At 40.8% G+C, this 103,446-nt stretch overlaps 3 protein-coding genes across 8 annotated transcripts; 1 reads left to right on the top strand and 2 right to left on the bottom strand.

The window, feature by feature from the left end:
• Nucleotides 1-942: 942 nt before the first annotated feature.
• CFAP300 (cilia and flagella associated protein 300) lies at nucleotides 943-23,221 on the bottom strand. 2 transcript variants are annotated; one of them, XM_089512767.1, is made up of 7 exons: nucleotides 23,163-23,221; nucleotides 18,171-18,252; nucleotides 14,968-15,040; nucleotides 11,579-11,745; nucleotides 9,435-9,607; nucleotides 8,235-8,301; nucleotides 943-1,357 (listed from the first exon to the last, which is right to left on the bottom strand). In XM_089512767.1, the coding sequence occupies exons 2-7, from the start codon at nucleotides 18,246-18,248 to the stop codon at nucleotides 1,226-1,228; spliced, it is 690 nt and encodes a 229-aa protein (XP_089368893.1). In that variant the 5' UTR covers nucleotides 18,249-18,252; nucleotides 23,163-23,221; the 3' UTR covers nucleotides 943-1,225. The 2 variants fall into 2 exon arrangements, with proteins under 2 accessions (XP_089368893.1, XP_089368892.1); XM_089512766.1 differs by lacking the exon at nucleotides 23,163-23,221 and adding an exon at nucleotides 21,613-21,753.
• An 8,707-nt stretch (nucleotides 23,222-31,928) lies between these two features.
• Nucleotides 31,929-68,850, bottom strand: CEP126 (centrosomal protein 126). Of its 4 annotated transcripts, none has more exons than XM_089512772.1 (12): nucleotides 68,386-68,850; nucleotides 65,371-65,490; nucleotides 60,593-60,744; nucleotides 57,055-57,139; nucleotides 52,018-52,210; nucleotides 47,521-47,704; nucleotides 43,985-44,146; nucleotides 42,270-42,394; nucleotides 41,248-41,335; nucleotides 36,651-36,860; nucleotides 34,801-34,865; nucleotides 31,929-32,253 (listed from the first exon to the last, which is right to left on the bottom strand). In XM_089512772.1, exons 1-12 carry the CDS (start codon nucleotides 68,604-68,606, stop codon nucleotides 32,158-32,160), a joined length of 1,701 nt encoding a protein of 566 aa, XP_089368898.1. In that variant the 5' UTR covers nucleotides 68,607-68,850; the 3' UTR covers nucleotides 31,929-32,157. The 4 variants fall into 4 exon arrangements, with proteins under 4 accessions (XP_089368898.1, XP_089368895.1, XP_089368894.1 ...); XM_089512768.1 differs by having other exon boundaries at nucleotides 31,930-32,253; nucleotides 45,592-47,704; XM_089512769.1 differs by lacking the exon at nucleotides 34,801-34,865 and having other exon boundaries at nucleotides 45,592-47,704.
• Nucleotides 68,851-69,593: 743 nt separating this feature from the next.
• ANGPTL5 (angiopoietin like 5) lies at nucleotides 69,594-94,927 on the top strand. Of its 2 annotated transcripts, none has more exons than XM_089512773.1 (8): nucleotides 69,594-70,036; nucleotides 76,863-77,010; nucleotides 77,783-77,886; nucleotides 79,263-79,356; nucleotides 82,111-82,211; nucleotides 88,187-88,307; nucleotides 90,293-90,478; nucleotides 94,515-94,925. In XM_089512773.1, the coding sequence occupies exons 1-8, from the start codon at nucleotides 70,004-70,006 to the stop codon at nucleotides 94,823-94,825; spliced, it is 1,098 nt and encodes a 365-aa protein (XP_089368899.1). In that variant the 5' UTR covers nucleotides 69,594-70,003; the 3' UTR covers nucleotides 94,826-94,925. The 2 variants fall into 2 exon arrangements, with proteins under 2 accessions (XP_089368899.1, XP_089368900.1); XM_089512774.1 differs by lacking the exon at nucleotides 69,594-70,036 and adding an exon at nucleotides 73,898-74,036 and having other exon boundaries at nucleotides 94,515-94,927.
• The last annotated feature ends 8,519 nt before the right edge of the window (nucleotides 94,928-103,446 follow it).

Raw genomic sequence — 103,446 nt, forward strand, 5'->3', positions numbered from 1 at the left:
TCCCCCATATATGTTATAATAATCTGCCAGTTGAGAAAACACATGGTACATCTGATGTAATAGGCTGCAGTCCCAGAAACATCATAGGTTGTTTTTAGGGCATCACAGGATTCCTCCTCCTCCAGGGATGTGTATTTAGGGGTGAATATATCATGAACAGCCAAAAGGGCAAACAAATGGATCCTTGAACAAATCAAGCCAGAATTCTCCCTAGAAGCCAAGATGATGAAACTGAGGCTGTCATATTTTGACCACATCATGAGAAGGCATGACTCACTCAAAAAGTGGAGGATAGGGGGTCTTGGAGATGTCTCATCCACAGGGTCATCATGAGTCAGGATCAATTCAAGGCCAGTTAACAACAAACAAAACCCTATAGCCCTGAAATGGGTGTCCCTATTGGCAAATTATTACATTTAGCAGACTCTCACAAGTAGGATAATTCTAACTCACTTCCCCACCCCACCCCGTCCCTTAGGTTGAAGTGGGTTGTAGAAGTTGCAGAGTTGAAACAATAACTGAAGCCTCATCAATAGTGAAAAAGGTGACATATTATGTAGTGACATATGATAGGTAAACACATAATGATGAACTATTATGGTCTACATTCGAAATGAAAAACTACTGACCATGGGAATCTGCATTCAACAATAAGATCTGGGCCCCTTGGATGGGTGACACTAAATTGCCTTCTCTACTTCTTGGTAGTTATACATGTGGAAATGTCTTTGCAGTTAATCATAAAATGACTGAGGCACTGGGACCATACTAACTATCTTAATGGAGATTTTTTTTTCTTTTTTGACCATCAATTCATCAGTCAAATTCTGAGCAAATATTTCTACCTCTTCATAGTTTAAAAATGATATTTCATGCTCAAAATATATGTATTTACAAAGTTTTAATTTATTTTAATTTATAGTTTTTAAAAGCTGAAGAAAATGGCAATATAATAGTTTCAAATAGAGTGGAAAACATCTTTGCATACAGGTGGGATATAATTCAGCAACAGCAAAATGTTTCAGATAGTATATTGTACCAGTATTGACATGGATGTATAGTCTGCAATATTAATAATATAAACTATGCCTCTAAAATCACACTGAGCACATTAGAAAAAACAGTCTAAATGTATTCCATGTGTAGATAATGTAGATCTCTTTGACAAATTATATTTAAAGAGAATTCAACTATTAATCAAATATACTTGAAGAACCAAGAAGAGTCAGTTACAGAACAAAGCTTCGCCAAACGAGTGGTACAAAACATAGATGTGTCGTTTCAAAGGATTCACAATAAAATAGGCAAAATTCTGTTCATGTCTGTTGGATGATGGATAACAAAGGCCATTAGCATCCTGGGAGGAAAAGTATACAACATTAGTATAATATAGTAATGGATAGTACTCATTTGTGAGAAAATTCTGGAGGCTGCTTTTTATGCACTCTTGGGTTGTTTTTTTTTAAGGTCCCTTTTTGGGACAAAAGGCAGGATATAAATAAAATGACTAAATTTCAGATATAATGCTAAACCCCTCCCTGTCACTGTAGCACAAATATGAGGACATGACTGGAAGTAACTGCTTGTTTTTCCAATTAGTCGTTATTTTTGTTTATGTCCAAACCAAGGCAAACCATGGTTGCCATTAACTATAGTTTATTCCTATTATCAAAGAGTTAAAAGGAACCTACAAGTTTTCTAGTCCAACCCTGTCATGTAGCATCTTCAATGTCAGATACAAATACTGGATCCAAGATATATAGTTGTTTCAGCTTCTGCCTAAATACCTCCTCATAAAAGAGAACCAGTGTGATGCAGTGGTTTGAGTATTGGACTATGACCCCGGAGACCAGAATTCAAATTCCATCGCAGTGGTGGAAACCTACTGGATGACTCTGTGGAAGTCACACTCTCTCAAGGCAATGGCAAATCTCCTTTGAACAAATCTTTCCAAGAAAACCCTGTGATAGATTCATCTTACGTTCACCATAAGGTGGAAATGACTTAAAGGCACAATAACAACAACAAAGTAAGGGCCACTACCATCTAAGCCTGTATGAGCATAGTTCATACAATTGGGATATTTCTCGTAAGGTTTTGCTAAAACCTACGTCCTGGCAATTACCTCTGATCCTCTAGGGTCCAAAACACACTGCAGGATTAATCCAGTTTGAGACTGCTTTAACTGCCCTGGCTCAATGCTAAGGATTCCTGCGAACTGTAGTTTTGTGAGACATTTAGCCTTCCCTGTCAGAGAGCTCTGGTGCCACAACAAACTACAATTCCTAGGATTCCCTAGCACTGAGCCAGAGCAGTTAAAGCGGTCCCAAACTGTCTTATTTCTGCAGTGTGTTTTGGACCTAAATCAAAGGTGGGAATTGTGTGGTCATTCAGATGTTGCAGATATTGCTGTGCATATATTGAGGTCCAATAACAGTTTGCAAGGACTGTTTGGGCTTGCAATAAAGCACCCCAGGGTTGCACTGTGCCCATTCCTGTTGCAAGCTAAAAGGAAACACATCTATTAAACCTTCTGATGTTTGAAGGTCACTATTATGTCTCCCTTTATTAATATCTTTCAGACATTCCACATGGGTCTTAGCATGTAGGCCTCTCAACAGCCTATTTCCTCTCCTATGGACATGTTCAAATTTGTTAATTTCTTTCTTAACATAAAGTGCTCAGAACTGGACACATTACTCCAGATGTAGTCTAACAAGTGCACAATTGCTTCTTGTGATCTGTTTATAAGGTTCAAGATTGCATTACCATTTTAGCAAATACATCACATTGCTGACTCATGTTCATCCTTTCAACTAAGACACCTCAGTCTTTTTTACTAGTTCTGATAACAAGCCAGGTTCCTTCATCTTGTATGCTGTTTTCACTTAAATGCAGGATTTTACATTTATCTCTTTTGGTTTTCTTTTCCCCCCCTGTTCATTAATTCAGTCCAGTTTAACAATGCAATTTTGATTACTGATTCTATTTTGGCTACTCCGCCGAGCATCAACTCAACAATTTTATAATTTCTCTGCCATGAATACTTGGACTTGATTAAGTAGCTCCTAGGTGTTCTTTGTTTTCTTACCTATCTTGGAATATCTACCTCATTGGCTGGTTGAACAATATTCTCTTTTCTGCCTTCTGTCCAACACCTTTTAATGCCACCATCCTCCCCAAGTCTTTCTGACTTATGGCTACCTAAGGTGAGCCTACCACTGGGTTTTCTTGGCAAGATTTGTTCAGAGGGGGTCTGCCTGTGCCTTCTTCTGAGGTTGGGAGAGTAGCATCCCTGAATGCATTTTAGAAGAAGTGTTCAAGTGGTGGTCTTTAGAAGGATTTTTTTCCTGCTTATTTTTTATGTAAGGCTTGACTTGGCTATTAGTTTTGAAAAAGTTTGCTGGAACATGTTGAACTGCTTTTTTTGTGCTGTATGAGCCTATCCCTGTTGTCTCCATGTTATTTATGTCTCTGGTACCAAATTTTCTGTTGAAGAATTAATGCCCAGGAACACATGTACTTCATTAATTGAGGTATACACATATAGCCGTCAATACTTATTAACTGAGGTATACACGTATGGCCTTCAATTACAGTATTCCAACTGTAGGTCTCATCCCATCAAATCTCAGTGATATGCATGAGATCATATTAATCTTCCTGCATTATGCCTTCCTATATTAAAGCAACAAAGAGTCTAGGTTTTCAAGTTTAGCCTGTTTGTTTTCCATGCTCCTTGTATCAATGCAAAGATACTAGAAGCCATACATGCTGCATTTCTCTGCTCCACTTGCCCACAGATTACCAAATACTACCCTTATTGCTTTGCTACCACTTTTTCCACACTTTTTTCTATCGGAGGCTCACGATATAATCTAGGGGTGCTAATAATACGGACTTCCCGATATTATTGGACTGCAACTTCAAGTATTTGTCATCATTGTCTATGCTGGCTATAGCTGCTGGAGTTGTAGTCCAACTATATCTGAAGAGCTGCATGAATCCTGCCCCCCATATAATCCAATGTGCCTCTCAAGAGTTATGAAGAAAAACCTATAGACTTCTATACAACCCAGCTGTTAATTGAGCACATTTATTGATCTGCTTGTCCAATGAAACTTATTCTCATGAAGTATATATTAGACTGCACCAAAATGAGTGAAGTATTTTATCGAATTTTTAAAAAATCTTGTTATATGTTTATCAGTAGTAGCAAGTGCAAAAGTAAGAAATAAAGGCCCATTACAGACGGCCCTTAAAGTGCGCGCTCCGCGCGTGCTAGGGTTACAAAGGGGCATCCTTTCTGGACGCCCCAACCCTAGCACGCGCGGAACGCGCACAAAATGGCAGCGGCCGTTCCACACGGCTGCCGCCATTACGACGTCACGACTGTGCCGCCTCTAGACGGGGCGGCGCGGACGTGACATCGTCACGCTGCGCCAGGGCGAATAGTGCGCCCCTTCCCTGGTCAGAAAAGGAGCTCTGAAACAGAGCTCCTTTTCCGTTTGCGTCACTGGGTGCAGCCTTCAGACGGCTGCGCCCAGCGACGCAGAGGAGAAAGGGGCCAAGCGGCCCCTTTCTCCTCCTCCCTGCCGCCGCGGGCTGTCCTTGGGGCTTGAAGCCCCAAGGACACCCCTTTCCAGGCTGCGGGGAAGGGGCCTTTTGCCGCTTCCCCGCAGCCTGGAAAGCGGCGGATCGGGGCCTCAGCGGCTGCCGCTCTAGCCACTGAGGCCTCGATCCGGCGGGGAAAGGGGCGGGTGCAGGCCGCTGCTTTTCAGCGGTCTGTAACCCGCCAAAGCTTAGCAACATGACAGGTGTGCCAGACACCATCATTGCATTTCACCTACTCAGTACTTTTAAAATGGCAACCATGTAACACTTTCCTAACTATGGTGCAGTACAGACCACCATAAAGTGGTGTACTCGCACCAATTCTAGAGATAGGGAGCGCGCACCAACCACATGCTCCCTTATCTTACCCTAGTTTGTGTGGACGGCGCCATCGTTACGCGGTGCCGTCCACACGGGGCGTATGATGTCATACATGTGCTGCGTCCAAATGGCGTGGCAAATGAGTGATATCTCCGCGCTGCTGGAGGGCGCTTATCATGCTTTTCCAGTGGCGCAGAAAGGAACTCCGAAACGGGGCTCCTTTTTTAGAGTGGATTGTTCCCGTGGCAACCACATGGCCACAGGAACGATCCTGACGAGAAAGGGGCTGACCCTTTCTCCTCATGGTTCTCAGGGTGTCTGGGGGGATAAAGCCTCATGGACACCCCTTTTGCCACCCGCCTTGTGGCCCAGAAAAACGGCGGATTGGGGCCGCAGGGCTGCCGGTGAGGCTGCCCTGGCCCCAATCCAGCAAGAAAAGGGCGGTCTGTACAGTTCCTATATTTACTATTAAAGTTTATTTCCTAACATGTGTCCATAGGTACCTCCAAACTTCACATTTTTAAAATTATTTTTGTAATTTTTAAAACTTTTGTGGATTTATCTGCAATTTTTGTTAGCACACTCAGCATACCCTGCACTGGATGTAGGGTCTCCATATTTTCATATTCCATATCTGGAGCCAGCATGTTCTTGAGAGATCACAATGACCTTTAGGAACATTAGGTCAGGTTCTCAGGAGAAAAAGACTAAGACCCAAGGCATGTGGACTATCCAGAAAATAATACAATCAAATTGCTCCTTCCTTCCCCCAAGTCATCTCCATTTCCTCTTGCACCTTGAGACAAAGGATCTCCTTGTCACCCAAAGCAGTAAACCAACCTCTCTGCCTCCCCCTCTTGTTTTCTCAGCCACCTCATCTTGTCCAGTCACCCGAGTTGTTCTGATCCAATCTCTGTTTTTGTAACTCTGAAGTTAAAGCCATCAACCAGGCCAGAATTCCATTGTCAATTCCTGGGAAGGCCATCAGGTCTTTGTTACACTGCTAGAGATCATCAAGCTCCTCTCATAGGCTAGTTATCAAGTATAAATATTGGTCTCCAAACCTAGCCTTTTCACACACACAGCTGGCACACATCTCTGCACACTCAGTATGCTTACAGTTGTCCCAGGCTGCGCTCTGTATATGTTCTGCGTTGCCCTCAGACCTTTGTCTGAGCCACGCCTGCTTTCTGTGGTCTACTCTTTGGACAGGTAAATATCACCCTCCTTTAAAAAAAAAACCCTCAAAGTCTACTGTCCTGTTTCCTTATTTCCATTTTGGTTAGCTCTGAATGCTGTGTCTGAATTGCTATCATATGTGTATGTGATTGCACTCTGCATTTTTCTAATAAAACCTCCTTAATTCACCCAAACCTGGAGTTCTCCTCAGTTATTACTGGTATACACATGTGCAAATGGTCCTAAAGTTTACTGTTACAGACTGCCAAAATAAAGCTGCTTTGGGTCTCTTTGGAGGTATGCTATTTAAATGATGCATGGGTCCTAAGAGTCCAGAGGTCGTGCCAAAGCCACACTCCATTACTAAGCACTGGAGTGCAGCTTTGGTGCAGCTTCCAGATTCTTAGGACCCATGCATCATTTAAATAGCATACCTCCAAAGAGACCCGAAGCAGCTTTATTTTGGCAATCTGTAACGGTCCTATATAGACAGGCCAAAATAAAGCTGCTTCAGGTCACTTTGGAGGTATGGTGTTTCAATGATGCATGCGTCCTAAGAGTCTGGAAGCTGCACCAAAGCTGCACTCCAGTCCTTAAGACTGGAGCGTGGCTTTGGTGTGGCTTCTGGACTCTTAGAACACATGTATCATTTAAATAGCATACTTGCAAAGTGACTCGAAGCAGCTTTATTTTGGCCTATCTGTATCAGGCCAAAGCTAATTTCCCCATCATCTGAAGAAATTGTGATAGTTGGTGGGGAAGCTCCCAATTCCCCCCACCATCACCACACACACACACACACTTTTCTTTAGGTGAAACTGGTTTTCATAGTTAAAAATTTATAATAATGTATTTTAGTTTTTGGGAGGTTTGAAAGTCCAATAATGATATTACTTTGTCTGCTGTGATCCCCCACTGTGCATTTTTAAAGGAGGTTATGAAAGAGTTTAAAGGCTGACCTAGTTGTATATAAACAGTCCTATCTCAGCTCATTCTATTTAAATATCACTTTAGAAAGTGGTAATTCTTTTTATACTTTGATAATGCGCAATGTATTTTGCACAGTCAGATATGTTATTGAAGTGATCCAATTTTTATTAATTTGATTTATGTACAGTATTACTTTAAAGCTTTGATTCACACAATTGTTGCCATCATAATTCTATCACATGAAGTCATTAATTTCAGAAACATATTGATTTTTAATGAGCCCTGCCATCAATTAATAAGCCAAGATCAGTGTGCTAGCTTTTAAGTTTCATACAGATCTGCTGACGCCTCATTTTGGCCAAAAGAACACTCTAAAAAGATCTTGCCAAGCTGCTCCTAATTATGGGGTTATGGTAACAAATCTGCATCTCTTTCAGCTGCATACTGTAATTACCTGTGATTATTTGGGATGCTGTGACTTCCTATTTACAAGTTTCTTCCTGCATTTCACAATATAAATGGCTGCACATATTCCATTAAACAAAGTAAAAGCAGTCTGTGGGATGAGTGTTGACGAAGAACATTTTTGTCATGGAAAATGATACTGTAAATATTTCTCCCCAAGACATTTTGCTGGGTAGCAAAGGGTTTTCCCTTCAGAGAGAACTATGGATAATAGCTCTCCAATAGCCACACTGATTAATGTTACTGCTGCCTTTCCTATGCATTACTGTGTCTCTTATCTGTATTGTGTCTTTTTTTAAATAAAGGAAGTTTTCCTCTGTTCTTTTCCTCTGAAAGATCATCATATATCTGGAAAATGTTACATCAGAATTCACAATAATAATTCATTCAGTCAATTTAATGTGGCCCTTGGGCTCAAACAATGAAGGATGCAAGATGCTGTCTAACATGCTTTGAATACAAACTGAAAAGGTGAGCATGAGCTGAAACATTATCAAGGACATGATCCAGCCAAAATTAAGTATTTGTTTATGTTCCACTGTTCCCAATGGGGATGGCTAAAGACAAATTTAACTCTCCCATTAAACTCTGCTGAATTTAAAAACGCTTAGCTATAACTAGATAAGGTCCCAACAGCATGTGATTACACAAGTTTTTGTTATCTTCAGAAATCTGATAGCAGTTTGGATTACATGCCTGTAACACTGCTCTAGTGAGATACTTACGTGTGCCCAGACTTTAAAGACAGTAGATATTATATTTATTTTCTTTGTTTCAGGATCCTTTTGAACACTAAGATTCATTAAAAAAACAATGTTAATGAAGACATCTAGACTAGTCAAAACACACATTTTAAAATTTAACACAGAATCATAGTTAGAAAGGATAACAAGAGTAATCTATTCCAACTCCCTGCCATGCAAGAATACACAGCTAAAGCATTCCAGAAAGATGGCTGTCTAATTACTATTTAGATTTCCAAAGAAGGAGAGTCCACCATCCTCCAAGGCTGTCTGTCCCACTATCAAACATCTCTCACAGTGAAGTTTTTTTTCTAAAATGTAGGTGGAATCTCTTTTTTTGTACTCTGAATTCATTGGTTCATGTCCTAGTCTCTGTACTATAGTACAAGGAAAAAAGCTAGCTCCATCTTCTACAATTGTTTAAAATCATGTCACCTCTGAATCTCTCCAAACTAAACATACCCAGCTCCCTAAACTGCTCCTCAAAGAGATGACAGAATGAGGTCTCTAGAAACAAAGAGGAATGGTTGGATAACAGATATAAATATACTGTACACCACAATGAAAAAATGAATAAAAGCTTCCAAAGGATAGCTTGAAGTGATTAGCAAGACAGGAAAAACAGAAAGACAAATTGTGCGGCAGCCAAGAATGAACACTGTCCTGCTATAGTTGTTATTTTTTGTAAACTGCCTTGCATACTCATTTGGGTGGGTGGATGGGTGGGTGGGGAAAACAAATAAACTAATTAAACTAATGTCCACAGAGATTCACCTTACATCAACTCTGACGTCTTTCTGGCTGGCACTATGAAAAGCTAATTTTGACAGGTTAATAATAATAATAATAATAATAATAATAATAATAATAATAAATTTATTTGTATCCCGCCCCTCTGAGAACAATTGGGGTAGCTAACAAAGTTAAAAATACAGCACATATAAAATCCCTGGTGCCCTCCCCTCCTTAAAAAAGTATTCAATCCAATGCAGAATTAAAAACAAACAAACAAACAAAAACATACATATTTAGATGCTGAATTATCACATAACTACTTTTTTATGTTTTATAGTTTTACTATCATTCACTTTAAAATCATTAGCCACTTCAAGCTTTCAACTTGAAGAGTCAGGTAAACAATTTACACTAAGAAGATCAGGTTCATGTAAGGAAGAGGTTTACCTCACTAGATCTTTATATAAAGCCTTTGTTGTTTTTAAGTATGGACCAATATCATCTTCGTATTGACAGAGAACTCCTCCAATGCAAAGATGTTTAAAAAGACAGAACAGAAACTCCTCACGGTCTGAATGGCTAAACAAGTCATAGTGGTCTGAATCTTCAAGAAGTAGTACCTTTTATAAAACAATGAGGAAAGACAACATTGTGATATGGAAATTGTTTTTAACAGTATAAAATTTTGGTTAAATAAAAACATTAATTTCTATTTTTTAGTATTTTCTGTTTAAACACATGCACATAGGAATAGATTTAGTAAAAATGGGTATAAACTATAAGTCTGAAACTAAATGCTACCTTAAACATTTTCAAACAACAGTGACAAAATCTGAGAAAGATCGTTTAAATATCACTTTGGAATTTACTATTGTTTTATGCACAGAAGACTCTCATGAGAGTAAGACCTGTCAACAAATTTTAGTCATGATGTGCAGAGAAACATTATATGCCCTATGTATGAGCATTCTGTGGAGGTATCAGGCCACTCACAGTTGGAACAGTACTATAGTAGGCAGACCTTGGTCTTATTCAACAACAAAACCATTTAAGTATTGTACTATAAGCATAGAAGGGAGGGGATTGATTTGTAAATATCGTTTTCTCCCCTTTCTGCTTCCTTGGATTCTGTTTGTTCAGAAATGAAAAGTCTATGCCTTTATTGAAAGTTTCTGAACACTTGGCTTCTTCCAATGTTGTATAATGATCCACATTATTTTGCTACAATCTGAAATGAGAACACTGCTTCAGCCAGGTGACTTTAAGAAAGAAAATGTAGAATGTAGAATCAGTACACTGTGATTTATCTTATCTTCAATAACATAAAAAGGGAGCATTAACAGAGTACGTCCTAATTCTGTACATATGAAAGGATGTTTTCCTCCAGTGTGAGTTTCTGCCCCCCACAACTCATATATTCTTATTATTTTAGTATGTAACTTGCGAACAATTCACTTTATAATAAAAGTTATTTTTTGAGAGAATTGCTTCCAGACTTGTGTGTTTTTCTGCTGTGCCAATCTTCTTCAGTCTGGTGCCTTCCACATGTTCTGGATTACTTCTCCAATCCACTGGTGTCACCAGGCTTGATGACGCCTAGTATGGGATGGGGACTACAATTGGGTGCAGTAGCCTGCCCTGCCCATACTCCATATCCACTGCTTGACCCTCATGGCTCCATTGCCAGCCCAGCTCCACTCCCCAGGGAGAGAGCCAAACCAGTGATGAAGCCATGAGGGGTATGCTCACCCCTTTGCTGCCCTTTGCCGCCATCTTTGCTTTCTCCCCTTGGCTCCCTCCCACCCAGTGGCACAAGGGGCACACTTGCCCTTGGCTGCTGCTTTGACTCCCTCCCTAGGAAGGGAGCTGGGCAACGATAAACCACAAGATGCGTGCTCACCCCTCCGCAGCTCTCGCTGTCACCTTGGATCCCTCGATGGAGAAGGAGCTGGGTGGCAGCAAAGCCATGAGGGGAACGCTCAGCCCTCCACTGCAGCGTGAGGTGGACCTCACCAGGGTGTCAGCCCTCTTGTGAGGTATCACCTTGTGCAGTCAGCATGCCCTGCACCCACCCAGTAATGCCACTGCTCCAATCTCACTCCAACCAATTTGTTCAGTGTAAATGATGGGAGTTGTCATTCCACACATTTGTTATTCATTAGGTTCAGGAAGGCTGTACTGTACTAATATGCTAACAATGAATTAGCAAAAGCAAAATGTAAACACCTCTCTCAACTGCATTAAGTGTCAATTTTTGACAAAAAGGTAGAATAATTTTTTAAAAACTTATAAAAGTAATCCTTCTGGAAGGAAATTACTGTCCTATCTGGAAAGAAATGTGTATGTGTATAAACCGGGGCATGGGGGGAGGGGGAAATGGAGGGAATTAATGTTATTTGCAGAATGACCTTCCTGCTGATGACTTACAGCTGAACCCTATTTTGATTCATTTCCTTTTTCTCAGCAGTTGCAGATTCCTATTTGTACTTTGAGAAGAAACCATGAAACAAAAGGATGATAGAAATTACCAGGAAGGTCCTATGTATAGGCATTAACAAGATTTTTTTTTCAAAACTACACTCCATACTGACCTTTCTTAATTCATCTGCAATAAGAATTTCATCATGATATTCATCATAACACTTTACAATATTTCCATTTTCTCGAATAACTCCTTCACAGTATAATCGATCAAAAAATGACATAGAAACCTGTGTACACAGAAGAGCCTCGACTTCAACTTTTCTCACATTAATATCTGAAAGATAGGAGTATAAATAAAATTGAAGGAATGATTTAGGGAGCTGGTATGTTTAGCCTGGAGAAGAGAAGGTTAAGAGGTGATACGATAGTCCTGTTTAAATATTTGAAGGGATGTCATATTGAGGAGGGAGCAAGCTTGTTTTCTGCTGCTCCAGAGAACAGGACCCAGAACAGTGGATGAAAGCTACAAGAAAAGAGATTCCACTTCCTGACAGTAAGGGCTTTTTGACAGTGGAACACGCTCCCTCGGAGATTGGTGGAGTCTCCTTCTTTGGAGGTCTTTAAGCAGAGGCTGGATGGATGTCCATCTGTCGGGGATACTTTGATTGAGAGTTCCTGCATGGCAGAGGGTTGAACTGGATGGCCCTTGTGGTCTCTTCCAACTCTACAATTCTATGATTCTATGAAGGAGCATGTACAATGAGTTTCTCTTATAGACTTGCAATGGTGTCTTTTCATAGTTGAACAAAGTGGTCTGTTACTGAAGATTGGCAGCATTGTAAGTTTGAAGCATTTTTAGCCAGCCTAGAACTTATGAATACATGTAAGGCCACAGTTTGGAAATGGGAAGCCAAAGATTAAATTCCAGACTATCATGTATGTCAGTGCAATGCTAAGCATTCCTAAAAATATGAAGGTTGCAACCAAAAACAACTGGTTGGCCTTAACTTTTTCTTTTTCCTAATTTTATCTTGGATATCATTTTGAGTGAAAGACAGGATATGTGTACAATCAATCAATAAAATGAAGTCATTGCAACATAAAATAAAAGGAATAGTTCAGGTGTAACGAAGAGCAGAATGTCATGATTCTAGGACACATGATGATAAGAGAAAATTCAACATGGTGATAGGGTAGGTGAAACTCATCATTGCTGGGTGAGAGAAGGGACGAGATATGTAGGTTGTATTCTCAGTGGCATTCTTAAGTTCTTTGTAAGTGGCTCCACTCTCAGGGTGTGGCCTCAGGCCACTTACTCTCACACAGCCATAACCTCCTTAGTGGAGGGCATTACAGAAATGCAAGAAAGGAAGAAACAATATAAGCACTGGGCACAATCCACAACATCTGTGAGTACAGCATTTAAATGAACTGGAAATGTGAAGAACTTCAACTACTTATGTTTGCTTAATGGACAACTAAAACAAAAAGTGTTTTCTTTTTCCAATGAAGAAACATTGGCCCTATACAGACAGGCCAAAATAAAGCTGCTTCGGGTCACTTTGGAGGTATGGTGTTTCAATGATGCATGCGTCCTAAGAGTCTGGAAGTTGCACCAAAGCTGCACTCCAGTCCTTAGGACTGGATCGTGGTTTTGGTGCAGCTTCTGGACTCTTAGGACACATGTATCATTGAAGCACCATACCTCCACAGTGACTTGAAGCAGCTTTATTTTGGCTGTCTGTATCAGGCCTATATAAAAAGGAAAGTCTGAATAGTTCTGGCAACATATCCCCTGGGCTGAAAGTGCTGCTTCATAATGCTAGGTCAGTAAATTGGGGGGGGGGGGGAGCTATGAGCATGTTTATTTGGCTTGTATTACAGAGACCTAGCAAGATGAAGTGGGAAGTTAATCTCTCCCAGTGTTCTCCACCTAGGCCTTCTGTAGGGGAGTAGGTAACTCTATCTCCATCTACCCTGGCATGTGGGTAGATGGAGATACAGTTGTCTATCATGATTCCATCTCCCTCATCAAGTTCCATGTTCTGTAGTCTGCTGGGTTAAAGCATGTACAGTGGAACCTTATTATACGCGAGGGATCCGTTCCGGATCCCTCCGCGTATAAAAAAATCCACCTATGCTCGAGCCCCATTGTTTCCAATGGGGCTCGTGCACGGCGGCGCGGCGGCGCAACGGGTGCGCGCGCCCATTCAATTGAATGGGACGCGCCACCCCTTCTGCCCTGCGCGCGCCGGCAGCTTTGAGCGCCTGTGCTCAAAGCCGCCTATAAAAAGGCAGCGTATGTGGAGGCTCCACTGTATATGAAGGTGGGTGGCTGGAATAGAGTAGGGATTCTGTTGCCGTACTGGCCACTTTTCTGAACAAAAACATCCCTGATCTGGCAGAACTAGCCTTGGCAGTGGTGTTTGGGAATCCCTTTGGCTTACTTTGTGCTGGGGGACATCAACATTCATGTGAGGCCACTCTGTCAGGACCAGCTCAACCCAGGATCTATCCCAACTGGAATTTGGCCATACCCTGCTGCTGGCCATATTTTAGATTTAGTTTTCTGTGCTGTGGAGTGATGGTGATCTGCAGTGTGGAGGTTCTTTTTACAATTCCATTCTTATGGACAGACTTCTTGTCTGCAGATGCTGAAATCCGCAGATGGCAAGCCCGTGGATGACAAGGTCCCACTATACAGTGTTAAAGCTACAGGCTTTTAAAGAAATTAGGACCCTTTATCTGAATCACTGTTAGGAAACTGAGATTCAATAATATTTTTTAAACCCTAAGATGCATTCCCACCATCAGTTGCAATTGGCCTAATGACCAAGTGCCTAATGGATGTATTAGCTAATCAATTTCCAAACAGCCTTCAAAGGCAGGTCTATATATAGCACAAGACAGTAATATAGCATAACCTGGTAATTAGTAAAGCATGGATAACAATGACCAAGCTAGTTATCTAGAAGGGGGTCATAGCTGGTAAAACAAAGCACTCCACCTGGGCTGCTTGTGACCAAGTAGCTTCAATAAATACACCCAAACAGAGAAACTGGTCGTACAACCCCATGCAGATGCATGCAGACGCAGTCTGACATCTACCTATCATTCAGTTACAAGCCATTTGTTGTGTTGTGAGTTCCTTCAGTTTGCCTTTCTAGTTTCCAATACTACAGAACAGAAACCATAGGGGAAAAACACAGAAGTACAGGTGTTAGTCTTGAAAGGAGTGCCACTACAATCTGGTTTAATTCAAATTATAGGCAATGTTATTTACATAGAGTATCAAATTAACTGCACCAATCAATAAGATAAATAGAAGTGTCAAACACAAATGAAGGTTCCTGAAATAAAAATAAAATATATTAATATCTCTAATTAGTTTGTTAAAAGTAATCTGTTCTGCTGTGCAGTTATTGTGTCACTCACTGAGAATATGTGAATTGATCCATTGTTTCAGATTGGAAGCAGCAGCAAAAGAAAAAAAAGGATCAGAATGAAAAAAGACTGAAATCAGACTATACTTTTATCCCAGATATTCTCTATTTACCTAATGTAGTCCACTGTCCAGAAGACGAAAGCAACTTCAAATTGCGGTTAACTTCTGGGTGATTTAAAAAGTCCTAAATGTAAAGAGATCATAGCAATTCATTAGTCAAAAATACTCTGCAGTTATAAATAAGATTTGATAGACACATTACGTAAGGTGGAAAAGGTTGCTTTTTACCGGTGAGCTACACCCCTTGACAAAGGATAGTTTGGTTACTTCTACATGGTAGTTTTGAAAACATGTATACATTCTTTTTTTCCATTCAGGAAGAAATCATAAAAGAAGATGATACTTAAACAAAAAAGAGTAAAACTTTTATTCTTTTTGAAATTAAAAAAAATATGAGCCAGTAATTCTTCCAGCTTATAACAGGCTTTCTAGGGCCCGGAACATACCTTCCATGTTGTCTGGGATGGCGGCGGCGTTTTTTCCTGCACAAGGAAGCCACAGCCACCAAACCATGCAGCTTCCCTGTGGAGGAAAAGAGAGTTCTTTTAAAGCCGCAGGGGAGGCATAACAAGTGCGCGCCACTGGCACAGTGGTTACATAAGCGCTGTGCGGCAACATGCAGATGCCACGCGGTGCTTACGTAACAATGGCAGTGCCCATGTATACAGGGTGCCGCCAATGTTATGGCACTGCGCCGTACCAGGGTTAGGGACTGTGCAGTTGCTGCGCAGTCACTTAAGCCTAGTACAGAGCCAGCACAGCACATTAGCACCATCTGTACCGTGCCAAAATAACCCTATCATTCTAAAGGTGAAAAGAGTGAAAGTTCTGCAGTCCCCATGGAAGTAATTCCATAAATGAAGTATTACTACTAAAACAGCCTTTACTTATTTTATTTAATAGATCAGTGAAACCTGGAGTAGGACATCACTACTTCATCTCAAGATGAGAGGACGGGATGGGAATGGTTCATTTTTGTACCTAGCCACCTTTTGTTCTGCAATGGCAAACAATAATTTCCCAAATAACCAAAATTTACTGATCAGCTTTAGCTGTTATGACAAACAAAAATGTGTATCATGCCCTTAAAATGTCATCTTCTCACTTTAAGTCCTGTTCTGTTCCACTTTCTAGAGATGCAATTTATGCATAAGAGCAACAGAAATCTGGAGCCCTCTCTTGTTTCCTGAGACCCAACAATATGGCAAACAAACCTTTTGCTGAATATTTACAGAGTATGGCCCGATGATTCTTGATGCTGAGAAATTTGGGGGGGATACAGACCGCCCCTTTGGGGTGGCCTGCACCTGGCCCTTTCCCTGACGGATCGGGGCCTCAGCTACCACAGCGGCAGCCCCACAAGCCCTGATCCGCCGCTTTTCTAGGCCGTGGGGAAGCGGCAAAATGCCGCTTCCCCGCAGCCTGGAAAGGAGTGTCCTTGGGGCTTCATGCCCCAAGGACACACCGACAGCGGCGGGAAAAGGGAGAAAGGGGCCACTCAGCCTCTTTGTCTTTGTATTGCTGGCACGGCCATTTAAAGGCCACACCAGCAATACGCGTGGCCAAAGGAGCTCCAAAATGAAGCTCCTTCTGGTGCCGCTGAAAGGGCACCACAAGCGCCCTACAGCAGTGCCATGACGTAATGGCCATACCGCACTGTGACATCAAAATGGCGGCGCCCATGTGAACAGGGCGCCGCCATTTTGTATGTACTCCGTACATACTAGGGTTGTGGGCGTCTAATAGAGACGCCCCCAGGCAACCCTAGTATGTACAGAGTACATACGAAATGGCCCATCTGTACAGGGCCTATGAGTTCACATTTCAATCCAACTGGAATGATATAATGAACCATTATATCAGCTACATTTAGGTCACTTTTTGTATTCTGTGTCTAAACTGGGATGGTGGTCATTGGTAATAATAACAGTAGTGATACGTAGATTTACCATGTTTAGAAACCTGTTCTGAAAACATTAACATAGACCCAGATTAGATATGAGTAGTCTAGTTCTCTGTCTTGTCCACACAGCAGGTCTATTTTTTAGGTATTCCAAAAACTGAATCACAATTTTTATTGGCTCCAGCCAGTACAATCAATGCTGAGGAATGATGGGCGCTGCAGTCTTAAAATATGTGAAAAGCCACACATTCCCCATCCCTGTTCTAAAAATTCATGCTGCGTTATTTATAGTTGTATTGTATTATATTTTAACTGTTTACCTACTTTACCTGCCTCAAATATCCCAAGGAGAGTGAGATATAAATGCATCAAATAGATGCATCTAGATAGCAATTAATAGTGCTTGGCAGCATGTTTACTTATCACCTGACCAAATAATGGTCTTTTTCAAAGACACTAACGGTCAAGTAAGTGTGCCTAAAGATGCAATCCTATAATAACCTAATTTTGAATAAATCACATTGAAAACTATGGGACTTCCTTCAGAATAGACATGTGCATGATAACAGTGCAAATTAATGGGCTTACTGTGAAGTATGAAAATATATCTTTGCTACTGAATTTGAATTTCTATATAAATCATGTATTAAGAGACATTTTAAATACAAGTCAAACTGTGATAAACAGCATTTTCCTATGGAAACTAGGTAGTATGTATAATAAAACATTTTTGACAATATTCTAGTCTGCCTCTTAGCCTTTTGGTTTTATTTAAGGTTTTATCCATGTCTTTGGTGGGTTACAGACCACCGAAAAGCGGCGGCCTGCACCCGCCCCTTTCCCAGCCGGATCGGGGCCTCAGCGGCCAGAGCGGCAGCCACTGAGGCCCCGATCCGCCGCTTTCCAGGCTGCGGGGAAGCAGCAAAAGGCCCCTTCCCCACAGCCTGGAAAGCCCAAGGACACCCCGCGGCGGTGTGGAGGAGGAGAAAGGAGCCGCTTGGCCCCTTTCTCCCTTGCTTCGCTGGGCACAGCCATCTGAAGGCTGCGCCCAGCGACGCAAATGGAAAAGGAGCTCCGTTTCGGAGCTCCTTTTCCGGCTGGGGAAGGGGCGCACTATTTGCCCTGGCGCGGCATGACAACATGACATCTGCACCGTCCTGTATAGAGGCGGCGCGGTCGTGACGTTGTAATGGCGGCGGCCGTGTGGAACGGCTGCCGCCATTTTGTGCGCACACTTTAAGGCCCGTCTGTAACGGGCCTAAGTTTTATTAATTTTCACCCTGCTTAGAATTGTTTAAATAAACCCTGAAATGTGGGCTAAAATATTGTAGTTAATAAAATTCATAACTACCATAATAAAATCATCTCGCTGATAGCCTTTGAAATTCTGGTCAAAGCTGAATGCCTGTATTGTGATTCTGCCATCCATAGACCTATAAGATGTAAAATAAAGAGAAAAGAAATCAGTGTCTACATATACCGCATGATAAGGTAAAAAAATGGAGTGAAATCCTTGAAGCTGCCAGTAGGAAAGAGGTAGGGGTGTGTGTGTGCCTTCAAGCTGCCTGTCAGCTTATGGTGACCCCATGAATTTCATACAGTTTTCTTAGCCAAGGAATACTCAGAGGTGGTTTTGCCAGTTCCTTCCTCTGAAATGTTGCCTACAACACGTGGCATTTGTTTGTGGCCTCCCATCCATGTACTAATTCAGAGATCACATACAAAAGGGGGGAAAAAAAACCATGCAGTAAACTAGCACTGCAAGCTAGAGATGGTCAAGAAGCCTTCTCCATAATGGAATAATTAAAGGCTCCATTCTGGTGCCACAACAAACTACAATTCCCAGAGTTCTGTAGCACTGAGCTATGGCAGTTAAAGTGGTGTCAATCCAGAGTATTTTTGCAATGCAGATACAGCCCTAGTCATATTCTGATTGCTCAACTACATTTTTAATGAGCCACTTTCGCTGACACAGGACTCTGCTAGGGTGAAGAGTGAAACACCAAAGGCATCTTCTCTGAAGATGCCAGCCACAGATGCTGACGAAACTTCAGGAATAAATTATTCTAGAACATGGCCACATAGCCCAAAAAACCCACAAAAAACTATAGACACTATCAGTATTTATTTGTGAGCCTCCTTGGGTCTCTTTTCTGGGAGAAAGGCAGCATCAAAATTAAGTAAGTAAATACATACATACAAATACCCTCTCCCAACATTTCTGAGGTTTATATGAGCATGCTTAACTCTCGCTCCCCCAAAATCAGCTCCATCCCTCTCAAACCCCATAATAGGAGCCGCCATAAGTCGGATCACCAATAAGTAGGCAGCCACACTCTCTCAACCTCAGGGGAAGGCAATGGCAAACCTCCCCTGAACAAATTGTGCCAAGAAAACCCCATGAATAGGTTCGCCTTAGGGTCGCCATAAGTCAGAAACCTGGCCATGGAAATCCACTGGGAGGCAACTTTGGGCAAGTCACACTCTCTCAGCCTCAGAGGACAATAATAATAATAATAATAATAATAATAATAATAATACTGTAATATAATTTATTTATATTCCACCTTTTCCCGAGAGAATCAAGGCGGATTAGAACACCAATCTAACTGGCCATGGCAAAACATTGACTATGAAAAAACTCCTTCTGAAGAAATCTTGCCAAGAAAACCCCAGGTTAGGTTTGCCTTAGGATCTCAATAAGTAAAAAAAAAATTCCTTGGAGGTACACAAGAACAATATTTAGGGGAAGGAGGGAATAATTGGGATTATTGTTCTTTCCAGCTTCAATCGATCCTGGATGACACCGATTTTCTAGACCCATTTCAAACCGGCTTCCGGGCGGGCTATGGAGTTGAGACTGCCATGGTCGCCTTAGTTGATGACCTCCGTCTGAGCATGGACAGGGGAAGCGTGTCCCTGTTGGTGCTCCTGGACATCTCAGCGGCTTTCGATACCATTGACCATGGTATCCTTCTGGAACGCCTGGGGGAGTTGGGTATCGGGGGCACTGCGCTCCAGTGGTTCCGGTCCTACCTCTCGGGTAGATTCCAGATGGTGGAGCTGGGAGACTGTCGCTCCGATAAGAGGGCCCTTACATCTGGTGTCCCTCAAGGAGTGATTTTGTCTCCTATGCTATTTAACATCTACATGAAACCGCTGGGTGAGATCATCCGGAGACACGGGGCGCGGTGTTATCAGTACGCTGATGACACCCAAATAGTCTTCTCTATGTCTCCGACTGATGCAGTAACTAAGGCTGGTATCTCTCCTCTAGATGCCTGTCTGGCGTCGGTAATGGGCTGGATGAGGGAAAACAAACTCAGTGTGAATCCAGGGAAAACGGAGGTACTGGTGATAGGTTCCCCTGCTCCGGGTGGTGAGATTTGTCATCCGGTCCTGAATGGGGTCACGCTCCCCTTGAAGGCCTCGGTGCGCAGTCTGGGAGTGCTCCTTGATTCGTCGCTCCAGCTAACATCTCAGGTGGATGCGACGGTCAGGAGTGCTTGTTATCAACTTCGGCTGATACGCCAGCTGCGTCCCTACCTGGGCCGGGGGGACCTTGAAACTGTTGTACATGCTTTGGTAACCTCTCGATTGGACTTCTGCAATGCGCTCTACATGGGGCAACCCTTGTACCACACTCGGAAGCTACAATTGGTTCAAAACATGGCAGCCAGATTGGTCGCTGGCAGATCCAGGGCAGACCATATAACACCTATCTTAAAAGATCTTCACTGGCTGCCTATTCGCTTCCGAGCCCAATACAAGGTGTTGGTGTTGACCTATAAAGCCCTAAATGGCTTGGGTCCAGGGTACTTGGAGGACCGCCTCTCCCCATATAGTCCGCCTCGCACACTCAGAACATCTGGGGCCAACCTATTGGAGCCTTTACTATCTTTGCCCCCACTTTGTGGAATAAGCTCCCTGTACAGCTTCGTTCCTCTGCATCGTTACTTTCTTTTAAAAAAGATTTAAAAACACACTTATTTCGGCTGGCATTCCCACTTCAGTAATCCTGTTATCTTTTGCCCCAACTACCTTAAAGTTATTGTCTTATCTTTGCCCTGATATTTTGATTGTTTGCTTCCCGTCCCTACTCCTCTGATGATGTTTTAATTTTTATATGTAATATTTTAACTTGTATTTTATTGTCTTCTTACCTGTAAGCCGCCTTGATCACATTGTGGAAAGGCGGGGTAGAAATAAAGATTATTATTATTATTATTATTATTGTATGGATTTTTATTGTAAACCGCCTCAATCCTGATGGGATGAAAATAAAGTTTTATTTATATATATATATATATATATATACACACACACACACACACACACACACACACACACAGGCACACTGGTCCTAGTCAGAGCAGGTGGGATATAAATAAAAGTTTATTATTGTTGTTATTATTATCACTTACACACATATACATATATATATATATAATACTATTATTATTATTATTTGTACCCTTTATCTGCTATTTTATGACTGGGGTGGTGGTGGGGGGAAGGGATTTCTTTTTAAAATGAGACACTTATTTGATATTGCATGTTTATTCTATTTTACTCTGTAACCCGCCTTGATTCCCTTGGGAAAGGTGGGATATAAATAATAATAATAATAACAACAACAACAATAACAATTGTAAAGAAAGGATTCCCACATGCAGCCAGTTGCAAATGACCCCATCCATTCCCCCAAAGATATAAATAAAAGGAAAGTGGGCAAGGGTTGCAGATGGGGAAATGGGGCAGGAGGGGAAGGGTTCCTCTCTCTTGTAATTCACCATTTGAGCAGGAGGTCCCTGGTCTCCCTGCTCTCCAAGGCCTGGAAGCCCTTTTGAGGGAGATGGTGGAAAGTGTAGGGCTCCTTCCCTTGGTCCCCGCAGGCAGACATTGCCTCTGCTGCAGAAGAGACGGGCCGTTGCCATGGCAACACTGGGCCGCGGCCATTTTAACAGGGCGGTGTCACCCATTTTGTCCTCCCCACAGAAACAAGCGCCTTTCTCAATACAGTTCCCCTCCTTTTCTTTAAGCCCAAACATAGGGAAACATTGGGAATATTTGCCCATAGGGAAGCATAGGAGAATATTAGCCCATAAGGATTCATTGCAGAAGACTTGCCCATAGGGAAACATTGGGAATTACTTGTCAGTAGGGAAACACAGGAAACATCTCCAATGTTTCCCTATGGACAAATATTCCCCTATGTTTCCCTATGGGCAAGTATCTCCAATGATTCTCTATATGGGCAAGTACTGTCATTTGTTTTAGTATAAATGGGAGCTGGGTATCTTTAGCCTCGAGAATAGATGGTTAAGAGGTGATATGATAACCCTGTTTAAATATTCCCTTGCCTTCCTCCCTGAAAAGGATTGGGGACATTATTTAATATTGAAATAGCTGGTGCTGCCAACTTCTCTCTTTCAGTGAGTCTTAAATGTGTTGATCTCTCTAGATACTGATTCTACAGACTAACATGGCCATATCTTTCAATCATTTAATATGTTTGATTTCACCTAAAGTCCATAGAATTTATTAAGAAAAAATAGCAAAGCCTTCAAAGGGTGTATTCCTATACGCAACAGTGTGGAATTACTGAACAGATTCAACAATCTGTATAAATCTAAACATTCAGAAAAAGAAATACTGATCAAGTTGGAGGCTGCATTTTCTCTCTCTTGTGGTACTGGCAATAGTTATGTCCTAGGCTCACATGGTCCATCCATTCATAGGTATGGTCATCCACATATATTAGACATCAGTCCAAAACACACTGCAGAAATAATCCAGTCTGAAACCGCTTTAAATGCTATGGCTCAACGCCATGGAATTCTGGGAACTGTAGTTTTGTGAGACATTTAGCCTTCTCTGTCAGAGCTCTGGTGCCACAATAAAGTACAATTCCCAGGATTCCCTAGCACTGAGCCAGGGCAGTTAAAGCAGTCTCAAACTGGATTATTTCAGCAATGTCTTTTGGATCATCATTAGGAAACTGCAGGAAGCAGATGCAGCTGTTCCGGTAACATAAAAATCCAGTTCTAACAATGTAGATTACCGCACTGTACTGTTATAGTGCTGTTGTTCCACTTTAACTGCTCTGGCTGCCTCCTGTTGCATTCTGGGGTTTGTAGTTCAGTGAGGCCTAAGAGCTCTCTGGCTGAGAATTCTAAATGCACATCCTTAAACTACAAGTCCCAGAATGCAACAGGAGGCAGCCAGAGCAGTTAAAGTGGTATAGCAGCGCTATACGAGTGTAGTGCGGTGATCTAGTTAGACACGTGTATGGCACATTGGAGCACTACACCCCATAAAAGCAATTTAAAAGAGTGAGAACCTTTGAGATATGGATCAGCTTCCAGAAACTTGCCAGTTCAGGCCAATGCAACAGTTGCCAGATCATTCACTGAATAAGGAAAGCTCTGTGGGTGTGTTCACAACTCCAACTGGTTGTTCCAGATCTTTAGAAGAGTAAAGGACAAGGAAGGGCACTTGCAGGGTGTTGGCAGGAAATACAGGAGATCCCACGCCTGTTATTGCAAAGGAGACTTTATACCAGTGTTCCCTGACCTAGTGACCCCCAGATGTGTTGGACTATAATTTCCACCATTTTCAGCTATGTAGGGGAAAGGTGGGAGCTGTAGTCCAACACAACTAGAATTGTAGAGCCAGACTAGAGAGCTTCCCTGTCTATTCTTTTAAGGCTAGGCCAAGGGGGATGGAAATGAACAGAGTGGAAGCTTGGCCCATCTCTTTCTGCAACTCTCCTCTTTCTCTGTAGAGAAAGAAAATGGTGAAGTGGGGTAAAAAGTGTATCTTGTTTCTAGGACAAGCTGATCTTAGAGCACAGGGCAAGGATACACAGAGCTTTCTGAATTCTGCACAAAAGGTAATAAAAATTCTGTTGCTAAATGACCTCAGTTCTGTACTTTTGTAATTTGGAAAAGCTGAAGGCTGTAACATTATGAAAATGAAGCAAATGTACTTGCACTTGTACAATATATTTTGTTTTATTCATAATAAGACAGAGAAAGCAGCTATGTGGGCACAAAAGCACTGCCCCTAGTAATTCTGCATCCCATTTTATGATAAGTTAGAAGCATATAGACTAAAAGCTAGAGGTAAACTTTATTGTCTTTCTTAAAAGCAGGTGAGTAGCAGCAAAGGGAGATTCCTCTGCTTTTTAAAAGAAAATTGGAAAGGAGAGCAGCAATGGCATTCCCATTCCTGGTATCACTGGGGTGGATGGTGGCAAGAAGACTTACTACTCCTGATTTGGCAGCAGACTATTGTAAAAAGCAGGATCAAGTTGCTTTTTTCTGCCTGTCTGTTCCAGCCATTGACATAATCACAGCATCAACATAAAGGTTTTTCCATTACAGTTAAGAAGAGAGAGAGAGAGAGAGAGAGAGATCCTGCGTGTAATCTTTCCTATGTTTTTGTCAATCAAAACTTGCATGGCATGGACCATTCTGTAACAGCCTGCTATGAAGTGAACAACTGCTACAGGTCTTAAACTTCGCTGCCAGGAGAGTTTTAAACAATCAATGCTTTTTTGTAGTGGCCTAGGACTGCTTTTGGAAGCATCAAAGTGGCTTCAGGACGCATTGGGTGTGTGCGTCATTGAAAGACTTAGGGAGCTGGGTATGTTTAGCCTGGAGAAGAGACAGTTAAGAGGAGATAGTGGAAACACACTCCCTCGGAGTGTAGTAGAGTCTCCTTCCTTGGAGATGGCCATCTGTCAGGGATGATTTGATTTGGATTTCCTGCATGGCAGGGGTTGGACTAGATGGCCCTTGCGGTCTCTTCCAACTCTATGATTCTATGATTCTATATGATAGCCCTGTTTAAGTATTTGAAGGGGTGTCACACTGAGGATGGAGCAAGATTGTTTTCTGCTGCTCCAGAGAATAGGTCACGGAACAATGGATGCAAACTACAGGGACAGAGATTTCTCTTAAACATTTGGAGGAACTTCCTGACAGTAAGAGCTGTTGGACAAGAACACAGTCCCTCAGAGAGCATGGAGTCTCCTTCTTTGGAGGTCTTTGAACAAAGGCTGGATAGCCATCTGTTGGGGGTGATTTGTGAATTCTGGCATTGCAAGGGGTAGAACTGGATGGCCCTTGTGATCTCTTCCAAATTGTGATTATATAATTCTATGATTCTTTTGGCCTGTGTGTTTTGGGACTATGTTGCCTGCTGATCTGTGCCAATCCCATTGTTTCCTAGGGTTTTCTTAGACAAGGCATGCTCAGAGGTGGTTTTGCCAGTTCCTTCTTCTGAAATATAGCCTACATCATCTGGTATTTGCTGGTGATCTCCCATCCAAGAACCAACCAGGACTGACCCTGCTTAACTTCCAAGATCAGGTGGGATCTGTTGCCATGGGGGTGAAGGTCTCCTCATGCAAAGACCTCTTCACAGCAGCAGGTCAGGAGGACCTGACTGGGTGCCACCCCTCTTTTGCAGTGTCACCCGGTGCAGTCCGCTCTCCCCACAATCCCCTAGAGATGCCACTGGAGAGTGGTGAATGGCTAGAGAAGAAAAAGTTTATATCTCTCCTACACAATTTGTTGCTGGTCACCATTAAAGTTTTTTTTTTTTTTTAAAGAGCTTGGTAACATGCCACACATTTAACACAGCAACTAATCTAATCCTAAACCAGGCTTTTTAGTGGAACATCTGACCATGCAGTTAAAACCTCTGCACTGAAACATTTTCACTGAATGCCAATTACATACTGAGGCAGTTTCAAGGTTTGATCTTTTGTCACAATGCCCTAGACACCTCAGAATCAGGGTATCTGAGAAACTCTCTTCTCCTATACAGAACACTCCAGACTTTATTCTAGAGATGGTGGTGGTGATGATGATAGCACTGCGTATCATCTTGCAGTTTAATGAGGCTCATTTGGTTGCAGTGCAGAAGATGGTCTACTCTTCTACGTAGAATGGTCTCCTCACTGAGATTAGTTTACTACCAGTGTTGGGTATTTTCATCATAAATTAAAGCTTTATCTTCCTACACAGATTGTTTTCCTACTTCCTCAATTGTCAGTATTATTAGTTACCTCTGCTATGAATTATTTTTAATGTCTCTTACTCTTTCATATAAAAGGGCCTAAATATCCTAAGAATATGAAATTCATGGTGTCAACCATAAGTTGACAGGTGACTTGAAGGCACACACGCATATATACACATACTTGCCCTGTTGTTTTTGTGTGCCTTGGAAGTAATTTCCAAATTATAGCAACCCAAGGCAACCCTATCACAGGGTTTTCTGGGGCTAAAAGTGTGTGATTCATACCCAAGATCACCCAGTGGGGTTTACATGGCTGAGTGGGGAATCAAAACCTGATCTCTAGAGCTATAGTCTGATGTTCAAATGACTTACTTACTTACTTATTGATTGATTGATTGTGCTGCCTTTCTCCCAGAAAGGGATCCAAGGCAGCTCACAAATAACAACAATTTAAAAACACATTCAAGTAAAACAGTTAAAACATCAAATAAAAACAATATAAAATACATACATTAAAAACTATAGTACAGTGGATCCTTGTTATCCACTGGGGCTTGGTTCCAGGACCTCCCGTGGATAACAAAATGTGTGGATGCTCAAGGCCCATTAAATTCAATGGAATAGTGAAATGGTGTCCCTTATATAAAATGGCCAAATCAAGCTTTGTTTTTTTTTAATTTATACATTTTTGAAAATATTTTCAAATGGTGGATGCTTGAATCTGTGAATAAAAAATCCATAGATCTATACAGTAAGGAGCCCAGGGGAAAGGCCAATACCAGCATGGTGCTCCCAGCAAACCCCTGGAAAAGCAGCTAGTACTCTAGCCTTGATCCTCTGACCGCTGCATGTGAAAATAGTAGGAAGGAGGGAAGTTGGAGGAAGCTGGATGAAACAAATGAGCCAGGTGCCATCACTGAATGAATGAATGAATGAATGAATTTTATTATTATTATTATTAACCTTTATTTATGAAGCGCTGTAAATTTACACAGCGCTGTACATGCAATCTTTTTAGTTAGACGGTTCCCTGCCCTCGGGCTTACAATCTAAAAAGACATGACACAGAAGGAGAAGGGAGTGGTGGAGGGAAAGGGTAAGAGGTCCAGCAGTTCCTCTCTACCTCCAAGGCCTGGACCAAGGCAGATGGACTGGAGGGAGGGCTTGGCTTCATAATGGATGGTTAATCATTTTCCAGGGAAAATACATACTCTCAAGTAGGATAATGCATATACAGTACATAGCAATACAGGAAATGGTTTGATAAACAGGCACCAAAAGAACATCAAATAGTAAGCAACAATTTGAATGAATGAATGAATGAATGATCTTCTGAAAAAAGTAGAATAAAAGCTGGCACTGGAAAATGCAGAGGGGAAAGCTTAGGATAGATCAGGTACCTTCATGTATTATTCTTGGGAAATTGTGTGGCTCAGATACTAGGAAGAGTGAGATGGGTCTTTCATGCAGTAGATGCTGAGGGCCAAGGAATGGCAGTGCGGTTCTAGGGGACAAAAGCTGTACATGTCCCACAAAGCCTGTTCAGACCTTCCTAAGCTAACATGCTGCCCCCAAGTGTGGGAGTGGCAACCAACAATGATGTAATAAATAATAATAATAAATAAAACGTTCATTTATAGCATTATGAGATCAAGGCGGGTTACAACATCTTAATAACAACAAATAAGTATAAACATCAATATACAACAATTCAACATTAAAACAAGAATTAAAAACACAAATTAAAAACCATACAAAAACTAGCCAAAGTGCAAGTGCAAAGGAGCGGGGAAGGGAAGCGTTACAACAACTGGGGGAAAGCTAGTTCGAAGAGAAAGGTTTGGAGTCTCTTCCTAAAAAGGTCAAGGGAGGGGGTTGAGCGGAGCTCTTCGGGAAGCAAGTTCCATGACTGCAGGACTGAGATTGAAAACACCCTCTGTGCAGTCGCAGAGTGTTTCGAAGGTGGAACCATCAAAAGTTGCTTCCCGGCTGACCTGAGTGTGCGGGGCGGATTATATGGGGAGAGGCGGTCCTCAAAGTACCCTGGGCCCAAGCCATTTAGGGCTTTATAGGTTATAACCAACACCTTGTATTGCGCCTGGAAGCGAATAGGCAGCCAATGTAGATCATGCAGAACAGGTGTTATATGGCTGGTCCTGGAACATCCAGTGACCAGCCTGGCTGCTGTGTTCTGCACTAATCGAAGCTTCCGGGTTTGGTACAAGGGTTGCCCCATGTAGAGCGCGTTACAGAAGTCCAACCGAGAGGTTACCAGAGCATGTATCACTGTTTCAAGGTCCCCCCGGCCCAGGTAGGGTCACAGCTGGCGTATCAACCGAAGCTGATAACAGGTACTCCTGACTGTCGCATCCACCTGAGATGTGAGATGGAGCAACGAGTGCAGGAGCACTCCCAAGCTGCGAACAGAGTCCTTCAGGGGAAGTGTGACCCCATTCAGGACAGGTGGACAAATCTCCATCCCTGGGCCTGGGGAAACTATCACAAGCACTTCCGTTTTCTCTGGATTCAGTCTGAGTCTGTTTTCCCTCATCCAGCCCATTATTGAGTCCAGACAGGCGTCTAGAGGAGAAATTCCATCCCTGGTCACTGCATCAGTCAGAGACACAGAGAAATATATTTGGGTGTCATCAGCGTACTGATAACACCGCGCCCCGTGTCTCCGGATAATCTCTCCCAGCGGTTTCATGTAAATGTTAAATAGCATGGGGGACAGAATGGCTCCTTGAGGGACACCAGATGTAAGGGCCCTCTTATCGGAGCACATGTCCCCCAGCTGCACCATCTGGAATCTACCCGAGAGGTAGGAACGGAACCACTGGAGCGCAGTACCCCCGATTCCCAACTCTCTCAGGCGTTCCAGAAGGATACCATGGTCAATGGTATCGAAAGCCGCTGAGATGTCTAAGAGCACTAACAGGGATCTAGCTGCTAGTCCAGTCAGTTTTTAACATATGGTATGGTGGTATGTGCCATCTTGTCCTTCATCTCAGGCAGCAAAACGTTTGAACTAGCCCTAGGAATGGTAATTGTATCTGGAGATTACAATGCAGTGGCTCAGCAGTTAAGATACTGACTCTGTCAATTGCAAGGTTGGCAGGTTGGTAGTTTGAGACCCAAATGCTGTGTGATGGGGTGATTTCCCATCACTAGTTGGTTGTGTGAACCTAGCAGTTTGAAAGCATGTAAAAGTGCAAGCAGATAAATGGGTACCACTCTGTTGGGAAGGTAACAGCATTCTGTTAAGTTATGCTGGCCACATGACCACAGGGTTGTCTTTGACAACGCTGGCTCTTTGACTTAGTAACAGAGATGAGCACTCTACAGTCGGACATGACTTGACAACCTTGTCAAAGGGGAAACCTTTACCTTTATATTTGCTCCTGTCTCTTGAGTTAACCTACAGATCCTCCACAATTCTTCTGCAGTAAGAGGGGAGAGTGTGTCTTACATACAAAACCACATTTATTCTCAGTGGTGGTCAATGCCACTCATTTGGGGCAGCGAGGAATTGGTATGGGCTAGCTCATCAGCACCATGGGGAGTAGAGGTTTTAAGGAAAGCCTGTTCCTACTGCTTTGCTTAAAGCTATAAAGCTTCCCAGCTGAGCAAGTAGCCACATGTTTTCTTTGTTTAGCTTTTACAAAAATAACTTTATTGCAAAGTCCTGTTTCCTTTGTCTGGTTCCTTTGTTTACATTTGTTCAGAGAGTTTATAGCGTATTATAAAATGAGGTGCCCAAGTCTTAGCTTCACAGGCCTTCTGAGGTACTGGCTGTGCTTAGCACCACAACAACTCAGGGAGTGACTCCCCCTGCTGCTAGAAAACTATTTACTGTAAAAAAAAAAGTAGCAATGGGTAAAGTTGGCTGCGCAGTAAGTCTCTCTCTGTGTGGCAATCCATGTATGAATGTGCATGTGTGAGAGAGCGAATGACGTGTGAGCAATCACATTGGCTCAGTACCACAGTGGGTGATCCTGCTCATATTGGGGTGTGGTCCCCATAAATAATGCAGCCCTGACACCGAAAGAGGTTCCTCATCCCTGTAGTAAAATCTTTATCTTCAATTTAACCAACCATTCAACAGTATAAGAATGTTTGGCATTTATACTAGCAGAATGCACAGATAGTGCATTGAGCTTATGTCAATTAAATTTGAGTAAGTACTCTGGAAACCTGTAGTAAGATAAAAATAGAACATTTACTTGTATAGCTTCAAACAATCTAGCAAAGATAGGACAGGAGAAAAACTAGCAAACCTAGACTTGGTTGAAGAAGACCCTAAAGCTGGCAAGTTTGTTTAGGCATGAGAATCCAAGTGATATCTGCCACTCTGTGACTGACAGAAGGAGAAGAAAATAACATGCTGGTTGGAAGAAAGTAAAGCTTGATCATAGTAATCTGTAAATAGATTTAGGAAAAAAGGGAAACAACTGGAGCTATCTGCCTATTGACGTCTTAGCTCATCCAGTTCAGGTTGTTTGCTATATTGTTGGTGTTTTAATTTCCAACAAATCAAATCAGACAGTTGGAATACAGCTCAAATGATTATCCTAATCATCATCCTGCCCTTGCATAAGGATCACTTCTACAGCATCCCTGACAAATGGTCACCCAGCCTCTTTTGAAGAAAAGTCCACCATCTTCCAAAACAGTTTGTTCTATTGTAGAATATCTCATACCATCAAGAAGATTGTTCCTTTCCTCATAATTTGAACCACTCATTCAGGACTAATCTTCTGGAGCAACAGAGAACAAATTTGCACCATTGTCTATGTGATATACCTTAAAACACTTGAATATGTTTTTCGAGAATAGTGGAAGTACCAGCATCTAATTGATTTCCCTGTTCAGAATTTGAATTGATAGAAACAGTGTTGGAACAGTTCAGTTTTATAGTCCCTGCTAGAAAAAGAACCATACAAAAAACTCTTTCTAGTGAACTACTGTATGCATCATCACTAATCAACATTAATTGATACTCTTTCATGTTTTTAGACATGACGTCAAGAACTGCCCCTTGCATAATTGTCAATCCAACCAGTTCTATTTGTGCCGAGTGTTGGAAAACTCATCATGCCTTCTTTGCCTAGGTGTCACTTCCTCTAGTTGTGCTTATTTTGCTAATGACTGTGCAGCCACTAGCAAAACACCATCAATGGTTGTTAGCATTTCCACTAATGTTGGATGCGCTATTTTTTAGCAGAAAAAAGTCTAGGTGGTAGTTCTCAATTTTGTACAGCAACAGGACAGCTAAAAGCTCTAGAACGTGTGCAGCCCTGAAAGGGAAAAAGAAATTTCCCCCAAAATGCCCTTTAGAGGGCATGTTTGGCATCTGTTTGGTCACCCTGGGTGATTTTAGGTTCAGAAGAGGCCTTTTTCTAAAACAAAGTGATTTCTGGTTACTTACTGTTGCTAAAAAAGCCTTGTGTATGTCTAAAATGGCCTGGGGGTGGGGAAGAAAACATGCCAAAAATGCCTCCCATGCCCATAGAGGTTTTTTTTTTTTTTTGGATGCTGGGTACCATGGGGGAGTGCAACCCTTTAAGGTCTCCTGGGGGGCTAATGTGGCCCCTTAGCCCTCCCCTCCCAAAGTCCAGCCTTGTCTAGAACAGCGGTTCTCAACCTGTGGGTTGCGAACCATTTGGGGGTCAAATGGCACTTTCACAGGGGTCACCTAAGAACATCAGAAAACATATATTTTATATTATTATATTAATAATTTTATGGTTGGGGGTCACCACAACATGAGGAACTGTATTAAAAGGTTCTGCTCTAGAAGGATTTGAATGATGCATAGGTGCAAGTGGGTAACAAAGGAGAGCTTAAAGTATCTTAACTGTTCAATGAACTAGTGAACTTTGCAGCCATGATTATTGTTTTCTACAACATACCTTTTACGAATATATCAGAAATGCATTAGTCATTAATAAAATCCAAAACATTAAGAGATGAACTTAGACATAATTTTAATCAGTAGCAAAATAATTTTTTCTTTCAATAAAAATGTACAGTAAATTAAAAATATCATCACTCAGTCAAAGTGAGATGATGGTATTATTTTTTAAAAATACAATATATTTTACAATAAAGTGCATATAAAAAGTTTTTGTTGCCCTAAATGTAAACTAGGTAACAAGCAGGCAATACTTGTGTTACATCTTTATTTTGTTTGAGATATTTTTAAATAGCATTTAAGGCATGTTGCAAATTATTAAATGTTACAAAGATAGCAGCCAAGATTATATTAAAATAAATCCCAGATCAAAAGCCTTCACTAGGCCAAGTCAGTATTTTTTCTGCATTACGTTGTAGGTGGCATCTGTCACACTCCTATACCTTTGCATAGGATGTATAAGGTCCATGTACGAGGGGGATACGATCTGGAAGAATAAAAATGAAACAAAAACAATATTCATTCATAGCAACCCAAGAAAAAATATTCTGACAATAGCATGCCATTTTATTATAAGCCATTTGCATTGATGTATTTGTGACTGAGCAAGAATTAAAAGTGTACAGGTATACCTCAGATAACAAAGTAAATGAATTCTTGGGCCTTGATTTAACCGAAAATTTGGAACATAGAAAGAATGAGAATAGGTTCCTAAACCATAAAAAAGAACAGTTCAACATGTTTCTGCAAACTTTTTATCCAAAACTAACTAGGCACATGTGAAATGAAACAATCAGGTGAAGGTATAAGGAAAAAAAGGAGGAAAAAAGTCAGACTTCTATAAACCACCTGAAGGCTTCCCCTAATCTTGTGGGGTCTTGTGGTGCTTGTTGTTTTTATTGTTGTATATTGTATTTACTTTGTTGTTACCTGCCTCGATCCTCAATCGGAAGAGGCGGGATATAAATAATAATAATAATAATAATAATAATAATAATTATTATTATTATTATTATTATTATTATTATTATTATTATTATTATTTATCAAAGGATAACTTTTTCCTTTCACTAGCCTCCCCTTTTCTTATGATTTCCTTTCTGGTTGCCTAATATATAAGGTTATGCTGTTTTTAGCATATGTGGGACAACTGGTGAGGCAGTTTTATCTGTTTTCTCCCCTTTCTCTGTTTTGTTGTTCACACGTGCTGAGTAAGGGATACTGAAGGAAGTTGCTGTTTACTTTGCCTGTTGTAGGCAGGGATACACATCTACAGTAGGATCGGCTACAGTAGATCCGATTCTTTCCCACCTCAAGATTGTTGTAATGTTTACTGCAGACATGCTGCTGCAACCTGGTATGCCTGTATCTGCCAACAAACGAAAGGGTAATAAAGATAAGCTAAAGCAGCGGTACAGGGCCCACAAGGCCAATGCTTTTCCCCCCTCTCTCCCCAGACAGGTTCTCTTCTATGGTTAATTCAGGGATTATTGTTATGGCCCTTCAACTGGACTCCAGTTTATAGCAACCCAATCACAGGGTTTTCTTGGTAAGATTTATTCAGGGGAGGGTTGACATTTCCTTCCTCTAAGGCTGAATGTGATTTGCCCAAGGTCATCCAGTGGGTTTCCATGGCTGAACAGGGAGTCAAACCTTGGTCTTCTTGGACTTGACTCAAGCACTCAAATCATGATACCAAAAGGCCGTGATGGCGAACCCGTGGCACACGGTGCGGTTTCGCCAGGCACGGGGGGGCGAGGGAGAAGGCGGAATGGGCACGTGCCCGTTCCGCCTCCTCCCTGCCATTTTTGGGCCTCCAGAAAATGGCGCCTGGGAGGAGGAGACAGAGGCGCGTGCGCGTCTATCTCCTCCTCCCAGCCCTCTTCCCTCCTGGCTTGCCTTCGCTGGCTGGGAAAGGGCTCTGCAGAGCCCTTTCACAGCGAGCGAACAAAGGGCGAGGGCCCTTTTGCCGGCCTCAGGAGGGACCCTCAGGGGCCGGCAAAGGCCAGAGGACAGCGCACCGTCCTCCACGGCCCTTTTGCCGGCCTCTGACAGCCCCAGGAGGGACCCTCAGGAGCTGGCAAAGGCCGGAGGACAGCGTGCCATCCTACACGGCCCTTTTGCCGGCCTCTGACGGCCCCAGGAGGGACCCTCAGGGGCCGGCAAACGCCGGGGGAGGAGCGAGAGGCTCCCTCCCTCTGAAAAGGGGCAGAAGCCCCGCCCCCTGGAGGGCAGGAGCACCGCCCCGGCACCCAGCCCCCATCCTGGGGGTAGAAGCCCCGCCCCCGGCACGCAACCTTAAAAAGGTTCACCATCACTGCCATAAGGTATTCTGGTTTGAGCTATGTTTACTTATGGCCCCAAACAGACATACTAAATAGAGCGGGAGCAGACTGTGCCAGCGCCATTTGCGCCAGGACCACAGGAACCACACATGCCCAGTCCCAATCTGGGCCACCACCACAGTCCTGAACTGGGATTCTATCTACTCCTTCTGGGCCCAATTCTTTGCAAATGATGCGGCTTCAGGCCACCTTTGGGGTGTACATCATGTAAACGGCATGCCCCCTACCTGGCTTCCAGCCGTGTCATTTTGCCTGTGTGTTTTGGGCCTATCTGGCTTGTCATAGACTACCAGCTCTCTGTACAGTTTGCATGTCACAATAAGATGATTACAGAACAAGGAGTCATAGTTTATCCGCTCTGATGGCAGGTACAGTGATTGAACAGAATGCAACAGCACACTGTCAGTTCTCTGAAAGACTGGCTTACCATAGATTCTCAGCTTATCATAATGTCTGAATATGACAACCGTCATACACAGTTGTTTTAGGATATTATAAGGTTACATTGTGTTGAGTCAGATTAATAGCTATCCAGTCCAGCATTTTGGTTTTAATAGTAGCCAGCCATATGCCTCTGAAAACTTAAAACTGAATTCCTAGTTTTACAGTACCTATCTTTCTTGTGTCCTTATCATATATAAACAACATCCTGAACACATTAAATAAGAAGAGCAAATTTGTATGCTTACCAAAGGGGAAACAGTCTGCATAATACTTGTAGAGGATGGGATTTTGTTAATGGTTTCATGGACATCTAAAATGGTATAAGACAGAAAACTTCAATTAAATGGTAGAAAAAGAAATACTTTGAAAAAAAACCCACTTAATTCTTCTTTCAGATAGTATATGATTTTATGTTATTAAAATATTTTTCCCTTTGCTGGAATGTGAGAACATTTATTTTATTTTACATGTACAGAGGATAGATTTATCAATGACTGTTAGTCATGATGCGAAAATGGAATTTCCATGTTTAGAAGTTGCATGAATAGGATGATGAATACCAGGGGAAAGGGTTATTGTCTTTGTTATTGCCATTGTTTGCTGAACTTCCAAGAGGCATCTGGATGACCACTATTGAAAACAGAATGCTAGACTCAACAGACCTTTTTAGCACAAGGCTCTTCTTACATTTTTAATTATTAATGAGGTTTATAGTCTTCTGGCCATTCTATCTGCAACCAGTACTTTTGGATTTAGAGTAAAGGCAGGTAGTACTGCACCTCTGATTTGGTAGACAACCCTTTCAGATGTAAATATCATCATCATCATCATCTACTGATACTATTATTATTATCTTTAAACTTACATCACTGTGTATACCATGGTGGGGACGTTCGGTTTGTATCATAGAGGTACAATTCTAGACCCCAACCCCATCAACTGGAACTAGCACTCAGAGATGATAATATCAGAGGATAATAGCAGGGATTTTCAAATCATAATCCCACCATATCCATGTTCTTGTTGTGTGCCGTCCACTGTCCCAGACAGGAAAGATATACATGAAGCAAGCATGTGATTCAGCTGTCCTTCAAATGCTAAACAACTACACTTCTTTAAGCAGAAAATAGCATGCAGCTCCATGGTTTCCTCTGCACAGAGAACAACAAAATAGGAAGGGCTCAATGGTGTTATAGAAGGGGGGCTTAGGGAAGAGGCTTTGAGTGTGGTATCATCAAGCCTGATCGATTGGTTGAAGGACAAATAACAACAAATTATGAACCTTTATAATCCCCTCTCTATGAACACCTCTTGTCTAATCTGATTTCCTATAAATTAAAATAGCTGTGTAAATGTGCACAGCAAGACAGAGGTGTATCCTAGTCCTTACATGAGAGAGGGGATACAAAGTTGTTCAAATATCACTGGTCAGCTTATTAGGATAGGATACAGAACAAGGTTTGGATGCTCTCATGTGGACTTCTGCCTGACCAAGTTAATGTCTGAAATTACAACTGCACAACTCCTCGTGCAAAAGAATTCTTATCTTCACAGATAAAACAAGGTGCTTTAGAAGGATATATGTCAAAATTTGCCTTGTTATGCAATAGCAGTGTGTGAGTCATGTGTCTGTCAACAGGGACTTTATCTATCAGATGAGGGAGATGAAAATGGTTGGTCATACTCCTACCTTCTCTTCCACAAACAGAAAATTGTTAGAAACAACAGTTTCATCAACACAAAGTGTTGAAATTAATTCACTAAATAAGGTGTCTTCATTCCACATTCACTCACTTAGACGGACCATGAATAGCTTTTGATTTGATTGTACAAAGTAAAGAAAATAAGTGGATATAGCAATTATGATTAATTTGATATCACTTCACTCAAGCAAAATACCCTGCCCAGACCTCATATAAAATATGAATTTGAGGTGTCAGACCACAGCATGTATATTTGTTAAGAAGCAGAACACCATGCAATAGAAAGAAGAAGAAAAAAAGCAGGGTTGTCTTATTATTTACACTTAGGTGGCTTGCTAAATGGATGATTACAGTGGTGCAGTGCAAAGCATGACTGATGACTGAATACTTACTCTGCAGCCTTTGATTAATGCGGTCAAGTGATTGAAGAACTTTGTGCTCTTCAAATGACAGGGCACTCATTCCTTGCCGTGGGGGTCTGTTTAGCACCGCAGTTTGTTTGTGTGGCTGGATTGCATCCAAATTGGTCAAGATTTCACTTTCTGTAGCCGATAAGTTCACTAGGTTTTCTGCCAGCAGAAACTCTGCAGTACTGTCTGAAACTAACAGAAATGCATATTGTAGAACAGTTTTAAAGGAAGACAGGTTAGAAACATCTGTATTAGCTACTAAATTCATTTTAATAGCCAACTTTCTTAAGCATTCATACAGTTAATGATAATATGTCTCCTTCATATGATCTTTCAGATCATATTGTTTAGTTACATAATGCTGCAAACATGTCTTCTCACAGAATGTTATCACTACAGTCATGGTACATTACACTTGGCTTTGAGAATGACAAAACTGGATGTACAAAAAAACACTAAGGCATAAAAGCTTTTCCCCAGCTGAAATGAGAAAGTGATTTATCCATCCTTTATTGATACTAAACTGGTCCCTTTTTACACTGTTTTTCTGTAAGAAATTGACAAGTGGCTAGAATATCATTAGCATGGTTGAGTATACTGGACTGGGTTAGCTTCTTGGGCTAGGGAATATAAGTGGCACTACTGCAGGGGCAAGTCTGCTACCCATGGTGGCAACATCAAAGGGGTGGTCACCCCTTTGGGAGAGCGACTTCAGAGATGGCATGGTCTATCCTTCTGCAGGAAAAGCAAACCTCATCTATTTACAGAGACTGCCTTGTCAGAATAGCAATCGATTTTTGTGGGGAGGGGAGATTTGCTGCCAACAAAGGGAAGGAGGTAATGGTACTCAGGGAGCAGCGAATTAAGTTATACAAGGTAGAAGGAGATATGGAAATGGAAGATGGTTGCACTATCCTAAAACTAGAGTTTACGACAGGGTATTAGTCACCCCCCAAATTGTCTCCCATCCCAAATAATCTGGATAGCCATGGCAGCAACCCCTCGGGTTAAAAATGCTGCTACTTAATGCCAGCTTAGTTAATGGTAAAACAGCTACCATTTAGGACTGAAGGAGATAATCATGGCAACCTGGCCTGTCTTACAGAGACCTGGTAGGATGAGGCTGGGGTAATCTCTATGTATTGCCTGCCAGGACTCTATACACAAGAGCAGCCAAAACCTGGGGAGAAGCGGCAGGAAAGTGGAGTTGCAGTCAGATAACATCTCCCTGACTAGGCACATCTGTCCCTCAGTCTGCAGGGTTTGAGTATGTTTATTGAAAGCTGGAACAGATTAGAGATTCTATTAGTGTACCACTGCTCAACAGTCTATCTTCCCAAGTTAGACAGGGTTGTCTTGGGGGTGGTGTTGGAGACTCCGCAGCTTGTGATGCCAGGGGATTTCAACATCCATACTGAGGTTATCCTGTCAGAAGTGGCTCAGGATTTTGTGTCCACCATGATAACTATGGGTCTGTTCTAGAGATGTGAAGGCCCGTGGCCAAATTAGGGGGAATTTTTTTTGTCCATGCTTTTCCTGAATCACGCTAAAATAAAATATTTCATAATTGAATTTCTTCCTTTGTTCAATTTTTTTGTCTCCCCTCCCCCCCCCCCCGGTTTTTTCTCAATTCCCCCCACCCCCAGTTTTTTTTCCTGTCCTGACTGGTATCTGGCTCCACTCAGGCTGCTGGGCACATTCTGGACCTTGAATTCAGTGAAGGGTGAGATGATGATCTGGAAATTGAGGAAATTTCCATTGTTCCATTGTCATGGACATATCACTTCTTGGTCAGGTTTAGGCTTGCTAAGACTCAGAGCTTCCGCAGGGGTGGGGGGACCTAGTAAGATGGTTTGCCCCAAGAGCCTAACCCAGATGGATTCCTGAGGGCTTTTGGAGAGTTCCCTGCTGCCCTGGCTAGTGAGCCTGTCAAAGCCCTGGTTGATCTCTGGAATGGGGATATGACTTCTGGAATGGGGAAAGGGCAGTTGACATGATTGCTCCTAAGCATCCCTTCTCACTGAGTAGAACTAAAATAGCCCCCTGGATTTTTAAGGAGCTGGCAGCAATCCAGACGAAGACTAGACTGACAGTGGCAGAAAACACAGTGAGTTCAATTAAAGACAGGCTAAACTTTATTTGAAGGCCTATGGTGGGGCAGTAAAGGTAGCAAAAAATGCTTTTCTAACTAACACCACAGAGCAGCACAGAGCTAATAATCAGAGCTGTTTCATGTGGTCAGGGGCCTGTTACAATCTGGTCTAAATAAAGAATGTAAGCCACTCAGCAGCCTACTGCAAAGAATTTGTTCACCATTTTGCAGATAAAATTGGTCAGATTTGCCCTGACTTCAGTACCAGAGTTGATATAGTTCTAGAGGATGTAACCATGGTCCACGTGTGGCCTGATGATGTGGAGAGGATCCCTGGAGAGGTGAGTGTCACCATATATGTACTAGAACCTTGTCATTCCTGGCTAATCAAACAGGCCAGAGGAGGACGAGTTGAGTGGGTAAGGAAAGTGATTAACACTTCTTTACAGAAAGGCAGGATCCCAACACGCCTGAGGGAGGCTGTGGTAAGACCTAAAGTCGGTGGGCTCTACTATACTAGGTAATTATAGGCCAGTCTGCAACCTTCCATTGCTGAGCAATGTACTGGACCATGTTGTGGCTTCTAACCTTCAGGGGTTCTTGGATGAAATGGATTATCTAGATCTATTTCAGTCCATTTTCAGAAATAGTGACGGGACCAAGACAGCTTTGGTCATCTTGGTGGATGACCTACACAGGGAACTGGACAGGGAGAGTGTGTCCCTGTTGGTTCTACTGGACTTCTCAGTGGCTTTTCATACCACTAAATGTGGTATCCTGCACAGACACCTCTCTGAAATGGAGCTTGGAGGTACTGTTATACAGTGGCTCCCATTCTTTCCTGGAGGGGCACTCTCAGAGGGTGGTGCCGGGGGATCCCTGTTTGCCATTGGCCTATGGAATGAATCCCTTAGGGCAGTGATGGTGAACCTTTTTAAGGTCGCGTGCCGGGGACGGGGGCTTCTACCCCCAGGATGGGGGTTGGGTGCCGGGGCGGGGCTCCCGCCCTCCAGGGGGCAGGGCTTCCAGCCCTTTTCAGAGGGAGGGAGCCTCTAGCTCCTCCCCCGGCGTTTGCTGGCCCCTGAGGGCCCCTCCTGGGGTCGTCAGAGGCCGGCAAAAGGGCCGTGGAGGACAGCGCTCTGTCCTCTGGCCTTTGCCGGCCCCTGAGGGTCCCTCCTGGGGCCGTCAGAGGCCGGCAAAAGGGCCCTCGCCCTTCCTTCGCTCGCTGCGAAAGGGCTCTGCGGAGCCCTTTCCCGGCCAGTGAAGGCAAGCCGGGAGGAGGAGGAGGCGGCTGGGATGCGTCCCAGCTGCCTCCTCCTCGGCCTTCACTTGCAGGCAAAGGGCAGCCAGCAAAGGCAAGCCAGGAGGGAAGAGGGCTGGGAGGAGGAGACAGACGCGCACGCGCCTCTGTCTCCTCCTCCCCGGCGCCATTTTCTGGCTTCCCTCTGTCTCAGAGAGACAGCGGGAGGCCTGAAAATGGCAGGGAGGAGGCGGAACGGGCACGTGCCCGTTTCGCCTTCTCCCTCGACCCCCGTGCCTGGCAAAACCGCGCCACATGCCACACGTGGCACACGTGCCACGGGTTCGCCATCACGGCCTTAGTGTTCAGCCTTGCCCCTATGCTATTTAACATCTACATGAAAACACCAGGAAAGGTTGCCTGGAGTTTTGGGGTCACATGTCATCAGTATGCTGGTGATACCCAGCTCTACTACTCCTTTCCATGTAATTCCAAGGAAGCTGTTCCTTTGCTAAACCAGTGTCTGACAGCTGCAATGGAGTGGATGAGGGCAAACAAACTGAAGCTAAATCCAGATAAGACAGAGGTGCTCCTGGTCAGTTGACAGACAGATCTGGGAATAGGGGTTCAACCAGTGTTAGATGGGGTTACACTCCCCTAAAAAATGTAGTTTTGCAGTTTTGGATACTCCTGGATTCAGCTCTGAGCCTGGAGGTCCAGGTTTCAGCCGTGACTACTTTCACACAGTTAAAGTTAGTGTGCTAATTGTGCCCATTCCCGGGGAAACCAGATCTGACTATAATGGTACATGCCTTGGTTATGTCCTGTTTGGATTACTGTAATGTGCTTTATGTGGGGCTGCTTTTGTAAAGTTCTGAGAAACTTCAGGTAGCCCAAAGAGCTGCAGCCAGGTTGTTAACCAGTATAGGCTACAGGGAGCATATAACTCTCTTGTTGCAATAGCTCCATTGGCTGCCAGTTTATTTCTGGGCATGATTCAAAGTGGTGGTTTTGACCTATAAAGCCCTATACGGCTTGGGTCCAGGTTACTTGAATGACCATATTTCCTGTAGAAGCCCATTAGAGTATTAAGATCATCTGGAGAGGCCCTTCGTTCTCTGAAAAGGGAGAGGACCTTTTCAGTTGCTGCTTTATCATTTCCTATCACTCTATTCCCAGCTTCTTGTGCATAACAAATATACAGAATCATAAGAAAGTAATAATTGGATTAAACTATATTATTTTACCTCCATCAGAATTACTGACACCACTCACTGTTTGCACTGGATCATATGCACACTGAGACTGCACCTGCTTTACAACTTGTGCCATATTCTGTGAGAGAAGATTTTTTTTAAAAATCATGAAACAACTTAAAATATGAAAGCATAATTATTTTAAATAAGCAAAGCATTTCAAGACCTCAAAATGCTAACATTATTTAGAAATATAAAGCAAATGCTGAAAAAGGCTTTTTAAAAGGCAGCAACTTCTAGCAGCTACAGCAGGGAGAAAGCCCTGGATGAGTTGCACAGCAATTCCCAGCAGCCCTAACCACTACAGATAAGTGAAATGTGAAGGTGAATATAAGTGAAGAATGCTGGCAGATGCAGTTAAGCAATACTTGGAGGTCTGTACTCTGCCCAACCCAATCTAAAATATATGCTGTTGATCTACAGAGGACAACAGACCTGTCATGGTGGGAGATGATACTAAATTAGAACAATAAAAATAGACCTTGCTTATTAATTAGTGTTCAAAAATTACTGATGCCGTTGGATGAAAGTAATAACAAATTTGTTTTTGTTTGTACAGCTGGAACACAGAGAAATATCACCATACAGAGATCTGACCCCTTATTACAAGGTGTTCTTTCATCTCCTTAATGAAGATCATATTTGTCATTTACACAATACTTCCAAATATTTATTATTTACGCAAAGAACACTTTGACAAGTGTTTTGGCTCTGTACCAGTGCATAAGCCCTAAAGAGCTTCCACATGTAAGCAAATCCAGGATGCAAGCAACACCAAAATGACCTGTCCCTCTGCCAGGTGATCTGGAATAGTTCTATCACAAGAATCTCAGACTGTACTCCACATAGTTTCTAAGGTACAAAATATCCCTTCTCCATGTTTTGCTGGATCCAGAGACAGCAACAGAATCATTCTCTTGTACTGAACAAACAGTTTCATTTCCTGGAACGTAACACTGATACAATTTCTAATGCATAATACAGAAACCACTTTCCTGAGACAGCTAATGTACCTGTCCAACACCAGCAGGCTTCCGTCCAGCTAAGGCTGCCATTTGTCTCCTCTGTTCTAGAAGAGCCTTGCGTTTAATCTCAATATTTTCATTTACTTGTTTTCGCCTTGCAAAAGCAACAGAAGCTGAAAATGATAAAATATCTGATTATCTTGAATTTTTAATTATTTTAACTGCAGTTTTAATTTTCTCTACGGTATGCCATTTTGAAGACGTGGTACATATATTACTTTAAAAATCCAACCAAACTAAATATATAAATGCAGCTGACACCATTGTTCCTCAGAATCAAAACAGCATGTCACTGGCTTAACCTAATCTTGCCTTTCAGTTAAATCATTAATCATTAATACTAAACAGGCTAGGTGGAAAATTGTCTGGATGTTACCTATGTGCTTTGCCTCTTGGGGCAAATCAATAATATACCGAGGTGAGGGACATACAAATCAGGAACATGGCATGAGGACCCAGTTCCATGGACATGGCCTAAATAACATCTGCAAGTGCATTTACTCTTGATAAAAATGATCCAGTCACAGATTTTCCATTGCCCTGTCTGGTTTAACATCACTACAGAGCAATGAATTTCTCCAACAACTAAGATGATAGGAAGATGTTTCTTGCTAACTTGTATCATCTAGCCCAGTATTTTTTCACATTGACTGGCAGCAGCTTTCTACTGTTTTAGGAAGAATTATTTTCCAGCCTGACCTGGAGATGCCAGGAACTGAACTTGTTCTATTACTAGGCTATGTTTGCTCTGGCCTGAACACACGGGTAAAATGACTTGGCTTTGGACCACACTGGGGCGGGGGGGGGGGTTGCTTTTAGATTATGTATGCCCCAAACATGGCTGGAAGCCACACCAACACCACACCAAGAAAGAAGAACCAGCCCAAAAAGGAGTCTATATAATCCGCTCCTTTCAGTGGCCCGGATCAGGACCGAGCCTGTGTGGTTGCTGCAATCCTGGTGCAATCGGGGCCAGTGCAGTCCCAGCACAGTCTTTTGGCCCGTCTGCTTCGGGCTCATGTCTCCAACAGAAGTCTTTCTCAGCTATCCACGGTTCATTTAACAGGAGATGATGAAGACTGAAATACGACCATCTGTATTACAAAATGTGCACCTTACACCTAGGCCCATATTTGTTAATTCTAAGGCATGTTTATTAAACTCTGGTGCTTGGGTAGAGATTCTAATAAAGAAGGGCATTTTTAAATTGGTAAAGTTAAAAATTAAGGACACATTCAAAATTTTAACAAGTTTTCATATTGTATAAACACTGTAAAATTATACAAGAAGTTGTAGCTTGAAGAAGAATTTGGAAAAGAGAAATACAAGGGAAACATACACAGAGAGTCAAATACAAAGTCCCACAGTAGCATGTAAAGAAGGAAGTGCCTCAAAATAAATAAGGCAGTCTACTCAAATTTATGGACTCTCAGTACTTAATCTTCTCAAACATATATTCTAAAATATTTGCAATGAATGAAATAAAAAACTATATATATGAAACTGGGACACAAGTACTCAATTCAAACCCTCATTATTATTTTTACGCCAGGCTTACTGATCAAACATACATATTCCTTACATTCATTATGAATTTTAGTCAGTGTTCACTAAATTAGGCCTATAATGTATTTTTTTGCCCCCTTCATCCAAATCTGACCAAAAAAAGAAAAGAAGAAGAAGAAGAAGAAGAAGAAGCTTACTGCTGGGCTGGGAAGCAAAAATTGTATTCGATCTAGCACCTGGTTTAATATTGCCCATTAGAGTGCCACCATCAATAGTGATATGAGACACATTAGGTCTAGTGGATTGCACTTCACTATTACTTGAGTGATTGCAGACAGTAACACAATGTTGTGAATTTCCTGAATGAAAGAAAAAAAGAAAAAAAGATTTTAAAATTAGTTTGAGCAGCATTAATACCATCCAACTTCACAAATCAAAAGTATTTTTTGTTTGAAATGGGGAGTTTAACTTGTGTGGTGAGAGATGGATACTGTGTTTTACAAGACTCTGTATTACTTTTATCTAGTTGATTTAGACCTCAAAAGAATATCTATGGAGGAGGTTAAGATAATTAGCTAGGCCAATTAGAGAAATGCAGGAAGTCATTTTAAAAGCGTATACGTGTACACAAAGGGGAATTTATTACTGTTGTGTGTTTATGTTTGTACTGTATGTATGTGTATGCATTATTTTTGATCATTAGTAATAAATATCATTTCATATATATATATATATATATATATATATATATATATATTAAAAATGATATTTATTTTAACTTGGACATATGAATGTCCAAGTTAAATATTTGTTCAAGACATATCCATTCCTCCCTCAAAACAGGAATGCAAAAGAACTACAAACTAAGGGCCCGGACAGGGCAAAATAAAGCTGCTTCAGGTGACTTTGGAGGTATGCTGTTTAAATTACATACACATCTCAAGAGACCAGAAGCTGTGCCAGAGCTGCGCTCTAGCCCTTAGGACTGGAGCATGGCTTTAGTATGGCTTCTGGCCTCTTAGGATGCATGCATCATTTAAACAGCATACTTCCAAAGTCACCCAAAGCAGCTTTATTTTGCCCTGTCTGTTCGGGCCCTAAGTGCCCTGGTTAGAACCATGTTTCCAAAAGGGCTGTGTTAAAATAACTGTCCTGGGATGATAGACTAAATAGATTAGGAACAAGGAGAAGCTCTACTTGGTTGGGGATAAAATTCCTTACTTTGATTTTCAAGGAAGGTGCATCTAGCCCTCTCATGTTACTTTGGTGTACCTCTGCATTCTGTTATTTTCAGTGTTAGTATACAACTGATATACTATAAATAGATTTATTATATAAATAAATCTAAGCCCTTCTGAATGGGGACTTTAGATATTAACTAAAATCAAAACTGAGGAAATATACAGTGCGACCACCACATTCACTGAGGTTAGGATATCTGAAAGTGGAAAAAGCACAAATAAACGAAAGCACTATTTTTACCAGAAAGAACACCTCTCTAGGAATCTCTGCATCCTCCAGTACAACTCTATGGTCAACATCCATCAGACATTGACCACAGATTTGCAGTGAAGGACCTACAAATGTTTAGATAAGAGTTTTCTCTAGGAATCTCTATGTCCTCCATGACAACTTTGTGGTCACCTTCCAGTAGAGTTGTGCTAGAGGACCTAGAAATTCCTAGAGAGAATATATTACTCAAAATCGCAAATAATCAAATCCGTAAAAGTCAAAGCTGCAAATGTGGAGAGCTGACTGTTTTATAAAACCTTCTTATTCTTATTTTTTAAAAGTCAAATCTTACCAGCGGTGCCGTCCTTTTGAGCCAGTGCACGATGCATTCCTTGCCACAAAACTGCAATTTCTTCATCAGTTGGGGTGCGCTCTGGACATAATCCATTTTCTGAGTATACGGGATTTCTTCTTGGAAAGCTGTTGGAGCGGGCAATTGATTGAGCAGTCTTTGTGATACACTTTGCCTTTGTTAAAGGCTCATAGGTTAATACACTATAAGAAGGTCTCATTGTGGCTGCATGGGAATGGCAAGCATTAGTTGAAGGCAAAGTATCTTCTGCAGCATTTCTAACCACATCTTGACCTTCAGGCAAAAGAGACTTCCCACTTAAAAAGTGACTATTTTCATTATCTAATTGAGGTTTGCAAAGATTTACTGATTGGTAGACACCGTCAGCAGGATTTTCATCAGGTCTTTTGCCTGGTATTGGTCTACCTGGTGGGTGAGGCACCATGATTTTGCCCTGAGTTTTCATAATCTTGGTAGCTTCACTAGCAGACTGTGGTCGAATAAGGGTACCCTTTCGGTTTTTATTTATTGTTGATGATGGGGCTTTGGCTGATTTCGGTCTTTTGATTGGTTTTGTTCTACCCCTACGTGGATTGTTTTTTTGATTTTTAGGGTCACAATTATGGAGAACAGGTATAACTTCTTCACCCCTTGGTGCCATCCATGCCTGTTTAGCAATGTGATACCCACCCAATGCAAAGTTATTCTGTATCACATTATCTCTATCTAAGCCTCCAACAGTAGTAGGTTTGGCAGATGTCTGAGAATATTCCTGATGATTTTCTTGGAAAACAGAATTGAGCATGAAAGAGGGAATGCTTCTAAGATTAGTCCTAGAAGCAGTGGGTTTAATTTGAGAACCGAGTGACTGGGACTGTGGCTGAGGTATTTCAGTGATACTTTGTTCAGAACACTTTTCATCATCATTAGCTTCCACTGCTCTGTTAATTTCATCAAACCACCTAAGTTTTTTACTGTTCTTTTGAATATCTGTATTTTTCCCTTTTAGTTTTGCCAATTCAATGCTGTCTCTAGCAGCAGACACAGGCTGACTCCCAAATTTGACCCCTCTGTTTACAACCACTGCTCTAAAATAACCAGGTTCATATTTAGATTCTTTTTTCAAAATACTTTTTGGAAATGTCACTCCTTTTCCTTCACTGGCTTTATCTTTCTTCTGTTGGTCAAGCTCAGATAAATTGGTCATGAGTTCTCCTTGAGGCAAAGATAAAATATATTCATTTACTTTTTCCTCTCCATCACTTTTCGGTTGATCACTACCGTCTTTAGACGTCTCTTCAAACAATGTTGACTCAGCATTAACATGCTCCACATTTTCTTCATCTTTAACACCCATTATGTAGTCTATATCTTCAGTACACCTTGCTGCATGAGCATCTTTCCCCTTTTGCATACAATTTAAAAAAAAGCTGTTATCTTTTGGAGCCCTGACTCCCCAGTCTGTAGCAGGAAAAACTAAAGAAGAAGTGTTTACTGCATGTTGACTGCATGAGCCTCTGTTGTTCTGGGGTAGTTCAGAAGTCTTTTCCTGAAGTGAAACAGCTGGAGGAGGATCAGGGATAGCCCAAGCTTTGTTTGATTTGAGAACAGGTGTTTCAGTAACTTTTGGACTCTCCGTGCTAACTGTTTCTGAAGACAGGCACTTCAACAGAAAGCTTTTGCCTTCTCTTTTACTTTGGGCAAAGTTTAGATTATTATCAGAAGCACATCTCTCAGCTTCTCTTTGTCCTGATACATTTGGAGTAGAGGATTTCCAATCAGGACTGCATGGGTCATCACCAGAAGGTACAATATTGTGTTTAATTAAAATGTCACGGAAAGGGGAGGTTGTTTGGATATTTGAAGTATTTAAATTTATGAGCCAGTTATTTACATGCTGATTTTTAGAAAAAACAATGTCACTCTTACTGGAAAAACTTTTATGTCTAGTCTGTGATCCCTGTGAACTGTGCACTGAAAAATCCAGCTGTGCCGACAAAGAAGACGTTTCACTTGGTGTAGCACAACTTTCATTTGGTTCTCCAGCCTCAAGACTGTCCAAACTGCAAACACTTTCTGAATGGATTATTTCATTTACTTCTTGATGAAAATCCTGAGATAGAAAAGTAAACAAATTATGAGTATAACAGACACATTCCTGCTTAGTTGGGTTTTTCCTTCGGCCACAGTTTAAGAGAAAAGTGAGAAAGTGATACTATGCTTCATGGAAAGTACTAAGAGTTTTTCAAGTTTGCAGTTCTCCAGATATAAACCAGCCAAAGCAAAAAGTATACATTGCAAACACTCACACATATACAGACACTCACACACAAATCATAATGGGAAAAAATTCTTAGGAAAACTTTGCATTTTTCCCAGAGGAAATTTCATTTCATTTCTGCACCCGAAGAGGATACAAAGTTCTGTTTTGCTCACGGGCTGAGTGAAAATGTCACGAAAAGCCATTTTTTGACTGCATCTTATAATTGCCAACTGATTTTGGGGCAAGAAAAATATTACAGGTTCTTTGCTACCACAGTATCATTTTTAGATACAATCTCTGCACAGGATTGAACACAAAGCTCACTTTACTAGGTGTTGGTAAATTAAATTTCTAGATACATTAAATTTCTAATTTCAGTGTATTTAGATTAAGGTATACTTTTTAAAAATGACTTTTAGTTTGGTATGGCAAGCATCCGCGGCTTGAAAATGTTCAAAAATATATATAAATTCTAAAAAGCAAACTTTGATTTTTACATTTTATGTAAGGAACAACATTTTCCTATGCCATTCTATTTAATGGGACTTGAGCATCCTCAAATTTTGGTATCCACAGGGATCCTGGAACTAAACGCCAGGGGATAATAAGGACCCACTAGAATTTTGTGTATTCTGGAGTCTGGATTTTATTTCAAGAGTGAAACAGAAAGTTCAGTTTTGTTAGAAAACACTTTCCAAAATCACAAATATTAAAAAATACAATGATGAATATTCCATTCAAATTTAGAACTGAATGTATGGTTTGTTTATTTTTTAGGGATACATATAGGCAATAATATGTGGACTGATGGCAGGTTGTGTACTGATTCTTTTACTAACTTTAAAAGTATCTTTATAATCTTGCTAAGAATGTAAAACAGCTAATTGAAAAGTGAAAGGACCTCAATGGTGTCACACTGGTGACATACATTCTAAGCTTTGCATGTCTCCATAAAAGAAAATGTTAAATGCATTTTGACTGACCAGAGCAGTACACAATAAAAGAAAAGTCTATTCACATTACATATAGCATTCTCAACAGGACCATAAACATTTTTCTTAACCATTTACCATTATTTAATCAATAATGCCACTGAGAACTAAGACAAGTTAAATGAAAAGGACAAAAGCATGACAGTGTGAAACAATGTCAAAAAAACCTTGTGATGTTTCCATTTGTCTATATAAGTTTTACTCTGAATATGTGTGGATAGATAGATAGATAGATAGATAGATAGATAGATAGATAGATATTCACACACACATATGTATGTAGGTAATAATAAGAAAGGGAAATCTTTAAGGTTTGCAAAACTGCACCTGATTCACCACAAATACCTCAGCAACCCCTAGTGGTGATTCTAAAATATAAAAATGAGATATTTAATCAGGATAATTTCCCCATCATTAGAAGAATGAGAATGCCTTCAAAAGATTTTTGTGAAAATATTTTGTGGAAAATATTTTGTCTCCCTAACAGGCCATGTAGCCATCATCCAGATGGATGAAAAAACATGCACTGGAAAATATTCTGAAATATTTTCTGTCACCAAAATTCCAATCTGTCTGGGATGCTTTGATTTGGATTTCCTGCATGGCAGGGGGTTGGACTGGATGGCCCTAGTGGTCTCTTCCAACTCTCGATTCTATGATTCTATGATTAAAATGCCCCATGTCCACAGGAATGTTTCTGAATGTGGAATGAAGGATGTTCTACAATACACAAGCACCACAACCCCTCAGATATGTTCATATGAAGTGAAGTGTTTGTTTTAAGTAGATGAGAGCCCTACATTTCTACAAAAAGCCATATAGTTTCTTGAAAATAATGTCATTTATTTTCTACTGAAAACAAACAAAACACTTGTAGTGATTTCTAGAATTTAGGAAATCAATATAAATCCTGAAGGAAAACAGCTGTGTGTATTTTAACTTGCAGTATGACCTAGCATTAATGATATTATTGGGTACTTTTTTTAGCCCAGTAACAAAACAGCTTTTGCTGAGTGAAATGTCCTGAAATGAAGGGCCACTTCTTCTTTCAGCCATGCTGCAGCCAACCACAGCATGTGACCTGAGTACTGCAGCTGTACTATAACCCATGGTGCATCTTCTGCTGGTTTTCTTATCTTTTGCTCTACTGCAGAAGTAACATTTAGCTTCATGTATGGCTGCAGATGGTGCCAACATAAGTTATGCTGCCTCCTCCTCCTTTTTTAGCACAGTGAACATGTGAGCAATTGAAAATACTATGTTTTCAGTGGAGCAGGGACTGGCACTATTTTTGTGCCCACTGAGTACAATTGTTTCTTTCTTTCCTGGGACTGGAATTCAATGGTTCAGGGACCAGCATTAGTCCATGGACCATCACTTTGAATAGCACTCAGTAACCAGATCGTCTGTCAGTTCTAAGCTAGAAAAAAATATACATAGTCTTCCACCATATTTTGTCCAATGTGAAAATATAGTTGAACTAATTTTGTCACCACACTGTAATGAAGCTGAGCTTCCTGTGGTATACCAGGCTGTCTGCCCTGGTAAATGTCTCCTTTCAGCAAATATGACGTCTTTTATAATCATAAAACCACCAAATATTTTTCCATACATTCCTGGTTAACGTAGCATATAGTGCCGACATGGGTATTTACCTATGAACTCAATCAAATGTTTGTCATTGGTTAGGCCTGTCTCTGGAGTGTATCACATTCAAAGCTGCTCCTCAAAGAATCTGTGTGTCCCCAAAGGCAGCCAGCTTAGCAGTAATTCTACACATTTTGCTCTTGTTTTCCTGTTGACAAACTCAACAAACTTATGAGTATACAAAAGCTCTTCAGGCTTATTGTTGCTCTAATGTGGCAGTGTTTTGTGTGAACTGTGCTACAAATTCTGGATCTGGGACACTAAAGTATCACATTTGCTAGAATGAAACTTAAAATGTAACACCAACCAAAACAACTAATACAATAATTATACAAATATAGCTACATGACTATTTTAGAAACTTTATATATTTCATTATCATTTTGGGTTTTTTCTTGAAAAAGCATAAATTCACAAATAATTTTTTGAAGTTTCAAAGCATAGGAAGGACAGATTTATATGCTCCAGACTCATCCATATACATTTAAATACTAAAGTTAAAAAGTAGGAAGGGGGAAGAGCAGACATTCTTGACTTTTACTACTTAAAAACTTGCTACAGGTAAGTCATGTTTATATTTTCCCCAGTCATCCTGGATATCGATATGCATCTCTGTCTCATGGAGGTTTGACATATTCAAATTAAAAAATGTGCCAAATTTATGAGTGCTGGATTGTATCTGCTCCTCAGCTTCCAGCTATTTTTTCTTGAAGGGACAATGCTGTTTTTCAATAGAGTGACTGCAGAGTAGTTATTAATTTGAGAACAACTGTCAGACTTTTTGAGTGTAAAGATGCTGGGTACAATCCTGAAGCTCCTCTCATAAAAGTAATGCTTTCATGACTGGAGAAAAGTTAGATACAGTGAACTGGGGACAGCCAAAGAGGTTACACCTTTGTGAACCAAATACTGACCCCAAAAACCTGAGTTGACTTGTCCATGAGTCAATGTAAGTACTGTATCTGAACTCTTATTTAAAAGAAGGAACCATCCCCTGGTGAAAAGCAAGAGTATAATCTGTCCTGGAAGCACCGATCCCCTCTACTCTCCCATCCATCCAGTCTTAGGAGTGAGCACAAAGAGGGATGCTGGAATTTTATAAGTTCTTTGACACTGTTTTGCTTTGCTTCATCCTATAGATCCTTTGCTATATGCCCCTAAGTTTTACCCTCGACTTATCCATGGGTCATATCAAAATCCACATTTCTGGCTCCAAAACTTGCCCTCGACTTATACATGAGGTTGACTTATAGTTGAGTATATATGGTAGTAACATGCCTAGCTCAAGAGATGCAATCTCACAGTAAAGTTGAGTTCACAAAGGGTGACTGTGTATGTGTAATTCTGTATGTTCTAGGTGATTTATCTTCAAAAATATAAGTCCTGAACCTTAGAATCTTTGAACTGAGCTTGAAGCTACTGGATTCACATTCAAATCAATGTAACTCAGGATTTATAGCTTTAAATACTGATGTCTGTGGTTTATGTACTTTTAAGAAGTAAATATCTGACACATTATCCTACCTGGAGGTTGCTGAAGTGCTGTTCTTTCAGTTGCTGCTGCATTTCATCTAGATTTTGTTGGAAGAGAAGCTGGTCACTATTCAGATTTGCCGTCCTGTTTTCCTGCATTATTCTATCACAGCCAGTTTTTGCTGAGCTCTGTTTCCAATTAAAAGTATCATTTCTGGTAGCTGAGGAAGGCGTGTCAGCAGTTCTTGTAAGGGTGAAATATTACAGTTACTTCTAGCTGTGCACTGTCTTTAAAACAAATTTCACATGCACTGTCTTTAAAACAAATTCTGATATCTAAAGTGTAACTTTGGTACAACAAAACAGAACACTGCTACTCATTGTGAAGGTTCTTTTTTTACAGTTGTGGGGAGGGGATCCTTCATGCCGGGTCTGGCTCCTCCATTGTGCTTCACAGGCAGGGCTTCAACCTGTCAAGCAGCCTTACTACAGTACTCTAAAAGGGATGACCACTGCCACCTTCCCAGTGATGGTATGACAAAGCTCTGGACATCAAGAAACATACAGCCAGTGTCCAAAAACAAACAAGACCTCCACCAACCACAGTGGGAATGATTCCCTCCCCACAACTCCATAAAAGGAACCTTCATGGAGAATACCAATGATCCAGTATCCTGCAGTGTGTTAAGGCAACCCCTCATGCTGGGACCTACACAAGCAGTCACCTCACCACTGGGTAGGCAACTTCCAAATCACAATGATGCAACCAGTTGCAGAACATGCCTGCAAAAGGACACATCTACAGAAGAAAACATATCAATCAAATAGAGTCTGAAAAAAGTGACAGGGAAGCCCAAGTAGCTACCCTACAAATCTCTAACAGGGAAGCTGCTGTACTCAAGGCAGAAAAAGTAACAGCGCTACACACAGAGTGTGCCAGAATACCTTCTGGAACCAGTAAAGAACTATGACAATTCAATACAAAGCTTCAGTCAATGAGACAAGGTGGAAGAAGATACCTGTCGACCTTTAGTCTTCTCTTGAAAAGGAACAGATAATACAATTTGCAAAATGGTTTAGTTCTCTCTAAGCAGAACTTAAAGCCCTGCACAAATCTAACCTGTGGCACTCTTTCTCTTGTGCTGCTCTGGGAATTGGACAAAAGGATGGTAAGATGATCTCCGGAGACTAATGGAACACAGTATTAACTTCCAGGACAAAGGAAAGATCCAACCTAGGAATAATGGAATCCTTGTGAAAAATGCACAACTCTGGAGCGATGACAGAGTTCTCAACTCAGAGATTGTGAGCTGATGTAATAGCTACCAAAAACAAGGCTTTCAAGATAAGAAATTTAAATTGCACTGATCTTAAGGAGCCTTTGATAATGCCCATAGAACGACATGTTAATCCCAGAAAGAGAATCGACGTACCATTCTCAGCCAAAGCAACAATACACCGTTAAAAGAAACTCTGCAAGAGCTCACCTCACTCTTCCTTCAAGAAAGAGCCCAAGGCAAAAACATGCCATTGTTGAAACCTGCCTATAGAAAGGCCAAGACTGACGCTACTGAAGCATGCCTTTACACTGACACCATCTAGCATTTAGCAATAGCATTTACATTTCTATATCGCTTATTAGTGAACTCAGCACTCCCTAAGCAGTTTACAATCTGTAAGCTAATTACCCCCAACAAGCTGGGTATTCATTTTACTGACCTAGAAAGGCTGAGTCAACCTTGGAACCCTGAGACTGAACTCACAACCTTGTGGCTGCAGTAGTGGCATTTAACCACTGTGCCACAAGGTCTCCAACACAAAACTACACAACGCTTTCCAAAGTAGGCTTGTACAAGTGCTTAGGTGGAGAGTCTTCTAACTGAAAGGATGGTCTGAATGACATCATCATCACACCCTTCAGCAACTAGCCTTTTCTGCTCCATCTCCAGGTGTGTAATTGTAACCAGCCTGGGTTGGGATGTAACAGACCTTTTTGATGCAGTAAGTCTGGCCACTGTGGAAAACGCCAACTCTTCTGAATCTACATGCTGACTATTTCAGAAAACCAAGGCTTACAAGGCTACCTGGGTGCTACCAAAATCACTGTTGCTCTCTCCAGCCTCATTTTTCATAACGCCTTGAGAAAAGGTAAAAAGATATAGCACACCACCCATGGCCAAGTGTTTGTGACACCATCAAGGCTGATGCTTCCTGTGTCCAAACTCTTGACATAAACCAAAGCAGTTTGTGATTATCCTGACAATCAAAAAAAGTCCACCCTAGGAATGCAAAAAACTTGTATTATCTTTTGAAATACCAGAGTGTTCAGGGCCCATTCTTCCTAATTCAGACTCTCCTTGCTCAGCCCACTGGCTTCAGATCTTTCAGATACTCACCTCTCAAAGTTAGCCTCCCCAGTGCAATAAACACACTGTTTCTCACTTCAGGGATTGTGACCTCTGAAAACCACAGGAATGTATCTATAATGGTTCCTAAATGGAGATACCATTTCAATATGGGGGGAAGACTTAGTCTCAGGCACCACTTCTGAGCAATCTTATCCTGGTATGGATATTCGTCAGATGGAACCTTGCTCAAAGAACTGAATCCAAATAAGTCATTCATCAGACCAAACAGTTTGACTAATATTGTCTGGTACACTAATGACTGATTCAACACAAGGTGGTAAAGGCTGAGGTAAATAATGGTTCTGCAAGCAATGAAAGAAAACCTGGAGCTGAGACTGACCATTGCCATTAGGATGGTAAAGACTCAGGTAATAATAACCGTGTTCAGCTAGCAACCTTGACCCAATTTCAAATTTATTTAGAGCACTAAAAGCCCTGTTCTGATCTGGTTTGAGGCAGGATGGAACTGAGAATATTAATAATAGCATTTATTTATGTTCTTTCCACCAAAGGGTGGAACATCAAACATATATAATCAAAAATGGTTGAAAAACACAAGACTATAAAATTCTAAAATACTAAAATGATATGCTAATATACTAAAACAAACTCCTTATCAGTCACTACTCTTGGGAACCACAGGCACAATCAGCAGAAAGGTTGGACTGGCCTTCCCTCTTAGGTGGTAAGATTGATTGGCATGTTGAAGCCCTGCCTGTGAAGTACTAGGAGGAGCCAGACCCAACATGAAGGACTGCTTGCCCACACTGCAGGAAAACTACTTAATAGCTATGAGTTATTATAAATAGCATATTTTAAAAAATGCATTTATATAAAAGTTCATCCTAAACTGCTGTTGTATTTCATATCATTCATAAATACTCTGATAAAACCTTATTTCTCTTATGGAGAATACTTTGCTAAGTGCATAGTGTTTGTTAAATTATGAGCTCTTTTATCTATTTATTTAGTATCTTTATTAACAGAAATGGTTTAGGTATTGAACTGTATTGTTTAGATACTGAACCAAAATTGTTACTTATATTCAGTTGTAATGTTTTCACTGTTAGATAATTTTGCATCTTCTATAGTAACTTTGCATACTATTTTGTTTTTGTTTGGTGATGCTGTTAGCTACTTTCAGCTTTCTTTGGTAGAAACAACAGGTTACAAATAAATTATGAAATTAAACACAGAAGTGGCAAATTTATAGTGCCTGTGATAGCATTCTATGGAGCATACAATAAATTAAATTTTCCACTTCAAGGAGAAAGCAAGGTGCCCCCACCCAGAGGGGACTTCCCCTGGAAGTCACTTTTCCTTATGGTGCTCATGCAGCAAGTACATTACAGTGTGCCCTCCTTACTGGTGGACTTGCCATCTGTGGATTTAACCATCCGGGGCAGCAAGCCCCCGTTTTGCTTAATGGTGGAGCATGCATGTGCATGCAGATCCAAGCCCTGACCTTGGATCCCTTCTTGGCTGTGCGGAATCTTTTGTGCCCTTATCTCCTTGATGTTGGAATCATGGAGCTGTAGGGAAAAGGAAAAACACAGGGGCATGTTTGGGGTATTTGGGGAGAGGCTGGATCTGAAGGTTTGCCAGCATCTTCCCCCACTCATATTTGGCTGATGCACAATATCAGCTAAATGGTGCACAATATTCAGTTCAAATGTGGAGAAGTGGAGTAGTACATGCCGATGCATATGCTTGGCCAATATGTATGCCCCTAGTGAAATTAGCAATACTACTCTCACATTTGTGCAACACTGCCATTCAACACAAGGATCACATAGCATGATCAGTATATAACTCCACATGAAGACATTTATACTACACAACTCCAAGATAGGATCTTGACCTGAAAACACATCACATTCATATAAGCACTTTTCTTTTGAGAAGACCAGAGCCCACATGGCATAAACTGTCTTTTCTTTTTCTTCTTTGTATACACCACTACAGAGGAAAGCATATTAAACATTTTGCATTAACCTGCAATTAGCCTATCTGTAGTCAGGGTGTGGAGATGTACAAGTTGATGGTGCTAGGCGTCACTGTACCCTTTCCTTGGCCCTCTCCTATCCCACAGGGAAATAAGTCTTCCACTGAAGCCAATGAGAGTCCTTATTCCCAAGAAACTGCAGATAGTGAAGGAATGTGTCTGTGGTGAGGCCAGAATTTACTTTCCCCTAATGCTTCAGCTTTCCCCTGGAAGTCACTTTCCCTGATGTTGCTCATGCAGCAAGTACATTAGAAGAAATTTTAAAACACATCACTTATTAGTCTATCTAAACTGAAGGAATGTTGTGAAGGGAAGTACATTGGATACAGGGTATCATTGCTCCAAAAGTTGAAAATGAAGAAGGTATCTAGGACAGTATCAGTAACAGTAATGAAATACATAAAAAAGACAATTGTTGAAAATGGAATGTGATAATAGGGGAAAAAAAATAATAAACAAGGAGTTCCAACCTTAACTATAAATTTTAGACCAACCAATCAGAGCCATGAACAGAAGAATGCAGAAGCAATACATCTTACATCTGACACATTAATCTCACATATATTTTTTCAGAAGTCTTCAACAGCATTTTTATATTTAATGTTTTGTTTTAAAAAATCAGCATTCAATTATTCTTAAAATGACTGGATGCCTGACTTCAACAGGAATATTTACCTTCCAATGACTTTGGATGATAACAATCCTGTTGTCTGAATTTTCTGAAGAGCCTCATCCAGTTTAAGTTCAGTTTTTCTTTGCACTATGAGTTAAAAAGAGACATAAGCATTGTGTTAAATGTCCAGTTAAAAATGTAAATACAGGAACAATAGAAATAAAACCCAAAAACAGCTCTAAAAAAGCTGTGTCCCAGTCAGCACTCCATCACAGTCCTCAGTAATTTTCTTCTGGTTCATACAGTACCTCCACTTTTGCAGCTTTGATTAATGTTTTCTCTAGGAATCCTTAAGTTGTCCAGTGCAGTTCTGCTAGAAGTTGACCAGAGAGTTGTGCTGGAGAACCTAGAAGTTCCTAGAGAAAACACTTCTCTAGGCATCTGTAGATCCTCCAGCATGATTCTGTGATCAACTGATGGCACATGTTGACTACAGAGTTGAACTAAAGGACTTGGAGATTCCTAGAGAGGTGGTAAAAAGAAAAGTGTTTTTATTTGCACTTTTTCCACATTTACTGTGCCCCTAACCCCAACAAATATGGAAAGACCACTGTATATGCACTGTTGTTTTTGGAAGCTCTGTACATTTATGATGCCATGTCCATCTTTTGCATTCCCTAAGCCTTTGCCACTCAGTACTGCATCCAAAGAAGTGGGTTTATATCCACAATAGCTCATGCAAAAGTAAACACCAGGTGCTGCCACATTCCCTTTTCTTCCCTTTCCTTCCTCCTTTTTAGGCTGCAAGAGACTCAGAACAACCACCTCTCTGAAGTCTTCTTTGGTGGTTTAACTGTTGGACTAGGATCCAAGGGAACCAGACTTCCAACTCACATTGGGCTATGAAAACCCACTGGGCAACCTTGGGAAGTCTCTCTCTCCCAGCCTGAGAGGAAGATGATAACCCCCCTCTGAACTAACCTTGCCAAGAAAGATCCCATTATAGGTTTTGTCTCTATAAGCCAGAAATAACTTGAAGGCACGTAACAGTAGATTTGCACATGATACCTTTAATAGGCTAGGAAGAAGAGGAAATGAAATTATGACTGTGCTTTTGGGCTTGAAAAACAGCAGAAGTATACAGTATATGGCACAAAGTACAATTTATGGTAGCACTCTTCTGCATCTCTGGCTCATTTCAATGTGCTATTAAAAAAACTTGCTGGTTAACTGGACCAGTAGGTATTTGTCAGGTCTTTTAAATTACTCATCTGCCAGTAAAAGTAAAGTTTTGTGAGTTCAGGGCAGTTTCTCTAAGAAACTTCTTTACAAAGTATTTAAAAATTTATTCCTTCCTTTTACCCTAAGTGGCAAGTGAAGTTATTTGAATATAAAACTCAGAAAAGTCAAATTAAAAAATAGTCACAAAAGAGTCGAGAGCCACTTATTTCAATCAAAACTACATCCAAATAACTTATTCTGGATTAACCCATTAGAACAAAGAACAAAACAACAAACTATCAGGAAATATGTCAAAAACATATCATTGCAAAGTTCATAATACAATCCAAATAAAATGTAGCAATTAAATATTTCTAGCAGCCAAAAAACTAAGCCAAGCAGCTCATCTCTCACAATGATATAAACCAAATACAAAAAAACAAATCCTAGTTAACCACCAAAACCAGGGATAAAGTGAGGGAGAGACTTCACCTGGTTTCTCAAAGACAACAGTGAAGTAATAAGATTTCCATATTTCAATTTAACTGATAGATCATGGCCTGTTACAGACTGCCAAAATAAAGCTGCTTCGGGTCTCTTTGGAGGTATGCTGTTTAAATGATGCATGCATCCTAAGAATCCGGAAGCTGCACCAAAGCTGCACTCCAGTGCTTAGGAATGGAGTGTGGCTTTGGCGCGACCTCCGGACTCTTAGGACCCATGCATCATTCAAATAGCATACCTCCAAAGAGACCCGAAGCAGCTTTATTTTGGCAGTCTGTAACAGGCCCATCTAACAGTACTTTTCCTATATACATAAGTTTATAACTAATGATGGGTTCATGTGGATTGGATTTTAATAAGTAATTAAACTCAATTGATTTCCATCTATCACTTCTCCTCACAAATTTTAGAAAAGGTTAAAATGCATCATTACCAATCTCTATCTCTTTTGACACTGATTCATTTGATCAGCCAACAGAAAATATTACCACATTTGGAGCTCGTGCAGTCATGACTGCCAGGCTGGAGCAGAATATTTAAGTAAAATACCATATCTCATAATTTGAATGCTGGAAAACGGACTGAAACATCGAGTATGCTAACAATACTCCAGTTATCTTTGTACTTAACTGCTGGGATTTGGTTCCAGGACCCACCCACTCCATGCATACCAATATCTGTGGATGCTCACGTCCCATTAAATACAATGGCATAGTAAAATTGTGTCTTTCATATAAAATGGCAAAGTCAAAGTTTGCTTTTTAGTATTTATAATTTTTTGAATATTTTAAAGCTGTGGATGTTGAATCTGTGGATAAAGAATCGGGTACCGAGAGCTGGCTGTACCTACATGGCAAGGAGTTGGAATAGATGGTCCCTGTGGTTCTTTCCAACTGTATGATTCTATGATCTATATTTTGTAGGATTGTCCAATAAAACTACGGTATTAATTCTGCTCACATACAAAGCTAATTGTAGTGATTCAAATATGAGAATGATGAATGGAAATAGCTTATAGAGTCTTGAAGTTGCAAAACAGGAGCAGAAACATTTTACACATACATCCCTTGACCTGCAAGGAGGAAGCAGCTAGATTTACAGGGCAAATAAATGAAGCATATACTGTATATGTACAAAAAAGTACAAAGTTTAATAATAATGAAATTGAAAATAAAATAAAACTTAACAAAGAGTGCTGATGCAAGCAACCACTTACAAAGGTCTGCACAAATGTAAGCAGCTGTGCTAGTAATTTTAATGGCATACATAGCAAAGTTGTTCCACTGACTCAAACACTGTTTTTTGGTGAAAATACTGGTGATACATTTTTTGTGGATTTTCTCTGAAGATGCCAGCCACAGATGCTGGTGAAACATCAGGAATAAACTCTTCTAGAACATGGCCACATAGCCCGAAACCCCACAAAAAACTATGGATGCCTACCATGAAATCTTCGACTTCACACTGGTGATAAGGTCTTGCCTCCTCCCCAAGGCTGCAGCCAGTAAAGTCACGTATTTGACTGGTACCCACCACACTGTCTATAAACAGGGCTGTAAACCAATTGTCTGCTTCTAAGGCTCTATGAGAGCCACATAGATTGCTAATAAATAATAATACTTTTATTTATATCCCTCTTTTTGTTAAAACAATCAAAGCAGCGTACACCATTAAAATGATACAACAATATATACAATTCCCCCTCCCCTACCCAAAGGTGGGTAGAGATCAAATAGAGTATAGCCATATGTTGACTTCTAGTTTTGAAAAATGAGTATTTTAATGTTAAACAGTGCGTAACAAATTATGGAATTAATTCTTTTTGTAACAGAAAGATATTTTAGCATTCTTAAACTCTATACCTAATTTACAAACCTCCTCCTCCCCTCTTGCGTTGTGAAGCTGGAAGGTGAGCACGCTGGAACTTTTCAGTTGCTTCTTGATGTTTCAGTTTCCGTTGCAGCAGAATTTGTTCTCTAAATTTTTGTTCTTTTTCTTCATCCTCCTTCCATTTTTCTTCAAGTGCTCTGTTTAAAAACAACCAGAGCTTTTAATATTTTTTTTTAAAAAGCCATAACATTGTTAAGTGGCTGCCACCATTTCATTTAAATCCTTCCTTCTCCAAATACAGTGATACTCCATATTTAAGTTGATTTGGAAACATGTTTCAGACTCAGTACAGAACAATTACAATGCCTAGGGTTTTCTAGTTTAGAAAAACTTTGGACATGTTATATGCCTGTAAAAGTATGGACAGTGCTAAGAAAATGGATGTGGAGACATACTTCTCTTTCATTCACAAAAACCGGTGCCTGTCTGCACTGAAGAATTAAACTGTTTGACTCCCAAAATTCCTTGTGAATGTACCTTCACAAATGTAGTTTAGGAGAGTGGACTAGAGCTTAGCCAAATCCTCCTACAAATCCTAGAATTTCTTAGGATGGAGCTATTACAGCTGAAGTGGTATAAAAACACTGTAATATAGATGTACAATGCAGTCATCTAATGAAGTGGAATGGTAGTTTATTTAATGATAAAGGGAAGTACAGTACTTCTTCATATAATGCATAAATTACAGAATTTGGTATGACAATATGTGGTGTAGGTTATTAATTTGGGTAGTATTTTTATTGTTTTGTTTACTAATCTTAAAAGCATTTGCATTTACTTAGAGGTAACTTCTTTATATGTTAAGGAAGAGGTAATATATATGCAGACACAACAGAGACATCCATTCTGTTGCACCAAGTGAAATGTGATTCCCTGTTCCTCATCTTGTTGAAGAGTGTCTTGGATGCTAAGGATGGGGTTTGTCTTGGAAAAAAGACTTGGAGACTGCAATCTTACAGCCACCTGGGAATAAACCCGGTAAATCCAATTAGACTTACTTATGAGTAGACATGATATGATTGTGCTCTAAACCTGTTTAACAGCTCGTATATAGAATAGTCTCTTTTTCATAAGGCTTTTTGAAAATAACTAGTTCCTTCTGGACTGAAGTGGTTTTGATTTGAGATATCAAGTTGTTGTTTTCAAAGTTATTATTTTAATGTTTTTACTCTGCTCTTTTAGTGGAATTTGTTGTATAATTACTCAAATATTTGCTCCCCCCATTATTGTTGTTAGCTACTTTGAGTTTATATAAAGGCAGGATATAAACTGATTAATAAATAATCAATATACAGTATCACAAACTCTTCTTCCATCTGTTTTTCTAATCTGTTATTTTTCACAGGTATCTTCTTGTTGATACATGTAAGTACAGTGCCTGTTCTACTGAGAAAAGTGTTCTGTTGAAAAGGGATACTTGCAGCAATTTAACAGTGCATTGGAGAGTTTGTATTGGAATTCATCTAAGGTTACTGGGACATTATCTTATTTCAGTTTGTGCAGACCAATTAACCATATACATTTCTTGATTGCAGAAGGGTCAAGGTTAGTTTACCAGTGTAATAAGAAGCTAAAAACAAGATACTCTTATCTTCCAGCTATGATTTAGTTTAGCAGTTACTTCAAAAGGTCAGTACTACAGTAGAGTCTTGATTATCCGACATAAATGGGACCGGCTTGTAGTCGGATAACCGAATATGTCTGATAATCCAGACTTCCCCCCCATTTCTTCTCCCTGCGGGTGCCGGCGCTAAAGCAGGCACTGCGCGGGGAAAAGTGAAGGGGGCAGGGCTCCCTCCTTTCCCTTCTCCCTGCGAGTGTCAGCACTGGTGCACGCACCCAAGGAGAGAAGGGGATGGGGCGGGGCCTCCTCCTCCTCTCCCTTCCTTCCCGCGGGTGCAGGCACCCGCGGGGAGGAAGGGACGGGTGGGAGCCGCCTCCTCCTCCGCCCTTCCTTTCCGCGGCTGCAGGCACCCGCAGGGAGGAAGGGACGGGTGGGGGCCACCTCCTCCTCTCCCTTCCTTCCCACAGGTGCAGCCACCCACGGGGAGGAAGGGACAGGTGGGGGCCGCCTCCTCCTCTTCTCCCGGGGCTGCCAGGCAACCGCGGGGAGAAGGGGATGGAACTGCAAGCTCCAGTGGGCCTCGCGGCCATAAGTCCCGCCCCTTTCCCCTCGGTGGCCTCCCTAATTGGTTGGGAGGGTGGGAAGGGGCAGGACTTCTGGCCACAAAACCCCCTGGGGCTTGTAGTCAGACAAAAGTCCCGCCCCTTCCCAGCCTCCCAACCAATCAGGGAGGCTGCTGAGGGGAAAGGGGCAGGACTTTTGTCCCCAATCCGACGTCCCATGCTTCTTCTCACGAAGAAGCATGGGATGTCGGATAATCCGGAGTGTCGGTTAACCGAAGGTCGGTTAACCAAGACTCTACTGTATATACACACTGGGTTACACTAAGACTAGGGCTGCACATGCACTGCAGAAATAATGCAATTTGATACTTCTTTAATTGCCATGGCTCAGTGCTATGGAATCCTGGATATTGTGGCACCAGAGCTTTCTGACACAGAAGGCTAAATATCTCACAAAACTACCAATCCCAGAATTACATACCATTGCGCCAAGGCAGTTAAAGCAGTGTCAAACTGCATTATTGCTGGTGTCTAAAGGGGGGAGGGGTATAGAAAGCACTAAATGGGCAGCTTAAAGCCAGGGCAAACAGATGCCCGGCCCCAATCCAGCCAGATAACATCCACTCCTTTTTGGGGTGGAAAAAAGATTCCCCTTCTCCCAAAGAGACAGCTTTTCCTCCCCAAAAGCCAGCTCTTGGAAAAGTGGCATATAAACGCCACATCTCCCAAGGGGGTGAGAAGCTGACTGGCGTGTAAATGCCAGCTCAGTTTCTGTCTGGTTTGGGGGCATAGCACATGTAAATGCCACACCCCCAAGCCATTGCCAACGGGGACTAAGCAGGGACGTCTGATTCAGCCCTAAGTTTGGTACAGATCCATTTAAATCATCAGGGCTTGACTTGACTTATCACATGTAGAGAAAATCAGGAATTTAAACAGTCATTTTCTTGGGAAACTCGCATGATCACAGTGAAGATTTTCATAAACATCGCAATTAAAGAGGATTTATCCCAGGAATAACCAGGGAATAACTAGCAACAAATCATTCATGGGATTTCCCTGGTTATTCCTGGGATAAGTCCTCTCTAATTGCGATGTGTGTAAAAATCCTCACCACGATCGCACAAATGGGAAAATGACTGTTTAAACCCTCGATTTCCCCCAATTTTCCCCATGTGATAAAGTCCTTAGTAATGCCCTAAATCAAGAGTAAAAGTTAGGGGGCGATAAGGAAGGATGAAAAGGGGGAAATACCACTTCTGTCTCTCCATCTCCTTTTCTGGACCTCTAGGAAGCAAGTGGATTTAAATGGAGAGTTGTTTCCATAGAAAGCAAGGTCTTGCAAAAGGGACTGGAGCGATGGTTTTAAATGGAAAGTTTTCCCCATAGGAAGCAAAGGCTTGCAAACGGACCAGGCAAGTGGATTTCAATGGGGAGTTTTCCCCATAGGAAGCAAAGGCTTGCAAAATGGACCAGGGAAGCGAACAGACCAGGCAAGTGCTTTTCAAAGGGGAGTTTTTTCGATAGGATAGGAAGCAAAGGCTTGCAAACGGATTGGAGGAGGAAGGAATTCAATGGAGATTGGGATGTCAGGCTTGCTTGCTATAGGATCTTTCTAAGCACTACTGGTGCACTGACCTTTCTACAGGTCTACCCAAGATTTTAGGGGTAATTTTGGGGCATATATACTTAGTTGAGTATATATGGTAAGTCCCATTAATTTCACTCTGTCTACTCTAAACTGGATTAACTCTGGATAAAAGCCATTGTCTGTCCTGCTTTTAAAGTAGCACCCAATAAAATCTGCAGAAGAAACTGGAGACACATCTCAAGGTGCTCAACTGATGAATGTTTTACTGGTCAAAACATCCAACACATTTCTGCCTGTATATGTTCTCACAAGTCTTCTTGAGGGGCTATATAAAGCCACAGAAAGAGTCTTGGTTTTTAAAAATGAAATATTTGACTGCTACTCTTTAAATCATGGGAGTGGAGGGTATTTCTCAGGTCACATCAGTAAAACATAAGAACCACAGTTATCTTTTTATCAAGTCTCAAAAATGATAATCTATGGCCCCATACAGACAGGCCAAAATAAAGCTGCTTTGGGCCTCTTTGGAGGTATGCTGTTTAAATGATGCATGAGTCCTAAGAGTGGAAGCTATACAAAAGTTGCGCTCCAGTCCTTAGGACTGGATCGTGGCTTTGGACTCATAGGATGCATGCATAATTTAAACAGCATACCTCCAAAGTGGCCCGAAGCAGCTTTATTTTGGCCTGTCTGTATGGGGCCAAGGTAAACTTTAATATATATATATATATATATATATATATATATATATAGTAAAGTAGGTAAGTAGGAAAAATGAAATCTTGTGGCATCTTGAGGATTAAACCAGTTCAGTACAGCATAAGATTTTGTGGAATACACGTCTTTTATATATCTGTTTATATATCTGATAAAATAGGCTGTAAATCAAGAACATTTATGCTGAAATAAATTGATTAGTCTAAAAGTTGCTACAAGATTCCGTTTTTTCTTTTCCTCCTCCTTTTTATAGTGAAAGAGGGTAACACAGTTATCTTGTTGAAAATGTACTTAAATATTAAGTGAAGCACATACTATGTTTACATACCTCCTTCTTTTATTTGTTTCTATAGAATGTTTTCGTGCTTGACTACGATATAATCTTTGACCCTTTAGCAACTCATGGCGCTCTTTTGATAAATCCCTCTCCAGGAGAACCTTTGTATTTCTGATCATAGTATTAAAGATAATACAGACTGTAACAAACATCCTAGTAACTCAGATTACATTCTTGATTCTGAAACTAATTAGAAATAAACCAATTAGGAAAAAAAGTTATTATATTACACTTTACAGTAAATGCTCCGAAGCAAGCTTATTTTGAATTAATTGCTAATGTAATTGTTTGGAATTCTGTACAATTAAAGTATCCTGCTAAGCAAAGGAAATCTGCAAATGTAGTTGTTCTTTGTCATCCCTAGACACATACCTGAAATTGTAACTTTCGGCACAGGCAAAATATATATCTTTAAAGCAGTCATACATAAAGAGTCCAAGGCTGCAGTCCTATAGCAATATCTATGGAACCTCTTCTTTCTTCTCCTGCAGCCATGTGAAGGCAGTTGGAGTAGGAAAGGGCAAGCCCCACTGAACTCAGTGAGATTTGGAAGTAAACATTCATAGGACTGCACTAATATTTAACAAAACAAGCCATTTGCAACATAAACATAGTAATGCTAGGTGAAACTAATATTCCTGCCATCATAAATATTGTTTCAGTGTGAAATAAAACCAAGTTACTTCAGAAGAAAATCCTATCAATTGCCAAGATGATTTAATTCAAGTTAAAAATGTTTAAGATACCTGTACCTCAGAGCAGTTTGAGTCAGGTACTTGAAGGTGGCTTAACAACAAATAAAAAAGATTAAATTCTTCTATTGTTTTCTCCCAGTCTTCAGCAATTCAGTATATTCTGGCAGGGACTAGTCACCCCATCTTAATTCTGGCCAATTAAATGCCGACTAAGAGCCAGCATGGTGTTGTGGTTTGAGCACTGGACTACAGCTCTGGAGACCAAACTACTATACCACATAGAGACACTGTATTATAATTTTTAAAAATTGGCACTTCTGACACAGGGTGTATCTACACTACAGAAATAATGCAGTTTGACACCACTTCAACGGCCATGGCTCCATCCTACAGAATCCTGTGATTTGTAGCTTTGTGAGACACCATCACTCTTTGGTAGAGATGGCTGTTGTTCTTAACGGCCCTTGAGTTTGCCCCCAACTCACAGTGTCCCTGTGGATGAGACATCTACAAGCCCCCCATCCTTCAATGCTTTGCTTAGGTCCTGCAAAATTCATACCCGTAAGCTCCTTAATAGAGTTTATCCATCTGGTGTGCAGTCTTCCTCTTTCTACTCGTTGTTTGTTGTTAACTGCCCCAGAGTTGATCTCGACCCTGTGTCCTCCACTGCACTGCTTAGTTCCTGCAAACTCATACTCCCGATCTCTTTAATAGAGTGCATCCATCTGGCATGTGGCCCTCCTCTCTTTCTACTTCCCTCCATCTTTCCCAGCATTATTGTCTTTGCCAATGGGACCTTCCTTCTCATGATGTGTCCAAAGTACGACAGCCTCAGTTTGGTCATCTTGGCTTCCAGGGAGATTTCTGGCTTGATCTGCTCTAGGACCCATTTGTTTGTCCTTTTGGGCTGTCCATTGAATCCTCAGCATTCTTCTCCAGCACCACATCTCAGGTGAATTGATTTTCTTCCTATCTGCTTTCTTCACTGTCCAGCTCTCACATCTGTACACAGCAATGGGGAATACAATGGCTTGGACATTTCAGTTGTGTATCTTTACCCTTTAGGATCTTATCTATTTCTTCCATAGCTGCCCTTTCCATTTCTAGTCTTCTTATTTCTTGATTGCTGTCACCATTCTGATACAGACAAAACGACAAATCCCAGGATACCTAGGATGGAGCTGCAGCACTTTAAAGCAGTGTCAAATTACAGTGTAGGTGCACCTCTTGAGCACAGAGTGGCAAAGTGTCATAACCGCAAAGGAAAACAAGGCACCATAAAATGCAGCACATTCAGGAAAAATGTAGGACATTACAAAATAAAAGTTAAAAACATGAATGTGAATAAAAAAGTAATGGCTTCTTAGTCATGCTCAAATTGGAGGACAGTTTGGAAATCCTCCTGGGCAGAAGGTTGAAATACAGGACATGCCCTGGAAAAGGAGGATGTCTGGTTATTGTACTTGAGCATAAAAACCCGCTGGGTGGCCTTGGGCAAGTCACACTCTCTCAGCCGCAGGAGATGGCAATGGCAAAACCTATCTGAAGAAACTCACCATGAAAACCTTATAATAGGGTTGCCTAAGGCTCACCATAAGTAAAAAAATGACTTGGAGGCACACAACAACAAAGACGCACCCTCACTCTCCGCTTACTGCTGTTTCCTGCCCTTGTTTATATAATGCCATCCATGTACATGGCTTTTTACAAACAGAATAAAACATTTATAACCATTTCAATAATGTACTAAATTGCAAAACTAAAATACAAAGTAAAAAAAAACCCCACACACATAAACACAAAATACAGAATAGCAGAATGTAGTCAGACCTTTCCCCAACCCCCTCACCCCCCCCCCCTAAAAAAAAACCCACTCTCTGGGCTGCATCTCCACTGTGGAAATAATGCAGCTGGATGCCCCTTTGACTGCCAGGGCTGAGTGCTATGGGATTCTGCCCACAGAGAAAGCATCCTTGCCCAAAGAGAGCCATTGGGGAATACTTGCCCAAAGAGACAAAGGAGGCTGGCTTGCTCAAACATTCCACACCCAAAAGGGAATCCATAAATCATTCCCTATGGGCTAGTATTCTCCTATGCTTCCCTATGGGCTAGTATCCCCATATCTTTCCTTATGGGCAAGAATTCCCTGATGATCTCCTGCCATGTCTCCCTATGGGCGGGCAAGCATTCCCCTATGCCTCCTCCCTATGGAGAAGTCTTCCCTAGTGATCTCTATGGGCAAGCCTTCCCCAGTGCTTCGCTGTGGCCAGGCATGCCTTCCCTCTGGGCGAGGCCCATCTGAGGAGGATACGAGGAAGGGAAGAAGGCGGCCAGGGAGCGGCCCTTCCTCCAGCCGGGGCCGGGGCCGGGGCCGGGGCCGGCAGTGGCGCCTTCCCCGTCGTCGCCGCCGCCGCCGCCGGCGGAGCCCTTCCATCCCTGCTGCTGCTGCTGCTGCTCCCTGGCAGAGCTGCTATAAGGGCCGCTGCCGCCGCTGCCGCTGCCGTTGTTGCTGCTGCCGCCTCCGAGCTCCATCCATGAACCGCTCAGCCCTCCGCCGTCGCCGCCCCAGGCCTCCTCTTCATCCCGCCCCAGGCCTCTTCCCGCTTCGATTCCCCCTCAGAGCCCGAGGCGGCGGCGGCGGCGGAGGAGGCTGTGAGGGAGGCCTGGAAGCCCCGCGCCGCCGCCTCCGCCTCCCCCACAGCGTCCGGGCGCCATCGTAGCAACCGGCGACGCCGCTTCCTTCGCAACGGGAGCCAAGGGCGACGGAGGCAGGGAGAGAGACAGAGCCAGCAGCAGCAGGAGGAGCAGGAGGAGCAGGAGGAGGAGCAGCGGAATGGCGGCCGACAAAATGGCGGGCGAGGCTCGGGAGGGACTAGGAAGCAGCAGCATCAGCATCAGTGTGTTCTTGTGGCTGCCGAGTGCCTTCCTTTATGACTATGGAGGCCTTAACGCCGGGGACCCATCCTTGTGGGCCAGTTTCTTCAGAGCTGTCTTTGTTTGTTTGCGTGTTTATATTTATTTAATGTATTTTTAATAATTTATTATTATTATTGTTATGTTTATTTATACCCCACCTTTTATATTTATTCACTGTGTGTTTTATTAATTTATTATTATATTTTTGTATTCTGTTTTTAATAATTAATTATTAATTTTATTTATATCCCGCCTTTTTTCTTCTTGGCAACTTTCTTCAGAGGTTGCTTTGGGGGTTTTTATGTTTATTTACTGTATTTTTAAATAATTTATTGTTATTGTTTGTATTTTTTGTATTTTTGTATTAGTTTATTTTTAAATAATTTATTATTATTATTATTATTATTATTATGTTTATTTATATCCTTCCTTTTTTTGTTGGCAACTTTCTTCAGAGGTTGTTTTGTTTTGTTTATATTTATTTACTGTATTTTTAATATGAGGAAATGCAGTGAACTGCGTCACTTTTTTAAAACCCAAAGCCGTTATGGAAGTATTAATTTCCTTTTCCAAATCCTAAACTGAATCGAAAACTTCAAATTTTCAAGCAGTTATTGAGCCCAACAATATATACTTCAATCCCTTCACTTTAAATCAATTAATATATCAGTTGGTTCAATTAACATATGTTCTATACAATTAATCTCCACACTGTTAAATTGTAATCAGTTTTTATATGTCCAAATCACCTTAATGATCCCACGCCTTTGCCTTCCTTCTTCCAAGATGGCGAATCCTAGCTTTCCTGAGCTCTTCCTGTGCCCCAAACCTTCTCTTGCTTAGCGCTTAGGCAACGTGATCAGAATTTATGTTTCAACGTGACTAATAAACATCTCAGCTACGTAACATGAATACTACCTGTTTGTCTTTATTGAAGTTTGTCTTAGGTCCAAAACACACTGCGGAAGTAATCCACTTTGAGACTGCTTTAACTGGACATTTCATGAGAAGACATGACTCGCTTGAAAAGAGTGATCCATATTAAGGTAGAAGGCGGTAGGAAAGAGAGGAAGACTGCATTCCCGATGGATAGACTCAGGCCCTGAGTCTGCAAGACCTGAGCAGGGCTCTTGATGGTAGGATGACTTGGAGGTCTTTCATTCATAGGGTCGCTGTAAATTGAGGTTGACTTGACTGTAGCTAAAAACAACAAGGCTGCAGCTCAGAATGGATGGTTTTGAGGGTAGAGTAGCCAGGTTTTCAAAACAGCAATACGTTGTTGGAAGCTAAGCAGAGTCATCCCTGGTTAGTACTTTGATGGGAGATTGCCAAAGAATAGCAAGTGCTGTAGGCTGTATTTCAGAGGAAAGATCTGGCAAGACCACCCCTGGACAGTCCTTGCCTAAGAAAACACTATGAAAATCCTGGGTTCACCATAAGTTGACAGGCAACTTGAAGACGCATGCGCACACACCATAAGGGCCTAAATATCTTGAAGACCAACAGGGTTCTTCCTGCCGATGCTCCAAGGCTCATCTTTTACCTGAGAAACATCCCTTGACCATTGGTCCTGACACTTGCTTCAGTGTCACCCTTAATACATTTTTCTATTAAATGAATTAGGGATGGGGTTCCCAGTGCCCTCTTATCACATGCATTTTATTATTGGTAACATGATGTCTATGAGACTTATTATTATAAATTAATTCAGGCCACTCTCTTCTTAAAACGAACAATAACTTTATTTACAAGCAAGACTGTGTCATTTCAAGGTTGTTTCAGATCATATAGTTACATCAGTACAGTGCTTCAGTAGTAACAAGGTGTTTCTTATTCAGTTTCCTTTTGGAACCCTCAGAAAAAAATAAACTGTTATTTCTTTCAAAACTCTTCTTAGACCTGCTCCCATCTTGTAGCACTTTTGAAACTAACTGAAAGACATTGGTAGCATTTGTCTGTCTGTACCTGGACAAGTTTCTTGAAGAAGTCGATGGATTTCCATTCCATTCGGCTAAATTTGGTGCTTTCCATAGTTGTAGAATTCAAGGCTATAGCCGTGTTAGTCTCTAGAATCAGTACATGAAGAGATCTTGTAGCACCTTTGAGACTCACTGAAAGAAAGCAATTGTCAGCATGAAACAGAAGTGTGAATTCTGTTAAAGTTCTTTTGCCTGAATCCTAACTAACCATTCCCAGAACAGAACTGCTTCTTAAACTGATAAAAGTCTTCTCCGATTCTGGCTTTCTCCTCTCCTTTTACAGTCACTCCTTTGGCTGTTGAAGAAATAGTGATTTGCTACAAAACCAGATCCTGTATGATCTTCGAAGAGGGTCAGCCCTGGTTAGAACTTGGATGGGAGACCTCCAATGAATGCCAGGTGTACGTTACCTTATATACTCATGTATAAATCTAGAAAATTTTAGTCAAAAAATTGACCCCAAAAACCTAGGTCGATTTATCCATGGTTCGATGTTAATTCTATATTTTAACTCTTATTTAAAAGGGAACCAACCCCTGATCAAAAGCAAAAGAGCAATTTGCCCTGGAAGCACTGACCTCCATCTATTCTCTCTTCCATCCAGCCTTTAGTGTGAGCCAAAACAGTTATGCTTGCCATAATTTTGTAGGTTCTTTGGCATTGTTTTCCTTTGCTTCATCATTTAGATCCATTGTTGCATGTCCCAAAGTTTCACCCTCGACTTACCCAAGGGTCATGTGAAAATCCATTATTTTTCCCCCTAAACCTGCCCTCGACTTATATATGAGGTCGACTTATAGTCGAGTATATACGGTATATTTCAGAGGAAGGAATTGGCAAAGCCACCTCTGAGTACTCCTTGCCTAAGAAAACCCTATGAAATTCATGGGGTTGCTATAAGATGACAGGTGGCTTCAAGGCACATATATACTCACACACTAAGGGACAGTTAAAATTTCTGACAGGAAGGGTTGACAGTATGGAAGCATCTGTCAACAAGTTTGTGCTCTACTCAAATACCTAAGGAAAGTAACACTTACAAGTAACTTAGGGTTACCAGGTTGAAAATTGGAAATCTGTAGTGTACCTTGTAATGCATGTGCAGAAGTGGAGATTTCAGTATTTGTTGCTTGTTACTTCGTTGCATGACAAGCAACACCTGCTGAAATCCTGCATGACAGCAGGTTGGACTAGGTGAACCTTGTGGTCCTTCCTACTCTTATCACAGTGTGTGTGTGTGTGTGTGTGTATTTTTAAGTGTAACTATACTGTATATATTCATGTACAAGTCTAGAAATTTAGATCAAAATTGACCCAGAAAAACTGAGTTGACTTATCCATGGGTCAATGAAAGTATTATATCTTAACTCTTGTTTAAAAGACAGAACCATTCCCTGGTGAAAGGCAAGCGTATAATCTGTTCTGGAAGCACCAAACCTCATTACTCTCTCATCCATCCAGCACAAATAATTATGGCTGATGGAATTTTGTATGTTCTTTGACACTGTTTTCATTTGCTTCATCGTTTAGATCCTTTGTTGAATGCCCCTAAGTTTTATCCACAAGTCACATCAAAATCCATGATTTTGACCCCAAAACTTGCTCTTGATTTATACATCAGGTCAACTTATAGTTGCATATATACGGTATATTCTCAGAATCAGAAATGGTGTGAGAGTGAGCTACTGGCACAAATCTGCAGAGACACATTGCTGACAAAGTCCAAAGTTGTTCATCTAAATGTATATCTCAGAATGTGTATACATGTATATTTATTTCTGGAGAGGATCCTTGTTAAGAGCATAAATGTGAGATGATCCTAATGAAAGCCTCTTTCCAATTAAGCTGAGATTCCAGTCATTTCTCCTGAGAAATATCCCCCTGAAGATTACAATGTGCCAGGGGGGGAAACGCCATTGCCACAAAACACATGTTCATCTAGTGTTTAGTGTATGTTTTTTAATACGTACACTTCTGGATTGTGCTGCATTCCTCATTATAAAATGTCTTTCCACTGACAAAGAAAATAAATTACATTACTTACATGGAACTCATAAATGAGGTCATTGCTGTTTTGTTTATTTTGTGCAAGTTGTGCTGAGCTTTAGATTGTTTCAGGATGATCAGTTTCTGAAACCGGAAGTCAGATCTGTGGTGTTTATTCACTAGAATTAATGTCTCTGGAATAGGATAAGGGATTGGTAATCGGCATCTTTTCCTCTTGGCTGCATTTGCTTGTACCCACCAATTTGCCCAGCCCTCTTTCCCTTCCCTCCACTCTTCTTGAAACAGTTTGGAGAAAGGGAATGGGAAAACCCTGAAGATGCTAGAGGTGGAGCCCTCTTTGTGTGGTTCCCTTCACCTTACTACAAGAGGGAAGAAGGAAGTAAGACCCTCCAGATCAAGAGCAAGAAAATCCCTTGTCCCCTTAATATATTTCCTTCTTCTCTGCTTCCCATCTGTTTTAAGCTGTGTGAAGAAGAAGAGAAGAGAGGTATGGGGGAACAATGGATGGGTTTGCTGGCAAGCACAATGAACCAAAGAGGGTCTCCAGATACATCTTTCAGAGTGGTCTACTTCAGAGGCTTAGAGCCTATGGCCAGAAAACGGATCTGGTGACACCTGGTAAGTCCATTGAAACATGATATACTTTCACTTATTAAAAAGAATATGTTAGTTATTTTCACATGTTAATTAAGTAGCAGTGGCACAGCATTAGTGATATTTGCATCTGGAATCAAATTATTTAATAGTTTATAATTCCTTTGAGAATCAAATCATGTATGGATTAGCTAAAACCATTTATGTAAGTTTTCTGAACTTCAGACATAAAAGGGTTGGCTTTCTGGCTAATGTTTATGCTGTACACATTCCTGAATTCTTAACTCAAGATTTCCTCAGCAAGTGGCCAGTGTTTTCCAAGGCACTTTGAAATCTTTTGAAACCTTTCTGTTTCTTCAACTCAGAGATGATCTACCACAGTGCATCCTCCCTGATCTTCTTAAATGTCATATTTCTCATTTGGGCTGATACTGAATTTGGCAATATCAAGCCATGTTCTGCGATGGTAAGGTTTCCAACATATTGCCTGATAAATTATATAGTGAGTGACTTGAGACAGTTTTTGACAATTTGTGGGGAGGGTTGGGAGTGTTATTGAGTACCTGTTGAAAAGACTGCTAAAACTTCATTGAAGCTTCTGTAGTTTTGCAGTGGCAAATTAGTGGCTCTGCTAAAATTACAGAGAATTTTGCCACTGACAAAACAAGGCTTTTTACCAAGTCACTAATAAAAGTATGCTTCTTCATTTTATGAGTGTTTGTAATAACTGGACTAATTTTTAGTTTCATGCCAGGATAATTCCAAAATAACTGTTTTGCACATTTTACTTGTGTAAAAGAAAAAGCATTCCAGTCCTTTTAATCTGATATGGTTTTGCATCCCTCCCCCCATAAATCTGGAAAAGTCAGCCTGGATTTGTGCAGAATTTCTGGAAATAGCTTTGGTTTAGAAAAAACATTAAAATAAAACAACATTGAATACAAAGTTGAAGACGATAAATGTTTAAGACAGTTAAAAGTTTCTGGCTTCTAAATACTTCATTCTTTTAAAATAAAACTTTGTAAGATCTGGCCCAATAGATGTAGTTTACCACTTTTTTTTATGTGGGGGAGTTCAGTGTTTTAAAGAATCCTAGGTTCTCTATTTCTGCTCATCTTAAATCTGATCAGGAGTCTGTTTTCTCCCAGCTCTTTCTACACTGACTGGTTTATGTTTTGAGAAATGTGCTGTCTACATTTTTGTGCCACATCACCAATGCCAGCAATAGGAGATAGAAAAACAGATTTCTGCAGAAGCAATCAAGTGTGTTCTATCTCACACATAATGTTTATATCACAGTCCTACAATATCTAGTCAGACCTAACTTGGGGCTTACATGCCCAGCAAATGTGTTTCACGTTAGAATACGCTTTCAGTCTTGGGTGGGTGTTTGCGGAAATCTCCTAATTGAATAATTTTGCGTATGAGAAAGGAAAAAATATATCAAAATACATTTTTAGAAAGGTGATAGCATATTCTCCATTGCTGTAAGAAATTGCACAGTTCATAATTTTCCTTTTTAACCATTTCGCTTAGCTTTTCTTTTATGCTAAAAATGTGGGGTTAAAAGGTAATCATTAGAATTTCATGTCTAGACTGGAAGGTTGGGCATCAAACTGTGTATATAAAATCATCCCCTGTACCATGGAAATCTATATGCCTCATTAAAATATATGTAGGCTATTTGTGCTTTTTGCCTCATCATGGAATGATGAGGGAACCCATTCTGATATTTTCACAGAATACTGTATGATGTCATGTCTTCTGGGCTTAGCATGGCAAAGGTAGTTTTTTAGACTATAACTCCAAGAACTTCCCAGCCAGTGGTTTTTTTTTTGGGGGGGGGGAGGGGTATGGGAGTGTCATTTGAAAAAGTAAATTTTTCAAGTTCAGGGGCCAAACAGATTCTGGGATTCAAAACACATTGTAGAGATCACCTGATCAGTTCAAAGTTCTGGTAGTTACCAAACTTAAGAATTTGGAGGTTCCATAATTCTTTTTCGCTAATCTGATCACATATTAAGCATGCACAACTGTAAAGGATTGATGAAACTTTGGGTAATTTTTCAGGTTCAGACTTTAATAAATTTGATAGAATTTTTATGTGGGCATATCACATGTTTGATAATGTTTAAGTAGTATATACATGTATGGTTAGCAACATCCATTCTTTAAACCTCAGCATAGAGTAGGTAAGGGATATTTAAAGTATGTCTTATTATATAAACTCAGGGTACTAAGTTTGTGTAACCATAAGTGAGAACAAACCAGAATCAAACTGTGGTTTCATATTCTGGGTTGTTTGTTTTCTAAAGCTGAAACACACTACCTTTCCTAGAGTTCAGGGGACATAGGGAACTTGGTTTTTATTTGATATTACTTCATCCTATGATGTTTTTATGAATGAAAGAACTGCATCAATAGCCCTGTTGAGGTCTTGCAAACTCTCTTTTCCTACTGCTTTCCACTGTACTGAGCTTTATCATTTTTTCCCATAGAGTCACATTCTCTTATAAAATGGCCAAACTACAATAGTTTCAGTTTAGACATCTTACTTTCACTGATAATTTTTCACTGAAGAAAAAGCCCTCCCTTCAGCCACCATCTTGCGGGGAGAGAGGCAGGCTAGCTCCAACTGCCTGCCTGAAAGAAGAAAAGCCCTCCTTCCGACCACCATCTTGAGGGGGAGAGAGGCCTGGCCTGAAAGACTAAGAGCCCTCCTTCCAACCACCATCTTGAGGGGGAGAGAGGCCTGTCATGTTTTATTTTGAGTTTGTATTGTACTTCCTGTTGTACACCGCTTTGATCTAATTTGGAAAAGCGGTATATAAATAAACATTATTATTATTATTTATTATTAATTTAGGCCTGATTTGCTCTATGGGACTATGATTTGTTTAAAACTGAAAGTGAACACTTGCAATCTCCTCATCTGGTGTGCAAAAGGTAAAATAGCGCAGTGATGACTAGAATATCCAGGGCTCATTACAATTTAATTCTATCAGATACAGATAAAAGATTGCTACACTTCTGCATTACATCTGATCTGGGCCAGCAAACCCGTGTGTATTCTTGACAAAAAGTCAATTTCCTATGAGTCAAGTGTGTTTATAAAACTGTGCTCTTCATATTTATAATTTATTTACATATACACTAGGGGGAAATGGAATGGGTTAAGTATTGCTTTTTCACATTTCTTTGCAGTGATAATTTTTGTTGCCATTTGACTTATTAAAATGCAAGGCTAGTTTATCTACAGGCTGAACAGATTTTCTATGGTTTTGTATTACAGGAGGCTTCCACAGCAACTACTGCAGAAGAAGCATCCAGCCCAGGAACAAAAAACCTATCTGTAGACACTTTAAAAGAGAAGAAAAAATGCAATGTGCCATGTGATTTTCAAGCTAAAATGTTAAGTGAAGAAAAAAAATACATGTGCCGTATGTATACTTTTATTTCAGCTCCGTACCTTTCAATAGAAAGAGTTCATACATTTCTCAGAGAGTAATCAACAGATGCACAGTTCTGTACAAAACAGTTATTTAGAAATAGTTCTCTAATGAAAACATCAGAGCTTCATTATCTCAGTAACCTTTAAAATAATTCAGGTTGGTCATTAGTGTCATCAGTGGGGAATACAGAGCATGAGTACCCAGACTGTTGGGGGCAAATTAGCTTACTTGCTAATTAGCTTACTTGCTGTTCACCACTGTGATCTTTGGAATAGCGGTATATAAATAAAACAAATTATTATTATTATTATTATTATTATTATTATTATTATTATTATCCTTCCAGTCTGTGTGGGTTCATTTCCACCCCCCTCCTGCAGATTGCAAAAATCACACATGATTGTGCCCCATATTATTCAGTGGTGATGATGTACGCATAGATACGTCATACTGAAGAATATGCGGCATGGAATCTGCAGGCAGTCAAATCCACGGATTGCCATCCTGCCAACATGGAGGACCCACTCTATAAGACTGAGATAACAGTGAGTTGTTTCATGAATTCAGCCTTTGATAAATTACAACAGTATTACCATGGCTAATAATGCATAGGGCTAGTCACAGTTCATAGATCACAGCTTATTCTGATAATGTTTTCACACAATATTAACTCATCCTTTAATGCTAAAGCATGCTTGGTTGCATTTTCTTGCATTATTTTAACTACTTTTTAAACAATTGCTAATCTGTATGTTCAAAGGGAATTTGCAGAATTCACTAATTGAATATGCAAGAAGTACCAAGAAAATGATACGGAACATGATGGATGATCATCAATCTTCTCTGGATTATCTTTCCAATCAGGTATCTCCAGTTAAAAGTTGTAGAAAGTTGTCATTGTAAGTCTAGTAGTTAGTCCCAATGAATCACATAAAGGGTTATAATTCAAGGTTCTATTAATGTAGTGGGTCTATTCTAATGTGAGGAGCCATCGTAGTGTAGTGGTTTCAGTGCTGGACTAGGATTCTGGAAACCAACTTAATGACCTTGGACAAGTCACACTCTCATACTCAGATGAAGGCAATGATATACTTCAAGTCATTTTTAACAATTTGTAAGCTGCTCTGAGAGCCTTTGTGGCTGAAGACCAGGGAATGAATGAATGAATGAATGAAACACACTTTCTCTGAATAAAGCTTTGCCAAGAAAACCCTTTCACACTACAGAATTATAGTACTACGATTCCATTTTAGCTGCCATGGTTTGATTTCATGAAATTCTGTGATTTTCAGTTTAGGAAGATGGATTTAGAACTTCACAGCAAGAGCGCTATAGTGCTCATCAGATTACAAACCTCAAGTTTCCATAGGATGCGACCATGGCAGTTAAATTGGAATCATATCACTATAGCTGTGTAGTGTGAAAGGACATAAACTGGAGTTGGCTTAGAGCCACATACCAACAAGTGTAGTTGGGACAAATAGTTGTATTTTCCCCCAGTCTGTACAATACTCATATTATTGAATAATTTTCTTCAATGAAATTAAATCTCACCATCTAGTTTACACATTTAGTGAGTACCTTGAAAAAAAAAAGAGCTTGTACTAGAGGTCTTCAAAGTTAATGTCTGGTTATTTATTAGTGCTGTGAAAACCAAACTATTGCCTTCTCTTATAGTCAGGGATAGCAGCCCTACCATTAGATAAGGCGATTGTCTCAGACAGCAGATTGGTAATATCATTAAGGGGCAGCAAATTATTAGCTATTGGCGACAGGTAAAGACATTTTTGTGCAGTCAGATTTTTCAAACTGACAACAGTTGGGCTTTTAAATGCTGTCTAATTCAGATGTCAAGGTTTGTATATAATTTTTAAATACATTTTAATATTTTGAATGTGTAATGTTTTTAACTTTTACAATTGTTTAATTGTTTTTAAACATTATATTTATATTTTAAAATGTTTTTGTATTTTTAAAGAATTGCATTGTTTTAAATTTGCTGTTAACCACCTTGAGTCTGTATATTGGGAATAAGGCAAGATATTAAATTTTTAAAAATGAGTTTCTGTCCTTCTATGAGGCAAAATGTAGTTGTGAATACTATGCTTCTTGACTTGCATGACTTCAGGCAGCAAAATCCAGAACCAGCCTTAGTCCTAATTATAAACAATACCATTGTGAACAGATATTAGGCAATCATGCTGAGGATACTTAATTTTTTTTCTTTTATAAACACACAGGTCAATGAACTTATGAGTCGGGTCATGGCTTTAAATGCAGACATGTCTAGAAAACCAATTGATGTATTTCCTCATCGAGCTGTTCAGTCGCATGGTAAATACTGTTTCTGCCAGTATTACATTAGTGTGCCAGCCCCATTCTAACTGCAATCACATCAGTTTAAAAAACGTGGAAACATACTGGTTTCAAAATAGCCATGATCACATGGCTTGTCAGCCATGTGACTGGGGCTGCTTTTGTCATCGCACTCCCCCTTAAATCCAACTCCTTCCCCCCCATGCCCTATCCAGCCTGCTTTTCAGGGGGTTTTAAAATGTATTTTTATTTTCACTTTTTCATGCAATTCCAGAGCTCCTCTACTGCTGTTTACATTTTTAAAAGAACAAGAAATAGGAAAAAAAAAGAGGGAATCAGTCTTATTGGGAATAATGAAGGGGAGGGGATAGGGGAGAGGAGGAGAGAGTGATACTACACAACTGCTAATATTGCAACTGCTCTGACAGAAATGTTTCTCATGTGAAGACTAGTGTGATGGGGAGCATACTAACATGTTTCCCTGTCAATGAAGAGGGTGCCCTAACCATGCTTTGGGGACACATCAACTATGGGTCAGACGTGTTGTCATGCAATATTGCCAAAACTTGGCTGTAATCATGGTTTAAAAGCTGCCTGTAGTAATCTCCAAAATTGCTCTTGGAGCAGTGTAATGCTACTGGAAAGGCAGGGTAAAAAAATAATGGTAGGAGATTAGTTTGTTACTCTTGATTTGGCAGTAACTATTTAAAAGTGTTGGATTCCACACCATCAAGGTGAAACAATGATACCCTTTGTGTTGTTGCATACTAATGTCAAGTTTGATTCTTCAAACTGCCTATTTTCTTCTTTATGTATTCAGTATCGCTATTTCTTATCTGCAGCTTCCTGTGAATAAAATCCATCTCAAAGATTATATATTTCTCCATATAATGGCCCTAGTACTAGTCCTGATCATTTTTATGTTGAGAGCCAGTGTAATATGTTGCCTTGAGTGTTGACCTAGGATTCTGGCAAACCAGTTCAAATCCCTATTTGGTCATATAAACCTATTGAGTGCCTTGGGCAAGTCACACTCAGCCTCAACTATGGCAAACCTTCCTGAACAAATCTTGTCAAGAAAACCTCGTGATTGGGTGAATGTGGAGTCACTATTAGTCAGCAACATCTTGAAGGCACACAACAACAAAACTTCTGTGGCAGTTAACAGAATTTTTATTCAGAACTTAGCCTTAGGAAGTTAGTTTAGGACTGAAGCCATGCAGCCTGCAATGTTTTAAATTGCATTTTTTAAAAAAACAACAACCCTAAACTGCCCTCAAGTTGAGTTCAAAGAAGGGCAGTATGACAAGTTTTTCAATAAACAAACAAATCCAGCTCATCCCATTAAACCAGAGGCAGGCGACTCCAGTGAGTCTGGAGGCTAGTTTTGCCTTACAAGGACCCGCATATTCCACCCTTTTCAGAAATTTATTATTTTATTTTTTCCCCTTAAACTGAAAGTAACTGGAACCTTATTTCTAGTTTTGCCAACAAAAAGCACATGCATGTACTAAATCAGTGCCCAGCACCTTTCTTTAGAAGGTAACTGCTACAGGAATTGTAATTCTTCTTTTTTTACCATCCCCCCACTGCCAGAACCCAGTCCTCTCCCTGTGAATATTGAAATGGGCCATGTGCCTACCCCTGCATTAAGTACTGAGGCAGTGGTATTTTAATTTGCGGTGCTTTTGAGTAGCTAGAAAACCAGCAGACCTTAAAGATAAATACTTACCTTGAACAAATGGAAAATCACTGGAATCTGTTAGTAACAACTAGTGTAACTGCCACTGATTTCAGTGGAACTATTCCAGGTACTATTAATGTTGGATATAGAAAACTCCACACGTGTCCCATTGCTGAAATAAATATTGGGGAAAGGGGAAATCAGAAAGCTAAGCAGTTGTTGGCAGTAAGCTCCCTTGGCGTACAACTTTATGAGCTTACTTGGAGCCTCTCACTTTTTTCTATGAATTCTCTGGGGAAATTGAAGAAATATAGATTGATGCAAATATGAGGTAAACTGGAAAACCAACCACCCATCACTTATTTCTGGCTTAAGAGTCTGTGGGACATAGTAAACATCATGTACTATGTTTATATGTAACATGAGACTTTGGAGAGGGGAATTTACAGCACAGAATAAGCAAGAAGAGATGGTACTTAACCCTTTTGCTGACAGCTACTTTCTCCAGCAGGTGCAGTCTCAGTCCCTTGTATTGCAAATCCCTATTTGTATCATACACAGGGGTATGAAATAGGGTTGCCAAGCATCCCTTATTATAATGGGTCAAAAAGGTTGTTCCTTATAGGGCTGGGAGGTGTCCATTATTATATAGGATGTCTCCTATTTGAGGATTAGAATTTTTTTTTCTTTTATAGAGACTGAATGAGTTTCCAAAAAAACAACAACAAACCAACAGAAATTATGTGCACTATATAATTTATGAATGTGAACAATGTGTTAATTTTGCAAAGAAATACATGGTTAGGTTAAATGAAATCAATACTTTCATTTGGAATTTAGAACAGAAACTTGTTAATAGCTACTACCTCATTATCAACCTTGCATATTATGAATTTTGACTGTCTCTTACTGCTATTTTGAAAACCTGGCAATGCTACTATAAAATCCTGGTTAGGAATCATAGCTGGAGAGTGGAGTCAGGGTCAGAGGAAAAGTGTCTGGCAGAGAAAAGGTTAACTCAGTTTGTCTTGTTTGCTTTTTGTATACAAACATGAACCTGAGTGTCCTCTGCTGCTACTGTCCTACAGGTTTGGACTGCAGCGATATTAAAGATACGATTGGCTCTGTTACAAAAACTCCAAGTGGCCTCTACATAATCCATCCAGAAGGATCAAGTTACCCCTTTGAGGTAATGATATTTTTGATGTGTACTCTTCATTTGAAAATTGTGCCTATGTGTCTATTTTCAAAGGTCAGCGTCGAAGCAATCACATCCCTTTAGCTAGGGTATAATTTTGATCCCTTCAAAATGTTACTTAGAACAGCTACCAATATTTTAACCTCAGTACATGGGTCACTTGTTTTCTTGGATGTACCTTGGAAGCAAGTATATTCTAAAATGTCCACATTTTACCAGTGGCAACTTATACATTATCAAGGCAACCTATCATCCACATAGGGTGGGGAGAAAGTTATCATAAATTAATCTATTACACCTATTATTTGTTGGTTTTGGTAAGAACATTACCCTAAATGCTTGGGATCAGAAGTGTTCCATATTTAGGATTTTTTAAAAAAAATTTTTGGAATACCTGTATTTGCATATATATACATAATGCAATATCTTAGAGATAGGACCCAAGTCTAAACACAACATTTATTTATCATATGTGCTTTATACACATAACCTTATGGTAATTTTATACATATTATTTTTAATAATTTTGTGCATGGAATAAAGTGTGTGTACATTTAACCATCAGAAAATAAAGATGTCACTATGTCAGCCACCTATGAAAACATTCTGGATAAGAGAGACTCAACCTGTATAGTCACACTGGACAGTTGCACAAAATGTTGCAAACGAAGTGAATGTAAATATGCAGAGATGATTAGATTTTTACTGGTGTTTCAAAAGCCGTCTTTTCCTAAAATTAGTACATTTTTTAGCAATAGCAACTTCATTGATATACCACTTCATACCATGCTGTGGTCTCTAAGCTTTTTACAACTGTAAGCTCATTGCCTCCATCAAGCTGGATACTCATTTTAGCCACCACGGAAAGATGACAGGCTGAGTTGACCCTGAGCCCCTGGCTGGGATTGAACTCACAACCTTGTGGTTTGTGAGCGAGTGGCTGCAATACTAGCATTTAACCACTGCACCACCAGGGCTTTTTGGTAGATTTGCTGCTGAAACTCAGTACGCTTTTAATTTTGCTACCAGGGATGTTTGTCACAGCAACATGGAAATGGTCTCAAAGATCTGAACTGCCAAATTTTAAAAAAGCAAAACAAAAAACCTCCTGGGCTTTGTCCAAGATTGTTGTTTTGGTCAGATCAGCCCTGTGAGTCTAATAAAGACTAAAAAAGAAAAAAAGTTTTTAGTTGTGTCATCCATATCTTTAAGACAAAGACTGTGTGGTTAGAACACAAGATATAAAACGTGGTTTATTACTCAAGTCTAAACTGCCAGAGCCTTTGGCAACAATGCTGCAGCCAGTATTTGGTGACTGAAAAGTAGGGCAGGGAATTAGTCCTGTTGCCACCATATTCCATATTTTAATAATAATAATAATAATAATAATAATAATAATAATAAGTTTATTTATATCCCGCTTTTCCAATTTTTGATCAAAGCGGTGTACAAGTTTAAGTAAAAAAACATCAAGATAAAAACAATTAAAATAGTATCTAAAAACAGTCACAATAACAATAAAAGCAACAGGTTCAGCTGAGTGGGGAAATCCATAAACATCACAAGGTCGTCAAACCAAGGGGGTGAAACATGAAGTAACATCTCATGGGGGGAAGGCTTGAGAAAAGAAGAAGGTCTTAAGGTTCTTCTTAAAAGTATCTAAAGATGTGGTGGAGTGGAGCTCATCTGGAAGATTATTCCATAATCTTGGGGCCGAGATGGAAAAGGCCTGTTGTGAGGTCCTTGCATAATGTGCAGTTGGGACCTCTAGCAGATTCTTCCCTGCTGACCTAAGTGAGCGGGGCGGATTATATGGGGAGAGGTGGTCCTCCAAGTACCCTGGGCCCAAGCCATTTGGGGCTTTATAGGTCATAACCAACACCATGTATTGAGCCCGGAAGCGCATAGGCAGCCAATGAAGATCTTTCAGGATTGTTGTTATATGATCTGACCTGGAACACCCAGCGACCAGTCTCGCTGCCATATTTTGCACTAACTGTAGCTTCCGGGTTTGGTACAAGGGTTGCCCCATGTAGAGCGCGTTGCAGAAATCCAATCGAGAGGTTACCAGAGCATGTACTACAGTTTCAAGGTCCCTCCGGTCCAGGTAGGGGCGCAGCTGGCATATCAGCCGAAGCTGATAACAAGCGCTCCTGACTGCCGCATCCACCTGAGATGACAGCTGGAGCGACGTGTCCAGGAGCACTCCCAAGCTGCGAACCGAGTCCTTCAAGGGGAGCGTGACCCCGTTCAGGACAGGATGGCAAATCTCACCGCCCGGACTCGGGGAACCTATAACCAGTACTTCCGTTTTTTCTGGATTCAACTGAGTTTGTTTTCCCTCATCCAGCCCATTACCGACTCCAAGCAGGCATTTAGAGGAGAGACGCCATCCCTAGTCACTACATCAGTCGGAGACACAGAGAAACAAATTTGGGTGTCATCAGCGTACTGATAACACCACGCCCCGTATCTCCGGATGATCTCTCCCAACGGTTTCATGTAAATGTTAAATAGCATGGGAGACAGAATGGCTCCCTGAGGGACACCAGATGTCAGTTCCCTCTTATCGGAGCAGACGTCCCCCAGCTGCACCATCTGGAATCTACCCGAGAGGTAGGAGCGGAACCACTGGAGCGCAGTGCCCCCGATACCCAACTCCCTCAGGCGTTCCAGAAGGATACCATGGTCAATGGTATCGAAAGCCGCTGAGATATCCAAAAGCACTAACAGGGACATGCTTCCCCTGTCCATGCCCAGACGGAGATCATCGACTAAGGTGACCATGGCAGTCTCAACCCCATAGCCCACTCTTGACTGGGGTGGACAGCAGATTCCCGTTGGCCACATGCAGCCCCATGTCTATTTTTATTATCCTGGATCACCCAATTTGTTGCTATCCCACTAAACTTCAGTGGTGGCAAAAAGCTACACTTTTATATTTAAACAAGGTGCAAAGGGAGCATGCAACTTGTTTTTAGGCTAAAGGGATCTACAGTTATCCAGGAAGTTTGAGTCAGCTTAAGATCCTCTGTGCATCTTGTTTTAAAGGTGCAGAGGTTTTGCTATAATGTAGTGATACTACCAATATTTGGTGGATCGGTGTTGGTGAATTCAGTGGGGTTTCTTTCTGAGAAGATACACATAGCACTGGACTGTTAAATAGTTTAATTTGGACTGGGGTGTTCCTGGTTTTCTTTTCTTTTTTTTAATTTATGCTTGGTGGAGTTCAGAGTGCATAAATCATACTATATTTCAATATGCACATATGAAGTAACAAGAATGTTAATTTAGCTTCAACATTTCTTTTTTAAAAATCCAATATTGAGAAATTAGTGTGAAGCGTCACAAAAGTTGAAGTCATCAAATAAGTGGAGATGTTTGTTTATCATACTGGCCAGGGATCAAGAATCAACATATAACTACGTCTGTATAATTTATAATGACCAAGGAGGAGCAGTTAATTCTGAAAATAAAATTGGGGTGATGTTACAAAAGGACTGGTGCCAGCCATGGAAGGTGGTGTGTGTATGTGTGCATATCTGAAGGCTGTAAGAAATATATAGTCCTTAGGAATAATGTGCCATAAAATGGGGGAAGGATGTTGTTAGAAAATGTTTCTCCTCTTCTCTATTTGTCAAGCAGAAACAAACTGTCCATAACTGAGAAGACCTTTGGTTTTGCCTAAGATGCTCAAATGAAGAAGGCAGTGCTGTCAAGCTTTAGTAAATATCTCTTTTTCTAGGATGGCATAAAAGGAGGAACATTAAGGTATATTGGTGACTGACATGTTAAGAAGATAGGGCATTGACACAAATGAGAAAGGGGGGGGGGTAGTTATAATCAGCATTTATTTAGAGCATACTGGCCAAAGTAGATAAATCTGTAGGCCCAAATCTATTGATACTCCCAACTACAGTAGACCCAATAAATCAATGTCATTTAAATAGGGGTTCCATGACAATTCAGCAATTGATGCATTTGATTCAGTGGGTCTACTCTAGGTGGGACTAAGAATTGTATTTAGGCCCAAAATAAATAAACGCTCAAAACAGCAAACAAGAATATTATGTTTTAATTAGACAATATATTAAAACATGCAAATTAACTAATCAACTTATTAAATCAACTAATTAAATTAACCAATTAACTAATTAACATCAAACTAATGGCTTTGTTTATGCTGTCTTTTATCTTGTCCTAATAAACCATGAATTATTACATCACTTGGCTTGTTTTCATAACCTAAAGTGAGATAGTCTCATACAGCCTTTCCAAATCTAGTTAACTCCAAATATTTAGACTATAATATTCATCAGCCAAATCACTTCCAATGCAGAGAAGGGTTGATGGAAATTGTAGTCCAAAATACATGTAAGGTACAATATTGCAGAAGGCTGATTTAAAGGTTGAAAGGAATTCAAAAAGTGAAGGGAGGGAAAAGAATGATCAAAACCAGAGAAAGAAATACTGCAATTGAACTCTTTGGTTTATACAATCTTGGTTTCTACCCCTAACAGTGATTGCAATATAGACCAGACTTGACTTCCAGTATAGAGCCTATCCACACTATTTGACAGATTAGCAATTTTACATTTCTGACAGGTAGATCTTCTCTGACTGTCATAAATATTTGTCATTTTCAATAAATGTTTCCACAAAAAGCGTAGAACCTTGCAGGGGCATTTTAAAATAAAACAAAACACTGCATGGTACTGATATAGGGTTGATCATAATTTTATTGTTAGTATTATTACTATATTTATTTATATCCCACCTTTCTCCCAAAATTGGGACTCAAGTTTCTATAGATAATGTATCCCTTCTTTTCTGAATCCACATTTGACTTTTTAATTCTTTTTTTTTTAATTTTTAAAATAATTTTATTATTAAAAAGACAATACTTACAAAAGGACAATACAATACAAAAACACAAGCTTCTTATATACAAAATAAACATACATTAATACATTTTAAACTAGTAAATCAAACATTAAAAAGGAAGAATATATATATACAACAGAAACCCTTCAATCAAACCTAACCATATTCAACTTAACATTCCTGCTGTTATCACAGGAGGAGAGAAGATCCTTTCTAATCTTATACCTACCTAAACCTTTAGCCCTCCACTACCAATCCTTTCCAGCTCTTTTTAATTCAAAGTGCTGTTCCAGACACAGAATTGGTATGTTCTGAGTTCATTTATTTCCACTAAAACTGATGACTTGTGCAGTGATGCCTAGAGATACTTCACTGTGATCTGGAAGTTTTGTGACATTTGTTTCATGGTAAATATATCCACAACTGGCTTGGAAACTCCCCCTACAAGTCTTTGAAAAATTACTTTTTTCTGTGTAGACTCAAAGGTATTTGAGAGTTGTGTATACAATTACAGCAGCCTGACAAGATTTTTTTTTTTTAAGATTTGACAAAACAGCCATATGACACTTGGACTATAAATGCCACATTAGTTGCATCTTAGGTTGAGCTCTTGAGCATTCTAAAACTTTGAAAATTCCAGATCCAGCATAATAGCTCTGTACCAGCAGTGGGAATCAAGCAACCCTCCAGATGTTGTTGGACTGCAGTACCCAGAATTTCTCAGCATTGGCTGTGCTGTCTAGGGTTGGTGGAACTTGCAGCCCAGCAATATATGGAAGGCTGAACGATATCAATCCCTGTTTTGTATAATAGCTCCCATTCCTAAGCAGATAAGATTTTTCAGCAGAAGCAGCTGCCTTGGGAAAAGTGGCAGCTGGCTTAAATAAACCAGTCTCCCAAAGATCTTGTTAAACTAGATTAGTAGAGGAAATTGCTAATTACTCTGCAAAGCTGAAAGTCAAACTGTGTTCAAATGCACACTAAAAATGTCTGTGGTTTGGTTTAGGAAGATAAAATGATACATGAGCTTCATTCCTGGGGGTTTTATCAAATGATTCTTCTCTCCCACTTGTTCATTTTAGGTACTATGTGAGATGGATTTTAGAGGTGGAGGATGGACAGTGATTCAGAAGAGAACAGAGGGGATAGTTGAATTTCAGAGGACATGGTCTGACTATCTGGATGGCTTTGGTGATCTTTCAGGTGCCAAGTTGTTTTGTCGTCTGTGTTTATTTCTTTTTAAAGAAACCCAGGACTAGTCCGTATGATCAAAATACCCCTTGTTCCAGTCAAATACAATATCATCCAGCTATATATGATTCACATATGTTCAGGCTTTTTGCCTGGGGTAGGTTTGAAAAACTCCTTAAACTCCACAGGAAAAAGCTTTCACGTTTTTTCCTAGAGTATCCACTGAAATCCACGGAAATGTGCATTAAGGCACATGTGGCCGTCTGTCTGCATGCATTCAGATGGTTGTGCATTTTGGCAGAGGGAGGGTGATTAGATGCAAATGGATGTGAATTCATGCAGAAAAGTAAAGACAACCATTGAAAATGTGCACCAATTCATATATGTAGACTAGTCCCCAGTCGCCCCAGCCCCATTAGGTTGGACATTCAAATGTGTTGTGAAGCTTATAGAAGGAGCATCACAAGGAACCTAGTGTTGCATCATTTGTGTATCACAACTGGAACCAGAAGAGCTCAGCAACTGAAGCTGAGACTGAATAGATAAAGAAGAAACATGGGGAGAGTGACCAGTTGCTGAGCTGGAAGGAAGAAGGGTTTTTTTTCTATCTGAAAGGATAGAAATTGGAACAATTGCAGGTGAAGGAAGTGACTGGAACAATTGCAGGTGAAGCAAGAGCTGACTGAAAGATTCTGGGAAATGCAGTTCTAACCATACTTTCCCTAAGTACTGGTTAGAAGGATATGAATAGTGAGGAAGTGCTAGGAGTCTCCTAGTTCACTAGTAATCTGTATATATTGGAGTGGACAATTGTGGCAGATAGGGGGCAGTTTGAATTGGGCTGCCAAAAATAGCAATAGCAAGTACATTTCTATACCACTTACTGCTGTACTAAGCTGTACTAAGTGGTTTACAAAAAATGCCACTACTGGCTTAAAAAAATAGTATTTTAAAATGTTACATTTTGTGTGTGTGTGTGACTACTAGGGTACCTAGATCTCAAGGCTTGGCCTCTCTTTCTCCAGTCTTCAGAACAAAGGGGAAAAATCACAGGGCAACAGTGCTGTCCTGAAAAGTGTGTGTACATGCTTAAAGGCAACACCAAGTGTGGTCCTTGTATTACCATTACAACAATAGGGCCCAGCTCCTGTGATATCACAAGAGGAGGTCATCCTTAGGTCTCAGATTTTTTTTGCCTTGACATCACAGGGTCTGAGATAAACTTGATCTGTTTATCCTAAAATCTATAGCCTACTGAAATGATGAATTGTCATTCTTAGGGACTGCCAGGAGAGGCAGTATGCCTTTGCCTCACCAGAAAAAGGGCCAAAATGGCAAATTGGGAAGTCTGGAGGGGTCAAGGACTGCAAAAGACAGCCTTTGGAAGCACAATGTACACACACTTTTTCTTATTTGAAAATTTCGTGGTTTTTTAAAATGTTTATGACTCCACAAGAGGTCCACAGGTTTGTGAGTTTCCATTCCCTTTTTTTTTTAAACCTTTTCAGTATAATGTGTGGATATTTCCCACTTTTTATAGCGACAGAGGAGATTATCACACTGGAGCTAATTTTGGCATTAAAGAGAGATTAAAGTGCATTTAAAGCATCCTACAAATAAAGTGAAAATGACGAATAATTGTGTGAATAATTATCACACGCAATTGTTCAAATAAAGTGATATTGGAAATGCATTGTTGCTGAAATCTCGAAAGTAAAAAGATTTGTGTTAATGCTTCTTTGTGACCACTTTAATGGCGAGTTTTGTGCGACATTGTGTGAAATTGTTTCTTATAAGTACGTATGCGATTTTTCCGGGATGTTCACAGGATAAACTCCCGATCTCCTTTGTGTGATAAACTCCAGAGAGTTGTTGAACTTACAGTGAAAGCTTCAGATCATTATTTTGTTGGGTATGGATTCACAATAGGCTGAGGGGTAACATGGAATGGGGTAAGTCTTCGCGTCTCATAAAGATTATTTCAATTCTGTTTATAGCGGAATTTTGGCTTGGGCTCAGAAAAATTTTCCACATAGTAAACCAGAAAACAGCCAGTTTCATGCTTTATGTGGGCTTGGAGTCTGAAGATGACATGTATGCATATGCATCGTATGACAACTTTTGGTTAGAAGATGAACTATGCTCCTTTAAAATACACCTAGGACGTTATTCTGGAAATGCTGGTAAGTTGTGGAAGCCCAGTGCAACATATGTTTAAAATGAACGTTTCTGCAAATGGAAGGAAAGAAAATAGAGGGGAAATAACTTTAGCGTAGATTCTGTATTTTGAAAGAAATTGCTAAAATGTTCCCAGGTCCTTTTTTATTCTTTCCCACCTCCTTTGTTTCAAAATGCCCAAATTATGTTCTGCTCTCTTTCTCCCTCTCTCATATTATCTCCCACCCCCAGGGGTGGCTGGACCAGTCTGGGACCCTAGCTTTAGTACACGTACACATACACAATGTATGAACAACCTCCCCAATCTTACCTGGACCATAGTGTGGGGAATACCCTTTATATCCATCCCCAGGGTCCCAGTTTACCCCCCCCCCCCTAATTTATTTTTTAAAAGTGATGCATGCAATTGCTAATTGTATAAATGATTTTTAAATTTAGTTTGAGGCATATAACTCTGATAAATAATAAACATGTTTTAAAAACTTGATAAGATATAGTTTAAGCAAGCCGTGTTAAGAATCAGCACACAGGTGCAGTGATGGGCTCTATGGAAAAAAAATATCAGCAATTTACAGAATGTTAAAATGAAAAAACTTATTGAAGTGGTGTGCCAAAGGCTGGAGGAATAAGCTGTTCACCCAGTGTGCAACTATTATTTTCTTGTATCCTTTCAGCAGCCCCCAGAAATAACGAGTTACTTGTAATAAATGGCTTTCTCTAGCAACATTTTAAGTAGAAATTTGAGGATTGCAGACAAATTTCATTGTGGAGTGCCCCCACCCCCACCCTTGGAGGCATGATTGCTGTCAATGTTGGCACAAAATAAGAACATGACTGTTGGCTAAAGTCTTAGGGCTCCACTAATTCCTTTCAAATGCTATGCATAAGTTTTTAAAACTGTTTTAATCTTTTGAACCTGCTTTAATGTGTTAGTGTGTTTAATGTTTTTAGTCTATTGAAATTACCTTTATTGTTTTAAATTGTTTTGAACTGTTAGGGTTGATTTTTACTTGTTTGCCATCCTGGGGCCTTTTGATTTAGGGCAAGTTTAAATAAATTAGGTAGGTAGGTAGGTAGGTAGGTAGGTAGATAGATAGATAGATAGATAGATAGATAGATAGATAGATAGATAGATAGATCCAGAACATTGCCAGGACTACTTCTCCCTCCTGCCCCTTTTTTTCTTTTGGCTATGCCAGTATTATATCTGGACTGAGTCCTAGAAATTTCTGTATGAAACCTTAATGGTTTTGGAATCATTCTGCATGATGGATAAGCTCTGTCAGTTCTTTGAGAGAAGAGAACTATGGCATGGGATAGACTGCCCCAAAAGGATGGCCTGCCGGCGGCCTTTTTCCCTCCAGAGGGATGCCACAGCCACCAGACCGCGCGGCGTCCATCTGGAGTAAAAAGAACCCCCCCAAAACATGTTCTTTTTGTGCCAACGGGCAGACATCACTAGTGCACCAATGGTGCACTCATGACGTAAGCAGTGTGCAGTGATGTGCGGATGGTGCGTGTTGCTTACGTCAAAATGGCTGGTTAGGGACCGTGTGGTTGATGCGCAGTTCCTAACCCTAAAATCGGTGCATTTGGCCCGTCTGTTCCGGGTCTCTGTTATTTTAAGATAACTACCAAGAACATATCTGTGCATACAGAAAAAGAGATCAGTGTTAGATAGGGCAGTGAGAAGATGATTGCTCTTTAAGACCATTTCTTAGGAGTAATAAATAATAATAATAAATAATAAAAGCTTTATTTCTAGCCCGCCTTTCCAGAGATCAAGGCGGGTTACAATGGTGGATTTTGCAATCCAACAACATACAATTTACAATAAAAACATTGTCAGAAATTTACAATTACATTATATAAAACATTATATAAAACAACAACAATAACAATTCCAAACTAGCAGCAGTTGTAACAACGGTGAGGGGGAGAGGGATCACAACAGGGCTATTGGGGGTATGCCTGTTTGAAAAGATACGTTTTCTGCCTTTTTTACATTGGGCTAGGGAGGGGGTCGAGCGGAGCTCGTCGGGGATCGAGTTCCAGAGCTTAGGGGCCGAGGTGGAAAAGGCCCTTTGTGTAGTGATGGCTCGTCTAGCATCTGGAACTCTTAGGAGATGTTTATCACCCGATCTGAGAGTGCGGGGCGGATTATATGGAGAGAGGCGGTCCTCTAAGTACCCTGGGCCCAAGCCATTTAGGGCTTTATAGGTGATAACCAACACCTTGTATTGTGCCCGGAAGCGAATAGGCAGCCAATGTAGATCTTTAAGTACTGGTGTTATATGGCTGGCCCTGGAACATCCAGTGACCAGCCTTGCTGCCATATTCTGGACCAGTTGAAGCTTCCGGGTTTGGTACAAGGGTTGCCCCATGTAAAGCGCATTGCAGAAATCCAAACGAGAGGTTACCAGAGCGTGTACCACTGTTTCAAGGTCCCCCTGGCCCAGGTAGGGTCGCAGCTGGTGTATCAACCGAAGCTGATAACAGGTACTCCTGGCCGTCGCATCCACCTGAGATGTAAGGTGAAGCGACAAGTCCAGGAGCACCCCCAGACTGCGAACAGAGTCCTTCAGGGGAAGCATGACCCCGTCCAGGACAGGTGGACAAATCTCCAAACCTGGACCTGGGGAACCTATCACAAGTACTTCTGTTTTCTTTGGATTCAGTCTGAGTCTGTTTTCCCTCATCCAGCCCATTACCGAGTCCAGACAAGCATCAAGAGGAGAGATGCCATCCCTGGTCACTGCATCAGTCGGAGACACAGAGAAATATATTTGTGTGTCATCAGCGTACTGATAACACCGTGCCCCATGTCTCCAGATGATCTCTCCCAGCGGTTTCATGTAAATGTTAAATAGCATGGGAGACAGAATGGCTCCTTGAGGGACACCAGATGTAAGTGCCCTCTTATCGGAGCACACGTCCCCCAGCTGCCTGAGAGGTAGGAATTTGCCCGAGAGGTAGGAACAGAACCACTGGAGCGCAGTGCCCCCAATTCCTAACTCTCTCAGGCGTTCCAGAAGGATACCATGGTCGATGGTATCGAAAGCCGCTGAGATGTCCAAGAGCACTAACAGGGACACGCTACCCCTGTCCATGCCCAGACGGAGATCATCAACCAAGGTGACCATGGCAGTCTCAACTCCATAGCCCGCCCGGAACCCAGTTTAAATGGGTCTAGATAATCAGTATCATCCAAGATCAATTGAAGCTGGAGTGCAACCGCCCTCTCGATCACCTTTCCCAAAAATGGCAATAGCGAAACGGGCCGATAATTACTATGCATCAGGGGGTCAAGGGAGGGCTTTTTGATCAGCAGTTTCACTACGGCCAATTTCAAGCTGGTTGGAAATTGCCCATCCCTGAGTGATGTATTAATAATTTGGTGTAACAAGGTGGTTACACCCACACACCCCTGAGCCGCCAACCATGAGGGACAGGAATCGAGAGAGCAGGTTGTCTTCCTTACGCTTCTAAGGATCTTGTCCACATCCTCGGTACTTACAGACTCAAAATGATCCAGTACAATAGAGTCCACGGAAGCTCTGGAGGCCTCTACACCGGATTCTGACCCAATAATGGCGTCGAGATCAGCCCTTATCCGAGAGGTTTTATCCGCGAAGAAGTTGTTAAATTGGTCGCAGCAGGCCTTGAATGGTTCCAAAATAGGGTTCAGAGAGGAGGGAAGCTGCGTAAGCTCCCTCACTACTCTGAACAGCTCTGCTGGACGCGACTCCGCGGACGCGATATGCGCAGCATAGAACGAATTCTTTCTTGCGTCTATGGTACCAGGAGGACCGTACCCCAAGCAGAAAGTGACATTATGGAGGTTTTGAAACATCATTCCTATTTATGATTGATTAACAGATACTGTTTCCCTTCCCCTGTCTATGTAGTTTGTATGTGATCTGAGTTTGCATTCCTACTACCAGACAATTACCTTAAATCATGGTCATGTTAGCTTAATCTTCTATTGTCTTGTATTTCCCTGTCCCTTCCCTTAACTTTTTGTTTCCTCAAACAAATTAGGTGATGCATTTCGGGGATACAGAAAAGAAGACAACCAGAATACATTCCCTTTTAGTACATATGATGTGGACAACGATGGTTGTGATCCAGTCTGTTCTTTTCAAGAGAAGTCTATAAAGAGCTGCAGTAACTTTAGCGCAAAAACAGGCTGGTGGTTCAATCAATGTGGTCTTGCAAATCTCAATGGCATTCATCGGGTCACAAGAAGGATGCTGTCAACAGGGATTCGGTGGGATACCTGGACAACGGATGGTAAACCGGTCAAAATTAAATCTGTTTCAATGAAAATCAGAAGAACATATTTCAAATAACAGAATGACATAAATGAAATCTTTCTTTGTGAAAAAAGACTATCTTAAATTGTAACACACCGTTATAGCATAACAGTTCATTTGTAGAAATGTTAGTATTTTGTACATCACATTACTTTGCAATCCTAGTACAAATACAGTTATGCTTCCATCATGATGTAACTTGTGATTTTTTTTTCAGTACACTGCTAGATGGCACCAATATATTATCAGATTAGGGCTCTCATTACATGAATCAGAAAGTCTTAAGCATGATATCAAAAACTGCAGCTTCTTCACTTGCAATTTTTTTTACCCTTAAAATGGATCAATAGGTCAGTAAATACTAAACACGAATTTAGACTAACAGTTATAATTGAAGATAGGGGATTTTCATGTAGTCCAGTGGTTCCCAGACTTTAGTCCTCCAGTTATTTTGGACTTTAACTCCTAGTAGCACTAGCCAGCTTGGCCAACACGATTTCTGGGAGCTGAAGACTTAAACATCTGGAGGATCAAAGTTTAAGAACCACTGTTGTAGACATAATTGGATAGAGACTGCAGAAGAAACAGTTGAAATAAATTGTAAGATTATAAAAGAAACATACAGTAGGGCAGGAATGACCAAAACCTCTTCCTTCAAGGGGACTGAACAGCAACTTTTTATCTATTTCCCCACTAAGATGCCAAAATTTGGAAAATTAAAATATGAGAGAAAGGAAAATTGACAGATTTGACCCTTCCCTGGGATGGGTGAGCATCTATCTCCAGTTCACTTTTAATTAGAATTTGCCAAAATGCACAAATTTGAATGCACAAAAAACAAACAAAGCTAAAAGGTTTGCCCAGCCCCTGGAATGAACAAGAATTTGTTTCCATTTCAATTTTGGACTCAGCATTTACCAACATTTGCCAAATTTGAGTATAGAAGAAAATAGACTGGCACATCCCCATAGATTTGCTTCTCATTAATGGCCAGGGTTGCCAGATAAAAATAAAAGACAATGCTCCTATCTCTTTAATGATTGTGTAGAAGAGGTAATTCAGCAGGTGTTGCTTTTCATACAAGCAGCAACTGTTGAAATTCCCTCTTCTACACAACTATTAATGGGACATAAGCCCTGTCCCTTATTTTACCCAGCAATTCTGTTCCTAGCCTTTTCACATGAACAATGAGCTCCATGGCTACCAAGGTGATGAGAATGTGCCCACTGTCCTGCTATTATGACAGGTGAGGAGAGTTTCTTGGACATAAATAGCATAAAATGCTGCCTTATTTTTAATCAGGATTGTTTGTCTATCAGAGATACAAACAAAGATAAAGGAAGAAGAAATGACTATTAAGGAGTTATGGGACAGAAAGCATTTGTTTATCATAAAGTTGCGTTCCAATTCATTCTTGAAGAATATTCATTTGAAAGACTTAATGGGTTTTTTCCTTGAGTATGGAAATAGAACATGCATATTATTTAACAGGTTTGGGTTTACAGTATACAGTGCGCCCGCGCCATACGCGGGCACACCATACACGGCCTTGAGCATACGTGCTCAAGCCGCGGGGCGCACGTGGGGCGGAGCGTCCCATTCAATTGAATGGGTGTGTGCGCCTGTTGCGCCCCGCGCCGCCATGCACGAGCCCCATTGTTTCCAATGGGGCTCGAGCATAGGCGGAATTCGCCTTACGCGGAGGGATCCGGAACGGATCCCCCGCGTAAGGCGAGGACGGACTGTATTTCCATCCCGAAAATTGTATCCTTTGCTATCTTCTCAAAGCCAACACTAAATTGCTTCATTTTCTAGATTTTCAGTGTGCAAAGGGATCTTGCAACATCTTTGAGATTATGGGGCAAATTAGACCCGGGAAGGGGGGGGGGGTTTGAAGCCACCCTTTCCGAAGCTGGATTGGGGCCACAGGAACCATACATCGCAGTCCCAATCTGCCTTGAAGCCGCCCAAAAAAGGAGTGGCAAATAGCCACATCCTTTTCTGGCAGCAAAAAGCTGACTTTTCCACCCGTGCTGCAGCCAGAAGCCAGCCTCATGATGCTATGGCAGCATGCAAATACTGTGTTGCCAGAGTGTAATGACGCTGCCCCTGTGTAAATGGCTGGACAGCTTCCAGGCGGCATGGGAGCATGTGGCATGTGAGAAGGTGGCACAAAGAAGCAGTCTGTTTCGCCCCAAACTGAAAGAAGTTGGTAGCATGAACTTTTGTAAAATTGGGCCTACTTCCTGCAAATATATCTGAAGAAGTAGGCTCAGATGCAAAGTCTATGAAAGCTCATGCTACCAATTTCTCTTTCATGTAGTCTCAAAGGTGCTGCCAGATCCCCTTACATACTGATTTTCCAGACTAACATGGTAATGTGTTTGACCTGTTTCTGATTTTGATACACAACAAAGGAGATTTGGGGAGTTAGAAGCACATTGCACTCCTCCTCCTCCTCCTCCTGGTCCAGAAACCTATCCTATTCTTGTCTATTCCTTCCTCTGGTACCATTTTTTTTTTCTCTTAAGAAGTAATGCCAAGAACACATCTACTTCTTTAACTTGTATATTCATTCTTCTTAGAAGGAAGTTTCCAAGCTTTTGATGAGGATAATCCAGAAAAGCAGCAAAGGCCAAGGCTAGCACCTGGTTTTAATGGGCCCTTTCTTGTCAGCAGGCCCAGCTCAGAAGTGGGCCATAGCTCACTGTGCCTGGCTGAGGCAGACATATATGCATCTTCTGGCTCATATCCTCCAGTTTTGCAGATGAAAGCTGGAACACGTGGCCCAGCAACATCAAAGTGTGGTCATGTTGGCAAAAATTATTAATGAGAAAGAATACAACAAGCAAAGAGAGGCTGCAGCAGTTTGCTTTTACCTGAGTCTACTGGGAAGGGCAAGAGTCATCTCCATCCTTTCCATTCCTCCTCCTTGCTGAGTTAATTGAATGCAAACAACTTTTGCATTTGAACTGGGACATTTGAAAATCAACTGGAAAAGTGAGATAACAGATGATTAATGAGGACCATTGCTGCCAAATTGGGACAGCTAGATAGTATGCTGATTTTCCTGGTAACTGCTTTTTCTAAGTTCTTCCTTATCAAAGAGATGCACCAGAGAAGACTTCCCTTGCTTCATGGTATAGAGGAAAGCTGAACAAAAGAGGGTAGGAAAAGAAATGGGAACAAAAAAAAAAAAAATGAAGGGAACTGGAGAGGAAAGTGACTGTCTTCTCCCAAATAAGTAACAATCGTTTTCCCTGGCTGCTTCATGTGCTTTTTCTGTATGCTTAACACATATCCTGATGAAAAGATCTGAAGTGAAGTGTCTCAAATACAAAATGTTTTTTAGTGTGACTGAGCAGCTGGAAAAAGAATTGCTTCTGCAGCCTGTAGTAAAGTGTACAGCCAGACTCCATCTGACGTGGCAGCAGACACTCAGTGTTTTCGACATCTGGAAAGAACAGAGCATTTTAGTCCAAGAAGTGATGTCTGGGTTGCAGAGTCTCTGCAAATGCAGTTGGATGAGTAGAGTCAGTGTTGGTCGGCCTTATTAATAAGACTGAATTTTCAGTAAAGCGTACTTAGATATTATTGCTAATTGATGACATAGTTCCAGTTATGCTCTGGATCAAAGAACAGGTATATAATGTACTGCATGCATAATGTATATAATGTACTGCAAAGCAATATTAGAAGTTAGGGTGAAATTTTATTTTTCAAAAATTGCTGGATTAGTGCAGAAGTGTGCTCCCCAGTTGTTCATTGTATGCTCATAGCCCAAATCAGGAGAATATATATACTGCTGTTAACTTCATTAGAAAGGTAATCTTCATTGTCTTCTCTTAAATCCATGCTCTGAAACTAGAAAGGCTGGTGCTCTGTACTAATCAGACATAGGGCCAAAATACACTGCAGAAATAATTCAGGTTGAGAATGATTTTACTGCCCAGGTTCAATGCTAGGAAATTCTGGGAATTTAGCCTCCTCAGTCAGAGAGCTCTGATGCTACAACAAACTACAGGTGCCAGAATTCCCTAGCATTGAGTCAGGGCAGTTAAGGCGCTCTCAAACTGGACTCTCAATCTGCAGTGTGTTTTGGCCCATAAACTAGTTTTGTATCACCAAGCAAATCCTATTGAGAATGGCTTGAGGGACTGGGTATGTTTAGCCTGGAGAAGAGAAGATTGAGCGGTGATACGATAGCCATATTTAAATGTCTGAAGGGATATCTTATAAAAGATTGACTGTGCATCTGTACTGCTCCACCAGATAATAGGACATGAACTAATGGATTCGAATTACATGAAAAGAGATTCTACCTAAACATTATAACTTTTTAAAGAACTGTTCAACAGTAGAATAGACTACGTTGGAAGGTGGTGGATTTTCCTTCTTTGGAGGTCTTAAAACAGGTTGGATGGGCATCTTTTGGGAATGCTTTAGTTACGCATTCTTGCATGACAGAGGGTTAAACTAGATGATCTTTGCAATCCCTTCCTCTCACCAAGGGAAGGCCATTCTGTAGGCATAGTTATATTGTACAACTAGGAGTGGCCCAAGGCATATCACATCCTGAACTGGACTGACCAGTACCACAACCATTCCTTCTCCTGTTCCATGTCAACACACATCTGGGCCAAACAAGTTAGTAATGCATCACATGAGGCAGACTCCCTTCCAGCATTTTCCCCAATCTCTTGCAGGAAACATGTAATAATAACAAAGTAAATAACAGTATTTGACACCCAAAATCTGCTGCCTGACATAGGTTCCTCATTCTCCTTAATGGTAGGGCAGGCCCTGCTCTGATGTTACATTGATTCTGTAATTATTTTTTTTTAATCTTTTCGTTGTTATTGTGCATCTTCAAGTAATTTACAACTTAAGGCAACCCTAAGGTGAACCTATCACAGGGTTTACTTGGCAAGATTTTTTCAGAGGAGGTTTGCCTTTGCCTGCTGAAGCTAAGTAGGACTTGCTCAAGCTCACCCAGTGAGATTCCATGGCCAAGCGGGGATTCGAACCTGGGCTTCTAGTCCAACACTCAAACCAGTATACCACACACACTCTCTCTTTAACAGTACTACATACCAGTAAGGGAATATAATAACAATAATAAAATTTATGTATATCCCGCCTCTCTACAAAATGCAACCGGGGCAGCTTACAACAACTATGCTAAAAACAAAACCCACTAAGAGGTCTATGGTGGGCATCAGATGCCATGTAACCAACATCTCCAATTCCACAGATAAAAGTGATATGGAATTTCTGTATGAGTACCTGTTGTATAGCACTAGTATTGTGGCAAAATGTTGAGAGTGACAATTTTTTCACAGTTGGTGCTTTTCTAGTTAATAAAAAGAGAACAATCTGATGCTGGTAAGAATGCAGTGATATCTTGTTAGCTTGCAATCGCTGAGCAGTGTTGGTCTCGATGGCCTATGAGGTCTGTTCCAACTCTATGATATTACGCACATTGTAAAGCCTAATTTAATTCTAGCCATGTTGTAAAGGGGAAGATCATATAGGAGATGATGCCCCCAGGGATGAAACATGCTTCTATGGCGTGTAACCTATTGCTACTAGCAACAGCTAAGAATAATCAGTGCTTTGGAACTTCTCCTTAAAGCAGGTGTTTTAAACCTTTTTTGCGTGCCATGGACAGTCTGGAGAAACCTATGGAATCTTTCTCAGAATAATATATAAATAAATTCAGGATGATGCTAAATTTCAGAAAGGTGAGTGCAAGTAAAGGTTTATTTTTCTCCCCATTCTGATGTCACAGGTCCAAGACACACTGCAGAAATAATCCAGTTTGAGACTGCTTTAACTGCCCTGGCTCAGTGTTAGGGAATTCTGGGAACTGTAATTTTTTGAGACATTTAGCCTTCTCTGTCAGAGAGCTCTGGTGCCACAATAAACCAAAATTCCCAGGATTCCCTAGCAGTAAGCCATGGCAATTAAACTGGATTATTTCTGCAGTACGTACCTCAAAAGTTTAAAAGTTTAAAAGTTTAATTAGAATCTGATTGGATCAAGCCAAACTTGCCAATTGCTTGCATCAATTTAATCAGCAGGTGGCAGCACAAGCAAAGAAACTCTTATGTGTCTTGAGGTTCATACAAGGATGGCTGAGAATTTTGTTTGGCTCCTTTTTAAAATATGAACCTTCAAAAAATGTGCATGTTTCTTCCTACACTGAACAGAAAGAACCTGCTTTTAAAAAAAGCCTAAATGTGAGAAGGAAATGAAATGGACCAAATTCACACAATGAGGCAGGTAGCATTAACTGATCAGCTTGGAATTGTCTAGGTTTCAGATTATCTACAATGCTCAATTGTGGTTTCCATCTTTTTTCACCTGACAGGCTTCTTATTTTTAACACTTACATGGCAGGCAGGCCATGTCTGTGCTGGAAGCAGCTATGCCTATTGAATGTGTCCAGTGCAGGGTTGAAGATTTCCTTTGGTTTAAAGGAGCTAATCAAAATCTGACTAGTTCCTTTGAACGCTTAATTCATAGTTTAAGAGCCAATGTGGCATAGTGGTCTGAGTGAAGACCAGGGTTCAACTCCCATCTTGGCCATGAAGCCCACTCAGTGACACTGGACAAATCACATGCTCTCAGCCTCAGGGGAAGGCAATGGCAAACCTCTGAACAAATCTTGCCAGGAAAACCCCATGATAGGGTTGCCTTAGGGTTACCATAAATTGGAAATAATATGAAGGCACAACACACACACACACACACACACACACACAATCAAGATTTACAGATTTCTTCACAAATACAGTGGAAAGGAAAATGTGGGAGAAAGCAGAAGTGACAGATTTGTCTGCTCCTAATTGTATGTAAACTGGTTATAAGTAGTTAATGAGTGCAGAGTTATTCACAGCCATTTTTTTGTCCTGAGGATATGCAGATCACCACACTGATGCATATCGGGTTTGTTCCCATTTGTGAATCTCTTTGAGTCATTTTAACCCTTGTGTTACTCGCACACACCATCGTTTTGGGTTAAAATGGAGCAGCCTCCTGTCCTTTAACGATACAGAGTGATACGAATTGATCGACAGTGTATTCACACTGCCGACGATGCAGATTGATGCGGATCTTTGAGGAAAACTGGGGGGAAAACTGGTATTGAATATCCCAGTGTTTGTTTGTTTTTTGCCACTCCTCCACCCCTCCACTCTCTGCAGTGCATTGAATGCATTCAGGACATTTGTGAACACCAAGGATTCAACCTGGATTCATCCTGGTTTATTTTCTCTGTGTTAATGGAGCCTTAGATAGTTCATTTATATCCTTGTCTTTTCCCCAATAATGTGACTATTGGTTTACAACATGGGGGGGGGCCGTACAGATTAAAACTACATAAAACATCAGTAAGAAGTATATATAAAGACAATTAAACAATTTATGAAGTTAAAAAATCATTAAACTACTGTATACAAATCCCAAAACAGCACAGAATACAATTAAGCGCCTGTCTCAATCGGTTTCTAGAAAGCCTGATGGCACATAATGTTTTGACTTACTGGCAGAAGGATAGCAAGGAGAGGGCCATCCTAACTCTCCCACGGAGGAATTTCCACCATCTGGGAGCAGCCACCAAGATGGCCCTCTCCCTTGTTCCCACCAAACAAGCCTGAGAAGATTTGTGGGTCAGAGGAAAGGGCTTCTCTTGTCTAGTGGGTTCATAAAAATCTAAGCTGCATTTCTTTCAAACAAATTTGAATGGAAAAATAAACAGTGAAGATGAAACATTGACATCTATAGAAAGCTTATCTAGCATGATCAAAAGTTAGAGTAGTTCAGATTTTTAAAAGATGCCCTTCCTGTTTTACACTTCACAGTTAATTAGTTTCATCTTGTAACTCGGAGCAACATAAAACCTGCTGCTGTTGAACTTTTCTTTTTTGTGGCTTTGTGTTTCAAAAGGACCCATTTTTGACAATAATTGACCAATTGGTTGTGCTGGTTCTGGGAGCGATAGTCCCCAAAAAGGAACTTTTACAAGCTTTGGTTTCAGCTTAGTAAGGATCCAGACTTAGAGAATGAATTCATTATGTTTTGATGGGATGATGTCATTACAACCCTATTACTAATGCATCAACAGATGTAACCACAGAGGCCCAAGAGAGGAATGGATAATTGAAGTTCTTTAGGGATGGGAATGAAAAATATAATTTGTTCTTGCTAATTATCTTAAGCATGAAACATTTCAGCTATAATTCTTAGTACTTCGGAGTTATGGTTATTTGCCTCATTGACAACTCTTGTCTACTTGATTGGGATTGATTTTACCAGTTTTTCTCCCCAGAGTTGCAGGCGCATGAGGAAGCAAATGTACAGTAGTGCTTTGACCTGCTCAAGAGAGGAAAGCTCTAAGGCTGTAATCCTAAGGACACTTACCTGAGAGTATGTATGACATGTGCAGCAATAGCCCACATGTAAATATAAAAATAATCAGAGAAAATATGCTTGTCCAACCAGTTTGTAAAAGCTTACCAAACCAATTCAAGTGTTATGCATGAAAATGGAAGATCAATAGAATCATAGAGTTGGAAGAGACCACAATGGCCATCCAGTCCAACCCCCTGCCATGCAGGAAATCACAATCAAAGCATCCCCGACGGATGGCCATC

This window comes from Sceloporus occidentalis, unplaced genomic scaffold (assembly GCF_023333645.1).
Source record: "Sceloporus occidentalis isolate IW3139 unplaced genomic scaffold, rSceOcc1.0.p SCAF_2, whole genome shotgun sequence".
Lineage (NCBI taxonomy): Eukaryota > Metazoa > Chordata > Lepidosauria > Squamata > Phrynosomatidae > Sceloporus > Sceloporus occidentalis.

Coding starts and splice junctions, on each gene's coding strand:
- CFAP300 (XM_089512766.1), bottom strand. CDS start 21,722: ATGTCTGCCTGCGGGGACCAAGGGAAGGAGCCCTACACTTTCCACCAT. Junction 15,041..18,170: donor AGCGAGATGATTTTATTATG/GTAGTTATGAAT, acceptor CTTTACATTTAG/GACTTTTTAAATCACCCAGA. Junction 9,608..11,578: donor TTGCAGATGAATTAAGAAAG/GTCAGTATGGAG, acceptor GTTTTATAAAAG/GTACTACTTCTTGAAGATTC.
- ANGPTL5 (XM_089512774.1), top strand. CDS start 73,938: ATGATCTACCACAGTGCATCCTCCCTGATCTTCTTAAATGTCATATTT. Junction 79,357..82,110: donor TCGAGCTGTTCAGTCGCATG/GTAAATACTGTT, acceptor ACTGTCCTACAG/GTTTGGACTGCAGCGATATT. Junction 88,308..90,292: donor TGGCTTTGGTGATCTTTCAG/GTGCCAAGTTGT, acceptor TTCTGTTTATAG/CGGAATTTTGGCTTGGGCTC.
- CEP126 (XM_089512768.1), bottom strand. CDS start 68,606: ATGGAGCTCGGAGGCGGCAGCAGCAACAACGGCAGCGGCAGCGGCGGC. Junction 60,745..65,370: donor GAAACAAATAAAAGAAGGAG/GTATGTAAACAT, acceptor GTTTTTAAACAG/AGCACTTGAAGAAAAATGGA. Junction 52,211..57,054: donor TCATCCAAAGTCATTGGAAG/GTAAATATTCCT, acceptor CACCCTTACAAG/AACTGCTGACACGCCTTCCT.